The sequence below is a fragment of the Miniopterus schreibersii genome, assembly GCF_964146895.1.
Source record: "Miniopterus schreibersii genome assembly, chromosome: 4".
Taxonomy (NCBI): domain Eukaryota; kingdom Metazoa; phylum Chordata; class Mammalia; order Chiroptera; family Miniopteridae; genus Miniopterus; species Miniopterus schreibersii.
Genome location: NC_138105.1, coordinates 16,755,551 through 16,899,729, shown reverse-complemented (window position 1 = coordinate 16,899,729; position 144,179 = coordinate 16,755,551).

Below are 144,179 nucleotides of genomic sequence, written 5' to 3'. Positions count from 1 at the left end.
AGAGAGTGAATTCCCCAAACAGCAGATTGCCCCCCCATGCACATCCCAAAATAGAAATAGTTAAATCATGTCCCCAAATATTGATGGGATATTTTGCTATGTTCTAAGTATCATTCTGGACTCTGAGGAGGATTGGGGGGATGGGGGCGGGGGCGGGGGTGGGGACTGAGATGAACAAAATGCTGGCAACATTTACAATCTAGTAGCCAGGAGAGTCAAAAGTAGCTGGTGAGAATTTTTGGCCAAATTCATTGTTTGAGAAATAGTTATTGTGTACCTGCTTTGTGTCAGGCATTGTTGTAGGCACTGAGGGGACAACAGTGACGAGACACCCAACAAAATCCCTGTCCACGTGGATTTACAGTCTACCTGGATGGGGGAGGGGCAGGGCAGCAAATTCATGGCTAAAGAGCTGAAGAACTATGGGGACGAGTTAAGTGGAGAAGGTGGTGAGAGAGTGCTGGGGCCTGTCGTTTTAGAATGAGGTCAGTGAGAGAGATAAAAGAAAAAAACAAGAAATAAAATGAAGTTAGCGCAGGCACTCTGGTTGAGTGGAGACAGATCCGATTTGGAATCTGGGTTTTGACCCCTACTAGCTGTGTTACCGTTAAGTTTATGTTATCAACTGGTCTGAACTTTATTTTACTCATCTGTAAAGTGGTGCTAGTCATAGACACAAAGGGATCCAATGAGGAAAAAAATATATAAAGTACATGTTTAATTAGGGCTCCGTGAATGTTAGCTGTTATTAGTATTATACGTTTATAATAGGGTGATGGGGGGAGCCGAAGGAGTGACTATTTACTGGTGGAAAAAAGGGGTGCTCTCCATGTCACCTTTCCTTTTCCTGGTAACCGCAGTTTGCCGGTACCCCAAGGAGAAGGCAGGAGTGCGGGCAAATTCTTGAAGCCAGAATGAAGATTGGAGAGGATCTAGATAATGGTCTGGTGTGTGAGACGTGGGCGGGAGTTCGGCGATTGTCAGCATTTTGCATTCTCTTTTAAAAATTATTTTCGACATGCTTTGTGTTCACCCTTTGTATTCCACAAGCCTGGCAGGGAGGCCGGGGGCTGCCGCTTGATAAACCAGGAAGCCAGGCACAGGATGTGAGTGCTGGGCCAAGGTCACCTCCAGTCTCCAGAGGAGATCTCCTGCTGGTCTAGAGATGAGTCATCCTGTAGTGTCGCTCCCGGGGTGAAATCACAAAGGAAGGAAGGCTTGGATTTATTGCAGGCAGCCCGGGAAGTTTCCTGTTCTTGAGAAGTCTCATAAACAGAAACTCTTCCACCTGAGGGGCCTTATGCTCCCAAGGTCAGCCTCCTGAGGAGCCCCACCCCCTGGGAGACTCAGGGTCTGATTTGGGGTGAGGCAGAGGGTATTAGAAAACCGTTGGCATAAACAGAGGAGACGGAAAGGAGAAGAAAAGAGAGAAAGTGTGCAGTGGTTGAGGACTTGGGATCCAGGGTCAGATGGATCTAGGTTTGGTGGTTCTGCCACTTAGCAGCTTGGTCAAGTCACAGCAACCCTCTCTGAGCCTCAGTTTCTTCATTTGTGATGTGAAGGAGGAAGACACTTTCCTCAGGAGTTTTTCGGCTGATCTAATAATGGGGACCCCACGTACACGGGACGCTCAAAGACAGAAAGGGACAAATTGGAATACATGACATTTCTGGGCCAAGGATCACCGGGGACTTCCGAGGGGACGGGAGGAAGGTCATTGCAGGACAGTTAAGGGCGGATGTTCAGTAATTGGAAGTTTGCCCTGCCCTACAGATAGGTCAAAAAAAAAAAAAAAAAAAGGTTATCTGATAATCTCTTATCATGGGCAAGGCCCCTTATTCAAATTCTTCTGGGTAGTTAAGGGGAGGGGGGAGGCAGAAGTTTCTCTTGAGCCTGCAGGGTCTCAGTTGCCTTTAGCTCAAAAGCATCCGAATACCACAGAGGCTCACCTTGGGGTGACTTGTCAGCCCCTCCAGTTCGATGGAGTAGTAACAGGTTGTTGGGAAAGGGAAATAAGATGGAGTATCTAGCCCAGTGGTAGTAGAAAGCCCTTTGTCATGTGAGCTGCTGTTACTGGAGAAGAGAAGGGGGCCGTGCTGGGGAAAGGAGTGGGGGTGAGAGGCTCCCCAGGGTACTGCATCCCTCCCCATGCTGGTCCATTTAGACGAGGTCTTGAAGCTCTTCCCATTTGAGGCATTTAGAATCAGACACACAGTAGGTGCGATGTTAGCCCTCTGGGAGTTTAGGCTGGGACCAGCAGAGCGGGAGCAGGCAAGCATCCAGTGTCCTCCTGTCCTTGCTCACCCTCCCTGGCATCATGGTTCAGTGGGCAAGGCGCCTGGGAGTGTCCCCCCTTCGGTTCCCTCTCTCCCCCTCACCTTAACCTTTGCTTCTCTGCCTCAGACCCATTATTCATCCTGTCTCTTTTGACTCCATATAATGAAAATAATTGAGCCTGTCTCCACCGGTGACGGTCCCTCCCACCCCAGTCATCTTGCCTCTGATTGAACACACCATGCCAGCTGCAAATGGCCCTGCTGAGGCCTGGTTCCTAAACCCAGGCAGTGGGAACCCACAGGCTGGATGCACTTTTTATTTTATTGGTTATAAAATCTTTTTTTAAATCCTTACTTGAGGATATGTTTATTGATTTTAGAGAGAAAAGAAAGGGGGAGAGAGAGACAGAGAGAGATCAATTTGTTGGCCCACTTATTTATGCGTTCATTGGTTGATTCTTGTATGTGCCCTCAAACCCGCAACCTTGGCGTATCGGGATGACGCTCTAACCGACTGAGCTACCGGGCCAGGACTAGATGCACTTTTGAGGGTGGCTGACACCCTACTGGACAGCCTTATAGTTACTGAAAGGTGTCTAAAAGTTCTGGGACCAAGGTACAGAAGCTCTGAGAGCACCTCTAAACATGTATCCAAAATGTTTTTTATGTTCTCCAATTATGAGGCTGTCCTTTATCCTGCAGCCTTACTTCCCTGCCACTCCCTGTCCGCACTGGATGTAGAAGGTTTCATTAAGAAAACAGTTAACAGATGGGGCTGAAGAGTTGCATAGCCTTGGGGAGGAGTGTGTGTGGAAGCTACAGAGACTCCATATTTTTCTGATTTCTATATAAATTGTCTAAAGAACAGACCTCATAGGAACAGCACCTCCCAGCAGGAGCAAGAAGGGCAGGGTTGTCCATTAGAGGAACCTTATTTAATCATATTGTTTTAGTCCAAAGAATGATTATGTTTGCATATTTTGTTAAGATAGTATAACAATCATAAATGCGGGGGCAAGGGGGACCCCCACTGTGTCTTCTTATCTCTAAAAGGACCCTCCCCTTTGCTTGGGCTCCATTCTCATTTTTTTCTTTTTTGCTCTTTTTTTTTTTTAGAGAGGGAGAGAGAGCTAGACATTGATTCGTTGTTCCACTTATTCATGCATTCATTGGTTGACTCTTGTTTGTGTCCTGACCCGGGATTGAACCTCCAACCTTGGTGTGTTGTGTCTGCGCTCTAACCAGCTGAGCTACCCAGCCAGGGCTCCATTCTCACTTTTATCCTTGCACATAGACACGTATGCACATAACGTGAACTCTCTCTCTCTAATCCTCACCTGAGGATGTTTTTCATTGATTTTAGAGAGAGGAAGGGAGAGGGAGAGAGAAATATCGATTGGTTGCCTCATGCACATGCCCCGATCGGGGATCGACTGACAACCTGGGTATGTGCCTTCACTGGGAATGGAACCTGAGACCCTTTGGAGCATGGGACAATGCTCTGACCCCTGAGCAACACCCTCCACGGCACATGAACTCTCTTACCAGGGCCAGGATTATGCTAAATCTTTTACCTATTTTCCACCCAATTCTTGCACCAATTCTAGAAGGAAGAAATTATTATTCCCATTACTTTGATGAAGAGACTGAGGCTCTGAGAGGTCCTATGGCCATAGTTGGCAGAACTGAGATTCAAACCCAGATTTGATTCCATCCAAACCAAAATCTGCAAACTTAGTGATAGATACGATTTGTGTGACTTTTCCACTCAACATTATATTATGGACATTTCCCCATGTTTCTCTATAGTCCCCCTAATTACTGTGTAAGACGGGGACATAAGATTCCCTGAACCATCACTGTGTTGGTTTCTTCTTTAGGGCTGCCGAGCAGTGGTGGCAGTGAAGGGACATAGCACTGGAGGGCCAAAGGCTCGGGCTGTCGGAAGCTGGGGCAGCTGCAGCCGAGCGAGCACGCGGAGCTGCTCCCCCCCCCCCCCCCCCCCCCGTCCCGTTACATTAGGCGTGGAGTTCGCAGCCCGGCCCCGCTTGGGCGTTATTTCAGCTGTGTGAATTGGCGTGGGTGAGGGGGGCAGGGAAGGAGCAATCCTTTCGAGGAACACGGAAGAGTTTTTTTATCCCCACTTTACAGATAAGGAAACTGAGTCTCGGGAAGGTCAAGAGACTTGCCAGAGCGCAGCTCTGAAGGGGCAAGATGAAGAAGCGAGTGTCCGAATTCTGGCTCCCTGTGCCTTTCTCTTCCGTCAACATAACGCTTCTGCTTGCTTCTCCCGCTCGGGTCCATCTCATTCAGACCACTTTCTTTCTGACACGTGGGGATGCCTCCCAAGTAGCCCTGTATATGCGAGTGCAGACTAGAGACAGGTGCTCCAGCAGGGCAGGCGAGCGCTGTTCTAAAGAAGGGAAGAGTGCCCGGCCAGGTGGCTCAGCAGTTGAGCATCGACCTAGGATCCAGGCGATCGGGGTTCGATTCCCGGTCAGGGCACATGCCCGGGTTGTGGGCTGCAGCCGATCAATGACTCTCTCATCATTGATGTTTCTGTCTCTCTCCCTCCCTTTCCTTTCCTCTCTCTGAAATCAATAAAAATATATTTAAAAATAATAATAATAAAAAGAAAGAAAGAAGGGAAGAGTGGCCCTGGCCGGTTTGGCTCAGTGGGTCCCTGGTTTGCTCCTGGCCAAAGGCACGTACCTTGGTTGCAGGCCCGATTCCCAGCTCTGATCCTGGCCGGCGCGAGTGGGAGGCAACCTGTTGATGTCTCTCTCCCACGGATGTTTCTCTCTCCCCTCCCACTCTCTCTGAAAAGCAATGGAAAAAATGTCCTCAGGTGAGGGTTAAAAAATAAAATAAAATAAATGAAGGGAAGAGTAGTTGGCAAAGAAAACCAGAACTTGTTCCCTAAAAACTTACCTAGTAGAAAGTAGGATTTTTTTGTCTTGTTGGTTCAGGACGGAGATGGTGGCTGAAGTTCCTCCGTTAGATCTTCAGGATTTAGAGGCCACTCAGCCTCTGCCCGCAGGAGTGCAGCGCGGCTGGAAACACCTTTGCAGCCCAGGCAGTGGCCTCTGCACAGTTTTCTTTCACAGTAGAAAGACCCGAGTCCCTGAACTGGGCGTTTGCAAACAGCAGCGAGCGAGCAGAATGACAAGACAGTTTTAAAAGGAAAAAGCAAACTGAAGCATTGTTTATGTCAGCTCTGTAGCTTATCAATATAAAATGAAGATTAAGATTCATTTTGTGAATAGACTTTTTGGGGGGTGTTAAAAATTCATATGTCTTGGCTAATGGAGCCATTTCCACATTCACAATGGGAGAAAAAAAACGCAACAAAAAACAAGGCTCATAAAACCTTTGCTGTTACAACCAGAAAAAGAGTGAGTCCCTGAAAATACAAATTGGTGGTATTATCTTTGCATATTAGCAAATTCTTTAACCTCTTGAATAGTGTGTTGTGGACTCAGTTTGCTGTTACGTTCCTTTAGCATCTTCTTTTAATGTATGCCTTTTCTAGACTCTGTTTATTTGCTCTCACTCTGAGCCAAGCCTGTGTAGCCCACCTTGTACTCACTGTGGCCTTGAATCCTTAGAACCCCCTTTGAAACAACTAGGGCTCTAGTAGCCTCATTTCATGAACACTCTATACCAATGGCTCCCCTAGAGTTTTGTAACATGGGGACCCTGGAGGTATGGCTGTGAGCGATGACCAAGCTCTAAAGAGATTCCCAAACGGGAACTTAGTGGCAGAGGAAAGATTTGAACCCAGGTCTGGATGACCCATAGTGTTTTGCCTTAAATGAGCAAATCTCTGTGGAGCTGCTTCTCTGGAGCAAGGCATTCTGTTACGAAGGCACACTGAAGAAAATGCCACGATGAGTCAGACTGTTCCCTCTCTTCAAGGTACCTGCAGTCGAGGGGGGCCTCGTGTTAATTTGTAATCCTCATTTTACAAGAACAAAACTGATCAAAGAGGTCAAGTGACTAACTTAAGGTCACACAGCTATGACATGGTAAGACTTTTATTAGGTGTGTGTTGCAGGAAGTCCTCAGCAGTCTGAGACACGCGGACTGCCTCATTCCTATGTGCTAGGTAGGTGAAGGTCAGGGCTGCCCTTCAAGGTCACACAGAGGTCAAGGTGCTAACTACTCAAAGGGTCTGTACTCAGTGCTCCTGGGCTGAGCAGAGATTCTAAAACTGATGTATCCCTGAAAGATGCCTCCAGGCTCCTGGGTCTATGCAGGAGAACCCATGGGCTCACCCACTCTCCCATGGGGAAGGGTCCCTGCTTTGGCAAGCCGACTCAGGAGACCTCCCATCCAAGATTTTCCAGACGGAGGCCACCGAGGGCCCACTGAGCTGAGCTGTGCTATGTAGAAATATTTTCTTTAGGCTGCACAAGCCAAGGAAGGCCTGGAGGGGCAGCGGGAGGAGGGAGGGCTGGGACTTGCTCTTTGCTCTCAGACAGCGGTGAGCCCCAGGGCCTCTGTTTTCTAGGCCCCACAGTCTAAGTGCTCCGTGAACTCTCACAGCTGGGTCTGCTCAGCTGGGGAGTGGCATTAGGGTAACACTGTCTCCCTCACAGTTTGGAGAGGTTAGGGGAGAGATAGTTGAGCTCATTGTTGGACTTCGAGTAGCTGTTTTACATGTTTCTTTCCTCCTTGCCTCCCTTCCCGCTTAATTCCTAGCTGGTTAATAAGCCCTGAAGAGCTCCCCTGCTGCCTTCACATCTGCAACGACAGCCTTTCCCTTTCCCACACGCTGGGCTTCCTGGTGACTGCCCTGCCATACGTGAAGCTCACTGGAGCTGCGCACATTAAGAGGGAAAAACACGGGGGCTGCCACGAAACATAACAGGAGGGGGTCCAGGGAGGCTCTTCTGTATTTGGTCTTTAGAGTCATCCAGCCTGAGTGTTCATCCTGGCCTCTGCCACACTGGCTGTGTGACCTGGGGTTTGTTATTTAACCTCTCTGTGCTTCTATTTCTATATTTGCAACGTGGGGATGGGAATAGTCCTCACCTCATAGAGATGCAGGGAGTATTAAATGCAACAGTTCATTAGAGCCCCAGGCACTAGAAAGTTGTAGGAACTGTCATCTAAAGTAAACACAAAATCCAGCCGGAAGGGACTTTAGACATCAGGGCCCACCTCTTTATTTTTAAACTAATTTATTTAAGTAATTGACAATAACACTAACAAAATAACATTTATTAAACACCATGTTCCAGGCACCTTACCAAATACTTTTCCTATATTAACTTGTTTAAAAATGTGAAGTACAAGATCTCCCACCCCTTGGTCCCCTCCACAGAGGCAGCCACTGTCACCAACACTCTGTATCTTTATTGATGTCCTCTGTGCATGTACAAATATTTCAGTCTTTCTACTCCTTCAGCTTCTTCTGTGTGAAGGGCACTGCTTCAAGCATTGTGCACGTTTCTCTCTCTCTCTCTTTTTTTAGAGAGAGAGGAAGAGAGAGAAAAAACATTGATGTGAGAGAGAAATATCGATTAGCTGCCTCCTGCATGCTCCCGACCAGGGGGATCAAACCGGCAACCCGAGTATGTGCCCTGACCGGGAACCGAGCCCCCTGCCTTGTGGTGTAAGGAACTAAGCTCCAACCAACTGAGCCCCACCGGCCAGGGCAGCACTGTGTGATTTTGAACCGTTGCTTCAACTCTGCAGAATGAGCTGTTATGTATTGTGTAGAATAAATGCTTCAAGTTTTTCTTTACCATGGGTTGACTGGGGATTAAATTAGATAATCCACGTAGAGGGATTCTTCAGAGTTCCTGGCACATCGTAACTGCTCCGAGATGGTGGCTGCAGGGGAGCGTGAAGGTTTTATGGGGGCCCGGAGCTTGTACAACTTGAGGGCTGTCTTTAAGAGAAATACTACAAAATTATAAATCCAATATTAGGAATGTAAGTGAATATTTATCTAGAGGGAGAAAACTACTTCAACAATGTACACCTTTTAGAAGCCAACAAATAGCCCGGCCGGGGTGGCTCAGCGGTTGAGCGTTGGCCTAGGATCCAGGCGATCGGGGTTCGATTCCCGATCAGGGCACATGCGCGGGTTGCGGGCTCGATCCCCAGTCGGGGGCCTGCAGGAGGGAGCTGATCAATGACTCATCATTGATGTTTCTATCTCTCTCTCTCCCTCTCCTTTCCTCTCTCTGAAATTAATAAAGATATATTTAAAATAAATAAAATAAAAGCCAACAAATAACTCTCTTAAACACTATAAAATCCAGAAGAATAGTAGAACATTTTTATTAATTAATTGCCTGACACACCTCTGTCACCTTTCATCCCCACATTTTCTGGGTCCGTATTCTTTGATCACTTCCTCCTGCAATAACAGTTTTCTAAAATAACTGTAATAGAGTCAAAGAAATTCAGCTTTTGCTCTCACATGGTTGAGCAGCATTTGTTTTTTATTATTGACAGCTTAAAGCAAATTCACACAGACACACACAGTTTGTAGCATTACTCCATGCTCGTGTCCCATGAGCGGGAATTTTGCTAAATGCTATTTTGTACTATTCCCATCAAAAATGAAAAAAGAAACTGCGGTCCGTTATAATTCTATGCATCCAGCATATTTCTGACAGAAGAAAACCTCCGTTTTGACTTGAGGAACTGAATCTTCCACTTACAATTTCACAGGCCCAGTAACTGGAAGCATTTCTCACAGGCTGGCATCTGCCCGTCCGTCCATTTGGAACCTTAGTTGTCCTCTCCCACCGCACACTTCAGTGCCAGGCACTGTAGGACGCAACAGTGCGGTGATTCAACTGCTGACGTGACATCAGGAGCTGGGTGGTGGGCACCGGGTACAGGGGTTCTCCCGGGAGCCATGCCTGCACTGGAGGGTTAACTGTCACTCAGACATGGAGGTGACTGTGAACCAACAAATATGTCCCACTAGACCCCAACTCAATGTCCCACCAAAGTGACCCCCACGTGGGCATTCCTGGGATGCCTGAGGCCACCCTGACGTCACTCAACAGGAGGGCAGGAGCAACAGAGGGAAATCGAGTGGGGAGAGACTGTGCTCTTTCCAGCTGTGGTTAAGACTTGGCATTGGCAGAGCTTAGAGAGACCCAGGACCATGTTTCTTTCCAGGCCCCTCCCCGGGCCTTGGAAGGGGCTGGTCAAGTTGGGGCTCAGAAGCCTCAGCTCTGTGAGTCACAGTGCACCTGGTCAGCTGTGCTTAGTGTCTGTGGGAAGAGCGGTGTCCTTGAGAGAGAGCCACGCAGCCCACCAGGGAGCCGTGTGACCCTGTTGGATTCCTCAGTAGTAAGCACCATACTGTTACTAGTGTCTACCTCGCTGGGAGTGCGGGCTCCACAAAGGCAGGCGGGCCTCGGTGTGCATTGCTGTGCACGGTGTCCAGAACACAGCCCACACTCAACAAATGTCTGTTTTGTGTATTTAGTGAAAGGCAAGGAGTTGGGTGTTTAGCCTCAGGCGCTCAGAGAAAAGGAAACTGGGGCACAGTGAGCTTAAGCCCCTTTTTTTGGACTACACGCTGCCTCTAGTGAGACCCAGCCAGACCCTAGGCCTCTGGGCCTCCCTCCTGTCCCTTCCGCTGACCCTCCCATGTGAGCTGCCGAGGAAGGGGAGCTTAACTCACTTCCGAGTGCCTGAGATAATCATCTGAGTTGTTCCCTCCGTTATGGACGTGAGCCAGGGCCCCTGGGTCTCATCTCTGGAATTTGCTCTGATCCACGGAATTCACTGTTCCAGAGACTCGCCTGCCTCTTCCCCTCCCTGACCTGACCCGGCTCCCTGGGAATGGTGGGAGGCAAGGAGACAGTTGGAAGAACAAAGGTGAATGGTTTTGAGCCATAAAACAGTGAGCCTGAAAAACAAGTTTGAAAGATGAATGGCTTTGGGGCTTGTGGAGCTTAGCAGGGGCAACCCTCGGAATTATTGACATTCCTGCCTAAGAACTCTGGGAGGCCCCTCACGGGCCAGACCCCCCCCCAACAGCCTCCATAGCTCCCCTCGATTCAGAGAGGTCCTCTGCCACAGAAGCCTGGAGATGCGGCCAGAGGGGTCACCTCATTCAGTGGTGTAAGGATCCAGGTGGCTGCAGGTGTTCACTTGACCAGACCTGTAAAGCAGGTGACAAAACTCTAGTCTGGACCTCGCAGACGGAGCATACCCCTTCTCCCTGCTTCTCTGCCTGGCTGTAGATTTCCAGCCAATCTTTACACCAGCTTCCATCTTGGTTTCATTACTAGCTGCCCTGGAGGGGTGGGCCTGTGCCTGGGGTGTTTCCCCTTCTGCAGGGAGCTGGGGGAAAGGAGGAGTGCTCACTCCTCCCGTGCCACCCCCACTCCGCGTTCACAAGACAACTGGGACGTTGCAGCTTCTGCTTCCAGCCCATTCTCCCTCCAGTTCCGGGATAATATTTATATACAAATGCTGGCTCTGATCTCCACCCAGGAAAACACCAGCTGCTAGTGAAAATCTTTTTGCATGTGAGAGAGAGCAGAGCGGCTGGGCCTCACGTGGGCCCCCTTGAGCTGCTCTGGAGGGTGTTAAGGAACAGCAAGTGGGTTTTATTTGTTTTTCAAATTCATCTTAGGACTGTGTCCAGGCAACTGAAGGCCTGTCAGAGCCTAAAATGTCTCATTCCTTTTAGAAAAGACAAAGGGATTAGGTGTCCCAGGGACTTTAAAACGCATTGGTGGGCCCGGCCGGGTGTGGCTCAGTGGTTGAGCATCGACCTAGGATCCAGGAGATCGAGACTCCATTCATAGTCAGGGCATATGACTTGGTTGCGGGCTCGATCCCCAGTCAGGGGCGTGCAGAAGGCAGCTGATCAATGACTCTCTCACCATTGATGTTTCAGCTCTCCCTCTCCCTTCCTCTCTCTGAAGTCAAGTGGTGGTTTTGATTGAGGTTTCATTGAGGAAATGTGAATGCAGAAGTGCAGATGCCAAAGATCCAGGTGCCGGGGTTGGGAAGACACAGTTGGCAGGGATGTAAATTAGTGAAGCCTTTCGGAGGGAAATTTGACAACATTTTTCATAAAAAATGAGCATGACTGCCCTGGCTGGGTGGCTCAGCTGGTTAGAGTGTCATTCCAATATGTCAAGGTTGCGGGGTTTGATCCCGGGTGAGGGCACATACAAGAATCAACCAATGAATGCATAAATGAGTGGAACAAGAAATCAGTGTTTCTCTCTGTCTCTAAAACAACAACAACAAAAATGAGCATGACCTTTGATGCAACAATTCCATGCCTTGGGTACTAGCCTAGAGTGATGCTTGCCCATGTGTACAAAGACCTAAGTTCAAAAATGCTCACTGCAGAAACAGGAGAGACCGTCAGCTATGTGTCTCAGCAGGGTGCCCGCTCAATCAATTGTGGCTCTTCCAAATGATAGAACACTAGATGGCCATTAAAGAAAAGAGCAAGGTAATAATAGCAATGGCCGACACACACATCCTACTTTCTCGACACACTGTTCTAAGTGATTTTCATAGTTTACAATATGGGGAGCTGGACTTTAAGCCTGCTGGCTTCAGGGTCTATAACCACCACACAGATGCTGGTATGTCCAGATATATAACAATGCCCTTGACTTATTATTAAGTGAAAAAATTCAAGTCTCAGAAAAATAGAATGTGATCTTATTTGTGTTAAAAAAAAAAAAAAAAGCGTTTGCATGTGGATGCATCACATGTGTTTGTAAAGTAGTGAAGAGCACTATCCCGTCAACAGTTTCCTTGGGAGGGATGTGGGATGGGGGATATGAAGAGGATTGGTTTTGGTTTTGGTTTTTTTACTTTTAACTAGATACAGTTGTGTATTTTCTTGAACAAGTGCTTCTGGAATTTTAGAAACAGTAAGCTTGAGCACGCTATCAAGGTAATGATAATAAAATAATAATAATTTAGTTTTTATTTCTCAATAATCCCTTAGAAAGAAGAGACCTGCTGTTCATCATGAGCTCAGAGTAACCCTTGTGATTAACTCCAAAGGCAAAGGTGTGGAGCCAAGCCTAACAGATAGGCCTCACTGTAAATTAGAGGAAGGTGGCCCGAGGGATTGTTCTTCTGATTAGCTGAAAGGTAGCCTGAGATAATTGCTCTTATTCTCATTACCCTGGAAAGTCCTGCCTCCTCCTGGAAGCCGTGGCCCTGACATTGGAAGAGTAACGGTGATGTTGTTGACACCCAGCCCCTCCACAGTCCATCTTCACTCCTGGCCCTCCCGCATTTCACTGTTCACTTAACGCATTATTGCTCCTCATGTAAATATTCCTGGTACTTGGGCCTTTGTTTAATCACTGTCCCTTCAGAATCATGTCGTAAAAATTGAATTCTTGGTGCGTTACGTTTTTAGGTACTTTACAACTTGCAGATTTTACTCCATTTCATTATTTCCATTAACTGAGGATGGTGCTTTGTCACCGTAATGCACTTTTAGAGTTAAACCAAGCAGGGGCTTAGGAGAGGATCTGGTTAGGAACATGAGAGCCATCAAATTTTCATCCCCATTTTAAAATCTCAGTGTTTAAGTATTGATTTGTGAAATGTAACCCATCACAGAGAATATTGAAAAATAACCATAACAGCTTTACTTACTTTGTCAAGTCAAAAAGCACCCAGTGTTTCCATGTGTTTTCTTATTTTAATCCTCGAAGCAAGTTTAGAGGATAATTTTTATCTCCAGTTATTTCCACAAGGACGCTGAGGCTCAGGGAGGTTACGTAAGGTCCTCAGAGTTAAACACGTGGAAAGTGGGAGATGGATTTCTCACCCATGTCTGTCTGTCTGCAAAATCCCAGTTCTGGGCACTCAACAGGGGAAATAATAGAGAAAAAAGTTTCATTCAATACCACCTCCCTAACATACTGTTAGCAATTTAGGTTTATTTCCTTTGTTTTATCTATCTAAGAAAAACTGAATTTAAAAAACAACTAGGTAATCAGAGGATATGTAAAATGTTTATACCAGTTTCCTTTTTCATTAACATTATCATAAGTATCTTCCTTGTTCCTTTGTGATGTCTATTTAAATTGCATACTTCCCAATAGAACTCACTAGTAAATATGAATTAATATTACCTGATTAAAAAATGGGCTAAAGCTTGAATAGACATTTCTTCAAAGCAGACAAAGCAGCTAACAGGTATATGAAAAAAGGATCAGTGTTACTATTAATCAGAGAAATGTAAATCAACTCATATTGAGATTACCTCATACCTTTCAGGATGACTATTATTTAAAAAAAAAAAAGACAAGTGTTGGCAAAGATGTGGAGAAATTGGAACCCTCATGCAGTGTTGGTGGGAATGCAAAATGGTGCAGCCACCGTGGAAAACAGCATGGAGGTTCCTCAAAAAATTAACATTAGGCCCAGCCGGCGTGGCTCAGCAGTTGATCATTGACCTAGGATCCAGGAGATCAGGGTTCAATTCCCGGTCAGGACACATACTGAGTCTTGGGCTCGATCCCCAGTACTGGGTGTGCAGGAGGTAGCCGATCAATGACTCTCTCATTATTGATGTTTCTATTTCTCTCTCTCTCTCCCTTCCTCTCTGAAATCAATAAAGATATATATTTAAAGAAAAAACAAAAATTAAAGTCAGCCCTGGCCGGTGTGGCTCAGTTGGTTGAGTGTTGTCCCATACATCAAGAGGTTGCTGGTTCGATTCCTGGTTAGGGCACATGCCTGGGCTATGGGCTCGATTGTGCAGGAGGCAGCCAATCCATATTATGCTCTCATTGATGTTTCTATATATCTCTCCCTCTCCCTTCCTCTCTCTCTACAATCAATAAAAGTATATTAAAATTATAAAATATTAAAGTTAGAACTACCATATGATTCAGCAATTCCACTTCTGGGTATTTACCCAAAAGAACTGAAATCAGGATTTTTTTTTTTAAACATATCTTTATTGATTTCAGAAAGAGGAAAGGAGGGGGAGAGTGAGAGATAGAAACATCAATGATGAGAGAGTCATTGATCAGCTGCCTCCTGCAACCCGGGCATGTGCCCTGACTGGGAATCAAGCCCCAGTCTTCTGGATCCTAGGTCGATGCTCAGCTGCTGAGCCACGCCCGGCCGGGCTGAAATCAGGATCTTGAAGAGATACAGGCACTCCTATGTTCAGCACTATTTACAGCAGCCAAGATGTGGAAACAACCTAAATGTCCACTGACAGATGAATGGATAAAGAAACTGTGGTATATCCATACAATGGAATACTATTCAGCCTTAAAAAGGAAGGAAATTCTGCAATATGTGAAAATATGGATGAACCTTGAGGATATCGTGCTAAAGGAAATGAGCCAATCACAGAAAGACAAATACTGCATAATTCCACTTAATATGAGGTATCTGAAGTAGTCAAATTCATAAAATCAAAGTGCAGAATAGCGATTGTTAGGAGCTGGGGGAAGGGGAAATAGGGAGTTACTAATCAATGGCCATAATGTTTCAGTCAAGCGAGATGGATAAGCTTAGAGATTTGCTGTACAACATTGTACCTCTAGTCAACAATAATGTATTACACGCTTAAAACTTTGATAAGAGGGCAGATTTTACCACAATAAAAGTAAAAAAAAAAAAAGATTTCATACTATTCCAGGGGAGTGATGTCCTTTGGAGAGATTCCTAGTCATGAAATTGATAGGTCCAAGAGTATATATGTTTCTATGGTTTTTGAAAAACATTGCTAAATTGCTTTTCAGAAGGGCTGCATTAATTTGCACTTTGACCAACAATTTTGAATGTCATTTTCATCACATTATTGTAGGCATGTGTTATTTTAAAAACTGAAAAGAAAAGAAAGTCTGACTTGTTTGCTAATGTATACGAAACTGTTCAGAGTGGCTAGTTTGGAGAGTGGGATGGGGCTGCTGGTGGGGGTGGGGGTGAGGGATAGTGAAGGGGATGTCCATTTTCCACTTTATCTAATGTGGTACTATTTAAAATATTTTATGATAGGAATACATTACTTCCGTTTTAGACACAGATATGTATAAATTTTTGTTTTGAAAAATTTGTCTAACAGAAAAGTTGCAAAAATAATAAAGAATTCCCTGTACAGTATACCCCTTGCAATATGTTTTTATGAGATGAAGTTATTAGAAATGTCCCCTAAGTGTCAATCCTTACATCAGTGAGAGTGTAAATCAGGGTTTCTTAGCAGGTTGGCTTCAATAGTAACTTGGGAAAATCCCCATTACAATGCAGGCTTTTAAGCCTGAGCAGGATTTCTGAGATCAGAATATTCGGGGGGGGGGGGGGGGGGACACGACTGGAAAATCTGCATTTACACAGCATCTCCTCCCAGGTAGTTCTGGGGCCCTACAATGGCTGAGAACCACTGGTGAGTGTTTCTTCCTTTTTATTTTATTTCCTCCAGCAACATTGTGGCTTCCTCACATGGAAAGCCCAACAAATTTGCAAGGGTTGGGAAAAGTGAGTGAAATTTGAGCATCTTTGTTGCAACTTTTCACACTTTGTCCTGCTACTACTCTGCTGCAGCCAAGCTCTTGGTAATTTGTTTTCTCAAAAGTCTGCTCTCACCCTCAAACTGTGGCTCCAAGGGAGGCCAGGCCCAGAATCCTGGTGTGGATGGCGGTGGCCCTTCTCACCCTTGCCATTTGTATTCTCGAGGCCCAGTGTGTGGCTCCTGGAGAACTCCTTGAATCCTGGTCCCCTTAGAAGAGCATTCTGGAGGCTCTGAATTGGGGAGGGATCCTGCCCAGATCCTGGCTGCAGGTCTGCCTGCTGTTTCTTTGGTTTAACGCTGATGATTTGCCGTGCACAGTTTGTTTCCCGTGGACACTGTGGGCATGGCCTTTCCACCTGTGTCACTCACTGGCCATTGCCCAGGTCATCCTCGTGGGGGCCACCACAGCACAGGCCCCCACCATCTCCACCCTCCACCTTAGTAGTCCCCCTTCCTCTCTGCCCCTAGGAGTTCTTTCCAAAATGTGGATCTGACCATGTAACATAATAACTTAGCTTAGTGATGTAACAGCTGTGGAAAAGGAGTGATGGGAAATGTGGCCCAAAGGACAGCAGAGAGCCAAACAGTAGAGAAGTTAAAATTTGATGAAGGAAGGTTAATTGTTGTTTTTAAATGTTCAGTCTTAATTTTATTGCTTTTTGCATTAAAAAAGTAATACCTTTCATTGCTTTAGTTGCTTAATATTTAAGCTTTGCTTTATGCTACCTTTGTCTGTATTTCAAATCATCAGAAGCCTAGTTCATTTTGTAGACTTGAATGCCAAAAATTGTTTCTTATCTAAAGTATGCCGAGACATAAATGTTAAAAGAATATTGTATAACATTTATCCAATAGTCTTGATATTTAAAAAAAAAAAAAAGTAATACCAAAACACACCAAGTGTTATAAGCCTTTATTACCTTTGAAATGGAAAAAAAAGGTTTGAAAAATGCAATGATGGCCCGGCAGGTATGGTTTAGCGGCTGAGCATCAACCTGTGATCCAGGAGATCCTGAATCAGCTCGATCCCGGGGGGGGGGGGGCTCTAGGGGGCAGCCAAATAATGACTCTCATCATTGATGTTTCTATCTCTCTTCCTCTCCCTTCCTTTCTCTGAAATCAATATATATACATTGATTTATATGTATGAATATATAAAAAAATATATATGAATATATATGAATATATATAAATCAATGTATATATAATATATATAAATGCAATGATGGCTGTGTGTGTATATATATATAAATGCAATGATGGTTAATATAGATGATTTAGAAAATAAAAAAGTAGGAAGCAGAGGGGGGAAGTTGACAGCAGTGTGGGCGGGGTGTAGTTTGTAGGATAAGGGTGCGGGCTCTGAAATAGACAAATCTAAGTTCAGATCCCTTATTTCCCCCTTATTAGCTGTGGGCAACCACTGGGGCACCTTAGTTATTCCCTTGGAACTGGCAGTTTTCTCCTTGGTGACGTGAGGATAAAAATAGTCCCTAATTTAGCAGGCTTGCCTGAGGATGACGTGAGGTAGGAATGTAAGGGAGTTAGCGAGTTGCTTAGTAAGCATTGGTTTTGTTTTGTCCTGTTCCCTTCCTTTCAGTCCTTCTCACTGAAAGTTGGGTTTTTGTTTTCACATAGTTGTGATCACACTGTCTATATAATTTTATTTCCTGCTTGTTTTGCTTAACATGGTAGCCCAAGCATGTTCCATGCTATTTTCCAATCATAACTATACATTTTATTTTTTATTTTTTTAAATTTATCTTTATTGTTGAGAGTATTACAGGTGTCCCATTTTTCCCCTCAACTGACCCCCTCCACCTCGCTCCCACCCCCTCCCCAGGCCTTCACCCCATCATTGTCTGTGTCCATGGGTTATGCATATAACTTCTTTGGTTAATCTCTTCCCACCCTCCAACCCCTTCCCTCTTCCCTCTGAAATATGATCGTCTGTTGCATGTGTCAATGTCTCTGGATCTATTTAGTTCATCAGATTCTTTTGTTCATTAGCTTCTTGTTAAAGAAGACCCTTCAACATATCCTGTAGTGCTGGTCTGGTGGTGATGAACTCCTTTAGCTGCTTCTTTTTTTTTTTTAAATATATCTTTATTGATTTCAGAGAGAGGAAAGGAGAGAGAGAGAGAGAGATAGAAACATCAATGATGAGAGAGTCATTGATCGAGCCCGCAACCCGGGCATTTGCCCTGACCGGGAATCGAACCCCAATCGCCTGGATACTAGGTCGACGCTCAACCGCTGAGCCACGCCCAGCCGGGCTTAGCTGCTTCTTATTTGTGAAGCTCTTTGTCTGACCTTCAATTCTAAATGAGAGCTTTGCAGGGTAGAGTAATCTTGGTTGTAGTTCCATGTTTTTCATCACTTTAAATATTTCCTGCTACTCCCTTCTGGCCTGCAAGGTTTCTGTTGAGAAACTAACTGACAATCGTATGGGTGCTCCCTTGTAGGTAACGATAACTGCTTTTCTCCTTCTGCTTTTAAGATTCTCTCTTTGTCTTTAATCTTTAGCATTTTAATTATTATGTGTCTTGCTGTGGGCCTCTTTGGGTTCCTCTTGTTTGGGACCCTCTGTGCTTCCAGGACTTGTAAGTCTATTTCTTTCCCCAGATAGCGGAAGTTTTCTGGAATTATTTTTTCAAATAGGTTTTCAATTTCTTGCTCTCTTTCCTCTTTTTCTGGCACTCCAGTAATACGAATGTTGGGCCTCTTGAAATTGTCCCAGAGGCTCCTTATGCTGTCTTCATATTTCTTGATTCTTGTTTTTGTTTTGTTCTTCTGGTTGGGTGTTTTTTGTTTCTTCATGTTCCAAGTTGCTGATTTGATTCTCAGTGTCCTCTACTCTGCTATTGATTCCATGTAAATTATTCTTCATTTCAGTTTATGTAGCCTTCATTTCAAATTGGTGCTTTATTATGTCATCTATTTTCTCAGTTGTTTTCATAATAATATGCTTGAGCATCCTTATAAACAAAATTCTGAACTCTGTGTCTGTTAGCTTGCTTGGATCTATTTCATTTAGTTTGTCTTCTAGAGATTTCTTCTGTTCTTTCCTTTGTGACATGTTTTTTGCCTCCACATTTTGGCTGCTTCCAGGTGTTTGTTTCTATGTATTAGGTAGAGCTGCTGTGTCTCCTGGAATTTGTAGAGTGACTTTGTGTAGTAGGTGTCCTGTAGGGTCCAGTGGCTCAGCCTCCCCAGTCACCTGAGCTGGGCCTTCTAGGTGCTCCCCTGTGTGGGCTGTGTGCACTGTCCTGCTGTAGTTGAGCCTTGGTTGCTGTTGGAGTCACTGGGAGGAATTGACCCCCCGGCCAATCGGCTGTGAGGACCAGCTGCAACTACAGCCAAAGAGCTGCTGTGCTGGAGACACCCCTGTGGAGCAGGATTTACTTCAGTGGGGCTTTGGTGTTCACCAAGTGTGCCCCTTGAGTGTGTCACTCGTGGATGTGGTAGGGTTGTAGTCCAGCCTGGTCGAGTCTGACCACCAGGTGCATTGTCTCTGGGGCCTCCCGGGAGGTGCACAGTCAGCTTGTGCCAGTGCCTTGCCCAGGGCCACCCAGCATGAGCTACTCAGCAAACCATAGTTGGCTGCTCCTTGTGCTGGGCTTGGCGGTGTCCAGGAGAGGCCAAGCTATGAGCCAATGGAGGCTGCCGCTAGTGCCAGGCCTGGGGCCGCTTATCAAGCCGTATGGGGCCCGCTGCTGCTTGTTTGAGAGATTTTAGGAAAGTCCTAAGCATGAGGCTTGAGAGGCCACTTGCATAGAAAAGCCCCTGGAAATGGCCCGGATGAGCTGCAGGTGGGGAGGGGCGGGGCCTCCGGGAATCAGGGGGCGGGGCCAAGGGTGCGAGTCAGGTGCTGGCGATTCAAACATGGCGCCTGCCTGCCGGCTGTGTGGGGAGGACTCGCCAAAGGAGCCATGGCCTCCGCCAGCCCTTCTGCCTGGGAAGAAGCCGCCCCTCCAGCTCTCGCCGGGATCTCAGGCAGGTTAGTTCCCCCCGAGTGTCCCGGGTCCTTTCAGGCTGCTGCCCGGCGCTGGGCTCAGAGGGAGCGTCCGAGTGAGTCCGTGCCGGGCCCTTTAGAGGAGCTGCTGGGGCTCCCGCAGCCTCCGCGACCCTCAGGGACAGTCCCCGCTGCTTTCACAGCCTGAAGGTGTGGGGCCGTCTCTTCCCGGCCCTGGAGCCCTGGGCTGGGGGCCTGCTGTGGGGCTGGGACCCCTCGCTCCTCCGGGAACCCCCCACCGCCGAGATTCCCTCCCGGGTTTACCCTGTGGCACCTGGTGTGGGCCCGCCGCGGCGTCTCCGAGATTCAGCCCCGATCATCCTGAGTCTCCGCCCCTCCTCCCGGCCTCGATGCTCTTTCAGTTCCCTGGTTGTGGAGCTTCTGTTCAGCCGGATTTCAGGAGGCTCTGAGTGCTGGTGGTTCTGTGTTTAGTTGTAGTTTTGATGTGGTTGCGGGAGGCGGTGGGTGCAGCTGTGACCTACGCGCCTCCTTGTTTCCTCTCGTGCACATTTTATGGTCGCATGGTACCCAGTGGAATGGATCTCTCTAGGGTTAGTGACCCATTTCTTTACTGTTAGTCACAGGAATCGTTCCGGGTAAACCCACCTGTGAACACCTTTACGTGTGAATGTCACCTTCCTTCTCCCAGCCATTGCCAGTGACGACCATTTCCTTGGGGACCAGTCTTAGAAGGTTGATGATAAAATCAAAGGGCATGAACATTTACCCCGGTCTGTGACCCATCCTGCCAGACTGGTTCCTGTAAAGTTGGCCGTCACTTAAATATCCAAGGCAACGGATGGGACTCAGGCTGAGGGACCCGGATTTTCCTGTGCAGTGAAGCTGTGGGGGCATCAGACAGGCCTGGAGGAACACCGTCTGCTCTGGGTTGTGACGGGTTCGTCTGGCAGCTGTTGAGAGGGTGGCTGTGGGCGGGGTCGATGTTAGGGGCTACCCGAGGAAGTTGTGCCCCCGGCGGCGGTGCCCTAGCTTGTGCATGAACCTGGCCCTCTCCCCATGGCAACTAGGGGCCCATCTATAGGAGAACCTGTGGTCACAGTCTCACCAGCAAGCCCATTTTCTTCATGAGTTTCTCCGCACATGTGAACTTATGCCTTTTCAGTCCAGCATACGTTGTTTCCCATGTGACAGAAAGGATGAGAATTCTGTCTTTAGGGATCACAGTATAAGATAGTAAGTCTTTGAGCCCTGGTGTCACTGCCTGGACATCCCAACCCTATCACTTTTTTTTATCTGTGATCCTGGGCCTCAATTTCCCAGCCTTGGAAATGGTACCTGCCTCATAGGATTAAATTAAACAAGGTACTATGTACAGTAGAGAAAGTGCTATGATTATCTCCCTCTTTTTATTTATTTTTTAAAAATATATCTATTGATTTCAGAGAGAGGAAAAGAGAGGGAGAGAGAGAGAGAGATAGAAACATCAATGATGAGAGAGTCATTAATCGGCTGCCTCCTGCACACTCCCAACTGGGGATGAAGCCCACAACCCCGGCATGTGCTCTGACCAGGAATCGAACCCCGATTGCCTGGATCCTAGGTCGACGCTCAACCGCTGAGCCACGCCCGGCTGGGCTCCCTCTTTTTCAATTAAAGCTTCTGGTTGAAAGAAACGAATTCAACCTCTAGATTCACCCCTTTTCCCCTTCTAAATCCCAGCAAGGGCTTCAGGGTTACGGAGCAAGTCCAGGAAGCCCACCTTCCCCAAATCTGTGCCCACCTGAAACCGTGGGGGTGGTAGGAGAGGAGGTTGGGAGGCTGCGGTGACAGGTGACCAACAGTCCCAAGATGTGGCACTTTCAGTGCTCACGCCCAGGACAGTCTCTGGACGGTCGGTCACCATAGCTTCATGGTCGTGGGCGACAGGCCTGGTGAAGCTGTCCAAGGGCGAGAGAACGAGAATCTGGAACATTCGGGAGGGCTCGACTATTCCTTTAATTGTCCAGCAAACCCACTTGGAAACTCATTTCACCTGGAACTTCAGGGGATTATTGGCTGCCGGAAAGGAGACCCACGTGCGGTGAGGTGAGGGCGGGGTGGGGTAATGAGGTGCCTGCAGGAGGTGGGCAGGGCACTTCAGTATCCTTCAGGTGTCTAGGGTGTGAGCGGAGTGAGCTTGCCTCACGGTGAAGGCTGCGTGGAGCCCACTCTTTCAGATCCGGCCAGTTTTCTGCTCTCAAGAAGTCTTTTTTCTCGGCTCGAACAGGAGTTAGTAGCCCTAAGTGGACCAGGGTTGGTTCCCGCTTCTGGCCCAGGTACCATCCTGATCCTCTGGGTCTCTGTGTGTGGTACCCCCGAGATGGAGGGCCGAGGGAGGGGAAAGCGACCACTCTTAGGCTGCAGGCCTGTGCAGGGGTGGTCAGTAGTCAGCATTCCTCTTGCAGCCCCTTCAAAGCATTTTTAAATTGGATTAGCTTTTCTACAAACACTTGAAGGGTTGCTGTCTTGTGAGAGGCTCAAAGGGCTGAGGAAGAGCCTTCATCTGTTTACTTTATGTGGAAACCTACTTGGGCAGTTTCTATAACCAGCTTCCTCTCTCCCCTGAGACACCCCCTTCCCCCTTTGCCACCGCCAGGGCCCTGGCTGCTGTGGCCTAATGAACTCTTATGCCCTCCAGGGGCTCAGCTCCTCAGGCCACTCGCTCTGACCCGCGCTGGCCTCATAAGTTTGCCGGGAGTGGAGAAGTAATCTGAGGGTGTCTGGCCCTGTGGACTCATCTCCCTCTTACAGAGCAGCCAACAGATGTGGCTTCTTTCCTCCTGTGAGCGGAGAAAGCCCGGGACATGGGCACGAAGCCGGACTTGGTTTTGGAGAGCAGAGAGCCGGCTCTCAGCCCCACCAGAACTTCTCTTCCTCACTTTTAAATGAAGCCCTCGCTCCCGGCCGGCAGTGTATGTGGGGGAGGAGGGAGTGGGGACTCACCAACCAATGTGCACAAGGTTGTCTACACAGAAAACAGAAGGGGTGGGGCGCTGTGGAGGTGTGCAAGGGAAAGCGGGCAGATGGTCAAGATGGGCTTCTGTGCGTTGTTCTGGATGCTAGTATATTATATAATTAACAAATCAAAAGTAGATGTTAAACAAACCAGCGAATTATCCCTTGTGACCAATAGGATCTCTGTTAGGTGAAGTACTGGGTCAAGCCGTGGAAGATTCAGGAATGACTTCCCAGAGGGGGTGGCAGGTAACCTGAGATCAAGAGAAAAGCGGGGGTAGCTAGATCTGTTCACTCAACAAATGTTTGTTCAGTGTCTGCTGTGTGTCAGATGCTATTCTAGATGCCAGGGAGGTATAGGAAAGCAAACACAGAGAGATCTGCCCTCCTGGAGCTCACAGTCCAGTGGAGGGAGACACGTGAACAAAAAGATCATGTGAGGTCAGGTGGTGGTAATGGAAAATGGTTCTGATGCTCATTAAAGCGGTAAGGAAGACTATTCAAGACTGTTGCAATAGGAAAAAAGATTGAGCTGAACTCTGAATACAGCAGTGACAGCTGGGGATTTATAGCCAACAGAGTGAGGGGCTCAGTGGATGGAGACATCAAGGGGAGGGGGATTCTTGCTGAACCAATGTAACAGGATTCTACCTGCAGAAGGCAGGCCAAGGACTTAGCCGCTGAAGACGGGGGATGAGGAACTTGGTGAGGTAGCAAGGGTAGGGGATGACTTAGCAGGCTTCTTTGCTGAAGGCAGGCCAAGGTTGGAGCCTAGTTGAGAAGAGGGCTTGGAGAAGCCTGACTAAAGATTGGTCAAGGAGAGAGGCCTTGGTGGTGGTGAAAGGTGCTATGAATGAAGTAAAGCAGGCGTGGGATGGAGCGGCTAGAGAGTGATGCAGTGCTGGGGGTGCTTTTTATTACAGTGTTAGCAGGGGCTCTCTAGGGAGGTAGTTTTGGGCAGAAATCTCGATCATGTGAGGGAGCCAGACTTTCAGACACCTAGGAGAAGGGGTTCCAGGTAGAGGGAACAGCAGTAGCAAAGGCCTGACCTGAGGGGAATGTTTGGAATGTTTGAACAAAAGCAAGGAGGCAGTAGGGGAAGAGTGGCAGGAAATGAAGCCAGGGGAGGGGGTGAGGGAGGGAGGCCAGGTCACACAGGGCCTTATAGGATGTGATAAGAAGGGGTGAGAGGGCTGGAAGAAAAGATAATTTGGACCCAGAGTAAGAGAGAGCTTTGTTCATCTGGGGGACCACAGGGGATCTGTGTTGTGGGGGGCATAAAGCAGCAGCATGCGCCAAGGAGCAAGCTTGGGGGGCCAAGGAGTTGGAGGTGGCTGGGGGACAGAAGAGAGGAAGATTGAGAGCCAGAGGGACAGGCAGGGCAAGCCATGCAGGTTCTTTCCCGTCTTTGCAGTCGGGGTTTCTCAATCACTTTACCGAGGGCCTCAGTGCTTGTGTAAAAATCAAGCAATAAAAGGAGGAATGCCTCTTCATTTTACTCGAACAACTACAGACGGCGGAAAAAGGGGCTGGCTGAAATAAGACTGGAGCTAGTCTAGCTTGGCTAGCTGCCCTTCCTATAAATATCACCTTCCCAGTCCTGGAAAGGTATCAGTTAGGGCTGTTGCTAGCTACTGGGAGACATCCTTCCTGTTCAGATGTCCAGGAGTTGGCTGCTTGTGTACATCCGCAAGCAAAGTGCCTGGAAGCAGGGGGTGAGAGCGCAGAATAAGAAGTTCTGGATTCTGAGCCCACTCCTTTTACCCTCGGGGGCGGCCCCACTTCCTTTGGGGGCCCAGGCATCCCTCTGGCATGTCTTGTGCTAAGAAATCTGCAAAAGTCATTGGCCACGCTTAGAACTAATCCTTTGTGCCAAAGGGGTTGGTGGTGTGGAGGGGAGGGAGCTCCTTGCCAAAACCAGGATGTTCCTCACTAGTGGTGAACCCTGCTGCCTCCTGGCCTCATAGCACTGGGGGTTTTTTTTTGGAGGGGGGGCAATGTAATTCTGCAACATGTGAGTTAAAAAGCAGATGAAAACCCACAGAGTAACCAGACATTCTCTTTGCATGCAAGATCCTGCTGGATGTTGGAAGAGGAAGGCATATTTTTCTTACTTTTTAGACATTACATCCTGTGCGGGGAAGATTTGGAACAGATGGGGCCAGGGGGGCCTCACTGTATTTGCTTGTTTCCCCCTCCCCCTTCCCATAACCAGAAATGTTTCATCTCCCCCCCCCCCCCCCGGGAAGTTAATATTTTTAAAAAGAAAGAAAAAGAAAAAAACCCAAGTTCTGTAGGGTAGGAAAGCAACATTATCAGGGGTTAGGGGGAGAAATCCACAAGGTCCAGGAAAGAGTCCGCTTTTCATGGCAAAGGGTTCTTCTAAGTCAAAAGATAGATAATTAACTCAAAATGTCACCTTAGGTTTAATCACTGCTCCAGAGACATCCGCATTAATGAGGGGAAAGGGAAAGGATGCCCTAGCCCATGGAGAAAGAGGCCCCCTGATTAGTGAAAGGTAAGGCGTGTTTCTCAGATCCTGGGTGCGCCACGTGGGAGAAGCAAGCTTGGTACGGTCTCATGGGAGCACTGCAAGCATTTGCATTATGTTTACCCCCACTTCTGTCCAATCGGTTACATCAGATACCACAAGAGAGCTGATGTGAAGAGGGTCGTGCTGTATTTGATTGACTGTGGCGGGGTCCCGGGTAGAGCCGTGTCCCTGGCACTTCTGCGGGCAGCTGGACAGCTGGTATTGTGTTAGCCCAAGACCATAGCCAGTGCTCTCTGCTGAGGAACGTCCAGAGCACAAGTCTCCTTCCCCTGAACCCGGGCGGGGCTCGGCCGGTGGTGTCGGATGGCAGTAAGGATGCCAGTAATTAGCCAGGTTGGGCCAGCCGAACTACCCCCCCGCTGCTGTTTCATCTGTTCCCCAAAGGGTGGGTTGATGGCATGTGAAAATGACAGGGCAGAGAAGAGAGACAGCAGCCTCCGTTTTCCTTCTAACTGTCCTTCCTTTGTGGCTCATGGAGGTTGTGTTGGGGTGGTGTCCTCCTGGTTGGGAGGGGGTTGTGTGCTCCCAGGTCCTGCCCAGGAGACATTACCAGAATCTCTCCCTTGGGTCCGTTTTGGTCCTGCTGCCCGGCTCTGGCAAGCTCTCTGAAGGGTGTTTTGGAGCGTCGGTTTACTAACAAGAGCAAAGAGGAGAGAAAAGGTGCTCATGGCTGTATGCTCAGGTTCCAGTTGATGTGGAGAGCTCTGGGGAATCAGACTCTCCTTGTCCCGTGAGGTACACGTGTGCTTCTGCAAGGAAGACACATTTTAAGAATCACCAACAGGAGAGAATTATGACCCATATGCCAGCTAGGATGGGATTTCTCATCCTGATGTTTCACTCTTAATTTCTGGATCTAGACATCCTAACAGTGCAACGGGAGTCCTAGGTCCCCCCCCTCTCTGTTAAAATCCCCAACAGCTTTATTTGGCCATTGGCAAGGATGCTACAAGAGCAGCGAACTCTGCCTGAGTACCGTTCCCTACTGGGCACTGCAGTTAGGACTTTGGGGACACATCAGTGAATGAAATACAGACCCTGCTCCTACAGAACCCAAATGCAAATGTAAGAGCATTTAACTCGTAGTGGAATCACCAGGGTCAGGCCAGCATATGCAGGGAGGCCAAATTAGTTCCTTCAGCAAGTATTAATTGAACACTCGCTGTTTGTGGGACCCTGTGGACACAGTGGAGAAAGAGACAGACACAGGCCCCATGTTCTTGGAGCTCCAGTCTGGTGGGGAAGATGGACTAGTCAGAGGCTCTCGAGGGACACGCTGTGAGGCTGGGAGCTGGCAGAGGAATAAAGGGTGCTGTGGGCCCTGCACGCAGACTTGGGGAACCGAGGGCACCTTCCCGGAGAAGTGATGTTTAAGGTAATCCATGAATAAGAGCTAATGTTTGAACGTTTACTCATAGTCAGCCGGTGTAGTCCTTTGGTCCTGGCATCTTTTTTTTTTTTAATTTTAAAATTTTATTTTTGTTTAAAATATTACAGATGTCCCTTTTCTGGCATCATTTTTATTTGTATCTCTCTCATGTTGGAAAGGGCTCTGTTGGGCCCAGCCAGGTGTGGCTCAGCAGTTGAGTGTCAGCCTAGGATCCAGGAGATCGCGGTTCGATTCCCGGGTTGTGGGCTCCATCCCCAGCAGGGGGCGTGCAGGAGGCATCCGATCAATGACTCTCTCATCATTGATGTTTCTATCTCTCTCTCCCTCTCTCTGAAATCAATAAAGATATAAAACAAAAGAAGAAAAGGACTCTGTTGGGATGGTGAATTACATGGCACTTTTTATGTTCCAATAACTTTGGTATGAGAATCACTCTGGCTCATAGCAAATGCTCAAAACCAGCTATTTTCTGGTCACTTGACTTTTCTCACTTAATCCTTGTAACATCCCTGAGGTGGGTTGCATTTTATTAGTTAGGAATGCTTTTGGCCACAAGTAAGAGAAACCCCAGCCAACGGTGGCCTTATTCAGAATGTCATTTCTTGTTGACTAAACAAGAAACCTGAGTCCTAAGGTTGTCCTAAGGCTGGCGCTGTCTGCAATGACATGGAGGTCTCAGAGTCTTTCTTTCTTTCTGCTATAAAATGTGGGACCCCTTTTTCATAACACAGGGAAAGCCCTGGCCGGTGTGGCTCAGTTGGTTGAGCGTCCCATGCACCGAAAGGTCATAGTTTGATTCCCGATCAGGGCACATGCCTGGGTTGTGGGTTTGATCCCAGGTCGAGGTGTGTGCAGGAAGTCACCAATTGATGTCTCTCCGCCCCCCAAAGTCAATAAAAATATATATTTTTAAAATGCAGGGGAAAATTGTCGTTTAAAATATTAAGATGAAGCTTCTTACAGTAAGTCCCCACTTGACTTTAATAGATTCTGTGACTTTAAGTGAAATGATGTATAACAAAACCAATTTTACCATAGGCTAGTTGATAAAGGCAAGAATGAAGTTCCTGGGGCATCTCATCAGCATATAACAATTCACAAGGACCTGCTGTACCTTGTTTTGCAGCCTTTCTTTTGATTTCTCATAGTATTTTTAAAATTTGCTGTTCAATGTTCTAAGTGTAGAAAAATTAAAATGTTAAATTATTAGCATGAATTTTACCATTTATCTTTATATGGTACAATGCTGGTTTTAAGAGCAAACATAAGAGCATTTAACTTGTACACAAATTACCAAAATTAATTATATTCAAATGAGATAATATTCAAATTTAATACCTGCAATTATAGTGCTCAATGTCTATTACATTTCCAAAATAATTAGTATTATGCTTCCTACATGTTACATTTCATATATATATATATATATATATATATAAAATGAGAGATGTATCTATATATGACATATATATGCAATATGATATAATTTTGCAAAGTGTTCCTCAGCCTCCATGTGCAACTGGTGCTAATATCGCACTAATTTGTGGAACCATGGACAGGAACAAAGCAAGAAAATGGGTAGTCAGCGCTCCTGAGCGCCTAGACTTCATTTTGCAGGACCGTTTTGTATTTGTGCTGAGGGAAGGATCTGACAAGCTCATTTGTCTTCTCTCTTACCGAAGTGCTCCTGCCACTCATCCTCCCCACGCTCCACAGCAATGTTAGTCTCCAGTGGGGGCAAAAACACAATCCACAAGCCTTCTCAGTCACATGCTGTTACTTTTGTTTTTAAAGACCTAGGGCAAGAGATGTGAAGTGTTTCTCTGGGGCCTGAACGGTGTTAGTCATCAAAGTGGATGGTGAGGGTTATGGGTCATGCTGTGTGACTCCCAGTGACGGAGGTGCCCATGTGCTCTTTAACTTTTACATGTGTGTTTGCAATAAGTGGGACCCTCTAAAGTGGGGGGCCCAGTGCCCTCTTGTTAGTTCTAAGGATAGTACTGTATTTTCCAGAAGCCTTCAACAGACTTCCTCTTACTTTTCTTTGGCCAGGATGAATCACTGGCAAAAAGAAGGTGTCTATAACTTATTTATACCAATCATGAAGCAATCCCTGGAATGAGCACATGGCCCCTGAAAAAAGAATTGAGCCCGACAGGGGTGGCTTAGCGGTTGAGCATTGACCTAGGATCCAGTAGATCATGGTTCGATTCCCGGTCAGGGCACATTCCCTGGTTGCAGGCTAGATCCCCATTTTAGGGCGTGTAGGAGGCAGCTGATCAATGACTCTCTCATCATTGATGTTTCTTTCTATCTCTCTTCCTCTCTCTGAAATCAATAAAGGTATATTTTTTAAAAAGGGGGGTTCCGTTAATGAGGAAGAAGGGAAAATGGCTGATTACTCAACCAGTGATATCTCCTCTATTATTACCCCCATTTTTCTGAAGGGGAAATCGAAGCTTAGAAAGGTTCAAGTCACACACCTAGGAAGTGGTAGAACTATGGTCAGAATCCAGGGAGCCTGACTGTGAATCTGCCTTTACCATTCTCCTTACTGCTTCCCATGGCTGATGAGGAGGAGTTGGCCACGTTGGGGACTGAGGAAGGAAAGAAGGTGGAAAGAGCATTCCAGGCGGAGGAAAGGGTATGCATAGAAGCCTGGAGGGAGGCAGGAGATGGCATGGCCTAGCCGAGGACTGAAATATATTGAGGGTACATTGCGTGAGGGGGAGCATTGGGAGACAGGGCTGGCGAGGGTGTGCAGTGGGCCCTGCTGGATGCATACAGGAGGTGGCATGGAAACACGCATGGGCTGGAATGCTGCTGAAAGATTCTAGAAGGGGAGAGAGAGTGGTCGCTGAAATAGGGGAGGGGAAGGGAATGTATGCAATCAAGGGAGATATAGAGCCCTGGCCAGTGTGGCTCAGTTGGTTGGAACATTGTCTATACACTAAAAGGTGGTGGGTTCGATTCCTGTCAGGGCACATACCCAGGTTGTGGGTTCGATCCTTGGTCGGGGCATTTGCAGGAGCCAATCAATCAATATTTGTCCCTCACATTGATGTTTATCTCTCTCTCTCTCTCTCTCCCTCCCCCCTCTAAAAATCAATTAAAAAATTTAAAAAAGAGATTTAGAAAGTAGAATTGATAGGATTTGGCGATATGAAGGGGAAGGGGAAAGAATCAAGGAGGATGCTTGAGTCTATGGCTCGGAAAGGGGTTAGTAGATGCGCCATCAGATACAGAAAACAGGAGGTGCTGCAGGTGAGGGGGTGGGGAGAATGTGGCCGCTTTTTTTTTTTTATATGTCTGATTTTGGACACAGTGGAGCTGTCCTGTAGACATTAGAATCTAAAACTCAGGATAGAAGTCTGGACTAGAGAGATGAGGGCTTCTTCAACATGTAGGACCTCCAGGCTCCCCTGTGGGTGAGCATGTGATGTGTGAGAAGAGAGTCTAGGACCGAGCTTCAGAACCCTGGTGTCTAAGGCAAAGGGGCCCACGGAGGAACCTGGGGAGGAGCTGCTGCCAGTAGAAGCAGCCAGGGGAACTTGGTGTCACTAAAGCCAAGGAAACAGACTTCCAGGACAGAAAGACTTATGTTTGAGAAGTGAATACTAAGAATGTCGTTGATGATTATAGCAGGAGGTGACATTAGAGGGCTGGAGGCAGTAAGTTGCTGGAACATTGGGAGGTGGGAAAGTAGAGGGAATGTGAAAACTCATTCAAGGTATCTGAGTGTGAGAGGAAGGGTAATCGTGGCGAGGCTCCAGGGAAGGTTGAAAAGAGGAGGACTTGGGTTGAGTGTGTTTAATTGCTGGTGAGAAGTCCGCCTGGTAGACCAGAGGATGGCTAAACAGAGAAGAGATGGCTGTCTGGATCACAGTTCCCCATCTCGTTGGGGTGAAGCCCAAAGGCCTCCCCTCGGTTTGTGAGGCCCTGCCTTTCCTCCCACCTCGTCTCCCACCCTCTCCTGCCCTTGCTGTGCTCACTGCAGCCTCTGGTCAACTTGTTCCTGAAGCACTCTGAGCTCAGTTAGGCCTTGGGTCTCTGCTCTGGTAGTTCCTTCTGCCTGGAATACTCTGCTCCCTCTGAGTCCCTTAGAGGCTTTCCCTGGCCACTTTATTGCACCCTCACACCGCACCCCATCCTCTAGCTTGGTTCTGTTTTGCTTCATGTCATTTCTCATCTCCTGTCTTATTATACGTATTCATTTTCTGCTCCTTTCCATTAAAATGAAAGCGCCAAGACTATACCTTGCTCACTGATATAACTGTTTCTGGGCATACAGGGGAAACTTAAATATTTGCTGAACTGAGAAATAAAATAATGATACATGTTGGGCACCTTATGAATATCTTAGATCAAAGTCCTATAGGTGAATTAAAGAGCCCCGGTATATATATCGATGCTGCTGCTCAGTAATAAAAGGAGCGAACTACTGACACATGCATCAGTGCACATGAATCTCCAATGCATTTGAAGTGGAAGCAGCCAGGCTCAGCAGGCTCCACACTGAATACCTTCAAGATATTCCAGAAATATAACCTCATGATGTTTAGTTATAAGGCCATAAAGCAAATGAGTGGTTGCCAGGGGCCAGGAACAGGGGAAAGGGTTGACACCAACGGTTCTGGGTATTGATGGAAATGTTCCATATCTTGATTGTGGTGGTGGTTACATAATTGCATGTATTTACTAAAATTCATAGATCTCTTTACTAAAAAGGGTGACTTTTACTGTATGTAAATTGTACCTTGTAAACTTGACTGAAAAATCACATTCTCATATAGATTTTTGTTGTAGTATTTGGGTATTTCTTGTGAATGTTAGCTAATCATTCATTTTGCCTGGGTGGCAAAGTAACGCCAGCTCCATGGTGTCGTGCCTGCTTACTGCTGCCAATGAACGCCTGTGCCAAGAAACTAATTTGTTCTCAAAGTGGGAGACATGTGTTTAGGTGGAAAGCTGTTGTTGATTTCCCTTCCAGCAGCTCCCACTCCCTTCTAGGAAGAGAACACCTTTTCCTGTGCATTTGGGTGGGGCTGGCCTTTGCCCTGTGTCCCTAGGAGTGGGCAGGTGATCCTTGCTAGTTGAGTCCTTCCTGACACTTCTGCCAGAGCTTTTGGGGAGGATGATCTATTTTTGCTGGAATTGGTAGGATGCAAATGTAAGCCTGTCCATGAATATCTTGTTCACTAAACAGAGAAAGGACAGATATGTAGAGCCCTAATGTGTGAGTGCCTAGATCCAGCCATGCCTGAAGCTATATATGCACTCCAGACACTCAGTGACATGTGCAAACAAATTCCATCCCTCCCTCCCCAATTAAGCCATGTCAACTTTGGTGATTTCCCTGTCACAGCAGAGCAAGCTCTGACTCATACATTGCAAATAAGAAGGTTTTGATCTGTGAAGTGAGTTGTGAGAGGTTCTCCTAATTTCCCAGAGCCTTTTTTGTTATGGAAGCAGGGACAGAGGATTGAGATGGAGATGAATAAGGAAAACTGAAGGGTGAGCAGATAGGCATGCCCCTAGCCAAATGGGGCTGGGGTGCCAGGGCCCCACCTGCTACCAGCCGGGGGTCCCTGGCTGGCGGAGGAGGGCCTGGAGTCAGCGGACAGTGGGATTGGAGAGAGTCCAGGACTGTACGCCAGATCTGGGCTCCTGCTCTCATTTCCTGAGCCTCACTTTCCTTTCCATAAAACAGGGATGATAACTGCCTGTCCTCAGGTTTGTGAGAGTGCCTCAAAGGAGGTGACAGCCTCTGAAGCTCTCGTGAAAACCATCAGCACTCCATAGCTTCCTTTGCTTGAAGGGAAAGGCTGAACAAGGATTGAAAAGACAAGACCTGCCATGTCTACTGTAGGCCGTGGACTGTGATCTGACCTACAGATGACAGATCTTCTTGGGTAAAAAAGGGTGAGAAGAGGCATAAAAAGTAAGGCCCAAGGACCAAGAGTTTCTTAGGGGTCAGGGATGTGGGTGTGGAAGTTTTCTGAAGGATGGGCTAGGCAAGGGGCCTGGGGCAGGTTTTTGGCCGGAGTTGTTAGTTCCATGCCTCTTACATATTGGAAGGAAGGAAAGACACCTTTTTTTTGGTTTGTTTCTTTAAAATAATTATAAAGTGTTTCTCTGAATACAAAAGAATCAGTTATCTACTTAAGAATTTTTAAAATACATCAACATAAACATGAGGAAATAAAACCACCCATGATCATATTACTTCCAGAGATAACACTGGTAACATTTTTGTGTATTTCCTCCCAATATTTATTTGTGTGCCTATGTATATTTTATATACATGAGAGATGGCTTATAAAGAAAATTTGATTCTGCTACATATAGAGCTTTAGAATCTGTGTTTTCACTTGATACGTAATATAAACATTTTCCTGTATCTTCACATTTTTTTGTAGCCTGATTTCTGTTATAGTCTACCATATAGATGCATCTTTGATTGCATAGAAAAGTTTCCAATTTTATAGGATTATAAGAATAATATTGTGGTTAAATCCTTACCGATATATTTTTGTGCATGTCCTTGAATAATTTTATAGGACATAGCTTTAAAAGTGGAATTATTAGGTCAAATGGGATGTCACAAATTGTCCCTGATAAATCAGGCCAGTTTTCTGTCTACCAGGCACCAGTGGTGTGTGAGGATGCGGAATCCTCTGAATCTGGCCCTGGGTGGCTATTACTGGACTTTTAGGACCTTGCCAATTGATATACGGTAAAAGCTATCTTGTCTTTATTTTAGTATGCCCTTTTTCTGGTTACAGTAAGGCTGAACATTTTTCCCCATAGAATTGATAATTATTTGTGTGTTTTTGTGAATTGTTCTTTATACTTTTTATTCATTTTCCTCTTGGAGTGCTCATATTTTTCTTATTGACTTTTAAGGACTCTGTTTATAGTAAAAATATTAGCCCTTTGTGGGGACCAATCCATGTTTACGAGTGTGATGAAATGCCTTAATGATGGGTCTTTTGTTGAGGTCAGGGCAGAAGGCTTGATGGGAAGGGGGGATTCTGATGTTTCCCTCCCTCTTACCTGCTCATACATGCAAAAATATTTAGTATCTTAGAATGTTAAAATGTCCCCCTTTCCTTTGTTTCACAGATAGTTATCTTTAGCCAAGAGATGGGTAACTGGCCCAACACCACTGAGCTGGCTTCAGGCAGAGCGGGGCTTCAGCTGGGCCCCACGTGTGCTCAGGTGCATTCTGCTGCATTGCCTGGGATGTCTCTGTCTCTCCTCCCAGGCTTCCAAACCCTCCCTGCAGGCATCTGGTGCCTGGATGGAGAGTGTTTTGACACCAGCCACTCTACTCTAAAGCAAAATCTGTCTGAAAGCTGTGTTTCAGGTTTTTCCAGAATATCCAGTTTTTCAGAATCCACCTGCTCCCCTTGCCCCCAGCAATTACCATTGAATTTCCCAGCCTGCCTCTTCCTTTGTACTATGCAGTCACTGGGGCCAAAGGGACCTTCCACCAGGGGATTTGGTTCCTTGGGTCTGGGAAGGGGCAGGTGGAGCCCTTCCGCTGACCTTGAGGCCAGTCTCCCGAAGAGAGCTCCCTTTTCCACACTGGCGTCTGTGAAGTAGCAGCAGGCCAGTTAGGACACGGATTCTTTCCCTCTCTCAAAGGTTCTTTCATTTAAATATGTTCATATTTTTTTTCTCCTACGGCTCCTTTTCCTGAAAGAATGATGTTAGAGGCTTCTGTTGCTAAATTTAGCTCTTGCTGACGCACTGGCCCCTTGCTAGCGTCTCCTCGTGTCTCTGTTTCTCTTTGCCTCGCTGTTTTGCTGGTAGATGAACACCATCACATCCTACATAACATTCAGCCCTGAGTCGTTTCCAGATGGGAAATGCGTTTCTGTATTTTCGTAGCCGTGTTCTCTGCGTGAATGAACTGTCATGAAGCTGAGGGCCGGCAGGGCAGGTAGGGAGCTGGCGGCCAGCCTGTGAGAGACAAAGATTCACAAGGGGGTGGGGGGGACTAACGCAGTCGTTGTCATAGGCTTGCTTGTGCTGAGCTGGAGAACAGGGTGGCTCTTGGAGAAGGTCTGAGGATGGTATTTGGGACATAAATGGAGAATTTTCAGGAAGGGGAGGCCCTCCTACTTGAAGCAAGCCTTAGTATTGTTAAAGAAAGAGTTGTTGTGACACTTGTTAAAATGATAAAGATTTTATTCAGGGCTGTTGCAATAAGAGAGAGATGGGGCTCAACTCTGAATACAAGGACTAGTAGGAATTTATCACCAAGGAACAGAGTGAGGGGCGCAGTGGATGGAAAATTACTAAGAGGAGACATCAAAAGTAGAGGAAGTGGAGCTAAACTGACCTAACAGGATTCTTGCTAAGACACAGCTGTGTGGACCTGGTTAGGAAGGCCAAGGTCAAGGTGTAGTTGAGGAGCAGGCTCAGGGCTCAGAGAAGCTGAATTAAAGTTTGGTCAAGGAGAGTCTTTGTCAGTCCCCCCTCTTGTTTAAGGGCAAAAGAGCTATCTTCTTTCCTCTGAACCACACGCGTGTATTTCTCATTCAGTTGCCTTTTGTTCATTAAGGACCAGCCAAACCATCTGTTGGACTTGTTAGGAGAGGATATTTGCTGATAAACTCTCAGGTGTTTAAATGAGGGGGTTCATGGTCTGCTGTGGCGGCATCCAGCTTCAGTTCGAAGGGCCTCTTTACACCTTGGTGGGCAAGGTCAGCAACAGCACCATGGAGCTCCGATAAGGAACTGGGCAGTCAGGTTGTAGTTCCCAGTGAAGCCACATTGGGGGGTGGGGGTGTGTGTGTGTGGCTGGGGAGGGAGAAAAATTGGAAAGGGGAAGAACTGAGAAAATGTGCTAGGAGCCAGGATCCAGTCCAATTTACAGATAGGTAGCAAAGTAAAATATAACTAAAAAGTTACTAAGAGGTGAAAAATAGCTCAGTGACAATGAACAGGACCAGAATTTGATAACTCACAGTGTGCGCTATAGTTTTCTATTGAGACATAAAATTTCTTCCTACAGTGGTCAGCACTGGCCGTTGGGTGGGTGTGTTGCTGTCAGAATGGAAGTCGGGCAAGCTGGCTTCGAATCCCTGAACCATCTGTGAGATGTTGAGCCTTCCTTGCATCTGTTTTCCTGGCTATGAAATAGGGTAGAATCGATGCATTTCATCGGCCTGTTCAATCATTACAATATCCCCCTCTCCAAGGTGTTGTACCCATTTTACAAATGAGGAAATAAGCTCTAAAGCTACCCTGTGCCCCAAGGGGACACACCCAGGAACCTGCTGAGCTGGGATTTGAAGCCAGGATTGTATGGCCCTGTTGTCAACTGTGACAAAGCCAGGAGGTTGGCTGCATTCAGTGGCTTAGGGGAGGGGCTGCAGGTGTGACCTCCAGATCCTGGCATCGCTTTGCCTTCTTGGCCCCTAACGGGTCACTTTGCATCCCTGCCTGCCTGCAGCATCCCACGGAGCCTGCGGGGCTGTCCCTCAGACCTCACTGCTTCATAATTCACAAATGGAAAAGTGGCACTTAAAATGAATTTATTCAGGTGGGAGTCGTGTAAGACATGAAAATAAGGCTTTTGAGCTGCTCACATAAACTGGAGTGTGAGTGAAAAGCTTTTTATTGGGTTTCCGAGCCAGACTTTGAGAAGCCAGTGGGCCGTGTGGTCTGGAAGAGCATGTTATGGGCAGTGGGTCGGAACAGGGGCCACTTTGAATGGCGAGGAGGGAGAATCGCTCTTGCGCAGCTGGGGCGGCCAAGAGGCCGGGATGTCAATAAACACAGTCGGGACACAGAAAGCCTTTTCCGAAAAGATGGAAGGCGGGGGAGCAGAGGAAAGGCAGTGCCTCACTCCCGGTGTATTGGAGAAGGAAAATGCTTGAGGTAACCCATGTTGGCAGCTTTTATAGCTTCCTCCCAATAATGTGCCGGGCAGGCCCTGAACAGGCTGGTGTTTTATTTTCATGTAGCGGAGCCGAGTGGACCCGGGGCGGCTCTCAGCACGGCCGGCCCGGGCTCGCCCTGGAGTGAGGCCGGAGTGCCTGGGTCCCCCGGGAGGGCGCGCGCGGGCCCCCGGGCCTCCGTGCACGCTCCCTCGGCTCGGCCGGGCCAGCGAGGGAGGCGGTGGGCAGCGTGGGAAGGCAGCCGCCCTGGGAAGGGAGGCGCTCGCCCCTGCGCCTTAAGTGCTGTTGGTTGGGAACTGCATGGGAACCGTAGCGCGGGAAACCCACAGGATGTTCTTTGTGCCTTTGGTTGCTGCCAGGGCACTTTCCATGACTACATTTAACCTGCACTTATAATCTCTTCTCTTTGATAATATGTACATATGTGTGTGAGGCATATTTGAGCATGGGATTACGTGTGTGGTTAAAAATATGTATCCATTACGCGGGTGCCATGTATGGGCGTGTTATCCAATGTTTTTTGAAAGCCATGGGCTGGGGGAAATGTCCAGGAAGTTACTCTGAGACACTAGCAAAACTCAGAAAACTTCTATTTGGTGAGGGCACAGTCTGCTCTTCTGTGTTTTTGTTACAGACTACCTCTCCACGTTTTCTTCTAAGTATTACATGGAAACAATTGATGTATTGAATTTAAATATATATATATTTTTAATATATTTTTATTGATTTTTTCTTTTTTTCGAAAGAGAGAGGGAGAAACATTGATGTGAGAGAGAAGCATCAATTGGTTGCCTCCCCTACACGCCCGGACCAGGGTCAAACCCGCAACCTGGGCATGTATGTGCCCTGACCAGGAATTGAACAGGCAACCTTTTGGTGCCTGGGGCAACCAACACTCAACCACTGTGCCACACCAGCCAGGGTCTTAAATATTTTTTATCTTAAGAATTTCAGGTTTGTTTTTCACCCATACTTATTGTGGAAATATTAGCAGAAATAAGATGAAAGTCCTCTGCAATCCTATCATTTACGATCATCGCTGCTGCAATTTTGGTGCTTGTATGCTCTTCCAGGTGCTTTCCTAATGAGTATACATTAATGTAGAATAAAATCTAATAATTGATAGCTAGCATTTGAACACCATCATTTGCCAGCACTTTACATGTATGGATTCATTTAATTCAACAATCCAATGATCAGTTTTATTAGTAAACCCATTGTACAGATGAGAAAGCTGAAGCCCAGAATGATTAGGTACTCTGCTTAAGGTTGCACAGGTAAGTAACCAAGCCAGGATTTGAACCCAGGCAGTCTGGGTCCAGAACCAGGTGCTTTTAGCTACTCAGTATATTAACTCGCAAAAGAATAGAATAAAACTACCCATACAGATTTTTAACCTGCTTTTTCCCCCCACTTAATACATTATGAACTGCTTTTAATGCCAATAACCTTATATCTAGAGCCTCATTCAAAATGGCTATGTTGTGATGCATATGTCCCAAACATGGAATGTTATTTTCCTATGTGGCCACTTTGGGTAATAATAATTATTATATTAAAAAATAGCAAGCACTGAGGCTCTGTTCCTGGTGCTCTGCCAAGAACTGCATACATATTATCTAACTTAATCCTCATAAAGCTAGGGCTTCTTGCAGGGGAACAAGTTAGGAGCAGGTGTACATTTTCCAGGGTATCTCATTTATATAAAACCTCAAAATGACCTTCGAATATGGTTATATATGCAATAATAATATTTTTGTTTCTTAATTTTTACAACATGCTATTTTCAAATGGTTTGGTTCAGAGGAAGTAGTTTGGTAGTTCTTAGTTGTTAAATATACAGGAGTCTCTAAGTGGAGAAGGTTCCAGTGTCCACTGCCTCAGAGAGGTGAACACTGTAACTAGCTCCATTTGATAGGTAAGGGATGGAGATCAGAGAGGTTAAGTCACCTGCAAGAAGTCACACAGCTGTTGTGAGCTTCAGAGCTGTGACTTAACCTCTCTGATTCTAAGATATCCTCTCTGGGCCCCACACTCCCTGCCATCCCTTCTGGTTTGTTGCAATTCAGGGTGAGGCTCTGAATATAATTAGACATGTGTTTATATGTGCATGCACACACACACACACACACAAACACACAGACATTTCCCCATTCTCCAGAGTCCCTTCTCTCAGACTGGAAAATGCTGGAGCTAGAGTGCACCTCGAGGTGGGCATTTTGCCCTGTGTCTCATTTAATGGATAGCATTCAGGCCCGCCTAGAGGCTTATCTACTATGTCTTGTGTTGGCCCAGCACATGGGCCACAGGCTCTATTCTCCCATAAACTCTTTTCATTTTCTTGGTTACTTTGAGACTCTCCTCCAGTTACTGTTTCCATGTTTACTCATTTCCATACCCTGGCTCTGTGTTTGCTCAGCTCCCTCCTGGAGGTGCCTGGGCAGTGGTGAGCTGAGCTGAGCCTCCTGAGCTGCTCCACCCCGCCATAGCTTCTCTGTTCACCCATTTCATACCTCCCAGCCAGTGGCCAGGACTCCAGCAAGGAGACAGAGAAAAAGCCATGTGTATAGGGAAGATCCAGGAAATATTTTTTTCCTAAAATCCTGTTGAGATATGTTCCCCTAATCCCACTCCCTTCTACCTTCTCTTCTACCTTCGCTCAAGCTTTAGCAGCCAGCTCAAACCACTTTTGTAACCCAAAAAGCAAAGTCCACCCCCTTGCTTTCCCAGCTACAATGCAAGCACAGCTGATGTGTGGAATTTAATACCCCTGTTTCTTGGAGAAATCTGGTTGACCCCTGAAGTAGCTCTGCTTCTTCTGCATGGAGCTGTGGGAGAGCAGAACAGGACGGTTCCAGACCCCTACACGCCCCACTTCAGAAACCCCAGATGTTCCTGACACTCTCTGTTGATGTGACAGTGGTATGTGTGTTAGTGTGTATGCCTACGAAGGTGTGAGAACATTTGGTGGCCTGCAAGGACCTCCTGAGCAGTCGGGACTAAGCCCTGGCTTGCTGAAGCTTCTGGCCACTGTTGGTGGAGAAGTGATCCCAGGCCAGGGGCTGCACCTGGTAGGGGCCGGGGTGCAGGGTGATTCATTGTCTGAAACAGCTGCGAGAGCTGGTCTGCCAGTTAAGTAGGGGTTGGTAGATGGCATCACTACCCTAACCCCATTACATGCTGGGCCCCGTCCCCGCCTTCCTCTGAGACAGGCGGAAAGACTGTATTTCCTCACCAGAAGCCCCTCTGGCCTGAGATGGGGAAAGGAGAGGGGATTAATTTGCTCCCTGCTTAGACCTGTACTTCCTTAGTTCCACAGAGCTCAGTCTGCAATGGAGCCCTCTGGTATCAGGAGTAATAGCTGCCCTCCCTTAACACAGAGGTGGGCTATAGAAAGAACATTCCAGGCCACCAGGTGACAGTCAGGTGCCTGCCAGAGGGGTCTTTCCAAAGAACCAAGAAGTAAGGGAAATACCAGTAGTTCAGTTGCCCTAGTTTTTAAAGTAGATCCCAGCATTTTAATATTCCTTCGTTCTTGCAACCTTGTACCACGCAAAGTACAATGCAATGTGACAAAGACTTTAGTCCCTGCCCTCAGGGGTGATCCACAGGCCAGCAGCATCTTCAGCTGCTGGGAACCTATGAGATGCAGAATCCCAGGTCTCATCCCATATGCCTGAATCAGAGTCTGCGTTGTCACAAGCTTGTATTATCCCAGGATCCCTAGTGCTTCACATGCACCCTAGAGTTTTTGAGGCACTGTGGACAGACATTTCTCCATCAAAGACTTTTTTCACTAACTGCATTTGAGTTGGCATAGATGATGAAATCTCTGTTGGAGTAGGGGAAAACTCAATAAAAAGTAATTATAGTGCAGCGTGATCGTGTGCTAAGTGAGGTACAGGCTGTGAGCAACTAGAGGAGGGATCAGCCCTTTCTGTGGGGAGTTATGTGTTGTGTTCCCCCAAAAGATAAGTCCTAACCCCAGTACCTCAGAATGTGACCTTATTTGGAAATAGTGTCACTGTAGGTGTAATTAAGACGAGATTATACTGGAGTAGGGTGAGCCCCTAATCCTACGTGACTGGTGTCCTCATAAGAAGAGGAGCTGGAGAGGCACAGAAGAACACTGCGTAAAGATGGGGCAGAGAGTGGAGTCATGTAGCTACAAGCCAAGAAGTGACAAGGATTGTTGGCAAACACCAGGAGCTAAGGGAAAAGCATGGGAAGGAATCTTCCCCAGATCCTTCCGGGGGAGCATGGCTCTGCCGACACCTGGACTTGGCCTCCTAGCCTCTAGAACTGCAAGAGAATACATTTCTGTCGTTTTAAGCCATCCAGTGTGTGTGTTTTTGTTATGGCAGCCCTAGGAAACTAACACAGGGTTCATGGAAGACTTGACAAAGAAGGACAGTCAAGTGGCTTTGCTGTGCACCCCCAAGGGGAAGTCATATCTGCAGGAACAGAGCTCTTGCAGAGGGAGGGAGGGGACAGGGAGCGTGGGTTTGTTCAAATAGTCAGGTGGGGGCTGCTTGGATTTTAAACAGGGAAGGGACAGATTTTGCTTTTGGAGAGAAGAGTGGGGCCGAGACCAGCCTTTCAGCTACTAGAAAAGCAGCAAGACTGTACAGAGCTGCCTCGGTACAAACATACAAGTGCTTTAAACACTAAGGGAGAAAAATATTGAAGATGAACGAGGATCCTCACCTGCAGAACAGGTGGGTAGGTGGTAGGACTTGTTCGGAGCTTCTACATTCTCTTGATAAATATTTGCTGCTTACAGTGTGCCTGGTACAGAGGGGTGTGGCCCAAGGTCAGACAAGCTTCCCGCCCCAAGGAGCTTAAATTGCTTGGGGAAGGCAGATGATGAACAGTAGAGAAACATGCAAACAAGGTAACTACTGCTTTGAAGGGGAATAGTTGGGGTGATAGGAGAGAGTGGTCCTACATAGGGTAGCCAGCGAGTTGAGGATTAAATGAGCTAATGGACAGCACCTGGTATGTACTTCATAAGGTATTCATTCTTCTTTTGGGTGAATATTTTATCCACTAATTTGCGGAGGTAGTTCATGGATTTCTGCCTCCAAACAAAACCTCTCTTTCTTTGATATGTTTGGGACAGCCTAACATCTGTCTTACTGTAGTGATGACCAAGTGGGCTTCCCAGCCTCTGATCACAAAGTCCGTATACTCCGTCTTCTCTGCCTAAAACAAGAGTCTACATGGGGCAGACTAGACTCCTCCGCTGTCTCCTCGAGTCCTGGAATCAACTCTCTTAGATTCCTGACTCGGTCCAGCTCTGTGCCTTGGAGGGAGGACTACTTTTCCTTTGCCTACAGGGCCTTCTCCTGTCTTCCCTTGGACCCCGCGTACTACTCCCCCTTCTGAGTTTGACGTGCATCTCACCTCATCTTTATGGCTGTACCCAACCACACTAGTGCCTGTAAGGCTCCCCCTTCTCTGACCTCCTCCTGTTGAGGGCCTCCTCTGTGCCAGGCCCTGTGCTAGGTGCAGGGAGAAAGCCCATGAGTGAAAGGACACGTCCCCTGCCCCTGGAGTGCAGGCAAGTAGACTAATACACTTTCACACCGTCACACACACCAACTCCTTTGGGTCCTGTGCTGGGAAGGAGACGGCTACCTGGTGCCGTGGGAGTCTACAGTGAGGGGATCTGGCCTGGTTGGGAAGGATGTGCCTGGGGACCGAGGGCAAGATGTTGAATAGACCTCAGTGCAGTGAAGAGGGCCTGAGGGAGCAGAGAAGCTGGGGAGTGAGGCCTGAAAGCCACCTGGGAGCAGTGAGACCCCTGTACCCCTTCTCTGTGCCTGACAACTCCCCAAACTGCCCACTGCTCTCCACCTTTCCAGCCTCTTTTATCAGATCCAGCAACCTCGTCTTATTGGACCTGTCAGCAGCATTTGCACAATCAATCATTCCCTTCTCCTTGAAATGGTTTTGTCACCTGGCTCCCAGGGCACCGCGCGCTCCTGGTGTTCTTTCTGCCTCCCTCAGCTCCCTTCTAGTTCCTCTCTTCCTTCTGGCCTCACATGTTGAGCTGTCCCAGGATTTTGTCCTTGGATCTCTTCTACCCCCACTCCCTTGGTGACCTCCAACTCTAGCTTTAAATACTTTCTCTCAATTTATTGTCTCCGCCTCTGACCTAAGTGTCAGACTCATATGCCCGCCTACCTACTTGGCATCCCCACTCAAATATCCAGTAGGCATCTTAAAATTAACCAGGCCCAAATTAAAGGTCTAGTTCTCCCCCACGAGTTTGCTCCCCCACCGGTCATCCCCGCCTTAGTAATTCCTACAGATTGTATTCAAGCCGCATACGTTGGAGCCGTCCTTGAACCCTCTCCCCAGTCCCCCCACATTCGACGCACTGGCGGGTCCTGTCTACTCTTTGGCAGAGTGTATCTGGAATCTTTTTACTTTTCATCACCTCCCTTGGTCCAAGCCACCGTCATCTCTTTCTGCTGCTGACCTTGCTGTTCTCAGCATGGCAGCCAGAATGATCCTTCTAAAGCATAATTGGGTCATGTCATGTCACTCTCTGCTCGGACCCTTTCCCAGCTCTATATGTCACACAGAATAGAAGCCAGAGTCTTTACGTGGCCTCCAAAGCCCCATGGGAACTGGTCTTCGCAGCCTCTCTGACCTGACCTGCCGTGACCACCCCGAGCTCACCCAGCTGCACTGCCCTACTCTTCCTAGAAATTCAAGGTTCATTCCCACCTCAAAGACTTTTTGCTATTCCTTCTGCCTGGAGTGCCTTCCCCTCAGGTATCCACAGCAGTTTCTCAAATAACATCCTGTAGTTATAATGTTGATGAGGTACAGGAACTTCTCTTGTTTCTATCAAGTAGCCTGTGGCCAAGGAATGGCCGGGTAAGAAGCTTAAGACTTGTGCATAAGCCTCACTACCTCACTGTTAGCAGGGCTTTGTTCAAGTGTCTGCACCCACCTGAACCTCCCTTCCCTTCCCCTGCATTGCTTTCCTCCCTGCTGCTTCCTAAACCGCATGCATATTTCGCATATTTCGCTGCTGCTTTATCTTCTCTTTCCTTCTTGATAAACACCCCTGGCCCTGCGGGGCTTACATTTTAACCTTACTCATGGCTATCTCCTTATATCCTTGCTATTGGACGCAGTGTCTGATACATAGGAGATGCATTCTTAGAAAATGTGCACAGTTAATTTGTGTGCAAGTTTCTAAACTTTTAATTATTCAACTGCTATTTTAATATGAAGTGGTGGCGATAAAGATGTCATTCTGATTCTCCTTTTCACTCAGCTGAATGTTTTAAATCTCGTCATGTTGCTAATGCTACACACACGAGATAAAAAAATTAATTTAATGCCATCATTGAATTTAAAAGGCAAAGTGAAAGGAAATTAGTTTATAATAAAATATGTAATTCAATATGTAAATGCACAGGGATGAGTATTGTAGAAGACAACGAAATAGGTGCTTTTAAGGAAAAACTCTGGATTTAGGAGAAGTAAGGGAGGATTCAAGTACTATTGAAACATTCCTTAAAGTTTTGGGTATTTTGAAATAAGAGCTAAGTAGATATATATGTGATTATAAATACTTTGCCCACATGAATATTTGGCAGGACATGTGAAAGTCCCATGGGGCCTGGAGTGCGTGTTTCCTATGCATTGTGGGACCTCTAGTATTCCTGCCTCTACCCACCAATTACTGTTGAATCTCCTCCCCCCAGTCACTGTGGCAAACAAAAATGTCTCACAAATGTCCAGAACGTCTCCTGAAGATAGATCATAGGCCTAAATCTAAAACTCTAACACTTCTAGAAGAAAACATTGGAGAAAAACCTTTGTGACCTTTGCTTAGGGAAAGATTCTTTAGATATAACACCAAGAGCATGACTCATAAAATAGTGGATAAATTGGACTCCATCAAAACTAAAAAGTTTTACAATGTTAAGAGAATGAAAGGACAAGCAGTAGACTAGGAGGAAGTATTTGAAAATCATATTTCTGATCAAAGACTTGTATCTAGAATATATAAAGAACTCTTAAAATTGAGTAAGAAAACAACACAATTTAAAATATGAGAAAATAATGTGAAAAGATACTTCATCAAAGAGCATATATGGACAGCAAACATGAAAAGATGTTCAAATCATCAGTCATTAGGGAAATGCAAATTAAAACCACAATGAGATACCACTAGTAGCTATTAGAATGGCTAAAATTGGAAAGACGGCCTATACCAAGTGTTGACAAAGATGTGGGGACTGGAGCTCTCATACACTGCCAGTGAGAATGTAAAACGGTACAGCTACTTTTGAGGACAGTGTGGCAGTTTCTTAAAAAGCTAAGCGTACACCTCTTATACGATCTAGTCGTTCCACTCCCAGGTATTTACCCACGAGAAAAGCTAGCAAGCTGACTAATACATAAATAATCATAGCAGCTTTATTTGTAACCATCAAAACCCAGAAACAACACTCATGTTTGGTTATGGATGAATGGATAAACAAATCATGGTGTGTCTAGAATGCCCTGGAGCGGTCCTTCCCCTCTGAGAACCTGAAGTCCAACTTTCTGAACTTCATGTTTAAGGCCCTTCAACAGTTTCCATTTCTCTTTCCATCACACTTCCCTGACATCTCCCTTGTAGATGTTCTCTCTACACTGAGCGCTCTTAAGTTCCCTGAACACTCTGGGTGCTTTTACAGGATGAAGCTTTGCAACTGTAGTTGTTATGCCTTGGCTGCCCTGTCTCTTATTTCAGCTTTATTATCCTGTCAAAGTCCTGCTAAAGGAACTGCCTATATGCTTCTCAGTATCTCCGTCTCCTCTAGAGTTAGACGGCCTGCGCTTTAACCTAGTGGACATGGGACAGAGTACATCTGCCTATCAAATTGTCAGTTCCTCAAGGGCAGGAAATGTGAGGCTTAGTGTTGTGTTTTGTTTTGTTTTGGATCCTTGGGGCTTAGCATAGAGCTTGGTGGACCACCAGGACCTGAATGAAGAAACGAATGAATGAGTGAAAGAGTGAGTTGATGAATTGGTGGTCATACTATTGAAAAGCCAGCTATCTCAGCAGCTGGGATGGTTTTATATGTGAGTTGGGTCTTTTATGCTCTGTTTCAGCAACAAGGCCAAACGTTGTAACCCTAATCCTCTGATGGGTCACTGGGATACATGATGCCACTTAGAGATTCTTATTACGTACATGCCGATTGCAGCGCCAAAACAGTAATGACCCAAACGGTCTTCACCAGGAAACCAATGAAATAAATCTCAGTTCATGTGTAGAGTGCAGTTCTTCATTTTTGGTTGAGAAGGCTGAGTTCTGTACAAACTGATGTGGAGATATGTAAGTAAATACTATATTTAGTAAAAAGAGAAGGTTCAAAACTACAGAATATGATCCTGATTTTGAGAAAGAAAACTGTATTCATATAGGTCTATGTGGACTGTATGTTCAGCATGTTCTCAGAAAAATCTGCAAAGATATTCACGCAGGGATTTGGAACACAATGGGGAAACATTCTCTCTCTTTCTCTCTCTCTCTCATTGCTTAAGTATTATTTGAATTTATTGTGGTTATATTTTGCTTTAGTAATTAAAGAAACCCACAGATTAAAGTCCACCAGTAAGACTCAGTTTTGTTACTAAATAATTTCAGATACTTCCAAAAATTATTCCTTGGGTTAATTTAACATTTTAGATTTATATAGCATCTTCCTAGAATGCAAGCTACTTTTACCTTATGATCTTACTGTCACCTTCAGATATCTTTTTGGGGGAGGTGGAATGGAGAGGAAACTCAAGTTTGGGAAGGGTGATGCTGTGTCCAAGTCAGCGTTCAAGTGTAGACTCTGGTTTTCTTCTCCGGCCCCTATCCTCATGCACTCGTTAGGAAGCTCAGCTACCACCTGAGCAAAGTAGGATGGTCTACTTCCTTCAGGTGGATAAGCACGAGGGCTTTACGGTCCCAGGCTTGCTTCTGACCTCTGGCTTTACCGCCTACCAGCTCTGTGACCTTGGCCAAGATTCTTCAGTCTGTGAGTTAGGTTTCTGCATCTGTAACATTAGGATCCTGAGAATATCTACATCTGTATTCTTGGGTTGTTGTGTGGCTTGGATGTGCAGGGTCTGAAATGAATGTTGTGCTTAATAAATGTTAGCCTTTGTTATTCTTGATGCTATTGTGAAGGAAAACCCAGTACCAGAAAGAAAGACCAGATTAAAGGAAATCAAATGAGGAAAAGGATTATTTTTTAAATTGATTTTTAGAGAGAGAGAGTGGGGCAGAGGGAGAGAGAGAGAAACATCCATGTGAGAGTGAGATACTGATTGGCTGCCTCCTGCAAGCCCCTTACAGGGGACTGAGCCCACAATCCTAGCATGTTCCCTGGCCAGGAATCGAACCGGCAACCCTTCGGTGCATGGCATGACACCCAACCAACAGAGCCACACCAGCCAGGGCAAAAAGGTGATTTTTAGTATGGGTTGAAGACATAACTTCCTTTCCTAATTACTGTTCCTCCCCCAACCCCCACCACTTTTTAAAAAATGAAGCCTTCTGTTGCTAAGTGCTAGCAGATACATTACTACTGGCTCAGTGGGAATTGTAGGAAGAACTAGAGAAAATATTCTGCAGTGTGAGGAAGGATGAGAGAGTTGCATGAACTGGTGAAACACATTTACAGCCTGTGGGGCTTGACAAACCTCTTTGAAATACTGTAGTGATCCAGAAATTCAGGCCCTCTCATAGGGGAAGGGTAGCCCCCAGTGGGGTGATTGATCAGGAAAGTATGGTGGTGGGACCAGGGCTCTAGTTCTGGGACTAAAAGCTCCATGAATTCCCAAGCAGGGTCAAGCTCTCCAGGGGGCTCCTTGTGCCCAGAACATCTCTGTGACTAAAGGTGCTTCTGAGAAGGCTTCCTGAGCTGCTCTGTCTGTGTGCCTGGCAGAGCCATCCCAGCCCACTCTCACTCATGGCGAGAGAGGAGACTATAAGGAGGGGTAACTGATGTGCCATTAAGGTGGCAATGCCTAGGGCACTCTTTGGGTCTAGCTCCCTAGAGTCCCTGGGAACGACTGGCAGGTGAAGCAGAAAGGGCCTTCCACCCACCCTCATAAGTGTACAAGGCTGAGGAGCGTGGCCTGTGGGCACGTTAGGGGTCAGGGTGTCAGAACTAAGTTCTCCAAGTTGGCTTATACAGGACACTTAAGAGAAGTTTTGTTTTATTTGTTCTTCATGGTGTTTGCAAAAGTAATAATGGTAACAGTTAAAACTTATATAGTCTTTAACCAGGTACTAGGCACTGTTCTAATCACTTGTATTTATATATACTATAGATTTATACATATAATTGGATATATAAATATTTATATATATATAAAAGATATATATCTTTTATTCCTTACATTAGCCCTGTGAAACAGGCACTAATATTACCTCAAATGGTCATGGCTTTGCAGATGATGCAAATGAGATATGAAGAGATTTAGTGAGCTGTCCAAGATCACATGCAGGTAACTAGGCCTGGAATTCAAAAACCTGGCTGATCTGCTTCCCTTACACTGTATTGCATCTCAATTTGTTTGAGCTAATATTTAAAAACAGGGAAATTTTATATCAAAATCTGGAGAGCTGGCTCATCTTGACAGATCAGAAGAACCGGGTACATGGCTGCATCCCCTTGAGGTGACATTTGGCTGATGCCCAGTCAGGCCAGCCCCCTTAAGGCTCTGTGTCACCCCCATCTCCACCGTCCATCTCAGTCCTGCCTCTGAGTTCCTACTCATCTGAACCCGTGGCCATACCTATGTGTACCTGCAGACACTTCCATTTTCCACCCCTGGGCTCAGGCCCTGTAATATTTATAGATACGAATATTTATAAAAGAGCTAGGCACTTTTCCTTCTAGATAGGAAATATTCATCCCCTTCTCCATGTGAAGTCATTGTGCCATGGAGAGGGCCGATACTCGTGGAGTTTTGAATTTGGCTTTGCCCCAGGGCCTGTGCTTGGTGACTGCATCATTCCTCCTGCCCGGAGGGCCTGGGGTCCCTCCCACACTGTTGGCGACTGCATGGTCCAGCTGATCATCGGAGCAACAGAAGTGGCTGTGCTGAAGAGCGCCAACAGCCCAGGTCTGTTTCTGCTCGTGCAGGGTGGACAGGTACAGGGCGTAGTCAGATCTCTAGAACTGCGTGTTGAGTGAAAAACAGACCAGGAGGACTTATTCCCGAAGAAAAGAGAAAAATATGACAACATTGCAAATGATGAATCAGGCACCTAGTATAAGCTTAAAAAAATTTTTTTTTTTTTTTTTTTACGGAATCTTTCTTTTTTCCCTTTATTACTGTTGGAAACGCACTTCTTCTAGCCAGTATCACTCAGGATTTTTTTGGTAAGAAAATAATACAATTCTGGCCCATTTCTCAGGCAAGTTTATTTTAAAATTCCCAGAATTCTCTTTAAATGGTTTGAGTGATAACAAGAGCAACTGAGAAATGAGGTTTTGGCCTAGTTATTGTCTAACCAGGTGGGTTGGGGTCCTTGAACTTTAAGAAGTTTTGTGTTTCCAGCTGTACCAGGGGGATTAGTGGCCAAGTCCAACCTCGTGGGAGCAAGTTTTATTGTTACCTCTTATAAGGCTAGAACCATAATGGTTTTTTTTTTGTTGTTTTTTTTTAAAACACAGCACCATCTGCTTCACTATCTCAACAAGCTTAGTTAGAACTTTCCCCCCTTAAGTCCCCCCTCTAAATAAGTTCAATATCTGGAGAGCGAATTCACTTTGGACACAGCAACAGATGTGCATGGTAATATGTAAAATGCAGTTTGCTAGCTACCAGTCAAGTACATGGTCGTGGACCATCTAATGCAAGGCAAGGCAAGGCAGTGTGCTAGACTACTGTGGAACATATAACTCAATGCGGTTCCTGCCTTAAAGGACCTGGTTGGGCACATGAGACGGAAGCCTACAAAGAGTGTAATAGCTGCCCGGCTGGAGTGGCTCAGGTGGTCAAGCGCTGTCCTGTGCACTGAAAGGTTGCTGATTTGATTCCTGGTCAGGGCACAGATCCAAGTCATGGGTTTGATCCCCGGTCGGGGCACGGAGGGGAGAGTTAAGTAGAGGAGAGAATACGCGGCCCATGATTAATTTCCAAGTGAAGGCTGCAGATGTTAACTCACTAGGGGAGGTCTGAGTTCTCCCTGATAAGTTTCCTTCTTGAGAAGCAGCAAAGTCCAGAATGAATGTGCACAGTGCAGTTAGAGGGACACTCTGAAGGGGAACAAAGCTGCTTGTGTAAGTGTGAGGGGGAATGCTGGCTTCTTCAGTGTAGTCCGGAAATTCATTCTGTAACAAAGAGCTGTAATTCCAAGTCAATGACACCTTCCAAATCCTCTCAGACTATGGCCAAAATTACAGAGAAGGAATGGGGAGTCGGCTCTGTTCAGCCAAAACTGGATAGCTGTGTATTTTGCTCAAATGCCTGGGATCTAATGGAGATGGGACCGCGGCCAGGAGATAGAGCAAGTCAATACAGGACTGGGAGAACTCTGATGCTGGAGCAGATAAAGAGGAAGGGGCCAGGATTTGAAAGCGTGACCTGTAAGTCTTCCTGTGTAATGAACAGAATATAATGGGAGGCTGAGATCTGAGACCCCGGTGCACCTGTGTGTGTAGCTCCCCAGCCAGCAGCTTGGCTGCATCCCTGAATAACTTAGATGAGCTCTGTGGGAACACGGCAGCCTTCAGACTGCCTTTAGTAGTTACTCAAAAGAGCAGACGGCAAGAGGTTTCCTGTAAAGGAGATGGGTGTGTGGATCAGTGGTTAAAGAACGCGAACTTCGGCATCAAGACCCAACTCCCAGCTGTGTGGCCTTGAGCAAGTCACTTACCCCTTCTGAGCCTCGGAGGTCACAATCTGTGAAATGGGAGAAGAAAAATGGTAGTACCTACCCTACAGGGTTATTGTGAAGATTGAGTAGGATAGGGGATGAAGCAGCACCGAGCGGTACTCACATGCAAGTACATGGTAAGTCAAACCTATTATTATTATTAAAGGAGATCACCATGAAGATAAATATTTTAAATAGCTTTTTCCTTCTAGAAGTTTTGGGCCTGGATTAGAGGCAAAGTGGGAATTATTCCTTTCTTCTCTCTTAGTTCCCCATCTACAGTCTTTGAGGAAATCAAGAAGTGGTACCTCACGCTGCTGAGGGACCAGAAAATTTTTTCTCTCCCTCCCCTTAGATATCTTAGCACAGTGCTTCTGAACCACGGACATGCATCCGAGTCACCTGCAATTCTGTGTCTGTCTCTACCCAGTTCCCAGAAGACACCACTGGTCCTCAGGCCACATCTTACATAGCAAAGTCCTGAAAGGCCTGGGGTCATTGAGTCCTGGAGTGTGATTGAAACCCCTCAACAATGTCCCTCAAAATGCTCATCCAATTGGCTTGAATACTTCCAATGATGACAGGCTCCCTCCTTGTCAGGCAGCCCTTTGCTTCCAGATAGCAGGCATGATGGGGTGATATGGCCATCCACTGATCTAGTTCATTACTTCCACAGCAGTGGGGGTGGGACATCGCACAGCCAGTGCTTAATCCTGATGAGACGCTAGCCTGGTTTTGGTCTTCTATGGGGGAAAGCCACGGATGGGCTTCCCTGGCGGTGATAGGGAGGCAGCAATCCCCTGAAAAATGTTTGTAGAGTTTTGTTTGCATTTACATTTTCCTGGGGAGAGTTCTGTAGCTTTCAACAGTTTTTCAAGGTTATCTGTTCCATCTGGGAGATTAAGAAACACTGGACTCTTCTTCATGGAATGTTGCCTCCCTCACAAATCTGTTTGGAAGATGACGCCCTCCCTAGTCTCTATCTCTTGTCTGTCTCTTTTAAAACTTCTTTCCCATAATTCTTGGTCTAACATGGTTTCAGTTACCCTGTTCATCCTGCCAATTTTTCCTGTTTCATCTGTGTTCACCTAAGGTTGGCCTGCAGAACCATGCACAAGCCAACCTCCAGGAGTCATCTGACCAGGAAGTGAGACATCTCCCCTTGATCTGACCTGAGACTTCTTTTAGTTCTTTCTAAAAGTGCAATATCTTCCTTGGAAACCTTAGTATACTTGACAATACTATCAATTTGTAATGTTTATGTTGCAGATTTTTTTTAAAAAAGGAAGAAAATTTAACATTTAAAGGAAATGTGTTGATATATGTAACAGAGCCCAGGGTTGGGGCGGGGTGGGTGGGTGGTGACACAGCCTTCAGGTGAGGCTTGATCCAGAGGTTCAGACCCTTTCACCAGAGGACCCAGCTTCTTGTTGTCACTTTTCAGTCAACAGAGTCCCAAGTCCTTTTTGTAACTGCAACATAGAACACCATCTTCCACTATCTTGAGTGCTCCGTGTTTGTTTTTGGACCATACATGCAGGACCTGATATTTATCCCTATGAAGTATCTTGTTAGACCATAGTCCTGATTTTACCATCTGCCCTACCAGCCTCCCTGTCCAGCACAGGGTCATCTTCAAATCTGATCAGCGTGCCAGCAAATTAATGTTGAACCAGACAGAGTCAAGGACAGAGCTACAGTATGCCCCCTGCTCCGACACTCTTGATGTCATATACCCTTGGAATATAAAGTGCATTCTGAAGGACACTAGTCTACAGGGTAGTCCTCAAAAATGGAACCCTATAATCAAATATATTTGGATATTGCTACATCCTGTAACCCTTTCTCAAAGATGCACAGTGCTTATGAGTATAGTAAAAAACCTGGAGAATAGCAGCGTCTGTGGAAGGGGCAGCAGGCGCCATCTCCAGCGTGAAGGTGGCAAGAAGCAGCCCAAGATGACGAGGAACGTAAGGCACTGAAGCAGAAGCAGTGAGAGGAGCATGAGAAACTCAAGGAGCCAAAATCGAGGGCCCTGGCCACAGGTGGAATTAAGATATCTGGCCACAAGTGACTGTTCCTTGTGCCTGGGGCAGCGGTGGTCCTTAATCCATTCCTGCTTCAACATCTGGACTTCCTGTCATAACACTATTGCCGCCTATAGCTTTCGAATGAAGTATTGTCTTACAGCCTGTTGTACATTTAAGAATAATCTATATAAAATAATAATAATAATAAAATAATAAATTGTTAGATATAGTTTTCCAAATACATTTATCTGACCATTCAAAATCTCCTCCCCTCCCCTGCCCTGCTATGTAGCACCCAATAATAATCTGTAAACATATTCTAGAGCGCACAGTCGGAGAAATGCCCACGTAGATGTTCAGCCAGTTATCAGTCATTTGATTGTCTTACCTCCTGGCCCCAATTCTTCCATTGTCGACCACGGGGGTAAAATGAGAGATGTTGCAAAATGCCTGCTAATACACTGGCAGTGTATCGTGCCAGTCTATCACCCATTCAGTAGGGAGACAGTTTTCAACTGAAAACAATTTACCTGAGGCCGCTCTCATCCTGAATCTGCCAGGAGGAGCTTGGGTGCCAAGATGGACATTTTTCAGGTGTCCTATTAAGAGCGGAACCCAGACAGAGTTGGAGGCTCTCAGGGAAACCCAAAGCCAGAGGGTAGCCTGTCATCATTCACAATAATGATAATTAAAATATTATAATAACTCACAGTAACTGAACGTTTACTTTGTGCCAGACACGTCACTCAGTTCCTCCTATGTAATACCTCACTCAGCCCTCACAGGAACCAGTGAGTTGGGCAATACTATTGTTTTTATTTTACGAATGGGGAGCCTGAAGCGTCAAGAGCTTGTAAAAGTTACTCAAGGGGACACAGCTAACAAGAAATGGAGCCGGGTGTCAAATCCAGGTTTGACCCCAGAGCCCATGCACTCACCCAATTCACTGGATTGTTTTTCTCACATTCACGTAGTCAGCAGGCACTTATTAAATGTCAACTGTGGGTATGGCGTGGTATTTGGTGAAATTAAAGACATAAACTGAACAGACACAGTCCTTGCCCTTCAGGGCCTGACATTTTATTTGTGGGAACTTTTGTAGTTTAATGGAGAGAACGCTTACCAAGCAAATAGGAGTGAGTACATGAAAATAGAATCCCAAGTGCCACCCAAGTGGCCTGCTCAGCCCTTGACAGCCAGATCTCTCCAGCTTGCCCATGGCTGTCTCCCTCCCATTCTGCCACTTACCCATCTCCACCAATTCTCATCTTAGTGGTCCCCTTGACCTCCGCCTGTCCCCAGAGGAAACCAGTGGCCTTTTGGCACATTCCCAGTTGACATCCACAGTACTTGGAGGTGACCTACTTTGAGTGGAATGCTGGCTTTTCAGTTATATCTTCAATAGGCTGAGTTGGCAGCTCGTCAGCAGGCTTATGTCACCTAATGACTGTGTCAATCCCCTCCTTGCCTGGCTTCCGGTTAGTAAATAGTCTCAGGATGCTCTTGGAACCCAGAAGGTGTAGGAGGCCTGGTAAGGGAGCCAAAAAGAAAACAAGAGAAAGAAAGGGAGAGAAGACCTGGCCCTCCCTGCCGAAAAAAAAAAAAAATCAGGAAAGAAGTTCTAAAACAAAGGGAGAGAAATTTACCATGAGGTGTCTCCCTGCAGAACAATTTTTGCTCCAACAAGGACGTTTGTTGTTTTAAAAATATTTTGACCTGCTCTGATCTCCTCTATCTCCCTGCATCCCCCCACCCCAGGCCCTTCCTTCCTGTTTGTCGCTTTTAAAGTGGTAATACTTCTCTTCCACAATGGTGACCTGCTGGGAGTAATAGCAGAGACACTTCCTCTCCTGTGGCTCTCACTGTCTTTTTATTAATGATCCCCACCCTACCCCCTTCCCCTCTGCTGCTTTTCATAAACATTTTCCTAAGGCTGAGTGGAAACGATCCAGGTGTGTGTGTTATGTCCTGCAAAGGTGAGCTGTGTTTGAGGTTTGATTTCCCCCCTCTCCAGGGGGCTGCGGCATCCACATTTGTGCACCATGACCTCCCTTTTGCACAGTGAACTGCAGCCTCGAGTTTGATGACACAGACTCAGAGGTTTGTCTCTTGCATTTGTGGGTAATAATAATTGTGTGAGCTCATTCCCACGGGAGTTACTTTACGGATTCCAGGCCCTTTCAGCCCTGTGGAGTTGGGCTAAAGGTTTCAAGCAGCGACGGGGTTGCTTGCCTGTCCAGCCTTGCTTGGGGCCACACAAGGTCACCCTTGGAGGCCTGGGCAGTTCCACGGTTCTCTCCAAGGACCGAGTTTTTAGAAGGCAGAGTTCACGTCTTCTCAAACCACCAGAACAGATGAGCTGGTTAGAGTTCTCTGTATGTCACTTTCCCCAAAAACATAGATTCATAATCCTGAAGTTCAGTCTAAAACTTTTCTGCCAAAATGTCACTACTATTAGTGAATATGTTGAAAAGCCTAAGGCAGTGATTCCTCCCTTCCTTCCTTTGATTAATTAGTTCATTAATGAATTCATCATCTAGGAAGCCTTTGTTGAACACTTCATTGCCTGGGGCATGGTGAACAAAGCAGGAAGGTCCCTGCCCTCATGATGTTTCTGGTGCAGCAGGGGAGACAGTGTCCAGATGCAGAAGCCTCCATGTGCCCACCCACCAAGAACCCCGCCATGGAGGGAATGGTGGGGTCCTGTGATGGAGAAGCAAGGGGAGACCTGGAGAAGGTGGTCAGGCCCTGTGGACCTGAGATGGTGACATTTGAGCCGGATGCTGAGGAGAAGCTGGCCTGGTGGAGAGCTGGCAGGGTGGGTGGAGTGTTCCCAGCAGAGGGTCAGCATGTATGGAGATTCTTGGCAGAAATGAGCTTAGCACCTTCCAGAAACTGAGAAGAAGCTGGAGTGGAGAGAGAGAGGTGGAGATATGAGCTCAGAGAGGGGTAAGCAAAGCTCGGATGTTGAGGTCTTGTCTGTTCTTTTCAAAAAGGCATATGAAATGTGCAACTAACTTCCTAACATAGCTCTCTCTCTTTTCCTATAAAGTGGATTTAAGGAGAGCAGTGCAGTGTAATGATTTACAGCCGACTTTGGAGCCAGATGCTTGAGCCTGAATTCCACTGCGACCACTCACTGCTCGTATAACCTTAGGCAACTTATTTAACCTTTCTGGACCTCAGTTTCTACATCTGAAAATGGGTGCAACTAATAGTACCCACCTCATGGGGCCATTTTGAAGATTAAATGAGCTGACACACATGTCCGGGACATAGTAGGTACTTAGTAAACATTAGCTATTTTAAAAGAAGTGTTCAAGGATTTAATTGATTCTCCAGGAGACTGTTTCTTTTTATCCTGTGGCTTTGTGCATTCCTTGGCATAAGCACATCCCTTGCAGAAATGTTCAAGTCTCTTGCTCTCTTTTTTTTTTGTTAATCCTCACTTGAGGATATTTTTTTATTGATTTTTAGAGAGAGTGGAAGGGAGGCAGGGGGAAACAGAGAGAGAGAGAGAGAGAGGAAACGATGTGAGAGAGGCGCATGGATTGGTTGCCTCCTGAATGCACCCAGTGGGGGCCAGGGATTGAACTTGCAACCCAGGTATGTGCCCTTGACCAAGAACCAAACCGGCAACTCTGGTGCATGGGCCAACGTTCTAACCACTGAGCAACACCAGCCAGGGCTCAAATCTCATTTTGTTGGACAGTCCTGAGAGGCTTGGCTGGGACAGCTGACTAGGCCTGAGGTAACTTCGCGAGTAACACATGTTCTCCCCTTAGTGATGCTTGGATTCTCCTGTCGATCTGAACATATAGGTGCAGGGTCTCCCAGGGCCAAGTGTGGGCTCCATCAGTCTGGGCGCCCTCTGTTTCTTCTCCTCAGATGTAGGGGGCTGAAGTTCATTTCAACCCAGCAAACACTTAGTGGTTATCTACAATGTTAGGTACGGTGCTTGGTGCTGAGGAACTGTGCGGGATTGAGCCCACTTATTACCTGGAGGAAGGTACCATCTAATTGGGAAGTCAAGTCGAACACATAATTCCAGTTTTAGCTGGTCCAACTGGAGACCCCGGGATCAGAGGAAGGGGCTTTGACCGAAACTGCCTTTAGAGAGGCCATCCTAGAAGACACCTGAGTGAGTCATGAAGAATAATAGCCAAAGGTGGGAAGGGGTTTGCAGAGGTAGGAAGAGCTAGCAGAGGCCTGGAGAGGGGGAACCAGTGTGGAGAGTGGGGGATCTGCAAGCAGTTTGAAGACCGAGGAGGAAAGTACACTGTGGAGGCTGCGGCTGCAGAGTGAGCCAGGGCTGGGTGCCTTCCTGGGAGCCTGGGATGGAGCCTGTAGGCCACTGGCGGATCCTGGGAAGGGAGTTCTGTGGTCTGATGAACCGAGTGGAGAATAGATTTGGAGGTGGGTAGGGCAGCCGCAGCAAGAAAGACTGTCAAAAGGCCGTGGCTCTAGTTCAAGTGGGAGACGGTGAAGGCAAAAGCAGGGCTATAGCAGTGGGCAGGGAGAGGAGGGGATGGATTAGAGAAAACTGGAAGGTTTCTCTAATCCATGGGCAGGCCTTGGTGGACAAAGGCTCCTTGGGGGACAGGGCCCGTGGGTGATGGGCTCTCAGGGATGCTGGGACACCGGGCACTTGACTCTGCTTCCCACCACTCCCCTCCGGATGGTGATGTGTCCCGAGTGCGGAGTTAGGTTCAAGGACCAGGAGATGCCCAAGTTGGAAAACATTTTCTTAAACAGGAACACTTGGAGTTTCAGGGTAAATTCTTTTGGATTGCTGATATATGCTTATATATATATATTTTAAAAAGACAGTGATGTACAAAAATTCAGGCTCCTCAACTCTGATGGGACCCCTGGGGGAAGAATGTGACCATGTCAGTTGCTCACTTGTGAAAACCTGGGGGTCCAGGAGTGGAGGGTGGATGGGAAAAAGGAACCCAGCATCTGCTCCTACTCTGTGTCAACTTGGTCCCCAGCAGGTTTTATATTCTTGACTGAGCGCATTGTGAACTTCTAGCAGGTACCTTCTTCCGGCCAAGTCTGTAACCCCGGTCAGCCTGCTCTGTTTTACCCTCCCAGTTCCCTCGGATGATCCAGTTAGGGGAGTGGTTTCCCCAATCCTATCACGGTTTTATAATGCAGTACTTGGTACTAGGTGTACTATGTGGTTACAACATGCATGATTATCTAGACTATCTTCTTCAGTTCAGTTATCCCTCGAGGAGGGTGTCAACCACTGTCACAGAGCAAGGAACTGTGGCTCTGAGAGGTTAGTAACCCTCCCAGCTCCCGGGCTAGTAGACGGGGAGCTGGGAACCAAGCCTGCGTTGTCAGGCTGTTACAGCAATGTTTTCCCACCAAAATGAGTTGCACTTTCTGTCATCGAGACCAGTAGGGAACAGTTTCTATTTGGCATCTTCTTGGGAAGGGTTAGGATGAGTAGAAAACTCCACAGTCAAATCCAGGGAACCAAAGAATTTGCATCCTGCAAATCCCCTGCCCCTCCTGCTGCCCGTGAATTCAGCCTGTTCTGCTGGTCCACCCAGGTGGGACTTTCACACTGATCCCCGAGCTGAAATGACCGGATGTAGTGAGCAGTGTGCATTATGTTGCTGTTATTTAATGAAGTGTGTGTGGTTCCCCACTTGGCAGTGTGGCCAAGTCCCCGTTTTAGCAGGTGGTGGGTAACTGGACCCAAGCCCCCAGATCGTCACTCAGGAACTCCCTGGTCCAGCCTTTGATATCAGAACAAGAGTAGAAAACAGTGACACAGGACACTTCCTGTCCCAAAGGAGATGCGATACAGGACACCTGAAACAACAGGCAGAAGAAAAGCTTTGAGAGAGCTGCTTCGGGAGAGTTGCCCTCAGCTTGCCCTCCAGGCATCTCAGATCTGGCAAGGAGTGGGCCCGGGACAGCAGTTCAGTGAAGCTCAGCTTGGGGGGTTATCACATGTCCTCTGTGGGCAGGGTCCAGGCTTGGCACTTCACCCCAGCTCCTGATCTCATGAAGGGTGTGGTCCAGTGATGGAGACTGACAAGCATGCAGGCAATAAAAATTCATTTGATGAGGTTTAATTTTTAATAGAGAAAGGAGAGGGGTTGTGGGAACCTCGATGAAGGGCTCCTATATTATCCTGGAAAAGTCAGGGAAGGCTTCCTAGAGGAAGAGGGGTATAAATTGGGACTTGAAGGATGAATAGATGTTTGACCATGCATAGGTGCCTAGGCTCCAAAGGTCCATGTTGAGAAGAAAAAGGAAAGCTTAAGCTTAACACTTACAATAAAAATAGAAAATTAAACTTTGGTACTAGGCTTGTCTCCCTTCTTTCCCCAGTTCTCCAGCTCACTATTAGAGGTATCGTTCACACAGCACTGGGGGGTGGACGTAGGTGGAAAGGGCTGATATTTGATTGATTGACTCTGGGCTAGATGTATGCAAATGAGAGGGCTTGTAGGTTATGAGATATAATGCCTGGAAGCAGAGAGTCCCAGGTTAAATGACCCAACATTGTTTTGATTTTTTTAAAGCTGATGCATAGCCAACCAGGAATTCAGTTCAGGGCACCTAAAGGTATCTGTTTGAGGCTGTCACAAGTTCAAGGGGAGATTCAAAAAGTCTGGGAGTTTGGATATTTCAGTCATGTCCATATTCAAAGGCTACTCGTATGATCTTGGATAAATCATCTCACTTCAATCAGAAATGAGAACTAGAATTCTTTTTAGTTATCCATCCATCTATCTGTTAGTTTATTTCCTCCCAAATTTTTACTTTGAAAAAAATCTACAGAAAAACCATATGACTCGAACAGTGCAATATGTGGGTGGGTGTAGACATACACAAATATACTTATTTTGCTGATCATGGTGTAGCTTTTGGATTTGAAAGTTAAGTCGCAGACACGATGGCATTTCCCTTCTACAGGCCCACTGTGGCGCGCCTCTTTGAATTCTACCAGACAACGCTGGGGTTCTCAGACTCAGGAAATTTAGCAGATGCAATGCTCTTCTCTAATGGACAGTCCATATTAAGATTTCCCTTATTGTCTCAATCATGTCCTTGTGGGGGCTAAAAAAAATTACTTTTCCTCCCACCTAAATTCTTCTAGCTGAGCTAGTAATCAAATTAACAGAGACAGATTAACAGGAGAAAATAAAAATTTTAATTATGTGCACACCGGGAATGCACATGAACATGAACATTCCAAAGACAGTGAGGTAAAATTGGGTGTATATGTCATTTGGACAAAGGGGAGGGGGGGCAGTGATGGGATTTCAGAAGAAGTAGGCAATTTACAGGTAGTCGAGGAAGAGTGGAACATTCATGGCAGGCAAATTCTTGCTTAAATGGGACACTGGTGATCTAGCTACCAGGCCCCTGCTTGGCGCCTTCCTATCTACCATCCTTAATTCAGATTAGGCTAAAGTGAATATACTAAGATTTCTTTCCTGGAGCAGGTCTTTCCATCAATTTCTTGGGAAGGAAAGAGGGAGATTCAAACATCCTTTCTGAGTCTTTTGTTCCATAATAACCAGCTTAAAATCAGTATCCCAAACGGCGAGACTTTGGTCCCCTGGATCTTTTAGTTCTTCTGATCCAGTCCAATCAAGGGTGCATATTGCATTAAGTTGTTGTGTTTCTGGTGTCTTCTAATCCAGAATGGTTCCCCAGCCTCATGTCTTTTTTCTTTCACGAGGTGATCTGTTTGAGGCATCCAGGACAGTCATGTTGCAGATTTCACAACTTACTCGTTCCGCAGTTAGCAGTAGTTGAACTCCTGTGTGCCGGGCACTGTGCTGGTGGTAGGAAAACATTGTCATGAAGGCAAGTGTGGTCTTTTCCTTTTGGAGCTCACAGAGAGCCCGGTGGTAGATAAGCTACAGAGAAGTAAAAACCTGCTCTTGGGACTGAGAAGTGTTTCATCTGGTTGAGGAACTGAGAGGGCAATTGGCTGCAGGATGGGAGCAGGGGGCAGGAGGTGTGAGGTGAGATTGATGCCGAGGGTAGGCGCCAGGTCATGGTGTAGCTTTTGGATCTAATTTTAGTTTATTATTATTATTTTTTAAATATGTCTTTATTGATTTCAGAGAGAGGAAGGGAGAGGGAGAGAGAGAGATGGAAACATCAACGATGAGAGAGTCATTGATCGGCTGCCTCTTGTGCGCCCCCCCCACCCACTGGGGATTGAACCTGAAACCAGGGGAATGTGCCCTGACCTGGAATCAAACCGCCATCGCCAGGATCATAGGCCGATGCTCAACCACTGAGCCCGCGGCTGGGCAGGATCTAATTTAGATGCACTGGGAAGCCCCTGGAAAATTGATACGGGAGTGTCATGAACCAAGGCTGAGGCGTACACTGTGCTTGAAAAAGATCACCAGCTGCTGTTTGAAGCCCCTCTGAGGGTGGTTGCCAGGTTGCAATAAAATCTCTTCCACAAATTAAAGAGGGCATTATAAGTTCAAGCTATTGTTTGCAAGAACTGAGAGGGATCACCAAAGATGAGGTTATAATTCTGATTCATTGTAGTATTTGAAATTGTACCTGAGTAATGTCTGAGGCATAGACCTGGCCTTCTGGGGTGGTTGGTGTGGGCAAGTCTTTATTCCTCATCTTCTCTTTAGTTTGCCAGTGGTTGTAACAGCCCAGTGGTCCCATTGCCTCCCCAGGCACCTTCTAATTGGTCATGGACTAGTGTCTCTGGTGAATCCTGACGCTCCTGGCTGTGGGGCATCTGCCGCCCACAGCTCCCAGCCCTTTCCAGAGCCTACCCACCTTTGCTGAAGGTCCTTCAAGGTGGCTACACTGGAACCAAACTGGAGCTTAAGAAAAAACGACAGCAGCCCAGTGAGGCACCAGCCTGCTCTAGGCAGGGCCCTGCAGCTGGAGGCACTGTCAGCAGTGCCAGAGGGAGGGGAATGTGTCATCTGGGTGTGGAAGAGTCACAAGGACACCAGCAGTGAGCTCAAAGCTTCAGAAGCAGAGACGGAGAGGAAAGAATCCCGTTTGCAGGGTTTAGCTGCACTGAAGGTAAAGTTACCGTTACCAGTTGGCTCCAGCTTTTTGCTGGCTGTCGTGTATCTGATTCACAGACTTGCATTAGTCCCTTCACGCTATGCCCTCCGCGACGTCCCCACCATTGTCCGCCGCTCATTCATCCCGCGCATCCTGTGTGCTGAGAGCTGCTGGGAGCTGGGGGGCGTCTCTGAGGGAGAAGCAGCCCGACTGGAGCGTGGGGGTGGTTAGAGCAGCCTCGAGCGGCCCTGCAGGCGGGGAGATGCCCGGCAGGTGCAGGGCCCCGCCCTTGCAGCCTAGGCTCGGCGTAGGGCCTAGGACATGCCATGCTCCCTAGTTCTTTAGGTCTTGGCACCTGCTCTTCCCTCCGCTAGATTGCTTTTCCTGCCCCGCTCCCTCGACCCGCCAACTGCTTCCCTGGGAAACCGTCCTTCCCCGACCGCTGTGACTACGCTTGGTAACCTCATTATATGCACACCCAGGACTATCTGTTTCCTTCAGAGCACATAGTTCTGTTTTGAATAACATGTGCATGTATGTGTGTGATTATTTGATTACTGTTCCTATGTGACTATAAACTCTGCGAGGGTGTGGGAACATGCTCCTGGCCGCATCACATAACTCCAGTGCACCCCGTGCGTAACCCTTTAGCGGCTGGGTTCTCCAGAAAACTGCTAGTTACGGATTGCAGCTTGGGAGCGAGTGCATGGGGGTGGCTCCTGAAGACTGGAAGGAGGGCAAGGCTGTTTTCTCCCGTGGGCACGAGCTGGCCTGTTGTTGACACGTCCTCTGTGGACTTGAGAGACTCCATTAAGATGGAAATGACACTGAGCTGGGATGCTAAGTGTTAGAAAGTGTTTGGAGATACCGGGCATTTCCTGTCCTTCTAAACATTAACAACCCAGGACACCTGAAATAGTGGCCACCCGTTTCCCTTCAGAGCAGGGCACAGGCCCTTCATTTCACTGACCTCTCTCCCCACTGTCACCTTCACATTTTGACTCCTATTGCTCATACTGGGATCATCTTGAGAGGAGCAAGAGGTATGTTTCATTTTCTGTTCCATGCCAAGTCTCAGCTAGGGAGAGGAAGCTCTGTGAGCAGCAGTGTTTTCCCTCCTCAGCTCCTTTGTTAGGACACTGCTCTGAAAGAATGTCGCATTTCATTGAAGACCTGAGCCAGCCTCAGCATGAGCCCTATTTCCCTTGGATTGTATTATTCCCAAACGGTGCTGGGCAAATACACTTCTGTGTCCCACATCCCTGGGATGTCCTACCGAACAACCTTTTGAATGAAAACTTAGAATCTGTGTGGCAACGGGTGAATAAGTCAGGAACTGGGTGGAGATATGGTGGCTGGAGGAAGGGGCTATACTTGTGTGGTCCCAAACTGAGATCCAAGCATCAGTACCCAAAGAGCCCTACTCCTTTACCTTCTAATAAGAATAACATATCAATAGTGTGTAGTCAGAGATCAGAGACTTACATGCCTTCAAAGCCTAGGAAGGTAGAGCTCTCCTGAGACCGTACTCTCGAATTAGCCCCAGTCCCCACCACTCCCTTTCATCCCCAAGATAAAAATAACTACCAGTTTTGCCTGGCTGGAGTGGCTCATTTGGTTGAGTGTCGTCCTGTGTACCAAAAGGTTGCCAGTTTGATTTCCGGTGACGGCACATACCTGGGTTGCGAGTTTGATCCCCCATTGGGTATGTGCGGAAGTCAACCAATTGATGTTTCTCTCTCACATCAATGTTTCTCTCTCTCTCACTCCCCTTCTCTAAGCATATCCTTGGGTGAGGGTTAAAATAATAGCAATAATAATCATAATCATAATATATAAAATAAAATTAAAAACTTCCAGTTTTAAAGGAACAGACTTCTTCGGTGGTTACACTTCTTAGTTTCTATTTTGGTTGTTAGATGTTTGGGGTGGGGGCTATGGTGAACTAGAAAGCTCATGGCCACTTAAGAGGGCAGCCGTTCTCAACTCAATATAGTTGTTGCCACGTGAGATTGTGGACCCAATGTCACCAGACAATTTGGGTTTTGAAGAGAAGCCAGATATCTGAATCTGTACATAAAATTTTCAAGTATCAACAACAAACTCGTGTTTTGAAAAATTCTCTATGGGCCAAACAAAACTTATCTGTGAGTTACTTTTGCCTAAGTGTTAGCAGTCCTGGGCCACCACAGGGCAGGTCATCTGAAAGGGTCCATTTCTTCAGATGGCAGAACACAAGCAAATGGGTGTAAATGAGGGAAGGACTTAAACCCAAAGAGCTGCAGGGAAGCTGCATGGGGTGGTGGTGGGGAGATGGGCTTTGGCCCAGAGAGGCCCATGGAGTGTGTGAATGGCCCAGTCACTCCTCCTCACTGAGCCTCAACTTTCCAATGTGTGAAATGGGAAGAATGGCATTTGTTTCTTGGAGCACATCAAGGTGCCTTCCGCAATGCTCAGTAGCTGCCACTCCAGCAGGCCTCACCTTCAACATGCTGAAATGGAATTTGTATGGTCCCCAGGTCTTCTTGCTAGTTAACAGCCCATGCTCCCAGTCCCCAGGTGTGGCTCAGCTTTCCCCCTTGACACCAAGGCATTGTTGTCTCACCTCTCTCTGCTGTCTTAAATTCCTTCTCCTGCCACCATTCACTAAAGGTACTCGTTACCTTTCACCTGGATTATGTAATTGTTTCCATACCGCCAGCCCTGCTTCCTCCAGACCACCTTCCTCCAGTGCAGCTTTGCTTGTGGCCACGTTTGGTTCCCCCAGGCCTATTGGTGGAGGACCCCTAGTCTGGCCTAATGAACTGCCCACACCCTGGCCTCCCATCACTTTCCCCACCTTCTCCCCTGCCATCCTCTCCAGACCCCCTGCCTCCCTCACCCATGCACCCTGGACCTTCCACTTTTTTTCAGTTCCTCACATCGCCACATTCTTTCCAAGGTCCTGAGACTTGACATGTTGGTCTCCCCTCTCTTCACTCTGCTAACTCTTCAATGCTTCTGCCTCAGATAAGATTTCTTATCCACGCTCATCCCACCCTAATCTCCTCCTTGGCTCATATCCCAGCAGGAATGAATTATTTGTGTAAAAAACATGTTTGCCTCTGGCTTTACTAGACTGAAGCTCTGGGGAGGTGGTGCCAGGCCTGGCTCTTCTGCGTGTCTCTCATGTTCATCGAATGAGTGTAGACTGTCTTTCAGGTCTCTTCCTGCAGCTACTGCTGCAGAGAAATGGAATGACTCACTGTTCCCTGCACACACTTTAGAGTCCTCAGATGCATGGACTCTGGCACAGTCTGATACCTCTGCCTTCACCTGGCTCTGGCTCAAGCATTTATTCCTTGGGCCTGTTTTTTTGTTGCTGTTGTTTTGTTTTGCCTTGAAAATATAGAATTAGTAAGATAATTTGTTTCATTTTTGTATGTTGTGTGTTGTCACTGGTGCGGCCTTGGGCCCTATATTCCTGGGGGCAGCCATTTGAGGCTTGTCTCCCCCCCGCCCCCCCATTACGTCTGTCTTCTTGCTTCCTGGACCTGAAGTTCCACGAGGTCAGAGACTTTGTGTCATTCACTGCGGGTAGGAAAGAGGGCGGGCGGGAGGAAAAGAGCACCCCATAGAGGTCCTTGGATATATTTGAAAGGTCTCAGACTTTAATCTGGTGTCAACTCCGATTTGAGGACTGGAAACTAAGAACCGTGTCAGTGCAGTGTGACTTGGTCCCTGGTGGATTCTCGTGATTTCACACAGATCTTTCACGCCCTGTGGCCCATTGGTCTCCAGAGAGGCCGCAGAGCCTTCTCGCCCCATTCCAGCCCGAGATGGTTTTCTCCTGGGTGAGCCGGTGCCCACTCAGAGCCCGCTGGCCCAGCTGTACCCGGGTCATCTCTGGGTGACTTAGGTCACAGCGTGGGACTAGAATGAACAGTAGAAATAACAGCAACTCACCTCCACCTGTGGAACTTTTTGTGCGTGCCCAGTAACCCGGTGAGCTAAGTACTCTTACTGTCCCTACTTTATGGAAGAGGAAACTGAGGCTTAAAGCGATGCTATTAGTCTAAAGATCATAAAATTTCTAAGTAACAGGGCGGATGTTTGAACCATCTGTTTTAAAAGCAACGGTTTCACGGCTGTGCTGCTGAGCCGAGGATCACTTTAAATCCTTGAAGTTTGGCTTTGGGTTATGTTGTGGGCAGGGAGACAGAGGGAGAAGGGGAAGGAAATGCTGCAGATTTATCTTCCTAATTTTACTTGGCTTAGGCTAATATTACAATTATTTTGAGCACTCCACTGACAAAGGCGGAAGAGAGAACCCAATTCGATATTAAATATTTGCAATGGAAAATTCACAAAGTCTCTCTGAACGGAAGATATTTCCGAGCGGCTCCCGCGGGACTAATTCAGCCAGTTGCTCCTTCTGCGGCACGCTTCCTGTGGTTGCTTCACTGTTCTCAGAAACGAACATTCCTGACTTTGAAGTCCTGGGGTTACGCCAGGCTAGATGCTGAACTCTGCCTTGGTTTCCCTGGCAATGCATGAAGAAAGGGGACAGGGCTGTGCATTGCACTTCATTGCTTGAGTTGTAATTCTGTGATTTATGAAAATTGCATTAAGCTGGGCGCCTCCGGTCAGGGAAGTGGGATGTGTCACAGCCCTCCTAGTCGCTGCTGCTGGTGATGAGTGAGCATTTGCTGTGTGCTGTGCAGAGTGCTAAGCACTTTATGTGCCCTGACTCTTAATCTTCCCAACTACCCGGTAGTCAGGGTCCTAGTAACTCTCTTTTATAGACTAAGAAATAGGGTCAGGGAGGTTAGGTTCTGGGCCCGGTTAGCAAGTGGCAGAGTTGGGGTAAGAACCAACACTGTTTTACCCAAAATCTCATGTCACAAACAGCCATGCTCTGTGCCAAAAGGATCCCCAGGACTCAGAACTGATGGAGGAGCTGGTGATCGCTCCTGACCCCTTGCCGTGGTGGCCCAGGATTGACAGTCCAGAGGGGCGTTGATCTGCTGTCTGACTCGGTTACCCTGTCACTTGCTGCATTCCCACCACTGATCTTGGTCTGGTGAACATGCCAGGTGAGGAGTGAGAGTAGCTGCTCACTTTAAATTTGGAGGCATGGACTGTGAGCCCTTCAGATGAGAAAACTTCTTTAAAAAACCATTATTTTGTGTGGGTTTTTTTTAAAATTGATTTTTAGAGAGAGAAACATAGGTGCAAGAGCGAAGCATTGATCGGCTGCCTCCTGCACATCCCCTAGCTGGGAATGAGCCCGCAGCCTGGGCATGTGCTCTGACTGAGAATCGAACCAACAGTCTCTTAGGGCACAGGATGATGCCGAGCCAACTGAGCCACACTGGCCAGGGCCAGATGAGAAAACTCTTTCTCACGGAAGTGGCACTGTCCATTCCCTCATCGCAGTCATGCAGCCTGAATTATTGGCAGCTCTGCTGGAGTCTGATTTCTCACCAGGTGACATCTGGGAAGTAACCTCCAGGAGTGCAAGGACTTTGTGAATTGGGGTACTCAGAACAATACGTGGCATGTTGTGGGGCTTCATATGCATTTGTTGAATCCTTACTCCTAACTGGTCTCCTGCTTCCCCTGTTGACCCCTCCTGTCTGTCTCCCCTTTGGCCAGACCTTCTCATATGCTGTTCCTTTTGCATAAATTGCTGTTCCATCTGTATAACATGCCTAACCCCCTCTCCCTTCAGGTCTCAGCTTAAATGTCACCCCTTTGGATGGGCTTTCCTGGATCTCCATGTAGTCTGCTCTCCATATCCAAGTGGTATTTCTGTGCTAAATGCTCTCATAGCACCCTATAGGCTTCCTTCAAGGCACGCGTCCCAATCTATAATTACACAGGTATGAACGGGACTGTTCAACATCTGACTTCTCACTAAACTGCCAGCTCTGTGAGGGCAGAGACCCCGTCTGCTTTGCTCACTGTTGTCCTTCCAGTGCTCTGTAGGCCCTACTAGCTAAACGTTTGTGAATGAATGAGTTCTCCACCCTCTCCACAGACACTAGAATCCTCCAGAGCGATAGGTTCTAATGTAGTTAATATTTATACCGGGATGAAGGTTTCCCTCCCAGCCCTGGCCCTCCACCACTTCATTAATATGAATTAGACTTACTGCATCATGGAAGGGAGTGGTTTATTTTCTCTTTGGATCTGGGAACGCTTGGGTTCATGGGAGGTTCTTGTCTGCCCTCACCACAGTTGCCCATCCTCAGGCCAGGGGAGCCAGGGCTGCTGCCTTCAGGGCCACTGGCTATTGCCTGAGTATTTGAGGGTTCTTAAGAGTCATATACAAAGAGTCTCAGTTCTCAATCATTTATTCATTGGGGAAGGTGAAAAAAAAAGTGTGTCTTCAGGCCTGCTTGTTATCTATTTTCCTCTCTCCCTTTTCTTTCCCTCCTCAAGGTATCTTGTTAGCATTAAAATGACTGAATCTTTCACTAGAGAAAATGGGAGAGGTCGGGAAAAATCAGAACCTACAATCTTTTTCAAGTGGGAGCTGGGTTATTGCGGTGGGGGGTGGGGGTGGATAGCAGAGCGCTCTCGGGTTTGAGGCCCGAGCAGGAGGAGACAGAGGCATATGAACAAAACATTTTGCAGGCTGGGAACTGTTGCTGGGCCCCGGTGCCCTTGACCCCTCTCACAAGTGGCCACTCTGAAGGGTGAGGCAATCCGAAGAGAACAGAAGTTCTGCTCGGGCCCCTCTGGCCTCGCTCTTTCCCGCTATCCCTTTTTTCTTATTGACAAGCACAGCTCAGGCTCTTTCTTGCTTGCTCTTCCCCATCAGTATTGGCTTTCAGCTCGCCCAGCCCGACATCCTGTGGACGCTGCATTTCAGACAAACAGCAAGATCATCAAAGAGAGGAGCATGAATGAAAAACTGCTTTATGACATGCCTTCAAAGTGTCTTTTTAGAAGTTCAAAGGATGTGGAGAGGAGGCAGGGGAATCAAAGAAGATGGGGAGAGCAATGAACTCTCCAAGGAATCACTGGGTTTTTCATTGTGTATTTTCTGTGACGCTTGTGATGTAAAAAATCAAAAGTAACCCCAGCCCTCAAGGGTTCTCTGTACATCTGATGCAACGACGGAAACAACTCACCTTGCTGGTGGGGGGCTTTACCCTGGCAGTCTAAGTCACCCATTTGCATCTGCATTTCCTGTTTGGACCTCGATCAATATTTTGATCTGGGAAGACTGTGCGTCCAGAGATGGAGATTGAATGCTGCTTATGTGGTTCGATGGAGATGAATAATTTAGTCTGTGCAGAAATTCCCATTACCTTTTCCATTTAAAGACAAGCCAGAGTACCGCTGTAGCAATGGCTATGCAGAGCTCAGAAAAATATCTGGCATAGATCATAAGATCCCAGAGACTTCTGTTCTCACAGATAGGAGGAGAACTGAGGTTCCACTTGAGGCTGGAGCTGGCCCTAATTGATAAAATCGTGGGCACACCACTTATAGTTTGATGCAGAAATAAATGGCTTCTGAACAATCCACCTAGAATGTTTTGGCAACTAACATAGTACCTGGCACATGGAGGATGCTTGAATGGAATGAGTGAATGAATGAACAAATGAAGAGCTTTGTTTTGGTAACCCCTAGAGTAGATTCTTTTATGGGTAGGGTTCGTTCCTATTCTCTTTGGGTCATTGAGGCCTAGAATGCAAGGACAGTCTTGAGGATGAGATTTGAATTGCTATAAGTCTGCAAGGGATTTCAACGGCAAGGGACAGATACCCCAACTCAAAGTGAATTGAGGTAGAAGGAATTTTTTGATGAATATTATTGAAAACTTCAAAGGTAGATTTTGACTTTCAGCTTAACTGATGCAATAGACTCAATGTTAGTGTCCCCCCAGCGAGAAGACAGCCAGTCACCAGATATTGAACCTGCCAGCATCTCCATCTTGGACTTTCCAGCTCCAGAGCTGTGAGAAATCAATTTCTGTTGTCTGTACATCACCCAGTCTATGATATTTTTGTTACTGCATCCTGAACGGACTAAGACAACTGGCTCAAGGGGCTCCGACAATGTCCTCAGGACCCTGTTTTCCCCTTTTCATCTCTCAGCTCTGCTCTGTTTTCGGCAGACTTCCCTAAGATGCCCGGGCACAGGAAGTATTGTTTTATAGTTAAGAACACAGTCTCTGGAGCCAGAAGCAGCCTTGATTCAAATCCCCAGTCCATCACTTACTAATTGTACAACCTAGACAGGTTTCTTGACATCCCTGTGCCTGTTCCCTTGTCTTTAAATTTGGAGATGATGGTGATGGTGGTGATGGTGATAGTCATAGCTAAAGTTGTTTAGCACTTACTGTGTGCCTGGTGGTCTTCTAAGTACTGTACATATATAAGTTCACTAATCTTCAAAACAACTGTGAGGTAGGTAGTATTATTAGCTCCATTTTGTAGATGAGGAAACTGAGACACAGAAAGTTTAAATATCATGCCTGTTACACAACTAGTAAATGATGGAACCAGAAGTCAAACACAGGTAGTCTGGTTCCAGAGTCAACACTGTCGATCTCCAAACTATGCTGTCTCATGTAATAGAAATGACAACTCATGGGGTTAATGTGGGAATTAAATGATATAATATACTATATAAAGACAGTTAAGGCAGTTTTTGGCATATATGGTTAATTTAATTTCATCTTAATAAAGAAAAAATGCTGCCAGTAATTTTGCCAGTAATATTCTCTGCTCTCCGTAACCTTAGCAGAGAACAATCCTCTCTTCTAAGAGTTCTACAGAACTCTCAGAACTGGGTCTTTTCACTCTTTTGGGGTCACATATCTATATGGGTTGGGTCACATATGCATTATGGCCAAGAGATTGCACTGTTCTGATGAGACGGGCTGGTTCGTGCCCACCCTGGGGCTGGAGGTAGGGTTGCACTCCTTGAGCCATATCAACTGAAAAGTAAAGGAGGGTTGTTTCATTTGAGCAAAGAAGCAGAGTTATTAGAAGTAGATAGAGAAACAAGAGAAGCCCCCTACACCAAGTTCCCACCCTGGCAATGGAGGCTGCCTGGATTTCTTTGGGAGAAGAGCATTGCAGCTGATGAACGCAATGAGAAGGTGGGCAGAGGCCCTACCTCTAGGTCCTACTGAGTCCTCCAGCTTGGAGTAGTGAGGGAAGCGGTTGAATAGGCTTGAAAAGAAGCAGCATCTTTAAGGTCAACTTGCTGTGCCACTCAGGGCAGCACTCAGGTTAAGGCAGGAAGTCGAGTGCCAGTTCCTCTGGATCTGCAGGAAGGTAAATAGGACATAATTACCCAGATGGCATGTGGGCAGGCCCCAAGGCCACCTTGTGAGAAGTGCTGGGCAAGCATTCGAAACCACTAATGATGCCCCTTCAGGCCCTGGTGCTGCTCAGAGATGGCACCACCAGCCCCGAAGTGCCCATTCCCATGGCCCTGGGTGAGTCAGGCCGAGCGAGCTGAAGCAAGGCCCCCGCCTGAATCACCGGTCCCACTTCCGCCACTTCCTGGTGGTCCCCACCCACACAGCCACCATACCCAGGTCAGCACTGACCAGTGGGACCAAAATTAGTGTCTGAGGCAAAATGGGAATGCTGGCCCAAGGTCCTGTGGGTGGTGGATGAATTACAAAGGGACCCAGAGGTACCAATATCAATTCACCACTAAAGTTCCTACCACCTTCCACTTACTGGCCATCTATCACTAGAGTAGGTATAAAGAACATTTCCTTCAGTGGTCAAGTCTAGGCCGCCTGCTCCTCTGTCAACCATCTCAGGGTCGAGTTGGAAATGCGACTGTGTGGGGGGTACCATCACCATAAAAATAACTTGATGGTAGAAGCTCAGCTGCTTCCCCACACTGCTTATTATTTGTGTTATGGGTCTAGTCGGTTCTGCACATTATTGCCCCAACACTTCTACCCTAGCTTGTCTTTTTTTCTTGCACTGCTATCCTTGCTTAATGCATTAAGTAATGAGAAAGGCAACTGCATAACTAACACTCTCTGTCTCTCTCTGCTCTTCACCATCTCCTCCTGCAAACTCTGGGTGTTTTATCCACAGTATTTCCTTCTCTCCCTCTCACCATATTATTGAGCTCTCTTTTCTGACTCCTTCGTTAGGCCTGTATTAAAATGGCCCGTCCTACAAATAGCCACCTTTCCTCAACTCTCCACTGTCTTCACCAAATGTCTTTTTCTCTCACCAAAAGTCTTGAAAGAGAAGTTTACTATTCTCAGCAACTATTATAATCTGGTTTCTGCCTCTAACACATCACAGAAACTTCCTTCTAGGCCCCAAATGTTTTAAACAGTTCATTCTTATCACTGAAAAAAAAATTGAATTCATGTCTCAATATATGTTTATTCACTTATAAATTATATAGATATGCTAATGTACAAACATATATACTATAAAATGTAAAACAAAATAAATAGTTAAAAGATGATTTAAATATAGAAATTCAAATATTTTCTCTAAGCGAGTAGTGTACTGATGATTCCAATATATAGTTGACCCTTGGACAACATGGGGTTAGGGGGTGCTGACCCTCCATTCAGTTGAAAATTTATACACAATTTTTGACTCCCCTAAAACTTAATTACTGATAGGCTACTGTTGACTGGAAGCCTTACCGATAACAAACAGTCAATTAATACACATTTTGTATATTATATATGTTATATAATGTATTCTTACAATAATCTAGAAAAAAAGAAAATGTTATTAAGAAAATCATGAGGAAGAGAAAATACATTTATAGTGTTTATTGAAAAAAATCCACATATTAGTGGACTCATGCCTTTTAAGGGTCAACTGTATTTTTTGTGTGTTCACCTTTATTGAGATATAATTTAATCCAATAAAATCAATTTTAAGTGTACAATTTAATGAGTTTAGACAAGTGTATAAAGTCTTAAAACCAGTACCCTAATCATAATATAAAACATTTATCAGCTCAGAAACATCCCTCATTTATTTGCAGCTAATCCCTTTCCTCTACCCTGGCCCCTTGTAACTACTGATGTGCTTTTTATCGCTGCAATTTTGCCTTTTCTAGAATTTCATATAAATCACACACGGGATGCAGTTTTTTGTGTGTCTGGATTCTTTCCTTTACCCTGATGCTTTTAAGATTCATCCATGCTGCTGCATGTATTGGAAGTTTATTTTCATGACTAAGTAGTTATTCACTGTATGGATAGAGCACAATGTATTTATTCATTTAGTTGTTGATGGACATTTAAGTGGTCTCTAGTGTTTGGCTATTATGACTAAAGCTGCTGTGAGAATTGCCATATAAGTCTTTGTGTGGATATATGTTTTTATTTCTCTTGGGTAAATATGTGAGACTTATGGGTAATATATTAAGTGTATGTTTAATTTTATAAGAAACTACCTAACTATTTTATAAAGTGGCTATAACATTTTGCATCCCTATCAGCAAGGTATGAGACTCAGTTGCTCCCACATCCTTGTCAACACTTGATATTGTCAGTCTTAAATTTTAGCCATTCAGTGGATATGTAGTGGTATCCATTGTGCTTATTTGCCATCAATATCTGCTCTTTGATGAAATGTCTGTTTTTCCCATTTTTTTAAATCAAGTTCTTTTTTCTTGAGTTGTAAGGGTTTTTTATACATTCTGTATACTTGTCTTTTATCAGATATATGTTTTGCAAATATTTTCCCCAGTATATAGCTTGCTTTTTGTTTTAACAGTATCCTTTGAAGAGCTGAAGTTTTTAATTTTGATGAAAAACAGTGTATAAATAATTTTTCTTATGTTTTGTGTCATATTTAAAAATTCTTTGCTTCACCCATGTTCCTGTATATTTTCTCTTGTGTTTTTCTCTAGAAGTTTAATAATTTTAGCTTTTACATTGAAGTCCTAGATTAATCTAGAGTTAAAATTTTTTGTGGGTCCTGGCTGGTGTGGCTCAGTTGGTTGAGCCTTGTCCCATGCACCAAAAAGTCACCAGTTCAATTCCCGGTTGGGGCACAGGCCTGGGTTGTGGGCTGGATCCCTGGTGAGGGGTGTTGTAGGAGGCAGCCAATCGATGTTTCTCTCTTTCGCTCTCTCCTTCTCCCTTCCCCTCTCTCTAAAGTCAATTTTAAAAATCATATTAAAAATTTTTTATGTGGTGTGAAACAAGGTTTTTGTTTGTTTTTGCATATGAGTATAAAATGGCTTCAGCACCATTTGGTGGAGAGACGGTCCTTTCCCCATTGAATTGCTTGGCAACGTAGTTGAAAATCAATTGACCATAAATACACATATCTATTTCTGGATTCTGTTCTATTTCATTCATTTGTGTGGCTATCTTTGTGCCCATACCACATGATTTACTGTAGCTTAATAATAAGGCTTGAAATCAAATAATGTAATCCTTCAATTTTTTATTTATCAAGACTGTTTAGACTTCTCTACTTTTGAAATGTATTTAAATCTGCTGTCTTGCAATTTGTTTTTTTAATTTGTCCCATCTGTGTTTTGTTGTTGTTTTTCCATTTTTTTGCATTCTTTCAGATTAAGTGTTTTTTATTATTTCATTTTTCAGAGACTTTTTTGAGGTATAATTTACATACTATGAAATTACCCATTTTAGGTGTATAACTCAATGTTTTTTAGTAAACTTACAGAACTGTGCAACCGTCATCAGTCTATTTTATAATATTTCCAGCACCCCCAAAAGATCTTTCATGTTCATTTGTAGTCAGTATGATTCCATTTTATTTCCTCTATTGATATGATTAGCTGCACCTCTTTTTATTTTTTTTTAGACGTGCGTATAGGGTTTACAGTATGCTTCTTTAACTTAGCACAGCCTGTCTTCAAGTAATATCCTACCACTTTATGTTTAGCATAAGAACCTCCCAATAGTGTATTTCTACCCCTTCCCCGCACTCCTTTCCTCCCTTTGTGCTATTGTCTCATTTTGTTTCTGCATGTGCTCTGAGCCTCTGAAATCATTGATGCTATTTTTCATTTATAACAGTAGCTTTTCTTTTAAGGAGAATTTTTAAAGTAAGAAAAAAGTTTATATTTTTGCAACTATTTTTCATGTCTGATGCTCTTCATTTCTTTGTGTAGACCCAGATTTCCACTTGCTGTTATTAACCGGCCTGAAAGATTTTCTTTAATACTGCTCATTGTGGTGGTCTGTTCATGATGTTTCTATGTTTGAAAATATCTTTATTTCACCTTTGCATTTGAAAAATATGTTTGCTGGGTGTACAACCTAGGTTAACAGTTCTATTTTCTTTCATCACTTTAAAGATACTACTATCTTCTGACTTGCACTATTTCTGACATGATCTGTGGTTAATTTTTATTCTTCTTTGTCTTTTTCCTCTAAAAATGCTCTCTTTGCCCTACCTGGATTGGCTCAGTGGGAGCATGGGCCTGTGGACTGAAGGGTCCCGGGTTTGATTCCGGCAAAGGGCACATAACCTGGCCTGGGTCGGGGCAGATGAGGGAGGAAACCAATTGATGTGTCTCTCTCATGTCGATGTTTCTCTCTCTCTCTCTGCATCTTTCTCTCTCTGTCTCTCTCTCTGTCTCTCTCCCTCCACTCTCTCTGAAAAACAATGGAAAAAATATCCTAGCATGAGGATTAAAAAAATGAAATAAAAATAAATGAATAAATAAATAAATAAATAAAATGCTCTCTTTATCATTGGTTATAAGCAATGTAATTATGGTATGGCCCTGGTGTAGTCTTCTTTATGTTTCTTCTGTTTGAGATTTGTTGAGCTTATTGCATTGTGGGTTTATAGCTTTCATCAAATTTGGAAAAATTTCATCCATCATTTTCAAATATATTTTTATGCCTTTCACTTCTAGTCTGTTTTTCTTACGATACAGTTACAAGTATATTAGCATGTTTCATGTTGTTCAACTGCTCTGTTAATTTTTTTTTTCCAGTTTGTTTTTTTTTTCTTTTTCTACCAGTATTTCATTTTGGATGGTTTCTATTGTTATGTCTTTAAGATTTTTTTTTTATTTTTATTTTTATTTTTTTTTAGAGGAGAAGGGAGAGGGGGAGAGAGAGAAACATTGATGTGAGCAAAACATCCATCAGCTGGCTCCTGCACGTCCCCCACTCGGAATCAGTCCTGCAACAGGGAATCGAAGTGGCAGCCTTTCGGTGCACAGGTTGACACCCAACCAACAGAGCCACTCTGGCCAGGGCCATTCATGTCTTTTTTCCTGCAATGGCCGATCTGTTCTTAATCCCATTCAGTTTGTTTTACATCTCAGACATTGTATCTTCCTTCCTTCCTTCCTTCCTTCCTTCCTTCCTTCCTTCCTTCCTTCCTTCCTTCCTTCCTTCCTTCCTTCCTTCCATATGATTTCAGAGAGAGATGTCAGGAGAGAGAGAAACATCAGTCGGTTGCCTCTCGCACACACCTGCAGCCCCTGGCATGTGCCCTGACTGGGAATTGAACCAGTGACCTTTGGTTCCATGGAACGACGCTCAGCCAACTGAGCCACACTGACCAGGGCTCAGACATTGTATTTTTCATCTTTAGAAGTTAGACTTATAACTTTTTCTGTCTTTCTTGTCTCCTCTTAACGTGCTCATGCTTTTCTTTAACTTTTTTGAACTTACATACTTATAATATGGTTTTAATGTCTTTGTATGCTGTCTCCAGCATCTGTGACATTTCTGGGCCTGTTCCTTTTGATTTCCACCCCCCTCCTCATTATGGGATATATTTTTAATCTTTTGCATGACTGGTAACTTTTTATTGGATTCCAGATACTGTGAATTTTATATTGTTGAGTGCTGGAGCTTTTGCATTTCTGTAACTCTTGCTGGGCTTTGTTGTTCTGGGGTGCAGTTAAGGTCCTTGGAATTAGTTTGATCCTTTTGAGGTCTGATTTTTCAGTTCTGTTAGGGTGAGTCCAGAACAAGCTTTAGTGTGAGCTAGGGACTTGCCAACCATGGCCCACAAGCCAGCCTCCTGTTTTGGGTAATAAAGTTTTATTGGAACATAGCCACACCTATTGGCTTACATATTGCCTCTGCCTGCTCTTGGCTCCGATAGCAAAGCTGAGTTGTTGAGGCAGAGGCCATATGGACCACATGCCTGAAGTATTTAGTATCTATCTGGTCCTTTAAGAAAAAGTTTGCCAACATCTGGTTTAAGCTAATTTGGGTTCAGTATTGAAGCGATCGTCGCCTGAGAACCTACCTGCTGCTCCATGTGTTAGGAGGCCTTCCCATGCTCATTGGTTGGAACGTGAACTGCTCTTGGCCCTGTATGAGCTCCTATTTCACTATCCCTCCTGCACCGCGGCCTGGAAACTCCTGCAGCGAGCTGGGGTGTTCTTACGGTTTACCTCATTTGCTTCCCTTCTCTCAGGGGATCACATCTTGTGTTTTCTGTTGCCCAGTGTCAAAAACTGTTATCTCCTAAATGTTGTGTATATTTCTAGTTGTTTAAAGTAAGGGAGTCAGTCTCCACTGTTCCATTAAGACCAGAAGCCAACATCCCTCAACTTTTCCTTTGGACATTTTTTTTTTTTTCTGATCACATAAGTAATGTATTTCTACCCTACTGGTTTCTCTGCAACATTGGATCTGATCTGCCACACTCCTGACTTGTTATAATTATCCTGCTTTCACAATAACATCTCCCCCCATCTGTGATCTACGTCTTCTGTTGTCTTTGTCTGCTCTGCCTCTCTGCCTGCCTTAAATATTAGGGTAGCTGGTAGTGCTAACCCTGGCTTGTCCCCTGTCCTCACTCCCTGTAGCTTCAACCACCTTCCAGACAGGGATGCAATAAATGCTTAGGGACTTAAGGTAAAGCATGGAGTTTTCAGTCCTGAATTGAACTCTCAGTTCGACCATTTGTTGTCATGTGAGAAAACGCAAGTTTTTTAGGAGTTGAGAATAATTTCTGATACATTTTTTTGCTCTTTATGTATACCTGGTGATGTGCTAAGTACCTTACACATATCATCTCTGACCCTCCACAACAATTCTATGAGGGATCGCCATACCCATTTTATAAATGGGGAAACAGGGTCCAAGACGTTAAGTCACTTTTTCCAAGTGGACAAGCCAGAATTTGGACCCAGGTCTGTTTGACCAGACTAGACTGACCAACCGCCCTGGTTTCCCTGAGTTTTTGCTTGTGTTAGCACTGAAAGCTCTGCTTACTAGAAAACAGCCAGGCCTGGGCAGATCCGTGTGTTTGGCCACTCGAATAAACTGCTCTGCTCTCCCTGGGTCTCTTCTCTCTACCCACTCCGTAAATGCATGCTAACCTTTTTATAGGGTGCATGGCTCATAGCAAGTGCTTAAAAGTGGGAGCTATTATAACTGGTCTCGCTTTCAGCTCTTCTGGGTATGTTGTAGCAGACATTTTTCATTCTGTTTGTCTTCCCAACATCGGAGCATTTATTCCTCCGTGGAGAATCTCCTATCTTATGAGACAGGACCCATGTCCCACTCCAGAGACAGCCAGCGGCAGAGGTTCATCACCCCCTACCCGCATCCCCAACCTGGCAGCTGCTGCCCAGCTGATCAGAAGCAGGGCCTGTGCAGAATCCATTTTTGAAGAGATGGCAGTGGCAGCCACACACGGGCTCTTGGGGCAGCGGTGACACTCTGGAAGCAGAGGCCTGAGTCAGAGCTGTGACCTACAGAGTGTTTCCAGCGGTACCAACAGCGGGTTCCTCACTGGACTCGGTCCAGAATGAACCCATGCTTGCTCCTGGTGCAGAGGCGCCAACCTTGGTTCTCTGGCTGTTCTGGAAATTCTGTGAATTGCCAGATACCCTTTAGTAATTTCCTTATCTGCTTGAATTTGCCAGACTTGCTTTCTTTTCTCTGCAACTGAGAGCACTGATGGATGTACACACCATCTGGATGTCATGGCCACTTCAAACTTAATGGGTCCCAAGCAGAACTCATTACCTGCCCTCGGAGACTTACATCATTTTACTCTGAATCGCAAGCCTAGTTCCTGAGTCCTTACTGGATTTGTGAAAATAGAAACTGCAGAGTCACCTTCAGCTCCTTCCTAAACCCTCAGCCCTCTGGCGTTTAGCAAGGAAGGGCCTGCCTCTGCTGGTTTTTCCTGTCTTCTCCGCTGCTCTCTTCTCTGCCCCGGTTCCATCTTCTCAGGCCTTGATCCGGGCCCAGCCTTGGGTCTGGTCTTTCTGCCATTCTCAGGGCAGCAAGCTAGTAAGGGCTGAAGATGAGAGCAAAGCAGGAGGGAAAGGGGAGGTGGGAGAGGGTGGTTTCAAACCTGAGAGATTCACGCCTGGGACAGGAGAAAAAAACTTTCTTTAAGGCTTTGAAAGCAGAAAGATTAAAAAAGTACAGCTGATCCTCATTGCTCACTGATTCTGTAGTTGCAGTTTCACCTACTCGCTGAGATTTATTTGTAACCCCCAAGTCAACGCTGGCGATGCTTTTGTGGTTATTAGTGGACGTGTTCAGAGTGGCAAAAAAAATGAGTCAGTGATGTGCATCTTCCCAGCTTTGGTGAAACAAGGCCATGCTCTGCCTATTTTTTCCAGCTCTCATACTGTAAATGAGTCATTTTCATGTTTTCTGCCACATTTTCTACATTTTTTATGCTTTTTTGGGGATGGGGGTGGTGATTTTGCTGTTTAAAATGGCCCCTGAGCGTAGTGGAGAAGCGCTGCCTGGTTCCTGAGCACAGACATCTGTGATCTGCCTTCTGGAGAAAACACGGGTGTCAGATAAGCTTCCTTCAGGCACGAGTTACAGCGCTGTGGACTGTGAGTTCAATGGTGACCAATGGTACATATTAAATCAGATGTCTTTAAACAGAAGCACACATGAAACAAGGTTATGTACTGGTCAGTTAATGGAAATGTGCGAGCAGAGGCTCACCAGAACCTCACCCTGTATCTCCGCTAGAAGCGATGGCTCAGTGTTGGCTAATTCACAGCGATGGGCAGTGTTCGCGGTGACGTTACAGGCCAGACCTGCTGGGAATTATGAGAACCGACTGACTATTGGTGCTCACACTCAGCCCTTTGATCTTTAACGATGCTGGATGTGGAAAAGTAGAAGTCAGAACTCAACCAAAGAAGCAAAACCAGGAGGAGATACCTACTTTAATAGCTGTATTACAAGGAAGTGATTTGTATAATTGTGGAGGGTTGGCTAAGTGAGCCCCGCATCTGCAGGGCAACCTCTCAAGAAGGGGTGATCGCATGCCAGCTGGAACCTCATGGACATGGCTGAGGCTCTGGTCCACAGGTGTCAGAAGGGAAAATCCAGAGAAGGGCAAGTCATTGTGGACCCTTTTGCTAGGAAAAGCTCAGTCCCTTTAAGGGCTCTCCTGATTCCGTTGGGCCCACCAACGATACTCTTCCTACTTTGATGTCAACTGATTAGAGCCCTTAATCTCATCTGTAAAAATCCCTTCACAGCAGCACCTCCATTAGTGTTTGATTGAATAACTGGGAGAAGGTGTGTGGGCGCTACAAAACAGCTCTACCCTCTTCTGGCCTCATCATTTAGTCTAGCCAAGTTGACACATCTAAAGAGCTTCATAACAAGGCATCAAATGTAGGTTTTGCAACTTATTTATTTCTAGGAGCTGGAATGATGAGTTCTGTGTGAGTGGAGTCACATGATTTCACTTGGTTGTCTTCAAGTCAATCTGAGTTTCATTCAATTGCCACCGCTTTCTTCGGCCCGGGCACCATTCTGAGTGCATCCATAGAGGAGGCACTTTGGCCGTCTTCATGTTACAGGTGGGACCCCTGGAACACAGAGGAGTTAACTGACTCAGTGAAGTGATGGAACCAGGATTGGAACCCAGGCAGTCTGGAGCCAGAGCCTGTGCTTTTAACCTTCCTGTTATGCCAGGTTTCAATATGCTTTGCAACAAATTGTTTCTGTTCTGGTCTCCTACATGTTTGGGGAGGGCAGGGTCTGTAGGGACCAGTTGGGATCTTGTGGGCCTTGATCATCCGGTAGCAAAGGAGGCTGACTCTCTTGTTGGGGACATTAGTGTCCCTTGTAAGTGCTAGAATCTTAGACTCTACTTCCAGAGCTCTGGTCCCTGTGGTCCGTCTCCTGGGACATGTGCTACCTAGAGTCCCATGAACCATCTGAATCTCTGAGTCCTACAGATTCCACATTTGCCCCACACCCAGGCCTTATTCCACAGAAACTCTTGAAGTTGTTTCCTGATGCTTCAACTAAATCTCCTGGCCAGGGTTCGACCTTCCCACAGAACTTTCCCATTGGGCCCTGGGGCCCCTCTCTCATTCACCCCTTCATGTGTTCATGCACACCAGAGACCAATGTGTGAGCATATACTATGTGCCTGGCACCTTGCTGGGCACTGGGAATACAAGCTTTTGGCACCTACAAAATCACTACATTCTCAGATCCCAGAGAAAAGGCCTGGGAAGTAAGATCGCCTGTTGAACAGGAAAGCCAGACCACTATGCCTTGCATCTGCCTTTCTTCCTCACTCCTTGCAGATATTTGCAAGTTTGTGTGTTTATCTTTTTAGGGGGAACACATTAAAATAATATTATGTCATTAAAAGCCCTTCTCCATCATCATCCTTGCCCCTTTTCTCTCCTCTCCACTCCTGTTCTCTATCCCAAAGGCAATCCTTACCCATTTAGCGCTTATCTTTCCAGACCTTTCTTCCATGCATTTATAAACACATTATTATATGTGTTTGAAAACTATTTATAATTGTATGCATTGTTATTCCATAAATACTTAGTGGTGGATGGATGGATAGATGAGTCTGTTTTCACAGGTTTCTCCCGGTTTCCGTGTTGCCCTTCCTGATGTGCATACCCCTCCTGGGCAGAGTGGCTGGCCAGGTGAGGAGAGTGAAGGCTCTGGATTCCTGGTTTTCCCTGTGAACCCCACTGACTGGATGTTTACCTAAGAGACTGCTGTTTGTGTTAATTAGTTAGGGCTGCCGTTACAAAATACCACAGGCTGGGCACTTACACAACTGAAATTTCTCTCACTGGTCTGAAGGCTGGAAGTCCAAGATCCACATGCCTATGTGGTTGGTTTCTGGTGAGAGCTCTCTTCCTGGCTTGCAGGCAGCCACCTTCTGGTTGTCTCCTCACGTGGAGAAGAGAGGGGTGAACGGGGAAAGGAGAGGAATCTTCCTTCCTCTTCTTATATGGCCACAGTCCTATTGGATTAGGACTCTGTTCTTATGGTCTCATTTAACCTTCATTGCCCTCTGAAAACTCCTTGTCCAGTAAGTCACATTGGGGGGGCCAGGGTGTCAACATATGGATTTTGTGGGGCCAAAATTCAATCCATAGCACTGTCCATGGTGCCTGTACATACCTCAGGGCTCCCAGTTCAGGGCTCCACCCCCAATGGGCATGCTCCAGGACTTTTATTGACACATGCGTTTCTTAGAGTAGAACTACTTGCCCTGGGAAAAGGGGGAAGCTGAGGGCCTCCCAGTGGCCTCCATCTCTAGCATTCCATTTGAATTAGTGGAAATTTCAACCACTACTTTGTGAATGGTTCCAGATGTGCAGGCTTGGGGAGAGAGCAAGATAGCTGGAAAGCTAAGTTTAAAATTAACAGTTAAATTAAGCTTGAGGTGGGATAGCTACCATCACCTAAGGATCCAAGAAGGGGGAACAGTACCATCATGGGGTGACTTGGGCCTGCTACAGATGAGAGGCTAGCTCTGTGCCCTGATGACACAAGTGGCATGCTAAAGCCAAGTAATTAGCCTCATCCCTTGGCTCAGATCTTGGTTGGTTTTTAGGGCTCAGAAGGACAAAGACTGAGGCAAGAGTCACTGTTACTGAGAAGACAGAATAGTTCACTGGGAGATTGAGGGCCAATTAGTCTTCAGAAGACAATTTCAAAGGAGAAACTGTCAAGTGCCCACAGGGGTTCTGTCTTGGGGACTGTGAGTCACTGGGGATGGCTCTGAGACATGTTTCTGTACTGGTTCAGATGCTAGGATGAAAGAGTATGATGCAGGGTTTTAGGGGCGATGGAGTGGATGACGTTTGTGGAAGAAATATTGGGGGGGAAATGAGCTCCTGGGTTGATGTGGCTAGAATGCTTGCAAGGCGAGCCAGACATGAAGACTGTGTATTATTCACAAATGAAATGTCCTGCTTGATGTGGCAGAATCATGTGGCAAATAGAACTGCAAAGTTAGATTGACAAAAACCAACGGGTTGATTGATGACCAGGACAGTGAGGCTTGTAACCTGTTGTCATAATGTGTCAACTTACATCAGCCACGAATGTGGACTTGGGGACAGTTATTTAGCATCGGGGAGCTGCAGCGGGGAAAATCACTGGGCATCAGCAGGCAGTGTGCAGAGAAGGTACCAGAATGCTTAAGATCCTAGACCTTGTGATCAAACAAGCTCCGGCACTTTCTGTAGGCAAGTTATAGTCTCCTGAAGTCTCAGTTTCCTCACCTATAAAGGTGGATAAAAGTAGTACTTACCTAATAGGATTGTTGAAAGGACTAAACAAGGACATGCTTGGAAAGGGCTTAGTTCCTGGGAAATGCGTAATAAACGTTAGCTAGAATTATCACAGTTAAATAATACACTCTGTGTCCTTATGACAAGGAAGGACGTTTTTTCCTTCAGTTTCTCAAGTCAAAAAGAATAGATGCGTGGGGAAGGAAACAGGCAGAACACAAGTGCAGTCAAATGGATTTTGGCCAAAGTCATGCAAAAGGGAGCACAGGAGAGTGCTCAGGCTACGGCAGAGTGTCGATCAAGTTAGAAGAAGGAATTGAGTGATGTGGGTGTGGGAGAGTTGAAAGGGAGACAAAGAAAGAAAAACGAGTGAATTTTCTATTCCTGTTACCCCAACTGCCACCAGCCTGGGCAAAACATCCACTATGGCCCAGCCAGAGTGGCTCAGTTGGCTGAGCATTGTCCTGTGCACCAAAAGGTTGCCAGTTCAATTCCTGGTCAGGGCATGTACCAAGGCAGCCGATTGATGTTTCTCTCACACATTAAAGTTTCTCTCACACATTGATGTCCCCCCCTCTGTTTTTCTCTCCCCCCCCTCCTCTCTTTAAGTGCAGGTGAGGATTTAAAAAAACAAAACAAAACATCCACTCTGTGTAGTGTGCTCCATTCGACATGGGATCACATGGAAATAGATGGGCTGACCCTGCTCACGTGGACTTCCCAGGACATGGCACGATCAGCAAAGTGAGTGTAGCAATGATGGAAGAATTAAACACAGCAATAGGCAGGCTCACAAACCCAGCACAGGCCCGCTTCTAGCTGACTGAAGGCCCACAACCTCAGGGATGCTGTATGTATCTCTGACAGAATCTGGGTGCCCACTTCTTGGACTGCACGGTTCCAGGTGCTCTATGAAATAGGCAGCCTTACCTTTGATTTTAGTCCCATTTTGGAAGAAAGGCTGTCAGGGCAACATTAGGAGGCTTTGATGAAATTCCAGGTGAAAGGAGATGAGCCCAAATTTGGGGATGAGCAGTGGTATTGAAAAAGAGAGGACAGATGTAGATGCAAGGGATTGCATTGGCAAATATCAGTAGGACTCAGCAAAAATGTGGGAGAAAGGGGAAGAGCCTCAGGGCTGTGGGCTGGCAGATGCTGGAGGCACTTGGATCTGTGGTCCTCACATTTTAGGCTGTTTGAGAGTCACCTGTAGAGCTCAACGCTGCAAATTTCTAGACCTAGGCCTACTGAGTCTGAACTTCTGGGGTGATCCGGAATCTGCCTTTTTATCAGGAAAATTATGATATAGGTGGTGTGCAAACCACATCTTGAGAAATGCTGGATTTGAGATAATGAAATATCAGCCCAGCTCTCCAGAAAGCAGTGTCTGTGGCAAGGGCTAAGGTGCTAAGACCTGATCGGGAGGTCAATCCAGGCTGGTGAGGGGAGTGGAGAAGATGCAATAGGATACACTGATTTTTCCTGTTGGCGACCAGGCCCACATCAGCCATGAAGGGTCAGGCGGATCTCTCAGTCATTTGCAAGGAGGAGTCGCACCTCAGCATAGTTGCAGGGAAAAGGAAACAGGGAAACCTTGCTCTTTGCTCGCTCCTGTTCCCCATAGGGAGTTCACCCCTCTACCTTTCAGGATTCTGTCAGCTGTCTCCTTGGTGGCCATGGCCTCTCAGGAAGCCAGTCTCCACACCCTGGGCGGTAGAGGGAGGGACACCCAGGGCCGGGGGGGCGCTGGCCTAGAGATAAAGGAAGGAAGCCGCTGAGGGCAGGTGAGAAAGCGCACAGGTCTGTGCCCTGACTCCCCGAAGAAGCCAGGCTGGGGAAGGCAGATCTCCAGGTCCCACAGTGGTGGACAGGTTGGAAGCTGGATGTTAAGGAGAAAGATTTCTAGGGAAATTATCTAAATAGAATTTGTTAACAATGGTAATAAGAAAGGAAGTCCAGAATTTGTATCCGTAGTAAATGTCTTGAAATTTCTTCCTTATTAGTGTATCTTGCCAGAAAATCTTTCTGTAAAAGAAGACTCTGATGACACACGTGAGCAATTGCAGCTTTTTGCAAAAGGGAGGCCACGTAAATTCAAGGTGTCACCTGTTTATTTTATATCCTGAACTGACTTTCTACCTTCGCAGACCAAAGTTCTAATAAAAGGTTTCACTTGGACAAGGGAGCAAATGAGTTTGTGAATCTCATCCAAAATCCCATAGCGTTTTCTCTGAAGACTGTAAGTTCCTAAGATGCTCTAAAAGGAATATAAAAATAATAATTGTAATTCTCAAGGGCTGCCAATGGCATACTGGGTTCCAGAGAGTAGTAACCTCACTTAACGTTTACATGAAGCTTTCCATCTGTGTGTTACCAGAACTTGGCTAACATTACACACGGGCAAATGGCATTAATCTGTCATAGAAACGGGGGATTTAGTCACAGGAAGTTTAAATAACTGATCATGCCATATAACAAATAGACGATTAGACTTATTTTCCATCTATCATCTTGAACCATTTAAAAATATTTCAGGTAGCGTGAGATCTGATCCTGGGAAGAAATATCTCTTGACAGTCATAAAGATGTTGATAACTCAGCTGTAAGAAGTTGATTTGTGTGTGTGTGTGTGTGTGTGTGTGTGTGTGTGTTTTTTCTGGGGGCAAAAAATTTGCAGCTGTTTTTAACGCAATCGGCATACTCGTGAGGGGAAGTAAAGGATGGGTGAACACGGGTAGATAACTCATGGTGTGAGGTAGAAGTTAAAAGATGGAGAAATGAACAATGTCTAACTTATTAAGTGCCTGCAGGCAATGCAGACTCAAATTCAGAAGTAAAGAAAAGGTTCTGAGCAACTGAAAGGGTAAAATGGGGAATAGGAAGAAATGAGGGGCTAGTGTCAAGCAAAGAAAGTGAGAAAGAAAGAGAGAGGAGAAGACTTTCATTAGCCATATGTTTGAGAGAGATTGGTTATTGGTGACTGGATCTGTAACGTTCAATCAAAAAGGTTTTATCAAGCAACACTACATATGAGGCACTGAGACAGCAGTGAGGAGGTTTGGCTCTTGCTTGCTATGACATCTTTCCTCCCTGGGCCTTCACATACATACCTGTTTAAAAAAAGAGTGAGCAAAGACGGTTGAACAGGATGCTTTGTCCACAAGGTCTCTTCTAGTTCTTGAATTCTTTGTTTCTGGGCCAAGATCCCTAGGGCTTCACAGAGACCATAGCAAGTATGTTCTTTGCAGGCTGGATCCCTATAGGGTTGGACTGTTTGTTGTTTTAACTTTCTGCCTCCCAATCTGATTTCTACCAGATAGGATTATTTTAGTTGCAAACTGACAGAAAACCTAACTGAAACCAGCTTAAGCATAAAAGTAATCAATTGGTTCACAGTACTGAAAGTCATGAGTGGATTCATTCAGGAATGGCTTGATCCAGAACCTCAAATGTTATCACAGTGTTCCTATTTTCCTCTTTTTTTATAAACTTAAAAAAATATATATATGTATATATATATCTTTATTGATTTCAGAGAGAGGAAGGGAGAGGGAGAGAGAGAAATATCAATGATAAGAGAGTCATTGATCAGCTGCCTCCTGCACACCCCCGACTGGGGATCGAGCCCGCAACCCGGACATGTGCCCTGACCGGGAATGGAACCACGATCTCCTGGATCCTAGGTGGATGCTCAACCGCTGAGCCACACTGGCCAGGCTCTTTCTCTCTTGATTCTGCTTCTCCTGTGTTGTCTCCATTTTCAGATCTGTTCTTCCCTGTGGCAGCAAGATGACTGCCACAGCTTCAGGCTCGTTTCCTTTCAATCCCCAGCTTGAATAGGGACTATGTCTATCCAAGCGTGACTCCCACACACATCCTGAAAGTCATGCTGATTGTACTGTTTTGGGTCAAATGCCCATCCTTGAACTAGACACTGTGCGTGGCCAGAGGGATTAAATTGTGCTGATTGGTGAGGGCTGGGCCACATGCTCTTCCCTGCCAGAGCCTTGAGGACTGGGGAGCTTGGGACAGCATCACCGGGAGACAAGGGAAGGGATACTGGGCTACCGCAGGCTCAGTGAAACCTAGGAAGAGACCTGAGCTTCTGATCCAAAAAACAAGAAAAGGCAAAAAAGAATTCCAATCCAAAGATGGCTCTGGGATTGAATGATGTGTCCATGGAGGCAGCTCACTGCCCACTCAGCATGCCCTTTGTTCCGTGGGCTGACCAGGGATTTTGTATAACCCTGGTACATAGTTACTTTCAGGAGATTACAGGGGGGGGAAATACTCTACTTCCTGTTTAGGATTACACTCTTAACCCTCCCCTCCCACGCAGGCCATATGTTCATTCTAAGCCTCAGCATTCAGCCAGAAAAGCCCTTTGTGTTTTCTTGGCAAAACTAGGTCCCAGTAATTAAAGTCCATATGCAAAGCTGCTACCTCCAGCCCACACCGAGGCCTTTTAATTAGTCTGTAATTGGTCAGAGAGGTACTATCAAATAGCTCCCAGGCCGGCCTGCTGGAAATGCAGTGTTTGAAAAGTCCCAGACCAGAGAAGGATAATAAATGCTCTAAATCCCATCTGTTGGAATGATTTGTTCAAGGTATAAATTTCTGTCCTGTTACTATTTTTAACATTCTGCTTACAGCATTTCTTCAAACCATGTAACAACTACCAGAGCATTCACTGGAGGTGGAAGTGTGAGTAGATGAACTAGAAGGCCTAGCAAATCCATGTTTTGCCCTGCAAAGAAATTCATGAAATGCAGTGGGGATGGGAGGGGAAGGAGCGAGCTGAGCATTTGGTTTGAGTGGCTGCTCAGGAACTTTGGGGTGATGTCCTTGCATGAGAAGAACCATGGAAGAAGTCAGTCCGTCAGCATTTTGTGGTCTTGGACGTGAACAGCACCCACGTCCGTTAGCATTACGCCGAAAGCGCTGTGTGAGAGAGTCTGTCTCCGCTCGAGAAAGGACTTTGAGTTCACCTTAGTAGATAAGTCATCAGCTGTGGAGAAGCTCAGGGAATAGGCACAGATCTCATTGGGAGAGGCAGAGATCTCGTTGCCCTCTGGAAGCAGTGCAGACAGGAGTGAAGCTGGCATAGCAATAATGATGATAAATATCATTAGAGGAGTAGTAGTAATAACAATCCATCATCACGACAGCCAGCATTTAGCATATGCTCACCCTGTGCCTGGCGCTGTGCTCAGTGTTTTACATGAATTGTCCATCTGGTCTTTGCACCCATCTACGTGGATGTTACTGTTGCTCCCCCTGTTTTACAGGTGAAGAATCCAAGGCTCTGATGGCTTGAGTCACTTGCTCGAGGCCACTAGCTAGTAAGTGGCTGAGCTGGGGTTTGAACCCACAAGCTGATTCCAGAGTGTGAACTCTTAACCCCCATGCTTGCTGTCTCCTCCTGAGCACCATCAAGTGTCTTGGTTTTGCTTGAAGATTATTTCATGGAAGAAAAAATATGGAAGGCAGACACTGAGCTCCTTCCAGGTTCCTTCTGTTCTCTCAGCCCTTTGGGTAAACCTTTAGTGAGAACCTGAGGTTTAGATCTGCAGGTGGCCATGCACCATAGCACTTGATCTAGGAGAAGAGTCTGAGGCTCTTCTCACTTCTGTGCCTTCCCAGCAGACCCTAACCTGAAGGAAGAAGTGTGATACCTCTCAAGGACCACACCCAGAGGAGGGGTGAGACTGTGTGGGAGGTTGGGGGAGGTATATAGAGCATTCAGGCCTCTAGAAGTCCCACATAACCTTGGATGGGCCTCTCTTACTCCCTTCATGTGGCCAGAACCCTAGTTCCCTCCAAGGGCCCTTCTCTCTCTCCCGACTCCTCAGTGTGCTGCTTGAGGAGTAGAAGATGGGGCCTCCCCTTGCCCCATTTGTCCTTCAAGATGGAAGTCCTCTTTGGCGAGATGCCTGTGCTATGAAGTAACTTGGACTGAGGCCTGCACCCACCGAGAGAAGGCCTGTCTTTTTTTGTCTTCTTACTTGGCCTTTTGTCTTTTGTTCGTTCATTCATTCATTCATCATTCATTCATGCATTCCCATTCTTTCCTTTGAGTGCACCCACTTTCTCTTTCTTTGCTGGAGAGGGTATGGGAGGTGGCCTGACTTTATTTCATTCAAGGCACTGGGTCTCTCACCTTATTTTTCTCACCTGCTCCTCTCCTCTCTCATGTGTCATGATGGCTGGCTCTTGCTGGAGGCCCAGATCTGGGCCTGGGAGTCACCACTCAGGGATGGCCCTTAATACTTAGCCAGCTCTGGCAGGGAGCTCACAGCGCAGACAGCCTTGCTGGAGTCCTGCTTAGAGCCTGAGGCCAATCCCAGCTAATACTCAAGTGTGGCTTTGCTTAGCTTTGTTCTCTGTGCGCTCCTTTCCCCCAGGGGCCTCTGGGGGCCGGTGGCTGACTTGCGGCAGGACTTGGCTTTTTCTGCGTCCTGGCCAATCCCTTCATGATGCCATTCCTCTCTCTCCATCAGGCTCTGTGTGCCTGCACCCAGTACTTGCCTGTGGGCGTCGGGCAGACTTTGTTAGCCAACTAAGATGGATCGATCTGGGTGAATGGGGTAAGATGGAAGGAAACGGAAGAATTTGGGCTAGTGTTATGGTGGACTGAACAGAATGCGGAGATGAAAGCATTTGTGTAAAGCAGCATAGAAACCCAGGAAACGGGGAAAGGGCAGCTGGAGGAATTGATAAGGAGAAGGCAGTGAGTCTGGCTTCTCGACGGAAGTTCTCTTTGAAGAGAATACTAGTGATAATTTAAAATGCCATGTTTAACATAAATTAAGGGGGATTAAGGCTGGAATCTGGAGTAAAGTTATTTGTCTGATGCTTAAATCCTTGCTTCTAGACCACTTTCTTCTCTCAAAATAACAGTACTTCAAGTTTTGGTTATAATACTATATTAATAGATCTTAGTTTGGAATAATAATTGATTAGTCCCATATCAGAGCACTTTATAGTACCTTTCTCTCTCTCTCTCTTTTTTTAAACATTTAAAACAAAGGTCCGTTTTTTAAAAAAACTTTGCAGCACTTCTGATAAAACTAAGGGCCTATACCTGATAAAACTAAGGGCCTTGCCTGATTCTGCATGTCACTTGGTTTATAATTTAGGGATGGTCCCAGCATGCAAGGATTCCAAGTGGGTTTCTTTGTGGCTTGCCCACACCTGCTAGAGATCTGGTGTCCCTATTAAAAATACAAGGCAGCTATTAGCCACCAACTGACACCAAGATTACAGGTTAAACTCTGAATTGGTTTAAACGGTGTCATGTGTCCACCAGGGCAGAGAGCGAGCGTGGGGGACATATGCTTGGCAAATGGTAGGAAGCCGCCCCAGCTGGGGGAGAAAGCCTCATTAACAACAGTCACACACCAAGAGAAGTGGGGTTGGGGTAGACTGGTTCACAAGCCTTGAATGTTGAGAATAGGAATGATAATGCCTGGTTCATAAAATGATAGAACTCAATGAGTTTGAATTCATACAATTCTTGGGGCCTAAGTGCAGCAAAGTTACTCCCAGCTGCTTTGCTAGAGAAACAGCAGCAGCAGCGCTGGAAGGAGAATCCTGTAGGAGCATCCAGCCTGCTGAGCTGGGAGAGGGTGTAACTGCGAGAAGGGTCGAGTCCCTGAGACCCGGATTCAAGCGCTGGCTCCAGTACTGACTAGCTGGCCGCTTGACCTTGGGCAACCTCTGTGAGCCACTGTGTCCTCATTAGGACGAAGCGGACAACACTCACACCTACCTCATCAGGCTGTTGTGAGGAAGAAATGATACGCTCCAGCGTAGCGCTGGGCTCACAGGCTCAGGAAACGCTCGTAAACGTGAGTCACCTTCTCTGTTAGTCACCTTGTTCCATCACACAAGACTTTTCCCTCTTGCATCCCCAGGATTTATTCTGAGCTGGAATTTGTTTCTCCTCCTACAGGAATCCTCAGATGCTTCCTGGCAGCATTTCCCGGACTTCAGTAACTGCCCAATCTCTGCCACCTATACCTGCCGCCTCCATTATTATTTATTTAATATTTCCTTCAAATCAAAGTTTTAATACTTACATGCACTTAAAGGAAACTTCACATCACTGTGATAAGTGAAATCTGTATAGGTCGTAAAATAGACTTTATGGCTCACCTAAAACCTTTGTATGTACTATCAAACATGCACATGTTATACTTGAGGGAATATTGGTCTAATCCTTTGCTTCCCCACCCCCAATAAATTCTTCTACTTTAAAAATATTTTTAAAAATTGATTTTAGAGAGAGGAAGAGAGGGAGAGAGAAACATTAATTAGTTGCCTCCCACACATGCCTGGGTGGGGATGGAACCCACAACCTGGCTGTGTATCCTGACCAGGAATCAAACCTGTCACCTTTTGGCGTACAGACCAACATTCCAGCCAACTGAGCCACACTGGCCAGGGCTAATCCTTTGCCATTTAAAGTATGGTCCCTGGACCATCGGCATAAGCACCCCCTGAGAACTTGTTAGCAATACAGAATCTCAGGCCTCGCCCCTGACCTCTTGAGTCAGAAGCTGCATTTTAAGAAGATCTGCCGGTCGATATACTTTGGGGATTTATTTATTTATTTTTTATTAAGGTGAAATTCACATATAAACTTGAAAAGCAACGGTCTAGGGGGTCTTTAATGTCCTTTCCAGCTCTGATAAATGATTCCAAATATTGATATTTTCTCTCTCCTTCTAAGATCCATGTCCGTATTTCCAACCTAGATGTTCTACACTCAGCCTAGACCCTGTCTCCACCTCTCTTAAGGGCTACCATTCCCCCAGAGGGACCTGGAACCATCTTAACTTCTTCCTGCCCTCCCTCACTGCAGTTTCCGCCGAGTCCGTCCAACCCTGTCTAGCAATCTCCTTTTCTCTAAGCCCATAGCTCCCACGGCACTGCAGGCCCCTCATTCTCTTTCTTCTAGCTCATCCTTGTCAGCTCTGAGTTCTCCAAGCACAGTTTTGATCATATTGTTCTACTGCTTGGCCACCTTTAGTGATTCCCTATCACCCACCACGTTATCCAGATGCCTTAATCAGTCCTTTAAGACTCTGCATTACGTCACTAAACACATACCTGAGCCATAGACAAGTCAGGTGTGCTATCGTTCACACAAAGCTTTCCCACCTCTGTGTCTTTGCCTGTGTTTTCCCATTTCTGAAATATGTTTTCCCCCAACCTCACTATTTCACATCTTCACCATCCCAAACTCTTCCCCTCTCAAGACCCCTGCTCACGTTTCACCTCCATCCTGAAGCCTCCCTGGCTGCCCAGCTACACAGCTCTCCCTCCTTTCCACAGCCCTGTGATGGCCTCTGCCTTTAGCATGGTTACATTAGCACTAGTCGCAATCCTTCTGGTCTCTCCAGCAGGCACCACTCTCTGAATGTCAGTTCCACTTTGTTTAACCCAGTTTCTTTCCTCACCTTCCTATTTGCTAGCTCCCAGCCCATTCCCCACTACACTCCCCTTGTCCCCAGGCAACATTCTAAATTCCAGAGGACTGGGTCCAAGGCATCTGTGATATGGTATATCCAGTCCTCAGATGGCATCTGTCCAGCCGGCATCTACTAGAATGTTCATCATTCTGTTCATCACTCAGTCACTGAGACAATAGGTGGCTGTACCTTATCCCTTGTTTCCCTCAGCAAGGCCTCTTTAGGTCCTGCAGCTCTACTTTCCTTACTGCATTGGGGTCCCTCTTGGCCCCATGCTATGTGGGGCAATGGGACTCTGCCCAGCTGCTGGCACTTTCATCAGTCACATAGCCCTGCCACCTGTCTGAGTTCCGGAGGCTCCCCCAGGCATGGGTGAGCCATGCACTCAGAGCTTCCAAGCTTATCTGGAATTTTTGCTGTTTCCTTCTCCGTTGGAGTTCATCCTGTTGGAAGGGTCAGATAGGGAGACTTTTATCTCATGAGGAGTCAGGAAGCCTTGCTCTTACATTTATCATGTGTTTCCCTCCAAAGTGTTAATTCCCGTAGTCTGCTCCATGCCCAACAGGGTATAGATTTTGAAGCTCCAAAGAAAATTTTCTCCCTGTTGTCTCATCCCTTCTCTGAGGCAAGGAACACAGTTTGGCCAGGAGGACTGATTAGTGCAAGGGCCATGGAGACAAGGAAACCTGGAGAAAAATTCACCATTAATATTATAAAGTGTCATCCTGCTACATGATGTGTAAACTACTTGACAGGGAGCTCTATTTAATCCATCCTGATATCTTCCTATGGGAACGGAAAAGGTGCCCTGCGTAGAGAAGGCACTAAATACAAATTTTGTTAGGCAAGAGGATAGATGGAAGATTACTTTTTTTGAATTCTCTGTTATTAGTGTCTTATTCATGGTTTTCCATCTCACTGATATTAACAGATATCTATCTTTTAATATATGATATTAAAATAGGAAACAAAGAAAATCAATCTAGTGGTTGGGTTGACTGGATAAAATCAATTAAATAAGTGAGAGTAATCATATCTGACACAGTCATTAATTTAGTCAGCCTATTAATAGATCTTTATTGATTTCAGAAGAAGAAGGAGAGGGAGAGAGAGAGATAGAAATATCAATGATGAGAGAGTCATTGATCGGCTGCCTCCTGCATGTCCCCTACTGGGGATCGAGCCTGCAACCCGGGCATGTGCCATGACCGGGAATTGAATGTCAATCTACTGGATCATAGATTGATGCTCAACCGCTAAACCACAACCGGTGAGCCACACCCAGCCAGACCATTCAGTCTATTGATTGAGGACTTTTTGTGGGCCATATACTGTTGTGGGGAATATTGGGAAGTATCTGTGGATGAGACATTCAAGGCCCCTGGTGGGATTGTGAGGAGACAGATAATTAACACATGTTCAAATAAATGGGATAATTTCAGATATAAACAAATGCTGTGGAGACAATCATGTGCATAAATGTAAATTACACAGAAGGGAAGGTACACGGAGAGACCTGGGAGGGATGCTTGTGCTAAAATCTGAAAAAGAGGTAGGAGTAACCAGGCAGAGGAGACAGTGAGGGTGAGGGTGGGGAGGGGCCGAGCATTTCAAGCAGAAGGAATAGCGCATACAATGGCACTGGAGGTGGGTTATACATGTAATTGGTATGTAGAGAATGAGGGGTGTATGGGGATGAGGAAGGAGGTTGAGCAGGGACAAGTTCAAACTTTCATCTTCTCATCCATTGGGCAAATATTTGTTGAATACCCATTATGTGCCAGGCACAAACTGAGGTGCATTAGTAAGCAGGATGCACATAGTCCCTGTTCTCATGGATCTCATAAGCCAATTAGTAGAGGGGATGCCCTTTACATTATTATGGCAAACGAATAGATTATTTAATTTCTGCTATTATTTATTCAGGAACTCTTATCTTGCTAAACATAATTTCTTCCTTTAAAAAAATGGCAACGTGTTCTTGGTGCATGCTATTTTTGGTTAAATAAGACATGAAGTTGAGACTGAAAGGGCCAACACAGGTATAATGGGTTGATTGTGATTATTCTGTTGACCAACTTTACGTAACAACATTTGACATGGTCTTGGGAAAATTCAACATTTGCAAATGCTAGAGTGAGGCAGTTTAGAGGGAATGGGGAGGATCTTGTGTTAGTTAATGGAATGTTAGCTGCTGTTAACAGATAAATGCCAACATTTCAGTGGCTTATATAGACAAGTTTATTTCTCACAGAATGTCTCTGGTTAGCAAGTGCTTCAGGTTCCCAGGTTCCTTCCATCTTGTGGCCCCAACCTCTTCAACATGTAGCTTCCAAGTTTACACAAAAGATGAAAGAGTAGAGCAAATTACACATGGGAGGGTTTTGATGGTCTGAAGTGGCACCTGTAACTTCTGCCCATATTCCACAGGCCACATGGAACTCAGTCACATGGCCACACCTTACTGCACAGGAGGTTGGGAAATGTAGTCTAGGTATGGGCCCAGGAAGAAGTAGAAACTATTTTAATGAATAATGAGCCAGTCTCTACCATCATCTGCAAATTAATTGATCCTGGTGCCTTTTGTACTTGGGTTCACATTCTTCTGTCCTATGCCTAACCCTCCCCCCTCTTCTTGTTTTTTTTAAAAAAAGCTGAAGTTGGAAAATATTTGAGTTTTTGTATATTGGTATATGGTTTAAAAATGACACCCCTAAAAATGGTTCATTATTTTTCTTCTTCTTTTTTTTTTATGTTGAGAGGAATTTCCATTAATTTTGATTTCTACTTTATAGGTTTGAAGATAGGCAGTTTACCTTTTCTATATTTGTCAGTCTAAAAATGTCAATGGACAATTAATAATTTAGAAGCCACTTAATCTCCATTTGGAGGGGGAATTAGCAGAATAGAGTTAGCTTTGAAGAGCACAGATCATTTGGGTTCAGGGCCACTGTATCCTGAACACATGAAAAGAAAGGATGGAATTCAGGATCTTCATGACGCAAACCCTCAATGTGTGTCTCCATCCTTAATAACAAATGGGGAAGGGGAGCAAAAATGGGGGCCTGTTTTTGAAAGCTGCTAATTTCCTCCCTGATTATACAGTACTGTGAAATGTGAAAGACATTAGGGACTCTGAGCATGGTTCCCCTAAATGCCCCATTGCCCACAGGGAACCAGCAAAAGGCTGGGTTGGCTTCAGATGGCTGGACAGGTGGCCTTGTAATTAAAACCTTTCCCTTCTAACTGCAGGCCTTGTTCTGCCAGGAATCTGAGGTGAAGAAAATGTTCTAGTTATATGCCCATACCAGCTGCTTTGAAAGCTTCCTTACAGCTGTCCCCAAACCACAGCAGACAGCCACATCTCTACTTTCAAAATCTTGGGGCTTAGTGTTATTTGAGATGGGATAAGCGGGCACAGGGATGAGGGAAGATTTCTTCCTGATCTCAGGAGTTCTGAGCCTTTTTGAAGAATTAAACAGCAGGAAAGGAAGTCTGGAAAGCATGCATTTCCTTCTTACCTGAGTTCCATGAGGTAGTGGCCACTGTTAGTCCTCAGTTTGTAAATGAGGATGCTGAGGAATGGAGGGTTTGAATACCTTGATTGAGGTCGCATGGTTAAGTGTCAGAGTCAGGACTCACTTCCAGCCAGTCTTGACTCCAAGTTCAGGTGCTGATAACCTCTACTCTTGATGTCCAAAATTTAATATTTTTCTTTAAATTTTATTTTCAATTACCGCTTACATTCAATATTACTTTGTATTAGAGTGGTTAGACAATCATACACTTTACAAAGTAGGTGCCCCCCACCCTGCCCCCACCCCCGCCCCAGATATTTCAAGTACCCACCTGGCACCCTACATAGTTACAGCATTACTGACTATATTCCATATGTTGTACTTAACATCTCTGAGACTATTTCGTGACTACCAATTTGTACTTCTTACTCCCTTCACCTTTTTCACCCAGCCCCAACCCTGCTCTCCTCTGGCAACCACCAATCTGTTCTCTGTGTTTATGAGTCTGTTTGTGTTTTGTTTGTTCATTTATATTGTTCTTTAGATTCTGAATATAAGTGAGATCATGTGGTATTTGATTTCTCTGTCTGACTTATTTCACTCAGCATAATACCCTCTAGGTCTATCCATGCTGTGGCAAATGGTAAGCTCTCGCTCTTTTTTATGGCTGAGTAATATTCCATCGTATATGTACCACAGCTTTTCAACATTTAATTCCTAACCAGTCTTTACATAAAGGCTCCACTTTCAGTTTTCCTCCATCTCGGTTCATGGCCACTCCATCCTCTAGTTGCCCAGGCCCAAAACCTGGCAGTTGACTTCTTTCTCTCATACCCCAAGTAGAGTTTACCAGGAAATTCAGTTAATTGTGTTTTCAAAATACATCCAGAATTGGAATGCACCTCACCGTTTCCAATGCTAGTTACCAGCTTTGTCGAAGCCTCCCCTGTTCTACTCTCTGCTCTGTAATAGTCTTGACACTGATCACTCTGCTTCTAGTCTTGCTGACCCCCGTCTCTTCTCATCACACCAGCCAGGGCGATTCAGCACTGGTAGGCAGCTTTACCCACAAGACCATTCTGGAACCGAGGCTCCTTCCCTCTTGTTGTTTGCCTTCCCCTAGGTTGCTGTGTTCACCTGTATGGTCAGAGCTGGCTTGGCTCCAGGTCTGCATTCTGCCCCACAGATGGGGGTGGGGCAGGGACAGGGGCAGGGGTGGGGTTGAGGGGAGGAAATGCTGGCAAGCAATTTCCTTTTAAACAAATGCTACAAAATGTGTACACATCATTTCCACTCACATTTGTCTGGCAAATAAATGGTCACATGGCCTACCTCGCTGCAGGGGAGTCTAGGAAATGTGGACTATGAACAGTTTATATTCCCAACTCCCTGTGCAGAGGAGAATGGATTTGGGGGATCACTAGCAGTGTCCCAGAGCCCAAGAGGGGAAGTGGGTAGTCCAGTTAGGAGGCTGGTCAGGAGTCTAGGTGAGTGTCAACAATAGCTTGACCTAGAAAAGAGGCAGTGGAGATGGAGAGAGGTGGACAGATTTGAGATGTATTTCTGAAATAGAATGGGGGGTTATAGGAGCTGAGGAAAAAGTGGAAATTAAGGCTGATTCCCGGATACTTCTGTCTGGAGAGGTGCCATTTTCTGAGCTGAGGAAGCAGTCATTGGAAATACCTGTTTCTGCAATGGCCACCTGGAGACCAGTGTGTGAGACTTCTCTGAGGGGCCCCACCTTGTGTCACAGTGGAAGCAGCCCTGGGAGATTGCAGTGGCTCAGAGGAAGAGTCTGAGAGGTCTGCCACATGGATCAAGTGCTTCAAAGGAAGGAGGAGGGCAGCCTGTCCTTGGTGCATTGAGAGGCCAAGGTGCTGGGCAAGGTTGAAGTTGATTAAAAGATGCCAGGAGTGCTAGAGCCCAAATTGCACATGGGTGCAGCCGAGTTAGGTCTGGAGAGCTGGCTTTGGTTTGGGGGAAGGGAGGAGCTAGGTAGAGACTTACTTTTCAGTACCTGGGCCAGAAGAGGTCATGCTCCTAGCACCTTGATGCCCCTTGATGTTGAGGGCTCTGAAGTGTTTTTTCTGTCTCCTGTTTGCCTGTGTTGGGCCATAGGGTAAGGAAATGTTTGCAATTAGAGTAGTCAAGAGGCTGAGGTTCTGGAAGCATGAAAAACCCACTCAGCTGGGCAGTTAGGAGGCCTGCTATGACCACTTTGAGTGGCAGTGTGGATGGGGTGCCAGGCTCAGAGGTCAGACACACCTCAAGCCTGTTCAATTCTGAACCAATAGCAAAGCCAAGTTCCTCACTCTGAGTCTGGTGGCAAACTGCTCAGCCTGAGATGAGCCCAGCTCGTGCCGCCACCTGAGAATGTGCCCAGGTCATTGTCAGTTGTTATCAATGTTAGCTGTTTAAAAAACACTGCTTATTATTAATTTCCAAATTGTTCAGTATTGTGTAATATAATTTTTTAAACCTGTTTTATGACTGAGGAAGTTGAAGTTAAGAAATAAGTACAAGTGCCAGGGTAAATAAGGAGAGCTAGGGCTTGAACCCTTGCTGATGGATGCTCTGGTATTCAGTTCATGTCCTGGCTTTTCCTGTCTAGAGGGTTAAGCGTCAGCAGGGCCAGATTAGCTCATGGTGGTGCAGTTCAGTGAAAGGTCTCCAGGCATGAGGTGGGCAGGCCTAGGCTTTTGAGGCCAGCTTCCCCTTCCCCAGCTCAGGGACCCTGCACCTCGAGCCACTTGTGTAGCCTCCTGGAGTCTGTTGCCTCTTCTTTAAAATGGGGAGTAACCATTTTCCTGCCTAGCTTCAGGTATTGTTGGGAGAAGTCCGTGAGCTGGCCCCAGGAAGGTACCTGGAAGTCAGTAAACCCCAGCGCAACACAAGGCCTCCCTATGATCTCTAAGCAGTGACCAGAAAATACAGACATGAGGGCTCGAATGCTTCAGGTTTTGGCTTGTAGTTAATATTTGTGGGTAGATAAAGGTGGCTTGATGTTGGAAAACCTAAGCTGTGCCTGTTGTAGAATTAAAAAACAATACCTGTAGATTAGTGTAAATAAGAGAAGTGGGGAAAAGCCTTAATCTCCCTGTGACGACTGATGTGTTACTTAGTGATAAATAAATCCATGGTCTTGGGTGAGTGAATCTGTTTGTACAGCCACTCTGTAGCCTAAGTGTCAGAACGACCTGTGAGACAGAGGAGGCCTCTCCATCCCTCTAAGGCTGCAAAGGACTCACCAGGCGTGGAGCTCACCTACCAGCCGAGAGGTGACTCATAAACCTGAGGGCTGGCTTAGCACCGGGCCTGGGAAGATGGGGAAACCTGGGGGAACCCTGAGATGATTACCCTGGGATGGCATCTCAGTGTCAGGAACTGGATTGATCTTAGCGAGCCTGAAACCAAATCAAGGGGGTGAGCAGTCTTTGGGGGGTGTTTTATCCAACCCCTTCTGGATAAGACCTTTTGAGCTTTATCATTGTCATTTATCTTTCAACAGAGCAACGTTCTCCAGTCCACCAGAGGCAGGCCTCCTGGGTAAACTCAGGCAGGGCTGTCTTATCCGCTTCCCTCTTGTCAGCATTCCCTCTGAGTCTCCACAACCTTCTGGCATCACAGCGCCTCCTCCTCACAATCATGTGACAGTTTCTGAGGTCAGACCCTGCCATTAGCTGGATTGAAATCTGTGTCGTCTTTTCCAGTCAGGCAGCCTAGGAGCCTCTAGGAAGTGCCCTTGCCCCAGGAGCCACACACTTAGCTATCATTTTAAAATTTTATTTTGTTTATTGATTTTGAGAGAGAGGGAGGATGGGGGGAAAGAGAGAGAAACATAGATTTTGTTCCTCTCATCTATGCATTCATTGGTTGCTTCTTGTACATGCCCTGACTGGAGATCGAACCCGCAACCTTGGTGTATCTGGACGATGCTCTGACCAACTGGCTACCCTGCCAGGCCAGCCATCATTTATATGTAGGTAAATTTCTGGGGCAGAAAGTACACATTCAGCTAATCTCATCTATATATTTTTAAATATATCTTTATTGATTTCAGAGAGAGGAAGGGAGAGGGGGAGAGAGAGACAGAAACATCAATGATGAGAGTCATTGATCAACTGCCTCCTGCATGCCCCCGACTGGGGATCGAGCCCACAACCCGGGCATGTGGCCTGACCAGGAATCGAACCCCGATCGCCTGGATCATGGGTCGACACTCAACTGCTGAGCCATGCCCGGCTGGGCTCTCATATTTTTTATATTAGTTTTTTTTTAGTTTCTATACCAGAATGAGGCATCTTCGAACCTGCTCTCCAAATTTCAACTTACATTCTCACTGAGTTTGCCTCCTTTCCTGCACTCACATTTAATTCAATCCAGTGAATATGTGTTGAGGGCCGCCCATGTGCATGACACTGTGGTGGCCACTGTAGGCGGAGCAAGATTAGAATAATGCTTTGGCTAAAAGGCACCGGCTTTTGGAACGTACCTGGGTTCGCATCCCGGCTTCACCACTTATTGACTGAGTCACCTTAAGTTAGTTACCTAACCTCAGTTTCCCCTCATGTAAAATGTGGGTGAGAGCACCCACCACACTGAGGGTTGAGTGAGGGTTAAATGGAGTAATGTAAATAATGTGCTTAGCTCAGTGGTTCTGCATAGTAAGTGCCTAATAAAAAGAAAATGTAAAACATTTTACATACGTTTCTAAACATTTATGAATACGTTTCTAGACAAATATGGAGTCCCCTCTGTATGCCAGGCCTGCTCTAGGCTCCGAGAACCAGCAGTGGAGAGCGCAAAGTCCATGTCCCCATTGAGCTCACAGCCTAGTTGAGGTGTAAACAAAGGAAAGAAACACACAAATGTGGTGCCAAATAGTGAAAAGTGCCTCAAAGAGAAAGGGGGAAAGGGAACAGAATGACAGGTGGGATAGGACAGAGGTTTTGTTCCTCAAATTGCCTGTTGATATAAGGCCTTGGACCCTGCTGTGCCCTCTGCTAGAATGTTCCTGCCCCCTTCCCCCACCCTCCCATCCTCAAGCGTTTCTCTCATTTCTGTCAGGTATCTGCCCAAATATCACCTCATCAGAGAGACACATCTTATCTAAAAAGTTATACACACAGAATTCATAAAGAGATGCCATTCCTACCTTTGAAATTTACAGTCATGTAAAATTGACAATGACACGTATTCCAGATTAAGGTAGTTGTCTCAAAAGAAGTACAAATAAATAACATTCTGTTAAGGGAGTCATGAGAGGCTGTATTTAATAAAATGGCACTTGGGATGTTGCTTGGTATAAAAGGATCCTGGAATCGGAGCAACCTGGGTTCAAATCCCAGCTCTGCCCCTCACTACCTTGGTGAGTGCCGTGGGGTGTCACTCAGAACACAAAGGTAAGGACACCTGCCTCAGAGGGTTGTTGTGTTCAGTGAGAAACAAGTGAAGCCCAAGTGCCCATGTAGTGCCAGGGGTCAGCTCTCAATGGCTCCTCCTTCCCACTAATATGTAATCAATAGTAGTTTGGGTTTGGGTTCCCATCAGCATTCTACTCACAGTGTTCTGTTGCCTTGTAATTGTCTGTCTGGGCACCTGGCCAGACGAAGGGGGGCTTCTTGTGGACCCGGACTGCCGTGTCCCAGTGTGGGCGGCACCAGGCCTGTCACACGGGGCCGGTTAATCGAGCCTGAGGAGTCCATGCATCGAGCAGAGGCAGAGCAGTGTTGCACACGCAGGAACCTTAGGGATGGTCTGTTCTCGTCTCCATCCCTTCACCTCACTACCCCAAAACTGTCTCTGACAGATGGGTGTTCAGCTTTCCACGTCTCCTCCAGGGAAGTGCATGCTGGGTCCAACCACAGACTGCAAAGCAGGTGAAATGATACCGGCGTGCTTCCTCTTCTAGCCCTGATTCTATGTGAATGCCCTCAGATTTTACAAGGAATTAAAGAATATTGATTTTTCCAGTGCAAGGGCAGTAACCAGAATATTTTTATTTTTAAGATCAGCAATGGTTTTGAAGAGATGGAGAGTTTTATATCAGCTAAATTTTAGTTATTCTTGGGATGCCTAATGTCAAGATACATTTCCAGGGACATTTCTCCTCCTGCGTTGTTTTTCTAGGTGCTTTCCATTTGTTTGTTTGTTTGTTTGTTTTTGCCTCTTAGCAATTCCACCATAAAACAAATAAGACACGGAAGAGAGGCAATTCAAATAGTTATGCTTAGGAAATGTTATTAAATGTGGTGGGAAAAGGGAGAGGGGAGGCTATTGCCTGCTGGAGTGCTTGAGGGTTACTCATTGGTGGCACTCTGTGTCACCTCTCACCTCTGTCCTCTCTTAACACATAGTTCAGGGTAAAAGTCACCGTGAATTTGGAGATCACATCTGGAATTGGAAGTCAAGGGGCTCGAGTTTGTTATTGTGGAAAGCTCTCCCTGCTCCTCAGAGCTTCCACTGCAGATCACAGAACTCGGACCAGCAAGACCCAGCCTGAGCTCAGGGCCTCAGGCAGCCCTGGATAAGTGCTGCAGCCCCAAAGCAGGATGGGTTTTATTTGTCAGAACGAAAGCCTGACCTCAGCCATGGTCTGCCAGGGGAATTCATTGCCTTGGAATCTGCCAGATTGCCCAGGATAGAAAGTTGCCTCAGAAAAATGCCACAAAAATCTTCCTCAGCACCAAAATTGCTTTGGCAGACATCTCCTCCGCAGGTAGCCTGAAGGCCTCGGGTAAAGGTGACACCAAAGCTTCCTCGGCTGCAACGTCGGGCCAGTGGAAACACGCTCGTTTTCTCTGGGTGACTGGTGTTAGAGCCACGGTGGCATGCTGTAGCCTTGGTGCACCCACCTGCATGGGGAGAGTTATGCTTATTGCTGTCTTGGCTATAGCAGGTGCGTCTGGGGTGAGTTTAGGATAGAGGAAGGGGCCAGACATCCATCCAAACCAGGACTCGCACCAGAGATGGCCCAGAGGCTGTGGTTGTCGTCCCCCTCCGAGCAAGGGGAGCACTGTGCTGTGTCGCGTCCCCACGAAGAGCTGGTACCTCCCAGCTTCCTTGGGAGAATTATCATCCGGTGTGTTCTTGTTTCCTACTGGTAGGAACTCAGCTTCCAAGGGCTTGAAAACCAGCTCTGCCCTCCACCATTGCTGCTTGTAAGTGAGGAAATAGACTTCCCAACTCTCCCCACCCATCCCAGCCTTCATGGCAAATTGAAAAGGGTGGGGGGACACCTTGGAGCACCCCTTTGAAGCGTTACTAAGCTCCCCATTGTGAAAGATCAGATCTGTAACACGTTCATCTGCCCACAGGTTTATCGTCACCTCCCATCCACCCGCCTTGGAGGTCTCTCTTTTTGGCGACGACTAGCCACGTATGCCTGACTCTTTTGTCCCCCTGTCCCGCCACCTCCTTTGAACTAGGTTCTGTTGTCCATCCCTCAGTTACCTTTTGACAGCTTCCCTCCCGCCACTGGCTCTTTTTCCCATTAAGGTATCCAAGTCTCTCTGATCCTACAAAGGGAGGATCCCACAGCCTCTCTAGCGTACATCCAACCTTTTTCCTCCCTTTCTCACCTGAGCAGTCTAAACACAGGGTCCGCTCACCTCTCGTCCTCTGCCCAGCCCGTTGCCATCTGCCTCTTCCCTCATCATGCCACGCAGCAGGCTCCAGGGGCACCTGCGACTCATCTCCCCAATGCCCTGTCTCATTTGGTTCCTTCTCTCCCTGGACCTCCTGTTGTATCGGGCACAGGTGGGCACTGCCTCCAACTCTATACTCCCCTTTCTTGGCCCCTGAGACGTCAAGCTCACATGTTCCATTCCACTTTCTCTGCTTTTCTCTCCTGCATGAATTTCTCTTCTATTTCTAAAAAAATTGATGGCTCCAGGGCTACCTCCTTGACCCACCTCTCATTCTACTTCCTCTTTGGGTGATGGCATCCAGTTGGCTTTGACCGCCATCGAAATACCAATAACTCTCAGATGTATATCTGCAGTTCAGACCTCTTCCCCCAAGGTCCTGAGTAGGGCATCAGATGGAAATGCCTTCAGAGGCCAGACAGGTAAAGTCAGTGAATGAAACAGATTGTGAGATCGTGGCTGGCCAGAGAACCTCTTGTTCTCGCTAACGGGGATGGCTAGGACTAGGCTCCAGCCAACTGTTGAAGGGTAGGAATTCAGGACCAGCGTTGCCAGATTTTTCAACTTTCCCAGAGAGGCCAAAATTATGTAATGCTATTTAGAATCTTTCAATGATTAAACGTTAATTCAAAAATGTCTGCATGGACCAAAGCCCATCTGAGAACCGTGTCTGAGTATAGACCTCCTGTCTGGGGTAATGGTTTGACTCACACTCTGCTGACTACCTAATACCTTTATTCTGAGGCCCGAGGCACTCCAGGTTGAACGCACCCATAGTGCCTTTCCCCGCACTCTCTCTTCCTCTTGTACACCTTTTCTCAATCAGTGGCACTTCCTTAGACCCATTGTCCCAAGCTGGAAATGTGGAGGAGGGTGTCCTTTCTTTCTTTCCTCCCTCCTCCACATTCCATCCACCATCAAATTGTACCAACATAACTTCCTAAATAAATCTTGAACCTATTCTCATCTCTCTTGCTACCATTATCATGGTTTAGGCTAAGATCATCTTTTGCCTGGACCAGTAGCCCCCTGAGTGTTTCAAGTGATGATTCACAGTAGCCGATTCCCCCTGTTTATAAATTATTCTTCTAAGCCAAACACGTAATCTTATCTCCTTGACAGTGATTGATTTTGGAATGGGCTTATGACCCAATCTGGGCTAGAGGGATGGGAGGCAAAATTTGCTGGGAAGCTTTTGGAAAAGTTTTCCTTGCTAAGAAAGAGATGGAAGAAGTGACAGCTCCCTCCTGTCTGTGGTCTTCGCTGTGTCTGTATGTCACTCTGGGAGCTGCTGCAGCCATCTTCTGGAAATGAGGGAAGGCAGCCAGCAGTCAAAGCCAACCACAGAGGATGGTGGAATGGAGAGACGATGGGACCGGGACCTGCAGTGGCATTGATGAGCCACTGACTCGGCCACCTCTGCTGCCTGTCGCTTCAGAGCTCGCAGCTATGTTGGATAAGAAGTCTCTTGATAAATTCAGCCTGTTAGAGTCAGGCCTTTGTGTTTAAGGAAGCCGGAGGCATCCTAACTGGTACCTTGTGTCCTGCCTCCAGGCCTGTGCTCCATCACTCCATGTGACACCTGACTGCCAGGTGGTCCCTTTAGATGTGAATCTGACCGCATCGCCACCTGTTTGAGGGTCCTGTTGCCCACGGGATAAAGTCCTAGGTCGTTGGCAGACCATACAGAGGCCTCCATGCCAGGCCCCCTGCCTCCACAGCCAAGTCAGCTCTCACTCCTTAACACAAACCTTATGCCCATGTTAGTCTGATCTGCTTCCAGTTCCCTGCATAAAAGATACTGTTTAATTAACTCTTTCATTCGTTTGACAAATACAGGCACCAACTCTGGGCCAGGCCCCAAATCCTCTACTCTAGACATCTCCTCTCCCTGGAGCACCTCCCCTCTGGCTTTATCTGACTAACACATATCTTGTCTTTTTCCAGCCCAATATTTAGCCCTTGTAATAGCTTTATATATATATTTTAAATTGCTTATTCAGTGTTTTATTTGGAAAACATTCAAAGCTACACTAAATTGAAAGACTATAGTACCTGGATTCACTAAATGACATTTGGTTATTTGTTCTCTCCCCCCCCCGCCCTTTATGTACATGTTGCACACAGACATGCCTTTTTCTGTACCATTTGAAAGTATATAGGACGTTACAGATATGACTCCTCACCCATAAATAGTTAAATATATGCCTCCTAGGGGCAAGGATGCTCTCTTATATAACCATAATGCCATTATCACACCCCAGAAAATTTTTTTTTAAATCCTCAATCGAGGATATGTTTATTGATTTGGGGGAGAGAGAGAGAAACATCGATGTGAGAAACATTGACTGGTTGCCTCTCGTAAGTGCCCCCTGGCTGGGAATGAACCTGCAACCTAAGTATGTGCCCTGACTGGGAATTGAACCCACAACCTTTTGGTGTACAGGATGACGCTCCAACCAATAGAGCCACACCGGCCAGGGCACACCCTAGAAATTGGATATCAACACAATAATAGTATGTAATATGTAGTCCATATCATATTTCCTCAATTGTCCCAAATGTTTATTGCTGCCCCCCCTCCCTGCCCAGGATCTTACTGCTGGGCTGTTCTCACCTCCTGCAGGGGGCCTTCCTCAAAGTCCTGCTCCTCGGTGCTCTCAGAAAGCCTGTGCAGATTGCCACCGTGGTATTAGCCGCTCTGTTTATGTGTGCTTGCCCCTATTTAGATCATGCCCATGTCATGCTTGTCTTCTTAGTGCAACACAGTGCGTGGCTCAGAGTAGGTGCTCAGCATTTGCTGGTGAATGGGTGAGTAAGAGGCAGAATTGGAGACAAAGCCCACAGCTTCATTGCTGTTTTCTTCCTTCCACATTAACTGCTTTTGCAGACAGTGATGCTATTAATGTAAGAGCAGGAAGTCCCATCTGCCAAATGGCGAGAAGAGAGAGGTAATCCAGATAGAAAATTGTGACCCATGGAAACAGCCAACAGTGAATGGTGTCCAAGGCCACGCTCATACAGACCATGTCCCAGAGAACTGAGTCTCAGTGGAGGAAACCGCCAGCCTCCCACCGGTTGTTGCAAAGCCCCCGTCATATCTATGGGCCTGCCTTGCCGCAGAGCCCCACATCTACCTGGGCCATGCTTTCTTGCAGAATGAATTGTCAGCCACCCGGGATGGGTCTGATCGTACCAGGGAAAAGTACCCCTTAGCTCCAATGCAGCATTTCTTCCCCGAGTTCTAACTTTATTTTTAGAATTAGCTCTGAGAAGTTTTCTGAGTGGCCAATATTCAGCTGATACCATAATTATTATTTAGATCCAGAGACTCAAAATATGAACCCAAAGAACATTTCCATTCTGCTGGTTATCCTTCCCTAACCAAGAAGAGTGTGGGGGCAGAATTGAGACCAGCCAGGTGACTCAGAAAGCCGTGGCCGTTTGTGGGAAGTGACCACTTGCCATCCTCCTTGGAGGGCTCATTTTTCTCACCTAACTGCACACAGATTTGCTTTGTTTTGTTTTGCTTTTTTGTTTGTTTTGCTTGGTTCCTTAAGACCCCTGAGTTCACTAGGAGGGTTCACTGATGAATTTTTAAAAATTTCTTGTAAGCCTTTAATACACACAGGCAGATACAGTCGCCCCAGCTACCACAGGGGACGATCCAAAGGCAAGGCAGCCCCGCCACCTCAGCCTCGCGCTGGACACAGCTCTGGGCCTACGAAGGACCAGGCATTGTGGATACCAAGGTAAACAAGCCACTGCCCGCAAGGCACCTACTGTGTACCGGGCTAGCAGACACACAGGATCTCCAAGTCCTTGGGGAATGAGGGGGGAGCTGTGTGTGGGACACTGCAGACCCGAGGAAGGACGCCAGTCCAGCTTGGGGAGGGCACGGCAAGAAAGGGCGGGCTGGCGACTGCGGGCATGGAGCTGATAGGAATTAGGTGGGCAGGCTGGGGGCATCCTAGGCCAAGGGCATGGGGCGAGGTAATTACGGAGATTTTCAGGATCATAGTGGACGTGGGACCAGGTGGTCCCTGGCTACATGCAGATCATGCACAGAGAGTGCCGTTTTCGCTAATATAAGATGCCAGCCCCAGAAGTCCACGGACGATCTCTGCGCCGACTTGGGAAGACCGCCTCCCTGGCTCTGGGTGATCCTTTCATGTTACTCCTACTAAGGGTTAAAGGTAGAAGACAATTCCACCCCCCAACCCCTAAAGAAAAGAGAAAAGTCAGTGAAGGTAATTATACCACCATCTATTTAGCTGCTGAAGAATTTACCATTCAAGGAGATAGGACCCTGCCCCACCAGAGGCGTTTAACAGGCCAGCACTATCACATTACCCAGATTGTGTACAGAGTATGAATGATTTCCGCTCGCAGACCTCTAATGGAGGTATCTCTTTACAAAGCCCCTGCTTCAGGCCAGCTGAATGCCTCAGCAGTGCCTCCGAAATCCCGCGGCCCTAATCCCTTTAGCAACAAAGATCTGTTTCTTTGCTTAGCATGAAGTAGGCCTCAGAGGCCTGTGTGTGTCTTCGCCTGTAGACCAGAAGCCTCCTGTTTACAATTTCCCTATTCCTGTTTTTAATGTTGTTCTGAGAGCAGCCACAAAGGGCTAGTTTTGTCCAGCAGGAACAAGGGGGCTATTAGAGAGAGACGGAGGAAGGAAGGAAGGGCGATCGCAGGGAGGACTCCTCCAGGGATTAGCAGACACAGCTGTTCCCGAAGGGAGAGGGGCTTTAGGCTGTTTATAATTTCCGTCACATTTACATTTTTTAATATTTTATTTCCTTAATTTTTTTTTGCCCGATCAGTTTCCTATCCACCATCTAAAGCTAGCATCTTGCGGCCGTACTCACAGACTGAGGGACCTATTTGAGTCTGTTTACCTGGGACTTAGCTTTTCACCTCAGGGCTCTGGTGTGGTGGTCTCCAGCTGTCTGTGAGGTCACAGACCTCCAGACCACCAGGTGCCTGAGGAGATCAATCGAGGGGACCGGTTTCACTTCTTGCCCCATTTGGGCAAGTCGTCGGAATTCTTTAGGCTGCATCCAATTCATTTCGGTCCCGAAGACCACCGCCTGGCTTCTCGGTGTCTCAGACCCGCTTTTCAAGTGCAACTCATTTTTGTCCTAATGTTATATACCTAACGAGGGTGTTATAAAGGGTATTAACTGTAGATAGAGAATCTATTATATTCCGTTTTGCTAAAACGCATTATTGCAATGACGTTAAGAAAATTATCCCCAGTCCCATCCTGTGAAAGCAAATAAGTTTGTGTCACCTTCTAGCTTTTACCCACGTACATACCCAGTCTTTGCCCATTTGTAATAAAACCATAGAATTTTAGTCTTAAATTTTCATAATACTATGCCACACATGTTGTCTTACCCAACGACTGTCTGTTTTTCTTTTTAAACTTTTTCCATCCCTTCTCTTACCCTTGTCCCTGTTATGAATATTAGCAACTTGTTGTTTATCTTTCCATTCCTAGCTCTGTGCTCAAAAAATCAAAGGAAAACATATTTTTATCCTGGATTGGGGGGTTTATTGTTTGTTTTATTACAATAGGATTATATATGACCTATTCCCCTACATCTTGCTTTCCTCACTTAACAATATACAGAGGAAATGGCATTTTTATAATATTTTTAACCTAAGATGGTCTGTGCCTAAGAAGACTCTGACTAAAGTTGCAGGTGCCCTTATACATGGCAACTTCATTTTCACTTCTGTTATGTTTGACTTTTTTCTGGGGAGCTTTAGTCAAGACACAAATGAGTTTCTCAAATGTTCAGTCGGCCTAGTGCTGACCCTTTGGGCTCTCATTGCCATGGGGCACATTTCTAGACTCCAGCGTCTTCTAGATCTGGCTGACCTGCTACTGCTGTTACAGAAATATCCCCCATGCTCATCTCAAAAGTTAGGTGTATACGGTTTCCTTCTGCAGGACCTGGGAAGTGAACTAATCTTTAAGGAGAGAAGCGACCATGATTAACATTCTCCCGACTCACTCAGGGACAGCTGTTCCAAACCCTTCCTTCCTGCTCAAAGTAGTAACTTTCAAGAGGAACTTAAAAAAAATTTTTTTTAAAGGAAGAATATGGAGTTCTTCCAGGATTGCTCAATTTTTCTTTCTCTAAAGTAAAATAGTCCAAACTGTGTGCCAATCCAAATGCACTTTGTATTTGGCCTCACTGGCAACGTGGACCTCAAGATAAGATGCATAGCCTCTGAAATATTGTTTTTCAGAACTGGCCAGGAAAAAGCCACCGTTTCAGCTGCTTTGGTTTGCCCCGTGACTTTTAGAGAGGAATGCTAAGGATATTTCCGGGGACGTGAGCTTCCGCCAGCCCCTGTCATCTAACTGCTCCTGTCCTACAGGCTTCTTTGGGAAGATTACAGATGTGAGGTGGTGATTATCGTTCTGGTGAGAACATGCATTTTGGGGGATCATATTCTGATGAAAAAAAGTTTTTTTAAAGATGTATTTTTATTCCAAGTATAACTGAAAGGTCCTGTGAATTTTAATAAATGCTTTTATTAAGAAAACATAGAATTACCCAATACACATATCTTTTAGGTTGAGTGTTATGATTTTACTAGCCTATGCCAAGGACATGCCCTTGGAAGAAGGACATGCCTTGGATGAAGGAGAAACTGTCCTCCTGCACCTAGGAATGTGGTTTCTTTGATGAGAGGTAGTGGGAGGTATGTCCATAGGGTCATGATGGTGGGCAAGGACCTCTGTCTAGCCATCCAAGAAACAGAATGAACCCTGACCGATAGTGGGTGACATGCATCTTACATTCATAAAGACTACATAAATGCAAATACGTAGGAGATAATACATAGGACCCTTTAAAAACTATATAGTGTCTATGAATTGACTAACTCCATAAACGTGTTGTCGTTCGATCACATTATGGGTGAAGGAAAAGGAAGGAGGAATTTGTCCCCTTGTATTGTTTTTCATTTGCTGATATAAAAACAGCCTAAAAGAAATATTAACTAAAAGGACAAAAAGGAAACTTGGTAAAATATTAAAATTTTCAAGATATATGTTTTTTAAAGTAAAAACTAATTTTGGGGGGCAAACAATAAAAATGCAAATAACAGAAACAAGGAGAGTAAAAACAGAAGTCAGCTGCATTCTCCAGTAACTACTGTTTATGTGAGCTGTTAAAATTAATTTAGGAGAAGTCAGTTCATGCTCCCGTGGCCTAAATAAGAGAAAAGTGAAAAAATTCATTCTGAAACTATTTTTTTCATGTACTGTATTTATTTATCCAAGACAGTCAGTAAAGAAGAGTTTGGGCCCTGGCCGGTGTGGCTCAGTTGGTGGGAGCTTCGTCCTGTGCACCGCAAGGTTGCCGGTTTGATTCCTGGCTGGGGCACATGCCCGGGTTGTGGGCTCGATCCCCATTTGGGGGCATGCAGGAGGCAGCCGATGGATGCTTCGCTCTCACATCAGTGTTTCTCTCTCTCTCCCCCTTCCTCTCTCTCTAAAAAAATCAATAAAAAATATAAAAAACACTTTAAAAAAAAAAGGAAGACAGGGAATTGAACCCATAACCTTTGTGGTGTACGAGACAACACTCTAATCAACTAAGCCATCTGGCTGGGGCTTTTCTGCAGCTTTTTAAATGCACTAGTTTTAATGCCGCATTGATTATAGTATTTTATTTGGGCCGTATGGGGGCCAAGTCACAGTTACGGCTATGAGTGAATTCCTGAAAAGGTGCTTGCCTTAGAATCATTCAGATTTTGACTCTTCCAAGGGTTGGAGGGGATTGGAAAATACTTTTCCATGTTGAGTACTGAGAGGAAAAACAAGCTCCAAATGCCCTAATCTCTCTCTATTTCAAATCACCCAGAGCTATGACAATGGTTTTCTGTAGGAAAAACCATGGTGGCCGTCCACATAAAATGTTAACTTTGAGTTGTGGACAAATGCTACTAGACCACACCGTGGTCCCACAAATGTAAGGAGTCAGAGGTCTCCTTTTCTATTACCGATTGTTCCCCTTTTCTCATTTTGATAAAATACTCTTTCCTTGGGTTTTAACCAGTGACATGGTGCAGAATTAGATCCACATGTGCTGATTTTTCCATTCTGTTTATTTCCAGTTGTTTTTTCTTAGAGTTTCTGAGGAAAAGGGAACTGAATGTCAATCCTGGATTGCATACATCAGTCTGTTAGAGAATCTTTTCTATAACAAATACTCTGTTTTTTTGTAACTTTGAGTACTGAAGTTACACTAAAATATCCATTGTAATCTTCATTTTCCTTTGCCTCTAACTTTCCAATAAGGAATCCTTTTGGGCTGAAACTTTCCATGCTTAGTTTCAGCTCAAAGGTGAATTTATTTTGGAAAGTTCGCACTAATTTGATCCAGGGACTTGGAAGGGATGTGAGAGTAAAAATATACCTTCTTTTACTCTACAAATAAATGTAAGACTTTGGTCATAGATAACTCCAGAGCAGCCAAGCAGCAGAGCAATAAGCAGGTCTCAGAAAATCGCTGTTAAAGTAGAGCAGGTTGAAGTGATTAACCACAAATTTCCTGCATGCACGGAACAGCTTGAGTTCCTTGAGGCTGTTGTCCCTTCTGAAGGACAGTGGCCACAACGGGGAATTTCGGGGCCAGGATGGAACCGATGAAAATTTAGTTTGGATGCCGGCAGGCTACTTTATGGTCTCCAGAGATTTAAAACACGCTGATTCTTGTCGAGGGCTCTTCTTCGGCAAGGGGCTCGTTGAAATGCCACAGAAACGAAATTATCCAAGCCTGTGATGCGATGTCTGTGAGTGTAGGTCCAGAGCCCCCAGGATGTTGAAATGTAATGGTCTAGAACAAGGTTTCCCAACTTCAGCACCTATGACATTTTGGGTGGATAATTCTTTGTTGGGGAGGAGGGCCGTCCTGTGCGCCGTTGGACGTGTAGCAGCAGCTCTGGTCTCTACCTGCCAGGTGCCAGTGGCACCTGCCTTCCACCCCACACCACCCACATCACAACGATAAAAAATTCCTCCAAACGTAGTCAAATGTGTTTGGAGGTGGGAAATAGCCCCCAGTTGACAATAACTGGTAAAACTTTTGAGTTTAGACCCATATGTTCAAGGCATTTACCCAAAAAGGGCAGCCTGGCATTTCTAAGGAAGGCTTCTTGGTGCGTTGCTCTCCTCTCCCAAGCTGCCCTTCCTGTGTGTGTCTTTTATCTCCAATTCCTTCTGCTGCTTTTGGGACTAGATTCATCAGTCATATTTCTTAAATTTGTTTATATCCTGACTAGTCGCTTCTCCAGTGAAGCCTTTCCCTCAACCTTGAAACACGTTTAAGTATTTCCATCTTAGAAAAAAATTAGCCACTCTCATTATTATATTTTTTAATGTAAAGTAGAACATTCCTCCATCAACAAAAGCTAGTGCTGGTCATGGCAGATGTGACCAAGTGTGCCTGTGCCCACTCTGCTTAGGAGCTCGGGGGCCTTTTCCACCTTCATAGATCACCCTCATTTTCCAGGTAAGGAATGAAGGCACAGTGAGGCGAGTTACCTGGTCCAAAACCACACAGGAGTAGCACAAAGTGAATGCACACCGACACTCCTGAGCCCATCCTCTATACTCTGTGCCCACACCACTCCATAAGGCCTCCTCGCCATCATTACAAGTCCGAGTTTTAAAATATGCCTGTAAGAATCCTACAGATGCTTAAGTATGACAAAGGCCCCATCAGCAATGCAGTGAAAACAATATAATCCCTGCCCATGGTGTGGCCAATGGCCGGAAGAAGTAAACAGGGGTGAACATCAGAGAACTGCAAGATGTGAAATATTACTCTAACAGAGATACAAACCAAGGACCATTAGAGTAAAGAGGCTCTAGAGATCGTCTAACCCTGAGTAAGGAAACCAAGCATTTCAGTTTCCTGGGGGTGTAGCGCTCGACGGCCTCCGTGAGACCACACTGCAGGGCAGGCGCTGTGGTAGGTGGGAGGCGTGTCACTCACTGCCCAGATGATCACATACCTAGGGAGGTACTAAATTTGAAAGGGACACGGTACCATGAGAGTGTCTGAAATAGATTCGACTAACTTAGGATTGGGGGGTGGGGCGGATGTCAGGAAAAGTTTCCCTGAGGAAGTGGTGACTGACCTGAGAGCTGGAAAATGAGTCGACATGACCCAGGTGAAAGGAGTGTGTGTATGGATGGGTGTGTGTGCACCATGGATGTGTATGTGCTCACTGTAGGGGAGATGAGGATATTTGAGGCAGAGAGACCAGCACGTGTAAAGGTCCTGAGGTTGAAGAGAATACAGGAAGCACAGGCATGAGAAGCCAGTGCAGCAGAGCGAGGGGGAGCAGGGGCCAGAGCCTGCGGAGCCTTGTGAGTCATGGTAAGGACTTTTATCTTGATTGGACTAGCAATGGGCCATAATGAAGGGATTTCAGGGAGATGGGTGACATCATCTGATTTGAGTTTTCCAAAGATCCCTCTGGCTACAGTGGGAAGAGTGGATTAGAAGGAGCCAGAATAGATTTGGAGTCATTGTGGTAGTTCACATGTGAGGCCATGTAGCACAGAGGCCCACAAGCATATTTGCTTTTATTTTCTTTTATTGAAAGATTTTGCTCTTTTACAAGCAAAAACAAACAAACAACAAGTATATCTAATAGGGTCCCCTTTTCTGCCAGGTGGTTCCATGCCTCTCTCCTAGCTATTGGTGGTTGCTGACAATCCTTGGCATATTTTGACTTGTAGATACATCACTCAGCTCTCTGCCTCTGTCTTCACATAGCATTCTCTGTGTGCGTGTCTGTCTGTGTCTCTCATAAACACACCAGTCATTGGATGCAGGGCCTACCCTAATCCAGTATGACCTCATCTTTATTTAACTAATTACATTTGCAAAGACTATTTCCTAATAAAATCATATTCTGAGGTTCTAGGTCAACATGAATTTTAGGGGACACTCTTCAGCCCAGTACACAGACCATCCTGACAATGTGCCAAGACATTTTAAAAAACTTACTGTCCATCAGACGAGATCTGCAAAGAACAGCTCCAGAAAAGCATTCTGAAGTTAAAACCACTGACTGGAGCTGAGAGTAGCCTCTCCCTTCAGACAGGCAGGGACTCTGGTTGTCACCAGCCTGCTTTGGTCACTTTATGTTATCTGGCTGGCTCCAATAGATGTTTGAATTTGCGACTGCAGATTTACAGGAAAAGTGAACAATATTATGATGTGGAAAGAACTGGAGGCTGCCCGGGGGGCGTGTAACAGGGGACCCAATTTAGTAAACAGTGCTGAATGGATGAATGACTGTTAGAAGAATGCAGCAGGGTTGTTCTGGCAACTCCATCTCTGGAAGACCACAGATGATGTCTATTATATCCCCATGCATCAGCCATTACCTTGGAAACAGGCCATCCTGACAGTGTGTCAAGGAAGTTGTTACAGGGAATTATTTCAGCCAGAAGAGACCTCTGCAAAGCAATCTGTTCCAGCCTACTGTGCCGTGGAGTGGGCCCTGTGTCCCCGGGTTTTTGCTGGAAATGCAGCCGCAACTAGCATGAAGCCTACACCTGTCATGAGCTAATGTGCAGTTCCTGCCAAGGCTTGCACTTGGGTTCCATTAGAGGGGAGAAGGGACCTTCCAGGGAAGTGTGTTAATGTTTAACCCTTTACCCACAACTACTCCCTCTCTCCTGGAGAAACTGGCCACTTGCCAAACCACCACCAGGCCATCGGGATTTTTTGCCTTTGCTTTTGAACATTTTTTGGTTTGGGAGGCAGACGGGAGAAAGGAAAGTTAAGAGGAACCAGCCTTCGAGTGCAAGGTCCATAGGACTTTTTTAAAAATGAAGGAAGAATGAAGCGAAGCCTTGGCCTGGAGAGAGTGTGCATTGGCAGAGATGCTCTAAAGCCGAGATGAGAACCGAATCTCATTAGTGTCAGATGTCTACTTTCTCTCCAGCTGCAGCCGGGGCATTGGGGTGTCTGGGTGGGAGGTCAGCGGATCCCGAACTTCAGGATTACAGTCCGCCATTTCTGTGCACAGCTGGGGGCCGGGGAGGTTTCCAGGTGTGTGTGTTTCAGATGGGGTGTGTGCACTTTTCTACCAGGAGACTAAGCGGGGGTAGGTAGTGGGGAACACCCCTCCCCATTCCTAACCTTCGGAGCTGTGGGAATGTTCCCCGTCCCATCAGGGTTGGAGCAAATGTAGTGAAATGGGCAGAGGCTATCGGTTATGTTAATACTTGTCGAGGAGGAGGTGAGTGCCTGGAAGAATGGCTCCCTGAGAGGGCTGAGGCTCAGGGTGAGAGTTTGGAAACCAAAACGCCAAGTCTGGGGGATCCCAGTGGAAAAGAACTTGGGGTTAGATGAGTTATGTGGAGTCTTAAGGAATGAAGAAACTTCAGAGTAGAAGGCACTGTGCTGAGACAAGAGACGAGTTTATAGAACACAGCTTTGCACATAGTAGGCCCTCAGGGAATATTTGTTAAATGTATGAAAGGAGACATTATGTTATTATGAATTATTTTGTTTCTTTTATGTATGTTCAGGGGTCCCAGTGCTAGCAAAGACCTATCTGACTTATTGAAACATCTTAAAATTATTTATAATTATAAAAGTGATGCCTAAATACAGTGTTCTTATAAGCAATGTGAGAAAATTTCAGATAAGACTGAAGTTTCCTTTAACCACGGATACCAATTCCAGGCCCCTTCCCTCATACTCTCCAGAGAATTCAATTTGATGTATAGCCTTGCAGACCTTGATATGCCTTTATAAGTATATATATGACTATGTAAATCAGTGATCTCTTGTCAACCTAAAGCATTTTGACAGCATTTATACTGTCCACCAAATTGCCTTAACCTTTTTGGTGCCTTATGCTTCCCAACATTAGGTCTACAAGTCATTTGCTGCCCAAGTTAATAATCCCATTACCAACATCCTCATAATCTTCAAAGCATTCTGAAATGATATTCATATATTATCGGTGTATGTAACAATGAGTGTATTGCCATTTCTTACCATTTTTGTGTATGCCAGACCTCACACTCCCGATCCAGGAGCCTGCTGCTGAAGAGACAGGTACGGCAGTTTGGGCAATGGGAATATTTTCCTTTCAGCGGTCTTCTGGAAGACTGGGATAAAAGCAGATGTGATTTATTTTTAACTATTAATGAAAACTCTTCTGTAATCACATCTAACAATACCATTTACAGATTCTTAAAAGTCCTCAAAGATGACACCAAAGGACGTGTTATTATGAGTTTCCCGTCTTCTTCTGTCATCTTTGACAGATGTTTCTTAGGCAACTCAATTTACTGAAACAAAACTTTGAATGCCAGGGGAGTTTTTTAATATGCCTCTCATATTTTAATTTGCCTTTCATATTCCTGTCCAGTCCCAGAAACCTTCAAAGAGAAGGCTTCCCAGCATTATGTCACTAAAGAAAACAAGGTTTCTTTTCTTTTTTATTTATTGATTTAGAGAGAGAGAGAGGAAGAGAGAGAAACACTGATGTGTTGCTCCACTTATTTAAGCATTCGTTGGTTGCTTCTTGTATGTGCCCTGACCGGGGATTGAACCTGCAACCTTGGTGTATTGGGATGAGGCTCCTACAAACTGAGCTACAATGGTTTCTTTTTTAAAGAAGATATGTTTTTATTGACTTTAGAGAGAGAGGAAGTAGAGGGGAGAGAGAGAGACATTGATCAGGTGCCTCCCATATGCACCCGGATCAGGGATCGAACCTGCAACCTGGGCATGGGACCTGACCGGGAATTGAACTGGCGACGTTTCGGTGCATGGACCACACTCAACCAACTGAGTCACACCGGCCAGGGCGGTTTCTTTTTTTAAAATTCAATGAACCTTTGTACTTAAGTGTCTCGCCTTATATACAGAAATCCCTAAAATTATAATAAAAAGTTCTGTGCCACTGAATCTGGTTTAGCTTACGGCACAGGAGGGCCAAGTGTCTGAACCTCTCGATATGGTTTTGTCTCTCGTACTTCGGTGCAACCTCTACGTGGTACATTGAGCTGGGTCCTCCTTTCTCTCTCTCCTGGTGAAGGGCGCCGGCCCTGGAGTTAAAGGCATGACTTTGAGTCCTGACTTTATCACGTAGCAGCTGTGACCTGGCTTATTTAAAAAACTGGGGCACTAGATTTATTACCTATAAGTGCTGATAATGATGGCACCTACGTTGTATTGTGAGAATCAGTGAACCTAATGCCGCACACGGAGTGAGAACTCAAAGATGAGGGTGAGGATGATATTATTTGGGGGAATCACCAGACGGGAAGCTGACAGAGGCGGTCGGGGGCTGGGGGCTGGGGGCCGTGAGGGGGGGAAGCAATGTCTCTCTGTCCCTTCCCCAGTTAGCAGAGCAATGCTCTCCGCCCACGCCCACAAGTGGTGAGCCCCAAACTTGTCCTTCTGACGCTTTGAGGTTGTTTCCTAGGAAGCTTCAAGGCTGAGACCTACAACAGACAAGATTTTCTAAAAACTCAGAATTCCCTTTATAAATTGCACATCGTCTCATCGCACCCCTCCCCCACTCCTTTTCTTCCTGAGAACCCCAGCACATCCTGTTTCTAGGGAGCTTCCCGGGTCTCCTTCATTAGAACAGAGTCGAGAGTCCACCCGTGCACCGGCTGTTTGCCGAAGGTCATGTTGACAGCAGGTCCCAGCTGGCCAGCCGAGGCCGTTAAGGGTGATTCGGAACTCGGGGCCCGTGAGGCCTCCAGCTTGTCCTGAGTCACTAAACATGCGGAGTGTCAGTCTTTGGAGGGCTTCCTGATTATGCGCATCAGCTGCTGATAATTTTCTGAGAAATTGCTTTGTATAAATCAAGAGAATGGAAAGAAGGGGAAAATGTCTCCCTGAAAAGGGCATTTCTCCGGCTCAAATATTTGGTGACTGCCAGAGTCAACATAATTTGTTGCTACATTTCAGGCCAACCCGATGCGGTCGAAGCGGCGTTGAGGTTGAGTGATTTCCTCTGCTTTTCCATTTCCGTCTTCTGCCTTGGCCTGGGCACCTGAGAGCCCATGGAAACTATTGTGCTGTGCTTAGTGGTTTGTAAGCTTTTGGAGTTTTTCGTCTGTTTGTTAATTATTCTTCTTGATCCGACTCCCCGGTCTACAGGCCGGGCCTGGAGGCGGTGGCACAGGCACACGTGGAACGACCTGGATCGCAGTTTGACAACCGGCTAGCGGGACAGGCAGCTTCATCCGAAGTCCAAACGGGCAGAAACCCGATCCATTTGACCGTAGGGCCGGTGGATTCCTTCCCGAGCTGGATTTGCTATATTGGCTCATGGCGTGCACAGCCTCCCACCTCACAGGAAACAGGTTGTTTCTTACCAAGCAATGGAATTTTTTAATAGTTATCAGACAGGGTTTCCTCCTGCCCCGGTCCTCTCTTGTTTAAGTTGGATCGGCAGAGCCGAGACCACGTTGCTGCTGTGCCGTCCCCCGAAGCTCCTGCGATGAGCGCTCATGTGCCTGCTTCCCCTGCCTTTGGGAGGAAACCAGTACTCCTTGCGGGCGTGTTTTACGGCTGACATGGATTTCCCGGAGGTCTTTTTCCCTGTTTGTTTGTAGAACTAAAATACATTGAAAACTTGGACAAGGACTTTGTTTTATTCTCATTTCGAAGCTTCTGGTGGTTGAAGAGATGCAGGGATGGAGGGTGGAGCAGGGTCAAGGGCACCCTTGTAGAAAAAGGGACAGAGACCATGAACCTGGAGAGGACAGCGATAGATTCCTGAAGTCACGCCGAGTTGGAGGAAAATGGGGAAGGCTCCCTGGAGGCTGACTGAGATGGCACAGAAAGGTGGAGGTCAAAGGGAAGTGTGAGGAATGGGTTCCCCTCCAGGGGAAGTTGCTCCTGGGCCCACGGCGCCCCGATAAAGTGTATCAGTGTCTGGTCCAAACCCGGGGAATGTCTACCTCCGTGGCCTGAAGCAAGGGGCTGGGATCCATGTTTAGGCTGGAATGTAATTCAGAGCCGCTGTATTTCCTTCCACCTGGTACGCGTTGGTGCCAAGAGAAGACAGAAGGAACAAAACTGTCTCATGACCCAAATAGGTTCCCTGTAGCCGTGTCTCCCACCCTCTTCTTGCCATTGCCTTTGAGCGACCAGCGGCAGGCCCGGGAGGAGCGCCTGCCCACGTGTAAGAAGGCCCTGGCCTCCGAGGCAGGTCTCTCCTGCCAGCAGTTAGCTTATTCAGATGGCTACGCCCTTGGCACACACCTAAGTGGAGTTATTTCTTCGTCACATCAACAGTGAAAACGATTGTGCTCTGTAGGCCACAATCAAATAAATAAGGATAGTGTATGGAGCAAATTGGCAAATTTGGTAAATGTGTTTGTGTTGACACACGTCTTCTCAAAATCACTTGCCTATGAAAGTGACTAGGTCTTGCTTGTGATTGTTAGTTCATTTTCTCAAATATATTTATATTTTAGAGGTTCCGCATTTCACAGGAGGGAACCCAGCTCATCTCCTCGTGGATCGATATGACTTTCAGAGCAGAGCTCTGGGAACAGGTTTACGCGGCGAGTGTTTCCCTGATGCAGCCGTTCTAGTGTGAGCTCTGCATTGATAACCCTTTAGCATTTAACATAGTGCCTCCTATGAAGGTTGTGATGGATGGACAGTGGGAGGGAGGGAGGGAGGGGTGAGGGAAGGGAGGGAGGTGGGGAAGGAGGAAGGGAAGGATCATTGAAACAGAGGGAGGGAGAGAGGAAAAGAAGGAAGGGTTCCATAGGTAGGATGTAATAGAAGAATGGTTTTCAAACTTTGGAGAGCATAAGACTCCATGGCAGAGGTGCTTAAAAAATAGGTTCCTGAGTCCCACTCCCTAGAAATTTCGATTCGGCAATCTATATTCTCAGTAAGTCCCCCTGGTGATTTTGACTTAGGTCATCCACAGGCCTCACGCTGAGCAACGTTGTTATAGAAACTGTGAATGTGACTCATAGTCTTACCTTGTGGAGCTTGAGTGGATGTATCAGTCGCTATAAATGTTTTCCAGAGTTGCAGTCATCACCCTCTATGCGTTAGGAGAGTCGCTTGTAGAATTATGCAGCATGCGGATGAGGGGACAGCTGATTTACCATTTCTGCTTGCAGAGGGACTTACGGGCGTAGTAATCATTGAGAGGCTAGCATCTTTTATACCACAGGTAACCTGACATTTTTTCCCCCTTGAGATTCTTTGCCTTCCTTCAAGCCAACATGTCACATGACTTTATTCAGGAAACAGGAAAATACAGTATATCATAAATTTAAACTTTGCCGAAGTCTCCAGTGCTAGAGTTTGGCTGGCTGCTTACTCAACATGGAGATGTTATATAACCGTCTGCTACTGTTTGCCCTGTGCCCCAGCTCTTCTCTGTAACTCAGATTTCTCGCAAAGTGGAACCTGCCACTGACTAACAGGATTCTTTTCCAGACATCTTGATCCTCTGTCTGACCTTTCTCTGCCCTCGCCTCCCCACATCACATTGTACGGGGGCTGCTATTGTGCACACATGTCCATGCCGGCCTGTGTGACTAGATGAGGTGGTATTTGCATTGTTCTACGTCAACATCTGTAAGGGTTTTGTGTGAAAGTAAAGAATTCTCTGTCAATTAAAGTACTTGTGTGCTGAGCTGCCTTCCATGAACTTGCGTTTGACAGTCCCAAAAGATCTTTCACCCTGCACCATTCTTGGCATCTTGATTGAAGCAAATGGCTAGTGCTTTGAGCTTGTTGCTGTTAGAGAAGTCAGCAGGCCGCTCTGAATCAGAGTTTGTCCAAATCAGAATCCTGTGGACAAGAGAGGGGCCGCATACTAAACCTGACAAGTTCAGGGGAGGCCTGCATGGCAGACCTTGCAAACTCAGAGACCTAGAGTAACGACATAGGATGGTCTGAAATGAAAATTTTCTAACTCAAAGTGAGCCATGGCGGGTAGTCATGTTCTAGGCCGGTAGCTGCCCCAACAAATGTCAATCTTTAACTGAGCTTGTCGATTGTCTTCTTGCATCTACTATAATACACCTTTGGAATGTCAGGGTAATTTCCTTTTCCAGACCCCTCAGGGCACAATCACTGCACCAGAGCACGGACTGCAGAACCCCCATTATTATTGCCATCATGTTAATTGTTAACTGTTGAGTATGCTGTACCCACCAATGTAAAAGAAGTATGTATCTATTCCTTATACTTTTTTCCAGTCTCGGAGATTTCCCCTGCCTTGCTTTCTCCTGCCTCCCTAATCTATCACCAGTGGTTTTCATGTAGCCCCTTTATGTCTTCCCCTTTGATTCTGATGTATAAAATAAGTGGTAAAACTGCCATTTCCCCGAGTATTTTGTCAATCCACTGAGATTTTTGCTTCCCACAATTGTTATCAGTTTGGCTCGACTAAACTCATAAAAATTTTCTACAAGTTTGGACGTTTCTTATGTCAACATTGAGTTGATGTAGTGCAGCAGGATTCCTAAAAAGCTCACCCAGGACCACCTTGCAGAACTGGAGCTATGCTAGGTACCAACAGGGGCCCATTGTGCCCCATGGGCTCCTCATTTTGGGTGGACTTGAGTGAGTTTTTCTTGGAATTTCAGACCTCTCTGTTTTAAGGTAAGAGGCCCTTACTTTTTTTTTTTTTTTAATCCTTGAGGTGGAACTAAAGGTTAAGGATTGAGATAACTCAGGGCAGGAGAAAAAAAATGAGTGGCTTGTTTCTAATTTTGGCTTTTCAATTGGAATTGCTTACTTAGAGTCTGAACTAAAGCTTTTGCTGGATAAATGAAAGTCTGAACTCATTTGCCTCTAAAAATAAGGGGTATTTGCTCCCTCCAGCTTGAAAATTTCCGGTATCCTTAAGTGACTAAGAATCTTTGTGGAGTTGTCAAAAACCAGAGTGTATTCTTTAAGATGAGCAGGACCCCCATGGGGAATTCTAACATAACTGTAATTAAATAATTGACTCATCTAGGGATGTGCACATAAGGCTGGTTACCTAGCACTCCGATTCCTCGCAGTTGTATTGGACAACCAAGGAGAGCAACCAAGACATGTAAGAGGGTTACAGCAACTCAGGAGGTGACAGCCCCTTGGAGCTCAACCCATAAGTAACACACTTCAACCCACTACACAATATCCCTAGAAATTTGTTCAGACTCTGCAGATCTAAAACTAAAACTAAAACTAACAGGGGAAATTGCACCTCCAAGGTTGTAAACTCCCAGCCTCCAGCCGCCATTAATACTGCTGCAGATATACAATTAATAGGAAGTCATTACTTGCAAGTATTTACAGAAATGGGGAGATTTAATTAGAAGTGATAGCAACTTAAGATGGCTAAAATGGAGCTCTTTGATACCTAAATTTTTTTTGCACGCACAATTAGAAAATGCTGGCTCTACAATTAAACTGAACGAATGGAAGCTTACCTTGATTGAAAATTAGAAGCTTCTAGGAGGAGCACAGATAAATTCTTTTCTACAAGAAGTTAGTATGAACTTTTACAGCCTATCTCTGAACTAAGGAAGACTTCTGAAGTTGCTCAATGCCAACACTCCACTTTTCCCTCTTCTCCAACTGCCCTGCTGTATCCTTTACTCTGTTGTCCAGACTTAATCTCCTTTCCCCCTCCCTTCTCACCTCCTCCACTGCAGCTCCCTACTGACCTAGGGGACACCCTGAATGGAAAACCAGACCAGAATAGACCAGAAGAAAAATTCTAGTAGCTACCTGTGGAGAAAAGCTGGTTTCAGGCAGAGGGGAACCAGCGATTGTATACGTTCCTTGGACTAGAACAGAATTAAGGAATCTACCTAAAGGTTTCCCCAACTTTCTCAGGGACCCTGGTGGGTTTGCAATGGAATTTAATTTAACTGTTAGAACATGCGATCCTGGCTATTCTGAGCTATTCCAGTTAATATACCTACTGGTTTCTAGGAGCAAAGCAACAGAACTACTAAATAAAGTTCCCTGGGAAACTCCTGTAGAGGAGTCTGTTTTTATTGTAAAAAGCAGGCCACCATAAGAAGGGTTATAGAAAACTGAAATGAAATTTAGAAAGAGAAAAGAAACAGAAACAAACATGGTTGCTCCAACTAAGTTGCCTTCTCCCTCTGAGTAAAGCTTCTGTACAAATGTAGGGGTATTTCATCAACCAATATCTGTATTTAAGTCAGAACCTGTTCCCTTCAAACTAGGGAATGTTATGGGGCAATACAGAATTTTGCTAACCAAATCTGCCCCAATTCACCTGATATGGTGAGATTTTCTTGAAACCAGTGATGCCCGCATAACCTTTTCCCAGAAGGCTGAAATGTATTTAGAAGTGAATGAATCAGATACCCAACTGGGAAAATCATGACTTTAAAGGAACTTCCACAAGAGGAAACTAATCTTGAGACTGACTGGACATTTGTTACAGGATGGGCCAGTGCAAGTTCAGGCCTTTTCTAGTCACTGATATCCTTTATGCACAAACTAGAATTGAGCCGATTACATAAGATTACTTTAAAAGGGGACTTATAATTCCATGTACGAGCCCCTGTAATTCTCCTATCCTTCCAGTAAAGAAACCCAATGGGAAAGGATAGAGATTTGCACAGAATCACATAGCCATAAATACAATAGTTATTCCCAGACATCCTGTTGTTCCAAATTCATATAGCCTCTTATCAGCTATTCCTGTGGACTGACAATATTTTTCAGTGATAGATTTATGCAGTGCCTTTTTCAGCATTCCTTTTCAAAAGAAAGACAGAAATACCTCTTTGCTTTCACTTGGGAAGATCAGAAGTTTACTTGGATAATATAATGCCCCAGGGATATATGAAGAGTCCCACCTATTTCTTTTAGATAGTAAAAGCTGACTTGAATGGTGTTGGATTTCCCAGCGATTCCATTCTAATCCAATAGGTGGATGCTTTACTTTTATGCTCAAGGACATATTAGACTCTCAGGAGAACACAGTTTACCTATTACAACAGCTAGCCATGAAGAGACATAGGGTCCCAAAGGGCTAGCTTGGATTCTGTTTACCCCAGGTAAAAATACCTTGGTTATCGCATATCTAAAGGTAAGCTACTAATTAACCCTGAAAGACTCAGAGGAATAATATCCTTTCCCCTTCTGAAAACAAACGAACAAACAAAAAAACCAGCTCAGAGGGTTCTTGGGTCTGACTGGATACTGTCACAATTGGATTCTAAAATGTTTTTTTAGTCATCACCCAAGAATATGTTTTTATTGATTTTAGAGAGAGAGGAAGGGAAGGAGGGAGAGAGAGAGAGAAACATCCATATGAGAGAGAAACAGCGATTGATTGCCTCCCATACACGCCCCAACCGGGGATTGAACCCGCAGCGTAGGCATGTGTCCTGACTGGGAATAGAATCCGAAACCTTTTGGTGTATGAGACAACGATCCAACCGAGCCACCTGGCCAGGGCAGATTCTAAATTTTTTATTAATGGCCCAGCCTCTATATGTCTTATCAAAATCAAACTGCCCTACTCCAATTCAGTGGAACCCAGAAGGCAAACAAGCTGTAAAAGCTCTAAAGAAAGAATTATCTAAGCTACTGCTCTGGGACACCTTAATTATAAACTTTCTAACTTTTTATACATCAAAGTAAAGAAAATACTTTAGAAGTTTTAACTCAAAAGCAGAAATGATCACAGACCTATAGGATATTACAGTGAGCAATTAGATTCTGTAGCGAAAGCTCCCCCCCCCCCCCCCCCCCCCGTGACAGCCATCTCTGCCATAAGCATGTTATGCAAATAAACGGAAAAGACAGTTGTGAGCTCTCCTTTTGTTTATGTTCCTCTGAATCTCCACTGAATTCTCATCACACTCAACCCTCCTGTCAGTTGACTGGCTTTGGCCTTCCTCACATATAGTATTACTTTAACTCAATGTAACAGTCTTAACCCAGCAACTTTGCTACCTTCTTTGCAGGACAAAGACATCTGTGATTGCATTTTGTTTACTGACCACCTTGTTCCAAGGAATGGTTTACAGGAAACGCCTGTTGATGATGCCGACTTAATTGGGTTTACAGATGGATCTTTGAAAGGTGAACAGGGACGTCACTGAGCTGGATATGCAATAACTTCTATGGTGGACATAATTGAATGCCCTCATTTACCTGAATAAAATGTGTCCAACAACCTGAATTAATTATTCTAACTTGGGCTTGTCAATTGGCCAAAGATCAAATAGCCAATACTGGCCCTGGCAGGATGCTTAGTTGGTTAGAGCGTCATTCTGATACACCAAGGTTGCGGGTTCAATCCCTGGTCAGGGCGCATACAAGAATCAACCAATGAATGCATAAATGAGTGGAACAACAAAATCGGTGTTCCCTTCTCTTTTTCTCGCACTTCCCCTCTTTCTCTCTAAAATCAATAAATAAAAAATAAAAAGAGCCAGTATTTGCACCAATAGTAGCTATGCCTTTGGTGTTGCTCACAACTTTAGAATGTTGTAGACGCAGCACAGCTTTTAACTTTCTGAGGGCAGCAAATAAAGAATGCAAAGTAGGTTTTAGAATTATTAGATGTCATACAAAAATTGAAACAATTGGCAATTATCAAAATTCCATAACATACCAAAGCTGCCACCATGACAGACAGCAAAAGGGAATCATTTAGCTGATGCTGAAGCTAGACAGCCGAATTGTCCAGACCTGAGAATGCTTCTTGCTTCCTAGTAAGTCAATAAAAGACTCTTACAGTTCCAATGCACACTGCAGAAGACAAGGGGGTAGGGCAACAAGAAATGAGAACCTTTGACCCAGCAGATAGATATGATTTGGACCCACTCAGGAACCAATCTTACCTGTAGGGGCTTAATTACCTATACTTTAACAGGTGCATGAGCTTAATACATTGGGGTCCTGAAAAGATGATTTCATGGAGTAAACAATAGTACTAGAAACTGTCTCCTACTGTAGCTCATAAAGTGTATAGCAATGCTCTCTCCATCCAAATATAGCCCTAGAAAATCATTCCATGGGCCCAAGAACATTTCCTACTTCCTTTAGATCCATCTAAGGTATGGTAATTGGATTTTATCCAAATGCCACCACCGCAAGGATACAAATATATGTTAGCTATAATTTGTATGTTTTCTCACTGGGTTGAGGCATTACCTTGCGGGAGAGCAACAACCGTAACGGTAGGTAAATAATTATTAGAGAAAAGTAATTCCCGTTTGGGGAATTCCACCTAAGTTACAATGACTGAGGGCCTCATTTCACTGGGCAAATAATGCAATCTATTTGTAATATTTGGCCAGTTGCGCCTGTCACCTCAGTCCTCGATTGGTAGAATGTACAAATGGTACAATGGAAACTCAACTAGGTAAATTTTCAGAAGCTTTTCATCTCCCTTGGCCAAAGCTCTCCCTGTCATGCTCCTCAACCTGAAATCTTCTTTTGATAAACATAGACTTACTTTCTCCTTATGAAACAGTCACCAGCTGCCCTATGAATCTGGATGGGGGGGGGGCATATCAACCAACCTTACTAAGAGGAGAAATTCTGCATTATCATCAAGGACTTATTAACCAGCTTAAAGAAACTGATAAATTAGAAACTGATTCATTTCACAGTATGCTCCTGGGAGACGAAGACTTCAAAGACCGCCACTTACAATCCAGAGATTCTGTCCATTGGAAAAGACATTAATTCAAGACTCCCTCCAACATTATCAGGCCCTAATCAAGAATGGACATCTGCCCCTGCCTCTGCCACTTGGCTCCACCTACAGTGGCGATCAAAGACTTCTAGAGGATGAGAAGCTGCAGGCGTCAGAGAGAGATGGCTACCCCAGGGCACCAACAAGGCCTGTACTGACGCTGAACTTTGTTTATTTGATTGTCTTTACCTTTCCGCTAATAATATTAGTCATAATAATACTTATACTTGTTCTTTGGGCTTTTCTCAAACCTTGTATATACAGCCCAATTGTTAATAATTGCTAAAGATGTTTAAAATAACTTTTGTATTGTCAATAATACTCTTTTTATGGTTTCTATTTTGAAACGTAGAAGGAATGCTATTGCAAAAGGAAGGAAAGGGATGTGCGTGTTTTTAAGAAAAGCTAAAAGGAAGTAGTTGGTTCTAGTAAGCTGGTTATTTCTGAATGAGTAAAAAGAGGCAAACTAAGAAGAATAAGGGAAGCTGTAGAAGATTAGTGGAAAAGGAATATTGAGAAAGGAGTTTTATGTATAAATGTTAGAACCTAATTATGGGAATGTACTTACTCCCTAACCCAACAAGGACTACTAACTATATTCAGAAGGAAGCTGAAGTGACTATAAAGACATGGCCCTCTGACTGCTGCTGAGGCGCAGGAAATTTACTTATGAAGCTTGCTGTCCTCCTGGCTTCTGGAATTTTTAGATGGTGATTAGAATTTATATCATTGTGTTCTTATAGCTTGGTCCTGAATAAACCTTAAAGCTATAGCTTCCAATTGCACAGCTAGCAGGAATCAGATTAATAATGATGGCACTTGAGTGTGTCCAATGAGAAGTAGAGGGGCCATAGTAATGGTCAGATTAGGACCATCTCATGGTCAGATTATGAAAACTGAAGAGGTGTATGGTGTGCCCTCAAACTATAAGTAAATGCTATACTAGATGCAAAATACAGAGAAGTAAGACAGACAGCAAAACTTGGATCATGATAGCTTATAGGTTACAAATGACCCAGAGTGTTTTTCTTAATGAAGGCCCATAAGACCTGACTGCCTCCCATTAATCTGCTTTTCCCCTTTGAGAAAAATTTGGCCTTGACTTCCATCCAAGGTTACGGTCTTACCCTATCACCAATGGTCCACCGTTCAGCAAGACAAATGCTGACACAGACTTCCTAGGAGTGAGCCTTTCTAGCACCGTGGGATCACATTATCCAACCAAAAGATTGGTCATCAATGCATTCTTTGGATTTATTTATGAACAAAAGGGGGAAGTGTGGACAAAAAGGGGCCACATACTAAACTTGACAAGCTCAGGGGCTGCTAGCACTGTAGACCTTACAAATTCAGAGACCTAAAATAACCACATAGGATGGTCTGAAATGAAAACTTTCTAACTAAAAGTGAGCCATGGTGAGTAGTTATGTCCTAGGCCGGTAGTTTCCCTGACAAAGGTCAATCTTTACCTTAACTGAGCCTGTCAATTGTCTTTTTGCATCTACAATAACTGTATCTTTGGAATGTCAGGGTAATTTCCTTTTTCCAGACCCCTCAGGGCACAATCACTGCACCAGAGCACAGACCACAGAACCTATACCTACCAATGTAAGAAGAATCTCTCTCCTTTTCACTTTTTATCGAGTCTCAGAGATCTCCCCACCTTGCTTTCTCCCACCTCCCTAATCTATCACCACTGGCTTTCATGTGACTCCCTATGTCTTCCCCTTTGATTCTCATGTAGAAAATAACCGATAAAACTGACATTTCCCCGAGGAGTTTGTCAATCCGTTGAGATTTTGCCTCCCAAGATTGTCATCAGTTTGGCTCAAATAAACTCATACAAATTCTCTACAGGCTTGGACGTTTCTTACGACAACCCCACATGGCCCCTGGGCCGTTGTCTCTGGAGGCCTCTTCCGTTTTTGCGACCCTGTGACCCAGCGGTGCTCTAACAGGGGTCCCCGATTTGGAACGACATCATGCAGGATGCCGGCAGCGACATGCGGAGGGGGCATCTGCGTAGATGAGCTCGTCGGAGACCAGATGGCAGCGAACTCGAGAGCCCTGAGCCCCGCTGGCTGGAAGGTGCCCGACAACAGCAGCCCACTGACAGCTTGAAGTATGTGCGCTGGCTAATTGGCTTCCTCATTTAGTAATTTGTCTGCCTTCTTTCCCCTTCCTCTGCTTCCTCTCCTTGTAAACTGATAGCCTCCTGCCTCGTCAGTAGACTGATAGTCCCCTGAGCCACCGCTGAAGGGAGGGGTGGCAGAGCCCCAGGTGGAGGGTCATTTGGAAAATGGACGCAGAAAATAAGCATCTCTCTTCCCCACTTCTCCTCTGGTGCCCACCTTGGCTTTAGTCTCCCTGGTTTCCCTCTCCTCTCCCGCCACTGTCCCCCTTGCCCTGCGCCCTCGTGGTTTTCTTCCTGACTCTTATGAATCGGTTTCCCCATTTTGTACCCTTTCCTATTTTTCCTCCCCTCCCCTCCCCTTCTCTTTCTTTCTTTTATTCCCCTCCTCCTGTCCCCTTTGCCGTCTTAGCTTTTGCAATCAATCTAGTTAAACTCAGTTCAGAAAGGAAAATCTGACCACCTTGATTCAGGCGACCCTACCTTTTTCTTTTTTTTTCCCCTCTCCAAAGAGAAAAAAATATATATATAAAAACACATTTCCGGCCTTTCCGGCACCTTCGTCCTCTGAAATGTGTTTGTCTTTAGGTGTCGGAAGTCCCAGGACACAGCATCCCTGCTTCACTGAAAGTGCAGATGCTCCGCTCAGAGCTTTTACCCTTGGACCTGGGGAACGACGTCTGGTTTCACTTAGTAAGTAATTTTGTTCTCGAGGTGGAATTCAGGTTATTCCGTCGTCGCAAACCCCCGAGCAGACCGGACCCTGGTGCTGAAAGAGTTAAGTCACATGTCTCAGCCTGCCTGCAGGCTGGAGGGCCCCTGCGGAAGGTACCCAGCTCCTCAGGATGTTTTCCCCAGAGGTCGGGCCATCCTGATGGCAGAGGTGGAGGAGGGTCTCTGCCCCTGCCCCTGCCCCTCCCTCTGCCCCTGCCCCTGCCTCTCCCTCTGCCCCTGCCCCTGCCCCTCCCTCTGCCCCTGCCCCTGCCCCTGCCCCTCCCTCTGCCCCTGCCCCTGCCCCTGCCCCTCCCTCTGCCCCTGCCCCTCCCTCTGCCCCTGCCCCTGCCCCTCCCTCTGCCCCTGCCCCTCCCCCTGCCCCTCCCCCTCCCCCTGCCCCTCCCCCTGCCCCTGCCCCTCCCCCTGCCCCTCCCCCTGCCCCTGCCCCTCCCTCTGCCCCTGCCCCTCCCTCTGCCTCTGCCTCGTGGTCCATCAGTTGGCTCCCCAGCCACTTGGCAGCCTGAGGGAACCCGACTGACAGGGGACTTTGCTCAGAGTTAAAGGGGACAGCTGCTGTCGTTCCCCACACTTCCCCATTTCCCATCTTTTAATTATAGTTTACAGAGAGCACGTAGGTCAGTGGCTCCCATTTAGTATCAGAGAGGAGAGGGCAGGCTCTGGAGTCAGGATGCTCGAGTTCACTTCCCGGCTTCACTAACTGTGCGACTTTAGACAAATGACTCATTCTCTCTGAACCTCAGTTCTCGCCTAAGCCGCAGGAGATACTGTCTCTTTTGTTCATAGCTGTATCCCCAGCATCTAACACACACGGCACATAGTAGATGTTCAGGAAATATATTTTAGAGATGAGTGTAATGGTTAAGAGCTATGATTCCATGCCAGGTTGCCTGGGTTCAAGTTCCAGTCCTGCCACTTAACTATGTGAACTTGGGCGAGTCACGTCATCTTCTGTGCTCAGTTTTGAAATTGCCGAAGACAGGTAGGATTTGTATTAGTTTCCTGGGGCTGCTATAACAAATTACCACAAACTCGGTGGCTTAAAACACCAGACGTTTACTCTCTCACAGTTCTGGAGGCCAGAAGTCCAGAATCAAGGTGTAGGAGGAGCTCCGTGTTCCTTCGAAAGGCTCTGGGGAAGAACTCTTCCTTGCCTCAGAGCTTCCGTGGCTTCAGGCATTCCTTGGCTTGTGGCTGTAGCACTTCAATCTCTGCCTCTGTCTTCACGTGGCTTTCCCCTCTCTCTGTGTTTTCCCTCTTCCGACTTCTATGAGGACACTTGTCACTGGATTTAGGAACTGCCTGGGTAATTCAAGATGATTTCATCTCAAGATCCTTAACTTAATTAAATCTGCAAAGACCCGTTTTCCAAGTAAGGTCACACTCATAGGTTCTGGGAGGTAGGCCACGGACATATCTTTTTAGGGGCCACCATTCAACCTACACAGACTTGTCACAAGGATCTATTTAGTTAACAGAGGTAAAGTGTTTAGGGCAGTGCCTTGCTTGTAGTTAGAGTGAAGTAAGTGGTTTATCATACTTCGCAGTAATTCTATAATAAAAGCTGAGACAAGTGTGTGAAAATGCTACAGTGCCTGGCACAAAGTAAGGGCTCAGTGGTCCTTAGTAAATTATTAATTTAGCAAATTTGTGTTGAAGGCCTACTGTGTGCCAGCTGCCCTCTTCTAGGTGTGGGAATGCAGTAATAATAATAAAGAATGAAGAACACAGGAAAGGCCTTTTCCTTGACTGCCTACATGCCAGTAGTTTTTAGTAATCCTACCTCTATCGCCACCACCATCATAGATGCCAGCCTCGTAACACCGAGCGACTGGAACAAAATGCTGAAGAATGAATTTCCTAGGCGGGAGAGGAAACGCCACAAAATAAAAAAATTAAAAAAAAAATCCCACAACCCAAACCAAATATCTGCTTGCTGTTTCAGGAGCATGAAAGATCAATTTTAGTTTTAGCAAAACTGAGTTCAAAGGTTTGGGGTTTGGTTTTCTAGGGAGTTTTTTTTTTTTTTCCTTTTTTCTTTTTTTTGGGTTCTTGTGTGTGTTTTTTTCATTCGTTGGGATCTGGTAGAGGAACGAGGGGCATCAATCTGGTCTGAAACTCTGGCCGGCATTTGGTCTGGTGGCGGTGCCAGGCTGCTGGGGGCAGGGCGCGGGCACCATCCTGGCCCAGCGCAGGCAGGGCTGCTGGAGATGAGGCTTCATTCAGCCTGCGGGCAGAGGGCCACGGGGTGCATTAACCTCGGAGCGCAGCATTGCTGGTCCCCGTTGCCGTGACAACAGTGGGCTGTGCCAGGAGAGCCAAAGAACGAATTAAACGGGAGGAAATTGCTGGTGCCCTCAGAAGAATAAAAGAAATTAAAGCAGGCTTCTCAGGAATCCATGGACATCTCTTTGACCTCCATACCCATGTTGAACATGTCAGCAAGGGACACTCTTGGGGGTGGGGGACCTGCCCTGCCCACAGGATGTCCTTCAGAGAAGGAAGACCGATTGCACGGATCACAGATGCTGACTCTCCCTGGCTGGCCCGGGAACAAGGGCCCCGCTCAGCAGTGGCAGCCTGTGCCCAGCAGTGGTGGCCACGGCCTGTTTTATCTTCCAGCTCATCCCACATCTGTCGAGTTTGCCCTGATGGGACGTGGTGACCTGGAAACTCACACAGAGCTCTGTTTCAGAATAGACTGTATAGAAAATAAACATGTGGGATAAATAAAGCTCAGGGCAGGAAGTAATGGTTTTAAAAAGTTACCAGGAAAACCACGGGTGAGGTCAGGTTCAGAAACCGTACAGCTTTTGGAGGCCCTCAGTACTGACATCACTCGGATTGCTCAACAGAGACCTCCAAGTGGCGCGGGCGCTTTTGGAGTTTGCCCAGGGCTCTGTGCGCTACCGGGCAGAAGAGCCCTGACCTACTTTTTTTTTCTTTTTTTTTTTAAAGAAAGTTTTGCTGCTTGCTCTGAGGCTTCCAACAGGGTAGTAAACTTGAAGAAGTGGGAATATATGTGTGTGTATATATATATATTTGTTGGACTATTTAATATGTCAGGCTTCACGTCTCCTTCACAGAAACCAGCCAGTCACCCAAATGGGCTGTGGGGTGTGGGACAGGACCAAAGTGAGGACCCCCATGCTGTCAGGCCCTGCCCGTGGCTGCCTCGGCTCAGGCTGCATCCTAGGGCACGGTGAGTCGGTGTTTAGGGCTCTGCCCTGCTGAGAAAGAGCAAATGGCCTTTCCGAATTTTTAAACCAGAAGACAGACTGCAGTTGGATCATGGGTTGCCATGCCCTCTCTGAAAAGGCCCTGGTGGCTTTCCTTTGCACTTAGCCTATCCAGAGTCCTCGCCACGCGTCTTCCAGGCGCTACCTGACCTGGCTCCTGCAGATGCGGTCTTGTCCGCCAGTGCCCTGCGTCTTTCATGCCTCTCCAGCCACACGCACACTCTCGCTGTCCCTCAGGCCCCCCAAGCTCACTTCCTCCCCAGGGTCTTTGCGCACAGTCCTACCTTCGGCTTGGGAAATCCTCTCCCCAGACGCCCATGTGCTAGTTCCTTCTCTGAGTTGCACTCAGATGTCACTTTCTCAGAAAGATCTGTGCCACCGCCTTGTCCAGCAATGGTCCTGTGCCCCAGCAGCCACTCTGGATCACAGCATTCTGTGATTCTCTCCTGCATGGCACCCATTACTATCTGAAGTCATCTTATTTGTTTACCTGTTTATCATTGTTGCCCCTCACCCTCAAATACAAGCGCCGTGAAAACAGTGACTGTTGCCATCTCGTTTACCACTATAATCTCCAGCTTCTAAAATAGTTCCTGGCTTATAGTTGGTACTCAAATATTTGTTGAGTGAATGAATGCTTACCAAAATTGTGGGCTTTCTAAAATGCTGCCCAAGACATTTGAGATTGAAAATCCTCAAGTAACAAATTTCTCTTGGCCCAATGACCCCAATATTTTTTAAATATTTTTTTATTGATTTTTAGAGAGAGAGGAAGGGAGAGGGAGAGAGAGAAACATCGATGTGAGAGCAGAACATGTATTGGGCTGCCTCTTGCATGCCCCCTACTGGGTATCGAGCCCAAAACCCAGGCATGTGCCCTGACCTGACCGAAAATGGAACCAGCAACCTTTTGGTGCAGGGGAGAACACCCAACCAACTGAGCCACACCAGCCAAGGAAAATTATCCTGATTTTAAAAGATGTGGCCTGTCTCCTCAGAGATGCTTTTGGCTAAGAGCTCACCTAACGGAAACTGGTAACCATTGTTTTGAGTTGCAGGTCTATGTTAGGATAGTTTCTGCTGTAAGAATCTAAAAATCCAATTAAAAGTAGCTTAAATATCCAAGACATTGTTGTAAGTCATTTAATAAGAAATCCTAGGGTAGGACTATTCCAGGGCTGGTTAATGATAGCACCAAGGACTCAGTTTCCTCGTATCTGCCATTCTCCATTTGCCCTTGGGTCATAGGATGGCTGCAGTAGATAAGGGTTTCATCTCATATAGTCAGTTTGAAAAACAGGAAAGGGAATGAATGACCCTGTCTCTTTTCATTTTTAGGGACAAACTGAGTTTCTTAGCAGACTTTCTTCCTGTCTTATAGGCAGAATTGCAACAAAGCGATTCCTAAAACAGTCCCTGGCAAGAGGAATCCTACTGTATTTGGCTTTGACTAATAAAGATTCATCCCTTGGGACAAGAGGCAGGCCTGCAGATACCTGTATCAGAGGGACTGTTAGGTTGACATGGACAAGTTCTGTGACAAGATGGAAGACCTTCCTGACTACAATGCTTTTCAAAGCACAAATCACACCATTAGCAAGTGACGGACTTGGGGACGGCTTTAGGAACCTGATTAAGTAACCCTCGGGGCCAAATTAGCAAAAGCATTAGTAGCGGGTAACAGGAAAGGGGAATAAAATAGATGTAAAAGAGGAAAGAAAATATACATGGTCTGTGATGATCTCTAGTTTAACTAAGAGGATTGTGTTGTTTTGGCTTTTTCACCTAGTTGCCTACGTTGTCCTCTATTTATCAAGGCAGTTTTGTAAGTCTCACAAATGCTCACCCCTCATCTGCTATATACTAGGTTCGGATCCAGAATTCCCTTTTCCCAAGCAGCATTTCCCTCACTCATGACTATTGTTCATTCTCAAAGGTTTCCAGAAAAGGAGACACTCTCATGGCCACGACTTCGAGGGAAGCTTTTGCCCAGGAGAAGATTAAGCCCTCTGGGCGTTAGAATATGATTTGTTCAGAGACCAACCTCTGACCGTATATGGCCCAACCAAATGTATTTTTTCAGGATATCACAGAGGATCCCTTAGTTTTTTGGATTTCACACTAACTAGGCATCCACATCTCTTTGGTTTGTTTGGTGTTATTTTCATGACAGATTTATTTAGTAAGTAAAAGTATAACCACATTATAAAAACACTGGTTCTGCAGATAGCATTTCACCTAGGTTATCAGTATCGCCCTTTCTCTGTCCGTGATAAATACTACTTCTCTTACTTTGCATTAACCAAATCCTATAAGAGTTTAGTGCTTATAAAAATCTTTTTATTTCTGTTCCCCACCTTGTTTCTGTGTAAAGACTGGTGACCAAGACTCCCCTACCTGGCCTCTTTCCATGCATCGCAGGACTATGAAGGACTACAGGTGCCACTCTAACCTAACCTAGTGACATTGTTGTGGTTGGTTTGGGTTTTGTTTTCATTTTTTCTTGTACTTAGGAAATATTTCAGCTTATGCAAAGAATATAAAGACATCCATTCACTCACCACTCAGATGAATACTTGTTAACGTTTTGTCATAGTCACTTCAGATCATGATTTTTTTATCATGTAACATTACAGCTAAAGTGCTTCCCCTCTTTGCCCAGAAGAAACCATTAACTGAAAGTTGATGTGACCGTTGGCACACATGCTCTATAGTGCTCACTATAGCTCACCATTCACATATTATTGCATAATACCAATTGTATGTTAATAATGTACTTAAGTGGTATTACTCTTACATAGCCTTGGAAATATGGTTTTATTTTGTAATTATGTTTTACAGAATTATCTCTGTTAATTCAAAAGACCTACTTCATTTTAACTGCTGCTCACAATCCACTATATGAATCTAGCACACTGTTTATTTGCTTCCCTACTGATAGAAATTTTGGCCTTTAAGGAAAATATTCTCCCTATTTTCCAATTTTTACATGTAATTATAAACAATGCCAAATGAACATTCTTATGCACATTTCCTTGTGCACATATATGATATTTTCTTTGTTAAATATTGATGGGTCATAGGTAATGTCCATTTTTAAATTAGCTAAAGATTAAGAAATTTCTCTTCAAACTGATTTAATGAATTTATAGTACCATTAGCAATGTGTAAGAGCTGTCCTTGCTTAACATTCTCACAAACGCTTAATATCATCAGATTTTAAATATTTTTCCCAATCTGGTGTGTGTGGAAATAATATCTAGTTTTCTAAATGTTTTCATTTGCTGGATTGTTGGTGATATTGAACATCTTTTCATTTGTTTATTGGGCAGTTTGGTTTTCTTTTCAGTGGATTGCCTGTCTATAGCCTTTGTCCGTTTCTATATTAGGTTATCTGTTTCCTACTGATTTGTAGGAGCTTTTTATTAAGTATGGATGATGATCTTCTACCAGATCTGAGTGTCCCCAATATCTTTTCCCAGTTGGTTGCATATCTTTTATATTTCGAGTCTTTTATATAAAGAATTTTTAAAATTTGATGTAGCCAAACTGATGTCATTCCTTTATAGTTTGTTCTTTATGTAGTTTGCTCAAAAAATCCTTTCCTACCATAAAGCAAAAATAACATTTTCCTTTTCTTCCTTTTAAAGGTGATGGATAGCTGAGTTTTCACATTTAGAATTTTTATCCACCTAGAATTAATTTTGTGTATGATGTGAGGCAGTAATTGAGTTTTTATCTTTTCACATGGGTGGTCAGTTGTCCTGACCCCATGTTTGAATAATCTCACCTTTAAAAAAAAAAAAAAAAAAAATTTATATATATATATTTCAGAGAGAGGAAGGGAGAGAGAGAGAAACATCAATGATGAGAGAGTCATTGATGGGCTGCCTCCTGCATGCCCCTGACTGGGAATCAAGCCCGCAACCCGGGCATGTGCCCTGACCGGGAATCGAACTGCGCTCTCCTGGATCATAGGTTGATGCTCAACCACTGAGCCACACCAGCTGGGCTCACCTTTATTATGTATCCTCAATATGTGCTGTGCAGTAACCTTGGCCTATTTGAAAGTAGGGATGAGGGAAATCTTATTTGTTTTATTCCAGGTGGCTCAACCCTGTACTAGTTCTTCCCATACTCTGTACTAGTGATTCTCAAACTCTAGCATCCCTAAGAATCACTAGGGGAGCATATGGAAAATGCAGACACCCAGGACCCACCTCACATCCGTAAATCAGAATCTCTGAGGGAGGGAACCCTGGCATCTGTATTTTAAACAAATCCAGTGGAATTTGATGCAGATGGCCTATAGAACACACCAACAAACCCTGCCTCAGTACCAGGAAGGTTGCTTTTCCCTTCTCCGTACTTCACCTTTTCTAGGGGACCCAGCTTAAAGTATTGTGCTTTTTCTCTAATATACACACACTCTTACACTCATCTGTTAAAGGGCACCAACCTATCTCTTTGATGAAAATAGGAAGAATGCCAGTCCTCTGTCCTTTGTGATTATTGTAGGCACTTTAATTCTCCTAAGGGAGCCAGATAATATTTGTTAGGCTGGTGAAAAGGAACTGGTAGGAGTCAGAGAGCCTGGAGATCCATAGGACATACCGGTTTTCTGTTCAATTCGACCATGGTGCATATTTCATGCTATTAACTCCTCTCTGTGAAGTTTTGCTGTTTCCTGCAGAATCTATGCTGTTCACTCTGGTTGGAGACCCGGAAGGTGTTTTTCAATCTGGAAGACAAGCTAAAATAATAATAATTCACCCGCAAGTATCCACCCTTGGTGGTGGTTTCCATGGCTGCTGTCAGCAGGCCCTTCCCAGGGGAGGGGCTGGGTAACCTATGATCTGAGCCCTTTCTTGGGCTACCTAGACTCCTCGGCACCATAGGGCTGAGGCGGCCTTTCATGTTTTAGAAGCAGGAGATTGAGTTTCTCACACTGGCATGTATGTGTGTGGAGGGCAATGCGGATGAGTTGCTGATGGTAACAAAGGCTTGTCTGCTCATTTTGAGTGTTAAAGAGGCCAGAGAAGGAACATTTCTTCATGCAAGAGTGCAGGAGCACCATTTCCAGGGACAGGGTGTCAAACTAGATGAACACTCAAAGCCTTACCTGGAATATTTTTTTTTTTAACTTGTAAGAGGCACTATTTTCTCTTTTTTACTCTGAAGTGTTTGGTACTGTGATGGTTTTGACTGTCAGGATAGGATGTCCAGTACATGCTAACTACTAAGAAACACTGACTCTCCTTATTGCTTTATTTTCAGGCAACTTCCAGACACCAAAATAAGAACGATGGATAATCTAATTTTTGAGTAATTGACTCAATATAATCTCTAGACACCCAATGTTATCACTCTCAGAGCTTCTCCCATGACTTTAGATGGGAAATCTGGTAACCATGTCTTTTAATAGGTTTCATGGGGAAATACAATTTTTTTTTCTTTGTTCTGAGCATTATTACCTCAGCTCAGATAAGTAGGGCAGAGGGAAAAAGAGTGACTCATGTGGACAAATATGACCAGTTGTTGGAAAACCAGTCGGAATTCCCAGGATAAAGGTAATCTTTCTAACAGGTGCATTTCTCTCTGACTTATCTTTCTGGCTCTCTCTTGGGAAATGCTTTGCTGTGTGCTCGCCTGGTGTTGACAACCCTGCCTCCACCTCCCTAGCCACAGATAAATAGAGTTGCTTATTATTAACCTCTTGGACTTTGCCCGGACACCTGCTTATGCAATTCAGTGATCTCTGGTGGCCGGAAACCCTTGGAAGTATGGACTGTATTCACATCTGCAATGCAAATACTGAGTGCAGGGCTCAGGGCCCCTGCACACAGTTTTCCGGCGTTGAGGTAGATTTTAAAGTGGTTGCGATACATATTACCTGGAGGTGTAGGTACAGAGCAATCACTGAGCACAAGAATGGAAAACCAGATGTATTATTGAAGTCTAGAAGACACACAAATATTTGGCTAGTGATCTAGTATTTATTATTTTTAAAATAGGTACAGCATTAGGAAGAGGCAGAACCAGAACTTGAATTTAGGTTTAAGTGATATCAAAGTCGATACTCTTATCACTAAATTGTATTGCTCCTCTTGGGATTATAGGAAAGACCCCTAAAACTCATCATTAACAGGATTGACTGACCATATCACCCAGAGAAACGAATCTTATTATATAGTTTTCATACATATATAAAGGGTTAACTTTTTTCACCGGGTGTTAAATATAGAGCTGTTGAAATCAGTGACCACCAGGTGCTTCCTGATAATCAGGTAACAGTGGGATTTTGTTCCCATCGATAAGGTACATAGTTAACCAGTCCTTACCTGTATTAAAGACAGAGAAATGTCCCAGCCGGGCGTGGCTCAGCGGTTGAGCATCAACCTAGGATCCAGGAGATGGTGGTTCGATTCCCGGTCAGGGCACATGCTCGGGTTGCGGGCTCGATCCTGGTCAGGGGACTGCAGGAGGCAGCCGATTAAGTCGTCATTGATGTTTCTCTCTCTCTCTCTCGCCTTCTCCCTTCCTCTCTCTGAAATCAATAAAGATATATTTAATTAAAAAAATTAAGACAGTGAAATGTATCCTCCCTTCTTTCTTTGGGGACATGTGGAGTAGGAAAAGGGAAGCCAAGAATAGGCAGGCTACCGTTGAATCCAACTTTGCTCACACAATAAAGACAAGGGAATTTTCCCTATCAGTAGACAGATGCGTTCTTTTAACTCCAATATTACATAAACTTGACCCACATCCCCCCTCAGCCACTGCCCCGTTTCCTTCCCATTCACAGTGTAACTTGCACAGATATTCTCCATAATCGCCGTTTTCACCCCTTGTTCCTTCAGTCTTCTCTTCCTCTCGCTCCACGTGGGCTTCAGACCCTCATTCACTGACACCCCCCTGCGCTGCTAACTCTAAAGATGTTCTCTGTCTTCATTTTCCTCAGACTCACAGCGCCAATGAACTGATCATTCCCTCTTTTAAATTGAGGTATAATGGACATAGAACATACTAGTTTCAGGTGTAGAATATAATGATTTGATATTTGTATATATTGCAAAATGATTCCACAATATGTCTAGTTAATATCAGTCACCATAAATAGTTACACTTTTTTTTTCTTGTGATGAGGACTTTTTAATAAGATCTACTCTCTTAACAACTTTCAAATATGCAGTATGATATTATTAACCATAATGGCCATGCTGTACATTACATCCCTATGACTTATTTATTTTATAACTGGTAGTTTGTACCTTTTGACCCCCTTCACCCATTTGCCCACCCCCAACCCTCTCCCCTGGCAACCACCAATCTGTTCTCTGTGTCTATGAGCTTATATTTTGTTTTGTTTTAATTGTTTATAGATTCCATATATAAGTGAGATGATATGGTATTTGTCTTTCTCTGCTGACTTATTTCACTTAGCGTAATGCCCTCAAGGTTCATCCATATTGTCACAAATGGCAAGATTTCCTTCTTTTTATGGCTGAATAATATTTCTTTGTGTGTGTGCATATATATATATATATATATATACATATACATATATATGTGTATATATATAACATTTTCTTTACTCATCTATATGGATCCCTATGTTGCTTCCATTTCTTGGTTATTATAAATAATGCTGCAGTGAACATAAGGATGCAGATATCTTTTAGAGTTATTGTTTTCATTTTCTTTGAATAAATACCCAGAAGTGGAATTACTGGATTATATGGTAGTTTTATATTTAATTTTTTTTTTTGAGGAAATGGCAAACTCCTTTGATTACTATAGTTTTGTAGTATAATTTGAAATCAGGAGTGTGATGCCTCCAGTTTTGTTCTTCTTTCTAAGAATTCTTTGACTATTTGGGGTCCTTTGTGGTTCCATACAAATTTTAGGATTCTTTGTTCTGTTTCTATGAAAATGACATTGGAAATTTGATAGATATTGTATTGAATCTGTAGATTGTTTTGGGTGGTATACACGTCTTCACAATATTAATTTTTCCAATTAACGAGCACAGAATATCTTTCCATTTATTTGCGTCTTCAATTTCCTTCATTAATGTCTTACAGTTTTTAGTGTACCAATCTTTCACTTTCTTGGTTAAATTTATCTTGAAGTATTTTGTTCTTTTTGATGTAATTGTAAATGGGGTTTTAAAAAAACCTCTCTTCTTGTAGTTTGTTATTAGTGTTAGAAATGCAACAGACTTTTGTATATTGGTTTTGTGTCCTGCAACTTTACTGAATTTGTTCATCAATTCTAAGTTTTTGGTGATGTCTTTAGGGTTGTCTATATATAGTATTATGTCATCTGAAAATGATTTGGGTGCTTTTTATTTCTTTTTCTTGCCTAGTTGCTGTGGCTAGCACTTTCAATACTATGTTGAATAACAGTGGTGAGAGTAAGCATCCTTGTCTTGTTCCTGATCTTAGAGGAAAAGACTTTCAGCTTTTCCCCATAGAGTATGATGTTAGCTGAGGTCTTGTCACATACAGCCTTTATTATGTTGAGGTTTGTTTCCTCTATACCTGCTTTGTTGAGAATTTTTATCATAAATGGATTCAGTTTTTTTTCTGCATCTATTGAGATGCTTAAATGATTTTTATTCTTCATTTTGATTTGCATCTTTGCATCCCTGGGTTAAATCTCACTTGAAAATTGTGTATGATCCTTTTAATGTATTGTTGTTTGCTAATATTTTGTGGAGAATTTTTGCACCTATGTTCATCAGGGAAATTTTCTTTTATTGTTGTGTCCTTATGTGGTTTTTGTATCAGGGTAATGCAAGCCTCATACAATGATTTTGAAAATGTTCTCTCGCCTATTTTTTGGAAGAGTTTGAGACGGATTGGTTTTAATTCTTCTTTAATTGTTTGGTAGAATTCACCAGTGAAGCTGTCTGGTCTTGGATTTTTATTTGCTGGGAAGTGAGAATGTCTTATTCTTGAGATTCACAACCTCTAGGATAGTGCCTGGTCATAGTAGATCATGTTAAATATTTGTTTAAGGATAAGTTAATAATATCAGCTAACAATTCTTGAATGGTTACTATTCAATATAAGATACATTATCTCATTTACTCTTCACAGTAACCCAGTAGGATATGGACTATTATGTTCTTTGTTTAGCAAATGAGAAGAGCAAGAAAACTGGCTTAGAGTCTACATGCTTAGATTGAGATCCCACAGTTAGTAAGTAGCAGAGCCAGCATCTGACCTCTGAGCCGGTGATTTTTACACTAGGCAGCAGTTGCTGTACGACCTTGGGGAAGGCACTTTTTCCCTCGGTACTCTCTTCCTTTGAAACTGATGGAGCAAACTGGACCATTTCTAAAGCTCCTCCCAGCCCTGCTACTTTATTATTCCATTCGAAGTAGAAGACAAAGTTGTAACAAATACCGTGAAGATGAAAATCTCCTTCATAAAAAGATTTCGAAGTCTCAGTTACTATTCCATTTCTCTCCAAATACTAAGCATTACGTTGAAGTTTCCATTGAATTCAAAGAGCTTTGATGGTTTCTTGGAGTTCGTTGCCTTGGTGTTTGGCCAACCCAGGGTACAGGGACCTTGAGCAGGTTCTTAGTTGCCAGCCCCGAAACCCACTGTGGCTAGCTGAAGCAGAAATGGAAACTTATTAAAGACTATTAGGTGGTTCACAGGTTCTCCAGAGAACTAAAGAGTGTCAGACTGAGGCCAGGGACAAGACCCAAGCCACACTGACAAACTATCCTGGAAAAGCCCAGGCGGTTACCACCAGGCACAGACTGCAGCTCACACCATGACCCGAGCCCTGGATGCCCAAGCTTCTCTCATGGCTGTTCCCAAGCACCAGATGCTCGGGCCACCGTCCTTACCACAAAATGTATTCTGCATATTACTTTTATAAATAGAAGGCTCTCTGGCTCTGTCTGGTTGGAGAAGACTGGTCACACACCTTCACTCCATCTTCAAGGGAAACCAGGAATGTGGGCACGCATCTACCTCTGGGAAGCAAGCCTTACAATGTGGGCAACTCCTTAAACTGAAAAACCCCCAGAAGAGGCTGGATGACCATACACATGGGGGCAATTGACCGCTGCAGAGATTTATTTACACTGGCTCGAGGAAGTCAGCTGAACCTTATCAGATAGGTGTGTCTTAAAGCTGAGAGCCAATTTGAATCCAGATGTTGAAATAATAGCTGCTAACATCCACTTTATTCTAGGTCTTGTGCTAAGCTGTGTACACACATGTTCCATTTAGACCTCAGCAGTTCTGTGATGTGTCTACTGCTGTCCTCAGTATGTGTTATTATTCTCATAGTTGAGGAAACTGAGGCACAGAGGGGAAGTACCACATCCTACGTCACTCAGCTAGTGCGTGGTGGAGCGTGGACTTGAGCCCAATGAGCCACAGCCCCCTTCTGACTCCAGCAAAGAGGTTTATTGAGTTGAAGACCAAACCCTGGTGCTGGTCACCACTGGCACCAGCCCCCTTCATCAAACCTGAATTTAGGATATGCCCAAAGCAAAGACAATTTCCCAAGAAAATAAGGTTGACCAGATTTGTAAGAATCATTATGCACGTTTCTCTTAATATTTTTGGAGGTCAGCAGGTTTCAGACACCAAGATGCTCTTTTATCTACTTAAAATGGGA